The following is a 117,104-nucleotide window of genomic DNA, read 5'->3' as shown; positions in this document are numbered from 1 at the left end:
ACGTCTTAAAAGGCACAAGCACACTTAGTCTTGTATATACAGACGTGCTTTTCTGCTAAGGTTGAAAATCAAACGCAGAAAGGGTATCACAGTACAATCAACATAACCCACGTTTTAAAGGAAGACTTGACAGTTCTTTTATTGTTTAAATGCTACATACAGTATAATAAAATGCACTCCAAACTTAAAGCCCCCCCCCCCCCCCCCCCCCCCCCCCCCCAAAAGCTATTGCTTTTTTAACAGTAGTTTTAAACTGTCATAACCATCCCCTAAGAAATTTTTCAGGGTCTACAACTAGTAAGAAGAGATTAGGATTGTGCAATGTAGAGTTAAAAATGTTACTAGTGATTTTTCCTTTAAAGACAATACACACATTTGAAAACCGATTTAACAATTCAATCACATTTCTGTATTTACAGATTGCTAAAATAATTATACTTTAAAACGCAATTGATGAAACTATAGCAATGTGGAGTCTCTTTCGTCTCAGGTAAGAAACATGAGAGGAGCACATTTTGTTACAGCTTCACGACAAAAGGTACTGTATTAAGTGCCTACAGCCTAAATTGTTTCCAAATTTCCCAGACAAACAGACAAGAGTTTGCTTTTAACCAGTTCTTGGACTTAAACGGTTAAGTATTTTTGTTCTGTGGCTTATCCCTTTCATACTGTTAACCTGTGACCACAGCTGCACTAATGCTAGACATCACAAAACCTGCTTGAATACAGATGAACCAAAGCCATTTCAGTCACACCAAGTTAGATATCCCAGCCACACTGTGCTAGCACAACCTCTGCAAACTGAAAACCTCTTATTTCAAAGAAGCTTACTATTTAAAAGAAAAATATATTTACAGAAATAAATCTTGTACTAAAACAGCAGCAATTTTTGCCTAGTGACAAAAAAAAAAAAAAAGATAAATATCAATATATACAATATTATTATACAAACACAAGTGATCTGTATGGAAAGCACTTTGGAAATTTCACAAACTCATTTTTGACCTTTTTAAAATAATATTTTTAATGTACATATTAAAAACCTTCTGGTGACCTTTTTGTTAAGCCCTGTGTTTCCTCTATTTCAGACCAGCTCCATTTCAAAATAACAAAATCACACTCTCTTCGACAGTCAAAGAAAATGGTGCTTGAAGAACAACTTCAAACTTTAGATAAATAATTGTGGCACAGACTCAGCTGAACTGGGTACATAAACACCACTGGTTTCAATACAACTCAGGGCATGAAATAACTGCCGTGGTACCAAAGACTTGCAGAGGTACTGTACTGTATATAGAATCTTCTCATATAGAATACCTGGTACACGGTGAAGCCGGCTTTTGTTAGGAGAAGAATCTGCGTGTTAAGTGAACTTTAGGTTAATCTTTATATTTAGCTTCTAGTAAAAATCAGCCAAGAACATTTTTGTTAGAAGGGTTTAGCTGGTGTGAGGTTCTTCTTTGAATAGTACAAATGAACGTAATTTATACATTTAAATTCCTATGACTGGTGTCTTTTTGTAACAGTATCTGAAAATAAATTATTCAATACATACTAAAAGCATTTCCTAAATATTTTTTTGCTGTATTTCTCACCAATATAGTTCGCAAATAATAAATATTTTTTCTAGAATTGTATTTAAGGTCAACTGTGCCCCATGGTTTCTCCTTAGTATGTACGGTGCTCTGCATACTGATCATATTGCACATTGGTTGTTGGTGGCAACAGTGGAACTGTCTTCATGCCCATCTTCCACTGGAGACAAAGCTGCGGCTGAATGAGAAGCTGACATCAGCATTCTTGTGTTTTCCCCAGGCACCGAAAGGGACTACAATGATTGTGCTGTTGTCTTCTGAACCATACTGAAGGGCCTGCAGAAAAAAAAAAAAAAAAACCTGTTTTGTTTAATTGTCAGCTGCAAACTTTCCTGGTGCATTCCTTGTACAAAACAAAGGAATTGATGGCTGCTAGGTCCAGTAGAGATAACAACAGGCTTGTATATATAAAAAAAATAGAATAATTATATTCAAAATTAAAAAAAATATATATATATATATATATATATATATATATATATATATATATATATATATATATATATATATATATATTGTAAAAGGCGGTTCTAGTGTTAATAAAATTTAACTTTTAGATGTTACACAAACACACACACAAATATAAATTTGTGCGGCGCAATTCAGAATGTGCGCAACACATGGATTAATTTCTCTTGTTAAATGTTTTTATCTTCATGGCAACGTGTGAAGCTCTCCTCTCGATATTCAGAGTCATTCTTTTCCTACTTAGTAAGCAGACCCAGATATTTAAATACTCCCTCCCCTCAATGACTATGCATTGAGTAATCTGCATCGGTACGGACGATTTTTTTTTTCTAAATCAGAACTGCATAGCAACGCATTTCCTGAAAAGTACGGCAAACACGTCATGAGGAAAACTGTCATGACTTGTGCATGTAAACACCGCCAATGTTTCCTAAATAGTCATAAAGAGCAGAATTTCACACAGTCAGTAAATCGGGCAAAAGAACAATGGCTAGATCTTTATATTAAACTGTCAGTAGATTTTAAGTTGAGCGGGTTTATTTTTACTTTTAGAATTATATCCCCAAAAAATGGAGTAAACAGCTCTGAGAAACTGTTCATTATGTCAACACTGGGTGAATAGAACATGTGCCAAATCGTAATATTAAGAGTTAATTATCACCAAATAGGGAATGGCAGCTCGGCCAATGGTAGAGTGGATGGCACACATCAGCTACTCATGCATCTTCTGTTAACAAGCATATTCACAGTCCAGATCATATATTTAGAAGTGAATCGAGAATGATTACTTAGAGACAGACAAAAGTCGAATTTCCTGACAGTTATCAGAAAACGTGATGCATGACTCAGTTTAAAGCCAACGGCATGAAACGTTCTTTTCATTGATAAAAACCACTAGATCTTACTAATACAAGAAACCAGTAGATTACATTTAGACATGTAGAGCTTGAAGAGACTAATCCAAGAAGCATATAAAAAATAAAGCTTTAATTTCCATTCCTTCTGGTAGTTAGACTATGCTAAAGTAACACCAAGACCTTATACACACTTCCCAAAAGGCAAAACTCTGCTACACATCAGTGAATAATTGCAAATCCAAGGTCACCAAAGACCTTTCCTGTGGAATGTTTAAACTAAGTCACTCCCCTTTATTCCACACCGACTTTCATCACTCAAAGAAAAATGAATTAACCTGTAATCAGAAATTGAACACTTAATTCTGTTTTTTTTTGTGTTTTTTTTTGAACAAGGAAGCTTTAGTATCTGAACAAACCACAAGAACCTATTTAACCAACTAATGTTTTCCCCCCCCCCCCCCCCCCCCCCCCCTACACTCGTGTTCAGGAGTACATTGCTTAGTGTTTCCTGATTTACATGCAAGTTGTTTCACTGTGTTAATCATTATTGGTACTTTGCATTGTTTAATCAGTTAACTGTTTAACTTAAGTGCAGTAGTTTACTAAAATGCTAGGTTTTGTATGTTATTGTTTTAGAATGAAATTTGTCTGAGCAAACCTGTCTCCTACCTGTTCAGAGATCACTTCAGCAGCTTCAAGTGGATCATGGCACTGGTTGATGACATCACAGATCTCCTGACTGTTCATGATGAAATTGATCCCATCTGTCGTCAGCGCCAGGAAAGAGTCGTAAGAATGATGCAGCTGAAATTACAGATATGTTTAGAAATTGGGCAGAGTAAGGCAAATTCATAATCCATACCTCCGATACTATGTTTTCATGAAAAGCACATTACAACACTTTTAAAAGGGAAAGTCAGGGCAGCTTCCCCTACTTTGTTCCCGTTTTGTTTACAGTAAATATCCATTTACATTATACTGCCCTGTACATTATATTACCATGTATTTCTTATTTGATTCCACTCATACTTTGATAGAAGTACAAGTTGTACCGTATAATAATTCACACACCACATTTCCAATACATCTTGTCTCTATCTGTTTTAAAATGAACACACATGTAGTTTATAAAGAATAATAAAGAAATGTGCCAAGCACTTGTGCATACATAAAGAAAATAAGCCCAAAAGAGGCTAAACACAATCAAACATTCCAGAACCCAGTTTTTTTTTTTTTTAACAATACATTACTATATATACAACATTTTAAACTTTGCTCAAGCCTACATACAGTATGAGTTTGTGCTTACATGTACTGTATGAGTGACTGATCTATTTTTTCATCAGTTCTGGTCACAGAATGTCATTACTATTACATTAGAAACACAATAGTGTTCAAACATTGAAGTGTTGGAATGCATGTTAAAACTCTCATCAGGCACACACTACATTTGACTTACTCAAGCCCAGCAACTTAGGTTGTTGTGTGGTGTGGAGACTAAATATAGAAAAGCTGTCACACCATATTAAAGTCAGGACTCCTCCAACAGTCCTTGACTAGTTTGTATTCAATGTTTATCAGTGTTGCTGCTGTACACACACTCATGTTAAGGTATAGCTCACTTTAGACTGTGACTGAAGCCAGCAGCATCCCTCCCCCCTCCCTCAGCAGACTTAATGCCTGGTGAAATACCACAATGCAGAACTGCCCTTTTATTCACAGTTCCCATTGTCCAGACTTACATTAATCCTTTTTGTCTCCGGCTCAGCAATGACTCCGTTGCGCTTCAGGTCAAAATCGCCAATACTCCGTGTCATAGCAAGCCTGCCATTGACATGAGGCTGGCCAAGGCTGTTCCAGGCCACAAAGCCACCACTTTTTTTTATCCTAGGAGACAAAAGAAGGCAGCAACAGAAGTTAGAAATAGAACTGTGAAATGAATAAATCAATCCCACATGGAAGAAAAATCTTTAAAAAAACAAAAAAGAAGGAGAGAAGTGAAGGATGTGCTGGTTTGCCATTTCCCTACCTTTCACTAGCTTCAATATGGTTTCCAATTAATGCCATACCCTCTCAAGGAAGTCCCTGGGTTCAGTGTGTAGTGCTCACAGTTTAACCAGAAGGCCTTTCTTAAGACTGGCTTTATTTAGTGATGGCATTAGACAAAATATACCGTATTCAATAAAGTGGCAGTTTACTTTTATTCTTCTATGTTTTTGTTGGCACAGCCGTTGTACAGTTTAAACTAATGTATACAATTTTAATTACATTTAGTGAAAATATACATTCATAACATGGTACTACTTATTACATTGTACGGCCCACAGGGGCATGTTCTGTAAAAATAATAAACTCCCTTAAGCTTTCTTGTATTGTTTATATTAATGGTACTTGTGTTTGCAGTTAGATACAGCATTTCGAATTGTGTTTACTACATACTTCATTTATAAAATCCCTCAGAGTCTGTTATAAGTGGGGCGCAGTTTTCGAAAACAACAACTTCAGCTGTAAAATGGTCAGGTTTAAACAGGGTGCCTATCAGTGGTTAAAGCCCGGTTCCCATACGCACTAATAGCACACCTATCAGTGGTTAAAGCAGCCTGGTTCCCATATGCACTAAAATTATCACTTTAATGCACGCACTAAAATTAACAACCTTTAGTAAATACCATGTGAATACAGCTCACCTCATTAGTCTAAGCTGGATGCTCATTTAAATACATCAGCATACATTACCATACAAATCATATATTCATTCCAATTAAGATAGTATGACACAAAAAAAAAAAAAAAATCAGTGTGCACCATAATATGCCCACTATTTCGTGCAATACTGAACAAAACTGCAATAGTAAATACAGAAATCATTAACGTGCACAGTAATTGCAATTATCATGCACCAAACAGTTTAGCGTTCTTTCGTAAACGACACCCAGACAGTGAAAACAGAACCCATGCGAACGAATGGAAGAAATGACCAAAAGAGCAGACCAATAGGGTGTGGCAGAAAATCTGAAATTAAAGTCCACTGTACAACTTAGTAAGTCAGTAAAGGTTTACACAGTGAAGGAAAAATACAAATCCTCAACTGCACTTTATTTTAAAAAAAAAGTTTAATCCAAAATGTACTGTTTAAGGACATTGCATTGATTATCTCATCATAACTTATAGTACATTAAATCACTGTCAACAACTGTAACTGAACACATTAATATGTAATATTTACAACACAACTTCCTAAACAAGAAGTCCCTTGAACAGCCCCTGCACATTTAGTGGAACATTAGGAAATATGGCTTGGATTTCTCCTCTTCACCACAAGAGGCAGTATAAAAATGTACGTAATTTAAAAGAAACGGGTGCAATTGAAACGTTTTGACCTTACTAAAAATGAGTGATCCTGCCTTCTAACAAGACAATGGAAAACACAGGCCCGGTTTGTGGACAGACCTTTCTTTCTCATCTTTCCGCTCAGGAGTGTGGTCCACCGTCAGCTTGCAGGCCTTCCCCTTCCTGGACAGCATGGCCCGGCTGTCGCCCACACTGGCCACGACCAGCTCGATCCCGTCACGCAGCAGGGCCACCGTCGCTGTGGTGCCAGCGGTCAGCAGAGAGGCTACAAGCACCAGGAAACACACACAAGTCAGCGCACCATTCTTGTTCAGACAACCCATCACACACACACTAAAGCCTGTCACAGATTATTTAAATAAAAAGGAACATTTGGTTTTAAAATCAGAATGTTACATCTGCATGATTTCTACTGCAAAATAATTCACTACATGGCATGCAAACTACTAATAGTCTTGGTTAGAAAGGACATGTTTACAACAGGGTTAAATGCAGAATTGAGGATGAGGTAAAAATAAAAAAAAAAAAAAAAATAGCGCAGCAAGCATTTGAAAGCTGTTTCTTGTTTATTCAGGCTTAATCCAACACATTTCCAGAAACACAGTTTTCATACCCAGTAAGAACTGTATGTCTAAAAGGTAATGAAACATGCGGATTACGTCCACAATAATTTTTTTTTTTTGTATCTCTTATCTTTCACCATTACAGTTGGATTAACAGTTGCTGCTGATCAATGTTACCTTGTTATGCTAGTGTTTTGGTTGCTTTTCCTTTATTTTACAATTCTGTACGGTCAAACAAGGAACCTTTACTTCTGTTTAACATTCTTTAATTTTGCTATCGCTTTTTAACAAGGCTTTCCACAATGTTTATTTGAACTGCAGTATGTAATCATTTAGCCCTGTTGTAAAAGAGGAAGAAGAGACTACTTAGGGAAGGAAAAAATATATATTGTTTTTTTTAGCCCTACTACACTACAAAAAAAAAAAAAAAAAAAAAAAAAAAACAGTATCTATCAAACATGTAAAATAGAACAGAACAAAATGTTCACTGATAGCTAAATATAGCAGAATACAGAGCAGATACCGTTATTGCAAGATGTTAATGAATTGATCAGAGTAGAAAGAATGATTTTTCCTTGGGATAAATCCAATCACAGCAATGGCCTGCTTTGTGATGTGTGCTGAACTGCATAGTACAAAGTGTGGGGAATAAAGTACAACACTAAATCATGAACAAAAAAAGTGTTCAATTCGCTGGAGGATAGTGTACAAGCCATTACTTCAACCGTTTTTACCCACCCATTGAGTATTTTCTAAAGCTGTAGAAAGCATGGTGGGAATCTATCTGCTAGTTTGGCTCATTAGTTATTCTAATGCTTTCTTTTTGGCGAAAGATACAGTGATCTAGGAATCAGTGCCTGTTTTCCAAAGACCAACGTGGTGGATAATTTAAACTTCCACCAGTTAACTTTCTGCCTGCTTCAGAATGGTCAACACATTTGAAGCGGAACCATTTTCCTGGCAGATCACACAGTTTAAAAGCTCATTACTTATTAATTTAAAGCTCCTAAGAGCTACAGAACATTATGCATGAAATGTGATCCACTGGTAGGTAAAATACAGGATTACTGTAGAAAACTGGAGGATCTTTTAAACCGACTAACGGGTGGACACCTAAACTGAAACCCCTTTCCAAAGTCGGGCCCAATATGTTGTTTAGCTGGAGAGAGTAACAGTGATACTTAATATGAAACAGTAGCTAGGTAAGAAGCTGGGAGATTTACTCAGCCATCCCAGACCAGGGCCAAGTAAAAGATCAAGACAATTGACCTGAAACCATCTTGGTGAAGTGGAGCTAATCGTGAGACAGGTTTTCTTCTGAGATCAATATCACAGTGAGTACTGCTGTCACTTCACAATGTTAACCTCAGCAATAACAGTGTTGCGCTCACTCAGTAAACCAGGGAGAAAGGAGAAGAAAAAGAAATAAAATGGGCTATCATTCAAGAGTAGCTTTTTTTTTTTTTTTTTTTTTTTTTTTTTTTTTGTAAGGGCAACAAATGATTTAACTAAAATTGTTTGTGGATTGTTGTCATAGAAACTGCCAATTGCCAATATCTCATGGCTTTTTCATAAAGCTGCTTTTTACTACTCTTTTGGAAGAAATCCCATTCTTCAAATGTATTGAAAAATGTATCACATGTATGGGCACCAGGAACTGGAAGTAAAATATTTCGGGGAATAAATCATTTCTTCGTACCAGTCTAGCAGGGAAAGCAAGAATTGTTTGTGTAAATGTGTGGATTTATATGTACTAAACTGGGTGGTATCTTTATAACAAAATGAGAAAACTTGTAAGAAGACTGTGTCAGATATCAAACATTTCTCAATCAACTTTTTTTTTTTTTTTTTTTTTAAATGCAATTTTGGGTGCCAAACGAAAATGTATTTGTGGGAAGCGATACATGCAAATTCATTTAAACCTGACCTTAACAGTATTTTAATGAAGGCATACTGGTATATGTAAATAAGACAGAACATTTTTGTGCTAGCTTAAAAGCACAGTACTTGCCTTTTTTCAATGTAGCAGCAAGTAGCTTAAATAAACTGCTTACCCCTTTTCCACGAAATAGCCACTCTTCTGTTGTTGGCAGTCATGGAATAGAACCATCAGGTACTAGGAAGAAATAGCCAGGGGTATTCTCATTCTAGGTCCGGCCTGTATTCATGCCCACATATTTCAAGGGTTTTTATGATAATAATACTTAGTTGTATATGGCATGCTGAATGTCTATAGTGCCATTTGTCGTTGCCTATTTGTGCAAGTGTGTATCTATCATTTAGTTCAGGTGACCACAACCATTTGGCTCACTTTGTATTTCATCTGGTTCAATTATTCTTGCAATTGATTTTTGACAGGACGCCTGTGCAGCATTAATCTTGTTCAAAGCAAATGAAAAACAGGTAAATGTTAAGTGCTGTAGTGTAAATTAAAACTAGGACAGCAGCCGCAGAAAAAGAACAGATGTAAGACAGTTTCTAGAACCACTAGAGTTTTATCAACGCTTCAAAAGTGTATTGTTAAGTGTTAAGTAAATTAATGTACGTTTGGTTTTTTTTGTTTTGTTTTTTCACAAAAAAAACATAAATAAATTAATAAAAGAAACTTCACTCCCTGACATTTGACACTACAAAACTTTGTTTTTCAAGAGATCTTAACACTCATTGCACAGTTTTTACTGCATGTGATATCAACTAAAAGTGCGAGAGAGAGAGAGAAAAGATGAGGAACCTTCCAGTAATCCAGATTAGGAACCGCTGGACTCCTTCACCTGGGATAAAATTAAGCAGGTCTCCTTCCACTGAAGCCCAGCAAATAAGGGTCCAGGGCCTCCAGTGACTAAGCTGGTCAGCAGCTCTGCCACAAATAACACATACACAGAGGCAAATAGGACAATTCACGACGGCACAGCGGCCAAACATTAGAAAACCACCCGCAACACCAGGGGCTACAGCAATAAGAGCTCCAAAATGGTTATTCTACAAAAGTTTAGCACTTTGGAAAATTTTTAACATCTATTAGGTAAAGGTATTCACAGTTATGGATTAAAGGTTAATTACACAGTAGTTGAAGTAAAGTGCTATCAAATGTTTTTGTTTTGTTTGGTTTTTTAAGTCCTGATACATAATGTAAGTTAACATTACAAAAACTTTGAGATGGAAATTAACATGTAGTACAGCTACACAGCCTACAGTATTACCTAAGTGCGGCGCATTATCAAAAATGCAGCTCCCATACATAGCATCACCCAGTGTTGCAGGACAAAATGTATCATGGTAAACGCCACAGTAGTATAAATGATGGGACAGTGTTAAAAGCTAAAGCACCAAGTGTAGCTACTATTAATACTTCCAACAATAAAGACTATTCCAGTGATAAAATGGACATTGACACTTGAGTTTAAAATGTGTTGGGCTGCTTGCCCGGGTGCATTCTTTCATAATAAAAGTTTAGCAAGCTCAGTTGTTGTATGTTATCAAACACTCACTTAGATTTGTATAGTTTAATAGAGCCATGCAATGCTGTTTGACCAGGGTGTAGCCATTTTAGACATTTCTCTTTTGCAAAACAAAACTTACGCTTAAAGTCTTTCACTATTCATGAAGACAGGCCTTGTTCAGTTTCTTGGTTGCGAATTGCTTTTTCCACAGCTTTTGCCACTACATTATACATTACTATTATTCCCCTAATATGAAAAAAAATAATAAATACTATGCCTTAAAATGCTTGTAGCACAGTTTGGACTGGGACTATTGTAATAATGTTGATCAAGAAAAAATATTAAGAAATGATAATCGGATTAACTGATAATGCAATATTACATACAGTTTATAAGTGAAAGTGTATAGAGTTATGACAGAACTGGTAATTGGTGTTTAAATTGACTGATGTGGGAGGTCCATAACACAACTGTTTAATGTTTTTGGTTTGGGTAACACTGCCTCAACCACTGCCTTGGTCTTTGCCTAGCAACAATGTTTATTAAAACAGTTTATACTGTTTGTGGAAACTGCATAGATCTACTCTTATGTTTTTAGCTAAATGTATTAGAGAGGTATATGTGCATGCTGCATTGAAAACAAAATTGGATTGTTTTATGTAAATATTAAAACATTTTCATATAAATTGGATAATACACTGATTCATTTTAACAAATTATCAATAACACTAATTGATTGTTCATAGAAAACGTCCTTATGAAACAATACAAAGCAGAATGGTTTTTGGTTGCACAGAAGAGCATGCTTCAAGGGAAACTGATGCTTTGGGATCAAAGCGCACTGCACAAAATGCAAACTTTTACCCCCGTTTCCTGGGAAGTAACATCAGTATTTTTTTGCTGGTTTTTTTTGTTGTTTTTTTTTTTTAAACTGTTACAATTTTAAAACCTTCTTTTTAGCAATGTTAAATGCTAAAGAAGTGTGGTGAACCATAGAAACGTAGACAACTCAATGAATAATTTTATCTGGAATAGCCTTTGTGCCAAGAAAAAAAAAAAGTGGCTTTGTTAATTACTGAGCTAGTAACTTGCAGTGAAAGCTGCTGCTGGGTGTGTGTCACAGTTTCGGTCTCAGCACTGTAGATGTTTTTCTGTTTTTCTTTTGAAGTGGAAATCTCTTCTCGTCATTATTCATGCCAACTATAACTAGATTCTCCCGTGGTTTTAATGTCAGTGAAGTTATCAGAAAATGTGCAACGAGCAGTGAAACTGCAAAAGGGAGAAGCCTCTTCATGTCCTGCAAGCAGCACACTTTGATCAAACTATCTGAAATTACCGTGGAACAAATTTTACATTTCTTATTTTTAACTACTCTTTTTTTTAATTATGTACACAAGCAATGTTAACACTTTTAGTATGGCAGGGGTTATGTTTTGTCAATACTTCACTAAAACAGCATGCAAACCTATAACTAACCAAATCTATAACTGGATTGTACTGTTCTATTTGTCGTTTAAAATTATGCAAACAGTCTCCAGTTTGGTCATTATTATACCTACCATTCGCAGATAGGTGTATATGCTCTGCCAATGCTTTGTCTATTTGCAGGAATGCTTTGGATAGCACCAGCTCCAAGTTATCTTCTTCAGCTAAGTGATCCCTACAGCAGAAATATTAGAAGGTAAAAAAGTGTGTGTGTGTGTGTATGTATATCTATATATATATATATATATATATATATATATATATATATATATATATATATATATATATAATATATTATATAATTAATATTATGATATAATCAATAACTTGGAAGTGACAGATCAATACTTAGGCAAAGAATATTCTGTGTTTAAGATACTTCATTGTTACATTGACCAGGGAGATTAATTATGTATTAAAAAAAAAATTAAAGAAAAGTCTGAGGAAGAAAAAAAAGCCACATTAGAGCAATACGAGTCATTCACAGTGACTGACCTTCTAGCAGATCATCAATACAGGGCATGAACCACAGACTCAATAAGCCATTAACATGCAACGCCATTAACTTTACAAGGCAGCATTCTTGACTACACACCAGGCAGAATGAATCACCTACAGGGCGTGAATGACAGGTCTGAGCTACCTAGCAAACCAATGCAATAAAATCACCTACGCAATGTATTTTTCCATGTATTGGTCACAGAAGTCGGCCGCCGCTAGTCCACCGTGTCCGTCGAAAACAGCAAAGTAGAGGATGGTGTCAGTCATCTGGGCCACTTTGAACCGGTCCTCATTCTCTCGCCGCTTGCCGATCTGCGAGGCACAGCCCACCTTCGACAGACTCACTTTGGGAATGGGCTTGCCATACTTAATGCTAGAGGGCAGGTGGATGGGTTCATCGATGCGGTTGTCCCAGATGCCGAAGTTATCCCAGGTGGTGGGACGGCCACTGCTGTCGGGATCAAACCTGGAGGAGCTGAGCTCAGGGGTGGAGCTGGTGCGGAACAGGCGCTTGTCGTCTTTCAGAACTCGGGAGGTCAGCAGCACTCTTCTTCTCACTTGGAATCCACCAGTCCTGATCAAGTTCAAAAGAGCAGCTGCTGACATACCTCAGCCCTGTGCCGACACCCAGAGGAAAACGCCTAGAACACTTCTCGAAAATCAGCTATCTTACTACACTTTCTGAAAGACAAGTGGGAAAACAACAAAGGCAGTTAATAAAACAGTACACCACTCATTAATCTTCTTGTGATGATTATAAATGCTGGGGCTCTAAGATACAGTAAAAGGAGCTGGAATTTTCCATCTGCTGCAATGACAGTGTCATGGGAAGCAAGTCAGTTTGTAATCTGTCTCGAATTATTTGTAAAAAAAATAAAAAATAGCAGGGGATTACTATTAACCCTAATCCCACTTTGTTTATATAAAGAAACAAACATCACTCTTATGAAAACTACTGGGAAACATTTATAGATCTCTTATCCTTTAAAAAAAAAAAAAAAAAAAAAAAAAAAAGCTAGTTGATAATAACAACAATAATCCACGCACATTCCCCCAACTCTATTCCAGTGAAGAAATAAATTAATAAAAATGTTATTCTCATAGTTGAAACCTTGATTGGCAACAGCGTCATGTGTCTAAAGAACGACAAACACAAAAGACAGCGGCTGCAGAGGACTACTATAAAAGTTGTCAATTCATACACCGACAAAATCAAAACACTGCAGACAGAAATCAAGTCTAATTGACTAGAACAGTGCAGACACTGCTCCACAGTATGGATTGTCACCAAAATGGATAAGATGTAAAGATGGACTGTGCTATATGTATCTATCTTAACAGTAAAAAAGGGAAGTAAATTAATTTTCAATACACGAAAATAAAGAAAACTTTAGTATTATAAAAATATTTACTGTACTGAATTCCTATTATGGGTTAGGCATGTTCCTAAGGTGGCCCTGAAGTGCAAAACACAAATACAAATTGAAAAACAAATACAAAGAAAAAAAATAAATAAATAAATATAAAAAGCCCACAATGCAACTGAAGTAACAACTGAGTCTCCACCTGTTTCTGGAGAAGTTGAAGCGGAAGTTGAGTCTTTAGTAACTTAGCTGGTCATGGTATATTCCTGTCAGTGTTATAATTGGTATCACAATGGTAAGTAACATATTTACCATCAATGAGTTTGTGTGCAGTAATACTAGCGGTTAAAAAACTACTATTTTAGTTAGACAACATTTGACTTTTTGTAGCTCAAAAGTGTTCGTCTTCGATGCCTGTGAATTTTTTGAGTTGTTTTCAAAAAGCATCATAAGTGTTTTACACAATGACATTGAGGTTAGTGTAATTTCAGCACGTGAAGATCATTCAAGAGCATTTCTCAGTTGTTGTTTATATGTCAAACGTTGGGTAAATACTATATGCTGTTATATGTACAGCACTACAAAGTTCATCTTTCGTGCGGCCATCACTGTGGAAATGTTAAGCAATACCAATGGTGTATTGTGGCAAAGTGGTTGATAGTGTGCACATGATTAAAGAACAGACAGATCCAGGTGAAAAGGTTTGTTTTATTTATTTTAAGTCCAGTGCCTGATGGCAAAACAATCAGTAAATAATAATGCTGGTAAGTAATACAGCGGTGTGTATTACTTACACTTATAATCCCCCAAGCTGGTCCTGAAATAGTCCCGTTCTTGTATCCCCACATTAAACACAAAACATATATGCAAGTCTGGTTAGCATGTGAATTAATGATTGTGGTGCAAAACAGTTTTACAGTGGTACAAGTGAAGTGCTGTAACTGGTTTGTGCTGGCCTCTGGTGACAGCTCCGGAACATGATAGCAGTCTAGTCAATACATTCAACAATAGACAGTACAAACAAGCACTATTTATTCCACCAACAGTACAGGCAGTGGCACTGGAACAATTTTTAAAGTGAGGTTGCAGAAAGCCATTAAACAAAATTGGAAGCCATGCAAAGCCAGAGGGTGCTACCGCACCCCTAGCACCCCTAGTTCCAGCGCCCTTGAGTACAGGTCCTTCCAGGTCAATAACACAACCAAAACAAAGGAACAGATAACACTGCTTCGTCCCCTATTTATAACATCACTCATGACCCCTTGGTAAACGACTGCAGCTGTTTTGTATGATCTGCAGCTGCCACATCAGTTGCCCTCAGGGTCAATGAGTTAGTGTACCGAAGTTGTCTCTTTTCTACATGATCGACTTCCTTTTAACCCTCGGAACAAAAAGTGTCAGACCAAGTAGTCCAGGGTACTCTGTTCCCGTTACTTAGTCCCCTCACAGGTTGAGAGGGAGATTTACCACCAAGAATCATTGTCTTTCTGGTCGCATGAAAATATTAAGCCAAGCTAGAAATTCACTGGCATCGAAGGCAGAATTTTTTGAGCTACAAAAAAAAACAAGTCAAACTAAAATAGTAGTTTTTAACCACTATTACTGTACACAAACTAATTTATGGTTAACATGATACTTCCCGTTGCAATACCAATTATAACACTGACAATATACAACCGCGACCAACCTATAACACTAGTAGAACATTACTCTTTCTGTTTGCGTCCCAGCACCTCTCTCTGTACAAATTAAGCATGACTAATTTTCATACATTTAAATTAAATTACAGCTTTACAGGATGAATTCTACTTTAAGCACGCCTATTAAAAAAAAAAAAAAGTACAACATATTTGGGTTTAAAACATAAAAAAGGCCTGGAACACAAAGCTGGTTTACCAGGTGTTGATATATCAACATAGGATGTAATACTAATAGTCTATTTGATGCATTTGGTAACACAGAATTATCACAAAATGCAAGAGACTGAGATTGTACTTCCATAAAGCCCAGTTAATGGGTGCTTTTACAACACAAATAATAGCCATACCTTTATTTTCTCTAATACAATGGCATACTATAATGGAAAAACTACCTATTTCATTTTAGAAAACAAAAAGCAATTTTAATGCAGTATTTCTACGGATAAATTAATGCAATACAACAACTACGTCAAATATTGAAGCAGGTTAATATTTATAATCTACTGCTTATTTAAAGTTTGCAGCAACAATAACAACACTACTATGACTACAACTAATAATAATGAGGTTGTTACATGAATGTTGGGTGGGGAGTCGTTTAATTTACTTCAAAACAAATGAAATGTTTGTTTTGCAAACAAAAAACAAAATGACCATATGTAGCATTTGCATTGTTAAAGAATGTATTGCCCAAGAATATTAAATAGCAATATTTCAGACATTCATGGTGTTAGTTCTGTCTTTGTGTGTGCTTATCAAACTGCAGCGGGCACACGCCGAATTAGCTTCGAATTTTATTTCGGCATCTTCATTTCGTCAACTGCCCACAGCCACCCGGGCTGATGGCGAAGAAATACTGAAATGCGCCCTGTTGTAACAAATGAAAGGCTAATGATAAGTAACACAGCAGTGTTCATCCTCTGGGTATCTACTGCAGTTCTCAATAACAGTTTGTCAGTCATTGAATAACTTTATTTAATCATTACAACGACTGAATATTTATATTTATTTATTTTAATGAAATGCTGAGGCAAATATATAATTGGATGAGCTCTGATGTCAACTAATGTTAGACATGAAATAATATTGTTTTAATGTGTAAACTAAACTTTTTTTTTTTTTTTTTTTTTTTAAGAAAACCTGCTTTCTTGGAGCAGACGCACCGGTTCTACAGTGTAATGGTTTGCCTTTCCAAAAATAAATAGATGAATTAGTCTACCTTTTTGGATTTCCCTGGAGTATAGACCTGTCTGTCTGTCTGCAGTCTTTACTGTGACTCATTAAGGGCAAGGATATTATTATTTAAAAAAAATGATCAATGTCAAATTTCATGCTTGGTTTTTTATTGTATTGTTCTCGCCTTTATCTGGCTTATTTTAAATGTTGCAAACTTCTTATTTTCTGTCAGGGAAGATCAGATCTACAAACATCTGAAAAATTTGACCTTTAAACAGACTCAGTAAAGAAGGAAATGACAACAAATAGACTCCTTAGATTGACAAATTAGATAAAAAGAGTATGAACAGAATCAATCTGAAACTGGTTTGGTCAGAACTGTTCTCTAGTGAACTGGTCTGAGATCGGTTATCGTCTAAACACAGCTTTTGTGTGAGGTAAGGTTGTGTGGGTTCAAATCAGAATGAGTACAAGATTAGCAGAGAGGGTCAGGGCAGGTATCTGTTTTCACGTTTTCCACAAGTGGATGGACTGCAGTGCTGCTTGGCGCTCAGCCATTTTAATTTGGGCAGTAGCTTGCATGATAACATGGGGCGTGTTGACTCGAAAGAACTTACAGCCTACTAGGATCTATGTGTAATCAGACAGAGATGCAAAGAGAGCTGGGGGTAGGGATCAAGAAATACCCCTGGTGTAGTTTGTACCGGTCCCCAGCCCAGGAGACACCTGATAGTTTTCAGGCAGTTACTGGTGGTAGCTGTTAATTTAAATGTTTTTGAAACAACAAAGGATCAAAAAGCCATTAGTCCAGAAGGACTAATAAAGGGATCAGAGACCATGTGAAGCTCTGGTACTGACTCCTCGAAACAGAAAAAAAGCCCTTCCCTTTATCAGACCTGTCTTTAGTCAGTGAGGGCGAGTGACCCGAGTCAGGTTGAGGTTTTCTAAATCCAAAAGAAATACAATTAAACCAATTTCCAATAGTTCTAGAAAAAGAGAGCGGGTTACAAGCAATATATTATATTTCACACGTGTCAAATTGACTTTGCCCACTTTAAAGACTGATTAGCTCAATTCTTGCACTACCTTACCTTTTCAATCCAAGATTAGTGAATTTAGCATTTTATTAAGATAAAGCCAACCACGGTCATGAAAACAGCACATTCTTAACCCCATCTGCTGCATTAAAACATATTTGTACTACTATTGCAGTGATAGTTGGCCTTGAAATTGATTTTTTTTCTTCTAACAAATTTGTGAGTTGTAATTGTTTTAAAACCACACACACACACAGCAATACAGCAGAGCTATACACCCTAAGAAATAAAGTTTTTTTTAGGGTTCTTAATTGAACCTATGGGTTACTTAACCCTGTGGTTCCAAAAAAAAAAAAAAAAAAAGAATTGGTTCTTTATGGAACTTTTAGGTTCCAAAATTAGAGGCAGTTCCACTTAGAACCATTTTCTTATGTAAATGGCTTGCACAGTCATTGAATAACTTTATTTAATCATTACAACGACTGAATATTTATATTTATTTATTTTAATGAAATGCTGAGGCAAATATATAATTGGATGAGCTCTGATGTCAACTAATGTTAGACATGAAATAATATTGTTTTAATGTGTAAACTAAACTTTTTTTTTTTCTTTTTTAAGAAAACCTTTTCTTCCGAGTCATATTGTCGTTCACATTTCTAAATAAGAAAAATACAAAGTGTATGCTGTTGATTAACGATTAATTAATCTCGCTGTGATCAATTAGCTTTGGCACTGCGTTGTTCCTGAGTTTCAGGTAACATATATTTAACTGGATGGCTTTAACGTTTAAACTTAACTGTGATTATTAGTTTCTTGTTAACATTGAATGACTTTACTTATGCTGTCTTAACCTACGTTTCCAATAAACCTGTAAATAAGAGGTGGCAATGCAGCAAGACTGTCTACAGTGAGCACTGCACTATGAATCCTTCGAAAAAACACATACGTTTAGCCTCCCAAATTTTCGCTTGGCAAAATGTGTTACTCCGAGCTTCGTGCGCGCATGCGTGTGTTAGCGCTTCTTTGGATTAATGAAGGACCCTGCTGCTTCTTCCACTGACGCACAAACACGGATTGTGACGTCACGGCCCGAACCATTTAATCAACATTGCGCAACCAGAATCATTAACCTGAAGGTTACAATTAATGCTTTCACACATTAACCGTGTAGTGATCTAGCGAGCATCTACTTTCACAACAAGCGGTTTTTTTTTTTTTTTATGTCTTCAACTAACCATTAAATCCATGGCTTCTGTCATTTCTTCTAAATTAAAAAAAAAAATAAGAACCAGAAACAAAATAAACCGGGTTAAACAGAAAAACGGAAGCCATGACAACACGGTAAAACAAAACACACTGACACTGTCTTGTTTTAAAAATGGTGACACCTCGTTCTCAATGTCAAAACAAACAAACAAACAAAAAAATATACGTCACTTACCACTACAGCGAACAGTACAGCTGTTTCAGTTAACGTCACTGTCGTGTACTGTCGATATTACTGATGTGGTCGATTATGCTAAACAAAAGTTACCCTTGATATTACATTGAGCCTGGACCCCTTGAGCGTGTTATCGTTCTGTATGAAACTTCCATATCTGATGCAGGAAGAATAGGAATTAATGGTTGTATTTCCATACGTGTAACACACCTCCTTTATTTGCAGCTCGAGCATGCTGGGTGAATACTTGTGCGATGGGCGTTTTAGCTCAAATCTAGATACTATTCGTCAGAGTCACAACCAATAACAGTAAGGAGTCATGTTACCCGTTTCACAACGATTCTAGCTTAGAAAATGTGAAAGAGCGTTCGTTAATCGTGTAATGTGTTTGCACTGTATACTTTGCACTGGAAAAAAAAGAAAACAAATATTTTGTTTTTAAATAAAATAAAACCGTAGGCTTTGTTTATTGGAACAATCCCTTTTCTTGGTAGAAGTTTCATATCCAAAGGGACAGATTTACTAAACTCGGTTGCTCAGTTAAAGTGTAAATTGTAAAGTCTGAGCAGACGCACCGGTTCTACAGTGTAATGGTTTGCCTTTCCAAAAATAAATAGATGAATTAGTCTACCTTTTTGGATTTCCCTGGAGTATAGACCTGTCTGTCTGGCTGCAGTCTTTACTGTGACTCATTAAGGGCAAGGATATTATTATTATTATTATTATTATTATTATTATTATATATTATTATTATTATTATTATTATTATTATTATTATTATTTAAAAAAAATGATCAATGTCAAATTTCATGCTTGGTTTTTTATTGTATTGTTCTCGCCTTTATCTGGCTTATTTTAAATGTTGCAAACTTCTTATTTTCTGTCAGGGAAGATCAGATCTACAAGCATCTGAAAAATTTGACCTTTAAACAGTCTCAGTAAAGAAGGAAATGACAACAAATAGACTCCTTAGATTGACAAATTAGATAAAAAGAGTATGAACAGAATCAATCTGAAACTGGTCTGGTCAGAACTGTTCTCTAGTGAACTGGTCTGAGATCGGTTATCGTCTAAACACAGCTTTTGTGTAATATATTATATTTCACACGTGTCAAATTGACTTTGCCCACTTTAAAGACTGATTAGCTCAATTCTTGCACTACCTTACCTTTTCAATCCAAGATTAGTGAATTTAGCTTTTTATTAAGATAAAGCCAACCACGGTCATGAAAACAGCACATTCTTAACCCCATCTGCTGCATTAAAACATATTTGTACTACTATTGCAGTGATAGTTGGCCTTGAAATTGATTTTTTTTCTTCTAACAAATTTGTGAGTTGTAATTGTTTTAAAAACACACACACACACACACACACAGCAATACAGCAGCACTATACACCCTAAGAAATAAAGTTTTTTTTAGGGTTCTTAATTGAACCTATGGGTTACTTAACCCTGTGGTTCCAAAAAAAAAAAAGAATTGGTTCTTTATGGAACTTTTAGGTTCCAAAATTAGAGGCAGTTCCACTTAGAACCATTTTCTTATGTAAATGACTTGCACAGTGTTTTAAAAATATTTTCCACTCGACAAAACGAAATCCAATTAATTGTATAGTTTGCACGGGACATGTAAGCTTTAGAGAGATTTTTTTGTGGATATGTTTTTAATGTTATCCTTAACAGCAGTTCATCAAAAGTAAAGAAGCAATATTAAGGATTTTTTTTTTTTTTTAAATTCTCCTTGCCTTATTTGTCATATAGAAAACACGAAATAGCAAATAGTGTTTTAATTGCAGAAGTGGGTTTGTTTTTTGTGAAACAATTCCACTGTAAATCCAGGGATTGTGTGAGGTGTTTATAAACTGAGAAGATTGTTCGGTTAACCATCTCAGTTATGCGTTTCTCAGCCTTATTGTATTATTCCACTTACAGCGCTTTCACACCGATCTTATTTTCTTTATGAAAGAGATGTGTGTATTTTACTGAATACATCGCCCTACCATTAATAAAACTGGTGGTCATACCCAGTCACATTATCTCTGGTGTCATGGCAGAATAAACATTGATGCTGTAAACAGTTCCAGTTCAATTCGAACCACCAACCAGTACTTTTGGGATCTTCCTGCCACAGGTCAGGTATTCACTGAGCATTTTATATCAGAGCTGCCGACAGGACCCTCTGTGGAGTGACAGCCTTGTTCCCACCTCACTGAGGTAATAAATAGTCACTACACGGAAAACTCATTTTCTTTTGCCTCTCACAACCAGGTAGGTAAGGTGGGTATAAACTAACCTCTTCCAGTTGTTGATTGTCTCTTAAAAAGAGTACTTCTATTTGAGTTTTCTGTAGTTCCCTTACAATTTATTGCTGGAAGTTGGCTTGGCCCTTCCACGGAATCAGAACTCAGCAGCTGAAGACTGAGCAATGGCGTGCTGTTAAAAAACTCCTTCCACTCCAGTTTGCTCGAGTGTCTGTTTTCAGTCCATCAACAGTTATTTACATTCACCAGGTTCTACTGACTCAGTGTCGTAGATGCCTCTATGCCTTCAATAGGCAGTAGGGTCCTTGAGGTTGTATGCTCACCACCACCAACACTAGAAGTCACTCCACGGAGGGCCCTGTCGGCAGCTTTGATATAAAATGCTCAGTAAATACCCGACAAGCAGGCATATCCCAAAAGTATTGTTTTGGCGGTCATCTTCTCTTTCAGGGAACCGGGGTTACATCCGTAACCAATCATTCCCTTTCCCTCTGCCTGCAAGGCTGCTGTAAGACACTGATTTCATTTGCTTGCTGAACCACTAAGTAGGATACACATAAGTTGGTAAGATATGGTACAGGCTTGCTTATATATGTGTTTATCTTAAAAAAGAAAAGTCATTCACTTTTAAAAAATGAACTGACTGACTAAAGTATAACCTATCAAATGCATGATTTCAATATTCACCAAGTACTTAACTAAAGCTGGACTTCTTTTGGCAGTATGGAGGTGGCATATGCCGTTAGCTGCCTTTTAGCAGTTCATTTTGTTTATGGTTGGAATATTGCAAATATATTCAAAATACGCTTCCGTGAACATTTTTTTTTTTATATATCACACACCTGGGCAACCAAAAATACTAAGCACTTGTGTTAATGTGTACAATATGCTGAAGTAAATGTTTTGAGTGTAATGACCCCTAGTGGCCGAAAAGGCACATTGTATGTGTGCATAAAGACGTGACAATAGGGTATTCCCCCTTTAGCGAAACTGTAGTGTGTCTGCCTTTAGTGCCCAGAGTGAGCGGTCCCAATCTCGACCGCGCTGGAAATAATAAAAATATAATAAATAAAAACATTCCAATAGATTAAACTTTAGTACACTAAATGTTTCCTCCCAACATTTTATCAAGTTGAGATTTGCAGAGGTTTTTTTATCGGCTTTATTAAATTTGTCTTGAGAGATTTTTAATTAGCAGTAGCAGACTATGGTTTCATTTTAATTTAATTTAATTATCAGTTAATCTAAAACACTTTGTATGAACATATTATTAAACGTGAACATATGGTAGACACTTACTTTTAAAACTTGATATTATGAAATGAGCTTTATTAAAACGTTTCATATTGTATTTATTTATTTATTTATTATCAAATGTTATTACATTACTAATGTATTCTAGTGTTTACAATGTCATTTTAACATGTTTTCATGGTCAACTTTATTTAGTTATTTATTTAAAATCTGATACTGGATATAGTCTTACACAAATGTTGAATCACTGCCCTTAATTAAATAAGTTAGGGCAATGCTCCTCTTTAAGACAGTAAAAAGATATACAATAAGTGTATTTATTGTGCAACTGTTAAAATATTATTTCCACTGCTACGTGTAGTTTATTTTAATACTGGTACATACATTCAGCTTTTCGGGTTGTATATAAAATACATTTATCATCATGGTGAGCTAATAATAATTATGCGAAAAGGCTTAAGGGTAGACCATACTGTTGTTAAGGAGTTTCCTATCTGCTCTAGTTTCATTTTAGGAGAATAAAAATCAACATTCAATCATCAGTAAAAACCGGAACGAGACGGAACGGACAAGAACGGCACTTTACTTAATTAAATTGCATTAAAAAGCAGCGTAGAAAGTTACACACGCGTGAGGAGAATACTTTAGCAATCAGAACCGATTAATAACACGCTGTCATTAACCCGTTCCGGCCCAGAATCCTCCTTTTATCACAAAAAAAAAACAAAAACAAAACAGGAACCTTCCCCTTTCACATTATAAAGTGTTTACTTATTAGTAAAACCGCTTAATTAGTAAAACACTATGTCCCGAAGCTGCACAGTATTAAATTACTACTCAGTGGCTCTTTGCAGATAGGGTCAACTGTACAAAAAAACAAGAAATCATTACACAGGGTCTCAAAATGCAAGGTTAACGTTTTTCCCCCTATTAAGGTTGAAAAGTGTAGTGGATGCGTTCACGGAGATCATTCTGCGCAGATTTTGTACAGAATCTAACCAATTTTGCCAATGATCCAAGAACGCAGCCATTGTGGCTATTGGTCAGATTATGTACAGATTCTGCGTAGAATGATCTCAGTAGCTGTTGCGACTGCTCTGACGTGTCAAATCTCAAACTGTGTTGAGTAGTCGCTTGCAGTTTCACTTTCCTGTTTCCTAACGTCATAAAACCGAAACTAAACGCATGGCTATCAGCTGGTCGATATACCGGCTAGCAAAATCATAAACATATTTTGTGTTTTAATAACCTACTGTTATCACCTTATAGTAACATAATAATACGATGCTGTTTACTTCTTAACAGCAATACAATGAAATGATTTGTTAAATACATTAAAATACATATATCCCTTTCACTGTTAAGATACCAGCTGTTCTTTACGTTCATTTTTCATTTGTATTCAAATAATAAGCTAGGTTCTTTAGCTGAAGAACTGCAGGTTTAACTTGTGGCTCTACCCTAATTACCCCACATTCTGGGGACTGATAGTACATTGTAAAATGCGGTACCGTCATAATAATCAGAATACCAGAGAATGACGTAGGTTTAACCAGTCCGCCGAAAAAATAAATAAATAAATAAATAAATCGAAGCTAGATTGTATATTACAGAATTTTAGAGCATTGGGTTGTATTGCTCACACCTGTGGTTATCCTCTTATTTCCCCTTAAAATGAATGGTTGATGATGCCTTCCAGTTGGATTCCATGATACTGTAAATGCTCTTAAAACACTGTTGTTTACCGTTGGGTATAGGCTGATCAAACCAACCCCCTTAGCAAATACCAAAGCGCCTGAAAAAAAAGCACATCCTCAGTCCTGCACGGTGGTGGTGATGTGTTTCAGAAGACAAGTTAATGATGTGTACGGTCCAATCCGTGTAGTCTGGGGGCGGTGGTATGTTTATCTCACTGCCTGAAAAAACGTGGGCGTAACAATACTTAAACATTTGAATTCTGTACAACTGTTCACTGGACCTCTAAATATTGTATTGTTATTTAGCATTCAGCGGTAGAAGTTGAAACTGATACACACTGTGTAAAATCAAACCTTATTGTTGGCTACTCGCATATTGCTTCTATGATGTACACCTGGGGAGAAGCTACCTGGACTGACTTAGGGTTCTCTCACACAGGTGATGACACTACACTGGAAGACAACAATTTCCATCTACCAGCCTCGAAAAACAGAATCATAGAAATCGCGTGTGGAAGCGGAGTTATTACGTTTGTTAAAGAAAATGGGAATGGCGTGATGTGGACAGAGAGTGAAAAAAGAGGAGAGCAACCTCAGAAAAGAAAATTAAGTAAGTTGTTTATATATTTGATATTGATGTTCCTGTTCAGTAATTTTTGTATTTGTATATTTCTATTAATATGAGACACTGTGGTAAGTGTTGGTTTTGATAGCTATATGTATTTTCTATTAGTTATTTTAGTAAAATAATAATAATAATAATAATAATAATAATAATAATAATAATAATAATAATAATAAGTTTATTATTCTATTGAATATGCTGAGATGATGGAATTGTGTGTACATTTCAGATTCAGTCTATGCTGTTAATAGTTTATGGCCAGATATTTCTACTGTTTACTTTTTGTTCGATTTTGTAAATAATTGTAAAGCTCCGTAGTGGAATGTTACCAAAGCACAGTGTCGAAACTTCTAGGGCTTAGATCTGACTTGTCTCGCTTCTTATGAAATTGATCACAAAGTGACAAGTTTCACTTTCCTTTCCTGTTCTCTCACAACATAATCACAAGATTCGAGCATGCAAATCCACCATGAGCGCCCTCTCCTGGAATATCGAGGAAACAAAACGTACACTGACCTCGGCCACCCAATATCCACTTTTACAACTTTTTACCAGTACTTAGACAATGCAGTTGTATATTTTAAATTATTCTTTGCCATGCATGCCATGCTTGAGTTCCACAGAGCTTAACTACAAGCTTGCACCCGTTTACAGTAGTACAGAATCACAATAAACGTCTAAATGAGGCCACATACAACTGAATTTGAAATGTAAAAGTTGATAATTGCACCATCATTATTACAATTCCTGCCAACGTCAACCGTATTTACAAAAACAGCTATTTTCATTCCCCTTCCTTCCATTAACTTCCCTACAAATTTCTGTGTATTTGGTTTGCTGTGTCCTGTGGGGTTTAGTTCTGATATCACTGTGTAACAATTTTTTTTTTTTTTTTTTTTGTTCCTGGGTAGTAAGTGTTATTTCCTAATTGCTTATGCCTCAGAAGTATAGAACATGGCTATTATTCCCCACAAACTTTGCTTTTGTGACCAGGACAGTGATATTTCAAAATATCACTATTTCCAATGGGAAAACGGGCAAATGTGTGTCTTTTCGTTCACATAATATCAGAAAAAAACAACTTATGAACCCAAATTGACATGTATTTATACTAAAGTAATACAAAGATGACTACAAAAGATTTAGAAGTGAGTAGTTTTTCGAGATTTACGATTATACTGTATTTACAGTTTCTATACTTTTGAGGCATGAGCAATTAGGAAATAACACTTACTACCCAGGAACAAAAATTGTGTTACACAGTGTATTTAATGAATCAAGATTCAATTGTCACACCTTAAATTGTGTTGATGCAGAGCCTTTGTTGCTGAGAAAAGAAAAGATCCTCATTGTGGACTGCGGGGCAACTCATATTGTGCTGGTTTCTGAAACAGGAAAGATTTTTGAGTGGAATTGTCAAGAACAGTTTAAAGTGGTACATCCCAGGTGAGCTACACGGGTTTTCATTATTTTCAATTTTTTAAGTGACTAAAAGTGGATATGCCATTTTTGCTCAGGTAGCTTTAGTATTGTGTTTGTATATATTTATACTTGCGTTTCCTAAACACATGAAGTGTACTCTTTTGTATTTTGCCACAGGTTGCTGTCAAGTTTAAGTGACAGAAAAATCATTCAAATTGCTTGTGGAAATTATCATTCACTGGCTCTATCTAGAGGTAAGATAACCTTCCAAAATGTATGTATGTAAATTGTAATATATATATATATATATATATATATATATATATATATATATATATATATATATATATATATGTGTGTGTGTGTGTGTGTGTGTGTGTGTAACTAATAGCAATGGACAGCCCATTTTATATGGTACAATTTATACTATATCACCATTATTACTATTTTATTAATAATGTCTAGGCAAACTTAATTTCCATTATTTTATCAATCTACAAACCTGGCTGGTCATTTTGAATTAGAACTTTAGTTAGTATAATAATGGTAAAATCAAAAGGCTACAGAGAAATAACGGCATGTGTGCCTAAGATAGCATAATTTCACAGACAAAACGTTGAACTGTGCTTTGTTTTTCTGTTTAAAGAAGGTGAAGTGTTTTCCTGGAAGACCATTAAGACGAGTCAGTTTGGCGCAAAAGTTCCATCCCCCCAGCTTCTGAAGTCTCTGTCGGGGATCCCGCTGGCTCAGATTGCTGCAGGGGGAGACCACAGCTTTGCTGTCTCTCTGTCAGGGGCTGTGTATGCCTGGGGGAGGAACCATGCAGGGCAACTGGGACTAGGAAACACCACAGGTAAAAGCATTTCATTGTCAATGACATATAAGCAAATTGTTTTGTAATAGAAAGGGAACTTCGTTACTTTTGTAACTTGTTTTTAATTAGGGTCTGAGCTATTTTCACCAGTTTTTTGCTGTTATATTTGTGCCTATAACTCTTTAATTATAAAGGTTACAGTTATATGTCATACATGAAATGGATGTGCACACACTAGGCTTTCATTAAAAAAAATAGTCTGAAACTCACCCTGTTCAATACAGATAGCAAAAACCACAGAAAAAGAGAGACGCTTTTTAGGAAAAAAAAATTATTTATTGTTTGTAGAATTAAGGAATTAAGGCTATAAAAAGGGACCAAAAGCAACCATAAAAAAAAAACTTTAATTGAAAATGTGCAAAAGAAAACAAAAAGATAAAAAAAAAAAAAAAACACATTTCAATTATTCATCCCAGGGACCCTGATCATGAAGCAGAAGATGTTCACTGTGGCTTGAAGGGCAAGCACGGTGACGACCAGTGCAACACAATCCTAAACAGCTCTGGTCTCGTGCATCTGATCCACAAACATGACACACACACACACACACACACACACACATATATATATATATATATATATATATATATATATATATATATATATATATATATATATATATATATATATATATTTATCAGAAAATAGGTCCTTGTGCCTTTGATGTCACCATTTCTCTTATTTTGTAAAGATTTTGTGTGAAAATGTTTGTTTACTGCACTGAGGTAGGTCTGTCTTACAGTGGAGCAGCAACATTGCAAAACACTTGCATTCACAGCTATCTCCTAATATGGTCCTCTACTGGAAACACACAAGTAGGACCTCATGTTAAAGACCTGAATCTCTTTACAATGACTCTCACAGTCCCTGAGTAAACAGATTTAAAGGGCCAGGTCGCTGGCAGGATATTTAACATTAGGCAGACCTTAAAAGGTTAAAATCTTGGTAGTCATGGAGTCTAGCCAACATGCACTAAATAAGGTCGTGCATAAATATGTGAAAGCAATAGGTATATTTATATATAATTTAATAAGACTATGTGCAGGACTTCATTAGTACTGTACTAATGTACATGGTTCACAAAAAAGTATTTGCCCCCTGTCTGATTTTCTGCATTTTTGCACATTTTTAACATTAAATTTGGTCAGATCTTTTTGTGGGTTGTATCAGTATACAGAGCAGGGCTTCTCAAACTCGGTCCTGGGGACCCCCTGTGGCTGCTGGTTTTCACTCCAACCGAGCTCTCAATTACTTAACTAGACCCTTAATTGAACTGATAATTATACCTTTATTAGAACTTTTTACTTGTTTTTAGCTCTTAAACAGTTGCAGTTCAAGCTACTTATCAAATGTTACAGCTAACTTGAAATATGCAACTGTTCAAGAGCTGAAAACAAGTAAAAAGGTCTAATTAAGCAAATTATCAGTTCAATGAAGGGTCTAGTTAAGTAATTGAGAGATTGGTTGGAACGAAAACCAGCAGCCACAGGGGGTCCCCAGGATCGAGTTTGAGAAGCACTGATATAGAGGTATGAGAGAAAAAAATGACACCAAAGTTTGGTGCTTATTTCATTTGTTTGGTGTGCAAGGTAATCAAACATGCAATCTTCAGGTGTGAAAAAGTTATTGCCCCCCCCCCCCCCCCCCCCCCCCTATTAACTCAACCCAATAGTTAACTCAACCCAATTAAAGGGATAATTAGGGTCAGCTATGGTCAGATAACTTTCTTTAATAACTATATGAAATAAGTATCAAAATTTTGTGAATTTGAAGATCTGATAACATTAGATAAAAGGTTCTACATTAATGGTGAGGCAATACCAACAGTGTCCCAGAAGCCAGTGAAAAGTCTAGGGAGATGGTACGACGGGGATCTAAAGGACACAGTTCGTGTGGGAGAAGTTAGACAACAAGCAGTGGAAGGGTTGAAGAGCATAGACATCAGCACTTTACCAGGCAAACTGAAACTCTGGTGCTTTCAGTTTGGTCTACTGCCAAGACTGCTGTGGCCACTGACTGTTCATACGTCAGGAAATGGTTGGGAGTTCCACGCTGCCTCAGCAGAGTGGGACTTTATGGTAAAGGAATACTGCAGCTACCAATCTCTGCTCTAACCGAGGAGTTTAAATGCGCCAAAGTCAGACAGGAAATTACATTAGTAGATTCACGTGACAATTGCGTAAGGGAGGCAGCATGTTGAAAACTGGAAGAAAATGGACGGCAAAGAAAGCTGTGGAAGATGCTAAGGCTGCCCTTCGAATCAGAGATATTATGGGGCAAGTTCAGCATGGAAAAGGAGGTATTGGTCTCAGTTCACCTCCTCCTACATGGCACAAGGCAACCCCGGCTCAATGGAGGAAGCTGGTAGTCAATGAGGTGCAAAAGCAGGAGGAGAGGATGAGGTGTGTAAAGGCCATTTCCCTGTTGAGCCCTCTTGAGGTGTCATGGGCTAGTCAACGAAACACCGAGGATGGAAGGTGCCCACTTGAAGAACCCAGAGATGTAACCTACTTAGCTCAATCCAGACAGTTGTCATGCTGATGCGCTGGGGAGACCGCACTGGGTTGATCCCCGAAGCCAGCATCACAACTATTGTGTGTGCTGATGCACTGGGGAGGCAAAATGAGCTGATCCCTGGAGCCAGCATTACACTTCAGCAATCAACACCAGACAGAAGGATATCTACAAATAAAACAACGCAAATGGATGGAGATGCAGATGGATCACATTAGTACTACAAAGCTACGTCTTAGTTGGTGCTTATCTTGGCGAGAGCCGAGTTCAAATCTGCATGAACTTCAACATATACTCTCATGTAATGGAAATCAAATCAGTGTCAACAATATGCAAAAATGCAGAAAATTAGACAGGGGGCAAATACTTTTTCACAGTAATATACATAGCACATAGCAGAGTGACTGTTTTCCATGATTTCCTTTCTACTAGCAGACATATTATGTCCAACCCTCGTGAAGTCGTTACAACTCAAGAAGACTGTGTTTATTTCTTGTGGAGAGGAACATACAGCCATTCTTACCAAGGTTGGTGTGAAACGTTATTCATTTTTACTTACGGTACCTGCATTCTTGGTATTGAAGCATGACAAATTTGACTCATTATTAAAGTAATTGCTTTTATTTGTTTATTTCTGCTATGTTTTGTTTCCCAAGGATGGGTTAGTGTACACTTTTGGAGCAGGGAGTTTCGGGCAGCTCGGACACAACTCAACAAGAAATGAAGTCCGACCTCGACTAGTTGCTGAGCTGTGGGGGGAGAAAGTTTCTCAGATAGCATGTGGAAGGTAACATAACTGTTGAATATTTCCAAGAATGATTATGATGATTGACCTAATCATCCTGAAATGTGTTCTGTTTTATTTTCCATAGGTTGTCCTTGGTCTGTGCTTAACTGCCTATAAAGGAGGCTGTGTGGTCCAGTAGTTAAGGAAATGGGCGTGTAACTAGCAAGACCCTGGTTCAAATCTTAGTTCAGCCACTAATTCATTGTGTGACCCTGAGCAAGTCACTTAACCTCCTTGTGTTCTGTCTTTGGGCAAATGGAAGTGTGGCATTAGTCTTTCTGCCTCCTGCAGTACAGCTTGGTCCTGAACTAAGGACCACAGCAAACCTCCAAATATAATTTTGGAAGACTAACATTTAAAAATAACAATTGTATTTTGCACTTTGAATTACATTACCATCAATAGAGAAGGTAACAAAAGAGTTGCAAGAGTGAAATTGCAAGAAATAAAGTAGATAAAACACAGATGAAAACAGGTTTGTGCATACAAAGGGATGCACTTTGTGTCAATCTCTGAATTCCTAAAGATAAAAAAAAAGCCTTAAACAAGAAAAAGCAGTATACCAAATCACGTTTATGGTTGTGAAATTGAAGTGGAAATGTAAAAAACAAACAACCAATTTACTGTATGACAAACATCCATCACAGGAGGCAGTGTGGTCCAGTGGTTAAAGACACAGGCTTATAACCAGCAGGTACCTGATTTAAATCCCAGCTCAGCCTGAGCAAGTCAGTTAACCTCCTTGTGCTCTGTCTTTGGGGTGAGACTTTGTTGTAAGTGACTCTGCAGCTGACTCATAGTTCACACACCCTAGTCTTGCATCTTGTAAAGAGCTTTGTGAATGTGGTCCACTATGAAAGGCACTATATAAAAACTGATTATTTCTGTTATTATTTATGGTGTTTTTTTTCTTTGGATTCTAGGCACCACACGGTTGCTTACGTTTCCGCTACAGGAAAGGTCTACTCGTTTGGGTGTGGACAACAAGGGCAGCTGGGAACTGGACAGAAAATTAATCAAGAGGTTCCAGTCCCTCTAACACTATCAGCAGGTATTACTGTTTGGATGAGATAATTAGTTAGCTTGTGCTTCTTTTCTTTGTTGTGTTTCTTTATTAACAGAATTAACTCCAAGTAGAACAGAAGGCACAGTGGTAACACCCCACACCATTGACCAACTCTGAATACACCGTGTAACAATTTTTTTTCTTTCTTTTTTTTTTTTTTTTGTTCCTGGGTAGCAAGTGTTATTTCTTAATTGCTTTTACCTCAAATGTATAGAAAATGGCTATTATTCCCCACAAACTTTGCTTTTGTGACCAGGACAGTGATATAAATATCACTATTTCCAATGAGAAAAAGGGCAAATTTGTGTCTTTTCGTTCACATAAAGTCAGAAAAAAACAACATATGAATCCAAATTAACATGTATTTATACTAAATTAATACAAAAATGACTACAAAAGATTTAGAAGTGAGTAGTTTTTCGAGATTTACGATTATACTGTATTTACAGTATAATCGTAAATTTATGTGAACGAAAAGACACACATTTGCCCGTTTTCCCATTGGAAATAGTGATATTTTGAAATATCACTGTCCTGGTCACAAAAGCAAAGTTTGTGGGGAATAATAGCCATTTTCTATACACTTACTGCCCAGGAACAAAAATTGTGTTACATAGTGATATCTGCCAGCACCACATTTTAAACCCCAATACACAGTAATGTGTTTTTTAGAGATATTCATATTTTGATTATTTTGCTTTCTGCCTTGTTTCTGTTTTGTATAGCAGATGGAAACAACCTCACTGTTGACAGAATTGTTGCTGGAGGTAACCAGACATTTGTGTTATACTCTCAAATTGAGGTAAGCTAACTATCTCGTCCAAATAGCAATGCCTGCTGATAGTGTTAGAGGGAGTGGAACCTCTTGTCTGTTTTATAAACGGTTACAAATATGTACAAAAAATGTATTTGACGCAGAGGGCAGTACACAGACTCTGCCATTTATTTGTCTAGCATTTAAAAAAGCGAATTCACCCATAACTATAAACACTCCATAGTGATGCATTTAGAAGTACTAAGAAAGCACATTCTTCAAAAGAAAGACTTTTAGCCAAAAGTTTGTTTTAGAATTGAGTAAGTTTGAATTTAGTAAAACTGGGGCTTGCAGATAGCATTCGAAGCCCATTAATGTTAGTGAAACCATTTGTATATAAATTACATTTGGATGTTGCCAACTGTTAAAACTATATCTTTAAATATTTTTTGGTTTTTAGGAGCTTGAGCCTTCAGCAAACATTTTTCCCTTAAAAACTGGTAAAAGGATTTCCACTATCAATGATAATTTGCTGGACAAATGGATCTCAGAATGTGAGTCAAAACAATGGAAGAATACAAAGAAGTAAGTAAATAAAACCAGTTTTCCTCGCATTACTTTTTTCTGTAGCTTTTTGTTTCCCAAAGTTTAGAGTCATTTTCAGTTATTTATGACCGCTTTTATAATTTTGTGAGGAATATGAATGTTACTGTGAAAGCACAGCTAATATGATCAAGTAAAGGAATCACATAAAATGTTACAACTATTTTCCAAGCACAAAATTAGGCATAATAATAAACACAATTTAAAAGTTCTTCCCTTTATGTCACTCACTTAGCTAGAGTTCTGTAACATCTCTAATCCACTTCAAACACACACACAAGTGGTTCCTGCAGTCTACCACCTATGTCAAGTGATCCAGTCTCTCCCCAATCGACTGCAGTTCATACTAGTTATTTTCAGTTGTATTTCATCATTTCATATGCGTATTCAGAGATGCTTCAGAAATGAGGAAGATGGAAAGGTTGGCCCTAAATTGGTAAGGTATAGTTTTGCCTTGTCACAGCACACACACACACACACACACACACACACACACACACACAAACACAAATTGTTTGAGTAGGGGAGCATTGGCTGATGTGTGCTACTCTTTGTAAAACCTGGACTTGCGATTCCAAGGCCCATGCCAACCCCTAATGTAACAGGGACCACTTACTGTTTCTGACAAACATTTACATTTTGTTTTTTTAGAGAAATTACAAGGGTTTTCTCATCTCCATCGTGTCTTAATGGGAGTTTTCTGGAACAAAGGTAAGATAAACTATGAAGCAATGGAGTATTTATGAAGCAGTTGTTAATGGAATGCAGCTAAATGCATTCAATTATTATATACAATCCTCTGCCCTCCCTGTTTAAAAAATCTTCAACTAGTACTACTTCTTAAATTGTCAACTTTACTGTCTCTCTAACAACTTGTTAACTGGTATTTTTTTTTATTTGTTTAAGCAACGATAAACACTTTAAGACAACCACTGAGATCTTGGGCATGGACTTATCCCTTGTGCGTCTTGCTTTTGAGAAGTTAGCAAGGAATATGAAAGTGTTAATGCAGGTATATTTTTATTTATTTTCAAACTAATGCTCCATCCATGCATGGTCACCTGTCATCAATATAGAGCCTCTTTTACCTGTGTTTAGATCCTAAACTTCTCCTTTGTGCTTCCAGGTTGAATCTGTGGTTCTGAACAACCTGCTGCCTTCTCTATCTGGGGCTCCAGCTGGAGTGGAAGCCATGAGGATTTACCTGATTATACCTGAACTCATTAGAGTCCTCAAAACAGAGCACAGTATCAACGAGGTAGCATCATCTCTAGCTGAAGCCATTCTCAGACTACAGCCAAGCAGCAGAGAAATCCTTGGTAAGAATTGTGATATTAATGTTTTGCATTCTTTGTAATAGTTTGTTTGACTTAAAGACGTTATCTTGTGGCTTTATATTTTCACAATTATTATCCTCGCTCTTTTAACTAGGGTAAAACTTGGTATTAACATCACAGAATGATTTGGGAGTAACAGATCTATAGAGGTGCTTCTCTGTCTGTACATATGTCTATCTGTATGTCACACTTACATTATAATTTGAGGACACTTTGTACCTCATTTGCTTACATAATGACATCTAGGTCTTAAATACCAAACAATATTCTCATTGACATTTTTATTCTATACTATTCTATACATACTGTAGATATACATCAATATCATCAACTTGTCATACCGATAGCTGTAATTTTGAATGTACAGCTGTGGAGGGATGTACATTACTGATATTTTTGTGTTAGCATGAAGAAACATGAACAGAAAGATACATATCAAAGATGCTCCATGCTTTTTCTACCCTGCTGTCTTGCTATGTCTCCTCCAATTCTCTCTTATATTAGAGTCCTTGTGGTCAAAGCTACCCTTTGCCTTCTTCAAGTTGGTTGTGACGCAATACCATCTTGTATCCAGCCAGTACCTTCACAGGGCAAGAACAGGTTCCCCAGTGAACTTGGATAAACTTTGTAATTCTTTATGTGTCCTGCAAATACTATACAAGGTAATGTAGTGGTTCAAAATACATAATTATTGAGAAGAATATTATTTTTTAACAACCTGCATTAACCCTATCCTCCTTCATACACACATGCTCACACACAAGATAGATACATTGGGGTAGATGTAAGTACAGGCGCAGTACAAATAATTGCAGGTGCAAAATTCTAATTGCCAGCATATTACTCAACACGCACAAACAATGATCTGCAATTATGATCATGAGGATCGCAATGAGGGCATTGGTTTATTTAGGGCCACACTTACAGAGTTAGGAGTACAGAGAGCAGTAGTTGCTGTATGACATTTGTGGTGCACGAAAATACAAACCAAAGAAAAATATGTCAGAAGATGGGCAGCAAAGTCCTCTTGACGCACTGAAAAAAGAAGTTTTCTGAGAAGGAGCTTACGTTGAGGAGAGTCCTTAGGGCTGAGGTCACTCAGCATGAAACTGAGTTGTTTGGAAAAGCCTCCACCAACATCAGTTATGCTAGCATCCTTAGGAAATTATATGTATTGGCCTGCCATTTTAACATGACAGCACTCTGGAAAAAGTGGATTGGGCAATCCCTCCAGACATTCTGTGGTCTGAAAGGAACCAGAGGCTAAGTAGTATAGAGATCACAGCACCTTCACATGTGCAGTGATAACAGTCCCTAGATTGATGCTGGGGTCTAGCTCATCCCTCAGTTCAGTTATTAGGTCTAGGATGACCTGCGAAATGAGACGATAACGCTTTAGCACCCCATCCTCTGGCACCCCAAACAAAGTGACCCTGGGATTGAATATGCAGGGTCTTCGTCTTGCACTTCTCCTCTGATCATGTTCCTGCCTCTCCTCACAAGTGTCACAGCATCAGGAAGTGCACCAAAGCTAACTGCTGTATCCAAAACACTCTAAATAGTATAACGAAAGGAGAAACAGTCAGATGTAATTAGTTTTTTTTTTTTTTTAACTTATTGAGTATGTTACATAAACATCTGAAAAACCAAAGCATATTATATATATATATATATATATATATATATATATATATATATATATATATATATATATATATATAGACACAGTGCCTATAGAAAGTCTACATCCCCTTTCAAAATTTTCACCTTTTGTTGCCTTATAGCCTGGAATTAAAATGCATTAAAAAAAAAAAAAAAATACATTGATCTACACATCATACCCCACAACTTCCAAGTGAAAAAAATATTCTAGAAATTTGTAAAAAATTAATTAAAAATAAAAACTGAAATAGCTTGGTTGGATAAGTGTCCACCCCCCTGTGATAGCAATCCTACATTAGCTCAGGTGTAACCAATCACCTTCAGAATCACACACCAAGTTAAGTGGACTCCACCGGTGTTAAATTGTAGTGATTCACATGATTTCAGGATCAATTCAGCAGTTCCTGTGGGTTCCCTTGCTAGGTAGTGCATTTCAAAGCAAAGACTCAAAGATTTCGCGGACCTGTTTAAAAATTAAATAAACCTAAGTAAACATTATTTCAGAGCACTGTAAAAGCCTAAAGATAGTGTTACCTGTTTCCTTACTAAAACAGAGTGCTGTCATTTGTTAAAGGCAAGCATGCAACACCCCCCTCCCCCCCCTGACTTTGTCCCACCCCATACTGTACAGTACAGGTCACAGAAAAGCTCCTTCAGCTTCTTCAGTTTAAAATATATTTCAGTTAAATTCATTGCCTAGCTTTATTTTCAAATAACAAAACGCACATGATTTATATTTAAACTATTTCTAAACCAATGCAAATCATTTTTTTAATGTAAAAGAGATTGCCATGAGCAAATTACTCTTACTCACACAAGCGTGCACTGTTGGGTGATGACTCATGAACCTTGCAATCCTCCTGCTCAAAACAGTCAGGTGCACACAAGTCAGATCACAACTAAAAACTAAACTGTGCATGCGGCAATCAGTCAGGGGATGCAGAATTCAAGGGGAGGCAGAATATTACACAACACTCGTACAATCAGACTTTACAGCTGCTAAACACGATTTATGGCATCATTATGGGGGTTTTGGATCCACAAATCACTTTGCACGTACATGTCTATGTGGCTGTTCTCATCTGCTTAATGATAATGCTTGACATAGTTGTGTCTAAGTTACAGTCTGAGGAGACTCTGTTTTAGTCGGTGTGGTTAGATTATACTTTATTATGTTATTTGTCTGCAGGTGAACTCCAATGCCATTAACAGGATTCAGGAGAACAAGTTCTACATAACTGAGATTGGACATTATTTTCACTCAGTAAGTTGTTTTGTTTTTTTTTTCTAACTTTTGTATTTAATATATTGCTACTTCAGAAATCCCCTTTTATTAGTTGTTACATCCTGTTTGGGAGCTATGAACACTTAACACAAGTTGATAAAATGTGTTTTTATTAAGTGGCAGTGGGGCTACAGAGACCCTTATAAAAGTTGATATGGTAAAAGCATAGTAAAGATTAGTGGAACTATAGTGAAAGTCTGGGGAAATACAGGGCAAATTATTATTATTATAGATTGTTTACATTAGCAATATTAAGATCATTAGTGTGTTTATGTGTTATTATCTTACACAATTTTTTAATATAATTTTTATATCTCTGCAGATTGAACAAATGCAGTCTGTTAATTTTAAATTCATTGAAAAACAAACATCATTTATGGTATGTAGAACAACATTTTATAGTTGCTATTTGAAGTTTAATCTATGGGGGCATTCTGTTTTCAGAATCCTTAAATCAGTCTAGAATGACTTTCGTTTCCATTTCAATTTAGAAATTGGTTAACCCCCGAAAAAGGTTCACTGATTACATTTTGATAAGACTAAATCTTGTAATTGCTAATAACATATATATATATGTATATATATATAATTGTACATATTATTAATAAACAAATATCAAAAAGGTACTTTCAGGCATGATGGCTTTAATTGTTACTAATGAGACAAGATATGTGTCATGTCACATGTCAGTCTGTTTTGGAGGGTTAAGCCATGGGGTTTCTTTCATTTTTGTTCAAATATTTCCTGGGTTATAACAAGTTAAATAAACCACTCAACGTTCTCTTTGACTTGCCCATCTTTTGAAAAAGATTAAACACAAATGTGTCTTGTTTTTTTTTTTTTGTTTGTTTTTTTCAGACTCTTCTACATTCATTGACCATATACCCTTGTATCTTTGATTTTGGTGCGAAACGCTTAACACTTCGAATGGATTGTTTCAGAACATTTTTTGTAGGTTGTTTTTTGAGTTCACAATATTTTTTAAATTTAGGTTTGTAAAGTTGTGTGCTACTTTCAGCTGTTCGCGTTTTGTTTCTGACAGATGGCTGTCCAGATACATCCTTTTGGAGCAAATAATCTGCTTGTCAACCGAAGAAATCTCTTACATGATACCCTGCAGTACCTAAAAGACAATTCATGCAACCACTGCTGGCCATTAAAGGTGATTATACAATAAAACTCAAAATACAGTGGCTGGCGAAAGTATTGACCCCCCTTTGCATTTTTCCTATTTTGTTGCCTTACAACCTGGAATTAAAATTGATTTTTATTTGGATTTCATGTAATGGACATACACAAAATAGTCCAAATTGGTGAAGTGAAATGAAAAAAATAACTTGTTTAAAAAAATTCTAAAAAATAAATAACGGAAAAGTGGTGCGTGCATATGTATTCACCCCCTTTGCTATTAAGCCTCTAAATAAGATCTGGTGCAACCAATTACCTTCAGAAGTCACATAATTAGTTAAATAAAGCCCACCTGTGTGCAATCTAAGTGTCACATGATCTGTCACTTGATCTCAGTATATATACACCTGTTCTGAAAGGCCCCAGAGTCTGCAACACCACTAAGCAAGGGGCACCACCAAGCAAGCGGCACCATGAAGACCAAGGAGCTCTCCAAACAGGTCAGGGACAAAGTTGTGGAGAAGTACAGATCAGGGTTGGGTTATAAAAAAATATCAGAAACTTTGAACATCCCACGGAGCACCATTAAAGCCATTATTAAAAAATGGAAAGAATATGGCACCACAGCAAACCTGGCAAGAGAGGGCCGCCCACCAAAACTCACAGACCAGGCAAGGAGGGCATTAATCAGAGAGGCAACAAAGAGACCAAAGATAACCCTGAAGGAGCTGCAAAGCTCCACAGCGGAGATTGGAGTATCTGTCCATAGGACCACTTTAAGCCATACACTCCACAGAGCTGGGCTTTACGGAAGAGTGGCCAGAACAAAGCCATTGCTTAAAGAAAAAAATAAGCAAACACGTTTGGTGTTCGCCAAAAGGCATGTGGGAGACTCCCCAAACATATGGAAGAAGGTACTCTGGTCAGATGAGACTAAAATTGAGCTTTTTGGCCATCAAGGAAAACGCTATGTCTGGCACAAACCCAACACCTCTCATCACCCCGAGAACACCATCCCCACAGTGAAGCATGGTGGTGGCAGCATCATGTTGTGGGGATGTTTTTCATCGGCAGGGACAGGGAAACTGGTCAGAATTGAAGGAATGATGGATGGCGCTAAATACAGGGAAATTCTTGAGGGAAACCTGTTACAGTCTTCCAGAGATTTGAGACTGGGATGGAGGTTCACCTTCCAGCAGGACAATGACCCTAAGCATACTGCTAAAGCAACACTCAAGCGGTTTAAGGGGAAACATTTAAATGTCTTGGAATGGCCTAGTCAAAGCCCAGACCTCAATCCAATTGAGAATCTGTGGTATGACTTACAGATTGCTGTACACCAGCGGAACCCATCCAACTTGAAGGAGCTGGAGCAGTTTTGCCTTGAAGAATGGGCAAAAATCCCAGTGGCTAGATGTGCCAAGTTTATAGATACATACCCCAAGAGACTTGCAGCTGTAATTGCTGCAAAAGGTGGCTCTACAAAGTATTAACTTTGGGGGGGGGTGAATACTTACGCACACTCAAGTTTTCTGTTTTTTTTGTCTTTTCTTGTTTGTTTCACAATAAAAAATATTTTGCATCTTCAAAGTGGTAGGCATGTTGTGTAAATCAAATGATACAAACCCCCCAAAAATAAATTTTAATTCCAGGTTGTAAGGCAACAAAATAGGAAAAATGCCAAGGGGGGTCAATACTTTCGCAAGCCACTGTACATCTGAATTGAGGTAATGAATTGGATCCTGATCTCTCATTTGAGACTCATATTAGGGAAGTTACTAAAGCATCTTTTTACAATTTGAGAAATATAGCCAAACTTAGACCAAATTTGTGTATCTGATGCCGAGAGACTAATTCATGCCTTTGTTTCATCTAGAATTTATTATTGTAATGTGTGGTATCCTGCTTGCAGCTTGTTCAGAATACCTCCACTAGAATTCTGACTAAAACCAGGAAAAGTGAACATATTACCAGTTTTAGCCTCTTTACATGGTTCTCCCTGTGCAGTATAGAATTGATTTTAAGATGTTGCTGTTAGCTTACAAGGCCCTGAATGGATTAGCACCTAGTTATTTGCAGGATATAATGACCCTGTATCTTCCAAACCGCACTCCGAGATCACAGGATGCGGGGCTGCTGGTTATTCCTAGGGGTCAACAAAAGCAACACGGAAAGTAGGGCTTTTTCTCGTAGAGCTCCTAAATTATGGAATGTTGTGCCTTCGTTTGTCAGTGAAGCTTACAGTTTTTAAGTCAAGACTAAAAATGCACTTTTAGAAAAATGGCTTTCTTATCTTAGTGGGCTTCAATGTAACTTTGAAATTGCTGCTTTTGTATTATTGTTATTATGTGTATACTGTTATTTAAATCTGCTATTTGAATGGTCTGATTGTGTCAGTTGTATGTGTGACATGCTATACAAATGTATTGTGGTTTGTACTGTACAGTGCTTTGCGAAACTTTTGTATAAAAAGCGCTATATAAATGCAATACATAAATAAGGTATGTACTGTAGTTATTTAAAATATATAGTGGCAAGCCGGACTCAGTAGCCAAACAAATGGTTAAGTTACAATTTGTTCATTTATTGTATATATTTATCTGTTTCGTCTGGCCTGTGACATACTGTAGTGGGAATCTTTCTGTATTGATTTTGACTATTCTCACTAGCCTGACTAGCCAATACCACTGTGACCAATAAGCATGAATCTTTCACCCTTCTGCTTTGAATAGACCAGTGGATAGCTCTATTGTAGTTCTGGTCAGCTGCATGATGCATTTGTACTCATTATTGATTTTTTAAAATTTATTTAAGGTCAAATTTGTGGATGAAAATGGTATTGATCATGGAGGACTATCGCAGGAGTTCTTCTCTGTCATCACGAGGGAGCTGTATACATTGGAAACTAGAGCATTTAAACTCTGTGAAGACTCCAGACTAGTGTGGTTTAGTCAGAAGGTATTTACAGTATATAATTAAATATACATTATTGGTGACATACATATGTTATTAGCAATTACAAGATTTAAGGGGCTCAACAAATTAATGACAATTAACATTAAAATCATAGTGTGTGTGTGCTTGGGTGGGCTTTAGCAGTATATTTTCTAATTTAAAAAAAACACTTTTATATTTACAGGAACACAGAAAGAGTGATATGTTCTTTCTGATTGGAGTTCTTTGCGGAATGGCCTTGTACAATCACTGTGTAGCAGACTTCCACTTCCCCTTGGCCTTGTTCAAGAAGCTGCTGAAAGAAAAGCCCACGTTGGAAGACCTGAAGGAGTTGTCCCCAATAGAAGCAAGGTAAGTAAATGCAAACAGGGCTCAAATATGCAGTTTTCGAAATAGCAATGTATGTGTTTTCACTTTAAAATGCGATTTCTGGTAGTACAGTTAGTTACACTTTATTTGCAAACCTTGCTTTCAAGTCGCGTTGCAACTTTAACCTAGTGTAGTACGTGCAGTTTAGACATGTGTTTCCTTTAAACTTGCAAATTTGAGACCTAGATAGAGACAAGATGTAATGGATTATTTTGTTTGCTAAAACCACTTGAAGATGGATTTATTTTTTAATGTTTTGAAAGTTGTATCATGGTTGACAGTGACAATTGCAGATGTATTTGGGGGGGTTAAAATCTGGGTGTATGCTATTTGGATGCAAAATCAGTTGACAATGTCAATGTCTTTTTCTCTTTAAGGAGCCTTCAATCTATTCTTGATGAAGATGAAGATTCCGTAGAAAGTTTATATTTGGATTTCACAGTAAGCATGTGATCCCTATATATATATATATATATATATATATATATATATATATATATATATATATATATATATATATATATATATAAAAGTTCTAAAAGTACTTTCAGAATACAAGTGTTTAATCAAATACGACTTTGTGGTTTTAGGTTCAAGGACATGAACTTGTGCCGAATGGGAAAGATATACTTGTCACCAAATACAACAGGTAACACCTGAAATGTGTCTAAACAGGAGTGTGGGATTGGCATGAGAAAATCAAAAAGATCTTTCAGAGTTAACACAGGTCACCTGCTTCACCTCACCTACTGGCCAGGTGCCTGGTAAGCTTAAGCTCCTGCAAAGGTGGCCTTTGTCCTCCAGGCGCTGGTAGCTTGACGACATCTACTGTCTAACAGAGCTGCTGTGGGGAGTGAGAAAGCATAAATGGTAATTTGAAAATGGGGGGAAAGTGGGGGTAAAACATTTGGACGCTAAACGTACAAACAAACAAAAAGTTCTGCTTTTTGGGTTATACTTACAGCCCTGTGAAAATCGCGGAAATTGTCTTTAAAATTCACGGCAGTGTCACGGGTAAAGTATTGTATTTTGCGGAATGTGCACAGAAATATTGTATAAATTACGTGTACAGATTTTTTTTTTTTTTTTTAAACCGCAAATATACAGATAAATGCACTGACATCAAAGTTATTCATGCACTTTACAATCGCTTGTGAAACAGTGTTGTAATTAACAGCCTGTAGGTAAAGTGTATTTGCAAGGACAGTTTTCAGTTCTAGAAAATCAGGTGCATGTTCACCATTTAGGTCTTGCAAAACAATTAAATGTGTAACCAGACTGTTTTACCAATTCCATAATCTCCTGTATAATCTCCTACATACTCAGCAATTTTAGGTAAGTATTCACGTCTCAGCTGGGCTGATGAAGGAATCACTCCACCAATTACTACACTCTGTCTGAAGAATTTCCGTAACTTTTGAAATTTTTTTCCGTAATTTTTTAAAAGTGATATTTGCGCAAAGAAATGCCTCTGTCAGGTTAAGTTGTATAAGTGGACTTTGGGAATATGGAAGTCACCTTTTTTTGTTTCTTTGCAAGTAAAGCAGTCACAGTGCTGCTCTGGATTTCCGCCTTTCTCTTTCGGTGAATATTTGAATCTAAATGCCTGTCAACAGCCGAGTTTCGGTAGTGATCTGCAGTAACGTTGCAGGACGTACAGAAGAGCTTACCTCCATCGCTGTGTAAAACTTCTGCTGGATGCTGCTTTACATGATCTGCTGCAGACAGCTTTTTAGCCATTTTAGAGACATCCATTTTCTTGTTTACAGTGTAGTATTTTAATTTCCCACCTAGATCGCATATAGTGACATGACATAATCACTTCACAGCACTCTGTGCATGGTGAATAGTTCACACAGGCACACAGCAGAGTTGTAACGTACAGTTTCGTTAATATGTTTTTTTTTTCTATGAAATACAAATTATGAAATTGTTTTTATTTAAGAATATTGTAAAAATCGCAGTATTGCGCTAATTTCACGATTTCCACGCAGCCCATGAAATCGTGATTTTCACAGGGCCTTAGTTATACTGTATCACGCAAAAAATAACATACATATTTTAAAATAAACATACAATTTAGTTAATTATGATATATCTATTATTATGATAACACTCCATGTATTTTATTTGCAGAACTCAGTATGTTGAAGAATACGTGGATTTTGTGTTCAACAAATCGGTCAAGAAGCAGTTTGACGATTTTATGAAAGGTTTTAGAAAAGGATGCCCCAGTGAGATGTGGAACATATTCCTGCCTGTTGAGCTCATGGCAATACTCAATGGAAACACCAAATATGAGTGGGAAGAATTGGAAAAGGTGAGCTTCCTGCAGCATTCGATTCTAGTCCAGGTCAGAAGTGACCTGAAGCATTATGTCATATGAGTGGTGGAGCTCTGAAGTCTGTTAATATGGCACTTGTAACAAAAACACAACATAGTGCAGTAACACATGCATTAGCAGTCTGTAACTTACAGTACACACCCCTGTGTATTACTAGACCATAATATGTTTGATTTTCTGAACACAGAATGCAAACTACAAAGGATATGAACCTACAGATGAGAACATCAGGAATTTCTGGATGGTATTCCATGAACTTGAGGAGGAGCAGAAGAAGCATTTCCTTGGTAAGTTATTTCAGGCATCAACCATAACTGACATGACTTCGTTTTTTGAAGCTGACAGAAATCAGACCTTTGGATCATCACAGAAGAATCACAAAGGGCTAGTTTTTGGGGTTTTTTTTTCCTTTCACAAAAGGTGAAAGTTGCACACTGAAGTCTACTGGATGCTACAATAAACTTTCAAATTGTATTTATAGCCCATATTCTCCTAATAATCTTGCATTATTACTGTAGTTACCTGCCTAAAGAAGACATCATTTTGTAAGTATCTCCTACTGAATTCAACATTTCTTTTATCAGCCTTTTTGACAGCAAGTGACAGAGTGCCAGTAGGAGGAATGGCCAGTCTCAGCATCACCATAGTGAACATAGAAAGAGAGGATCCAGACAAATACTATCCCGCTGCAAACACCTGTTATCGGTTCTTGTACCTTCCCAATTACAACAGTGTGGACATCTTGAAAAAACAGTTATTGCATGCGATCACTTTCTATGAAGGATTTGGAGAATATTAAAGCTTAGCAATGGTTTTGGTCATTGCTGCTATTTTAAATTTAGAACTTAGATTGAAAACATTTAGATGGTTCTTTTTGAGTTTACATGGAAACTGGAAAGTGGAACGTGGAGCTTACTCTGTAGTTAACCTATGTTGTGTCAAAATGCCTTGAAAGGTCCGATCCAATGATTTTCTTGGCCCAAAAGTGAGAATTAAGAATAACAGTTTCATCAGAGCTACCGGTAATGATGTTGTTTTGTATTATATTATACTGTTCAAATTGCACTACTGCAAATAAAATCATTGTTTTCTTGTTGAAATTGCACGGATGGTAAATATGTTATTGCAAATGTATTCTGTGTTCCAATTTTTTTTTTTTTTTTTACATTGTGATACTGTATTGTGTAATGGACTGCTTTGTATTTTTTTTCTGAAAGGAAAAAAAATACAAATAAATGTTAAAACTGGTACAATAGTGTTAAATTGTTTCTAATTTTGTATGAAGTGTTGCTCTATTCAGAAGAAATTGATAATGAAAGTAAATGGCTTTGTGAATTTAGGTTTTTTTTTTTTTTTTTTTTTAAAGAACATTATTTAAAAACTACTAAGCTATTACTTTAAAAAGTTCATATTTATTTTTTGATCAAACTGTACCCTGTGTATTTCGTTTTTTAACATTAAATATTAATGTATATTTTGGTAATAATAATAATAATAATAATAATAATAATAATAATAATAATAATAATAATAATTTGCTTTTAAATCATGTTGCATATAGAGATAAGACCTGCAACTCTGCTGCTGTGTTATTTTGTATTAATATTTTTCATCTGGGTCCATAGAAAGGATATTTATTTTGAAGTTGTAATGTATTTAAAAAAAAAAAAATTGTTATTGTCATTATTTTAGTAGCAGGTTACAGCATAAGACAGTATAGAGCAAACGGTTCTGAAAATCTTCTGTCTGTATCTCCATTTAGCTGCTACTGAGAATTTGTTTTTACTCTCTCTATTTTTCATAATAAAATCTAATTCATGAAACAATTATTGTTGCATTGGTGGGATGAATATAATGGTACAGTATTGTACAAAACATTTGAAATGTGCACACATTGTACAGGGTGGGGGGGGGGTCACAGTTCATAATGTAATATACAGCACTCAAAAAGGGCCAAGAGTAAACAGCTGGGGTTGGTGTCTGCCATTATACCAGCAACAAGGAGAAAACAAAAATATGGACAGCAAACATACTGTCCATTTTTCAAGGAACTTACCTGGTCTATACTTTAATTTCTGACTTTACGTGGGTATGTGATTTAAGAATTGCTTGGCAAAATCCTAATGTATTTAAACAGCTAAAATCTAAATTTAAAACTGTTTGTGTGAACTCTGAAGTTCAAGAAGTTGCCCTGCCAAACCTTTGAAAAAACATATGCATTATAAAATAGATACATAGGGGCTGATGCAAGGATAGGTGGAGTGCAAACAATTGCAGCTGCAAAATCCAAATTGCTTAGCAGCCAGGCAATTATTTTGCACTGCGGCCTATGTAAGCTTAAGAGCAATGCAATTACTCAACAAGCACAAATAAGGAGTTGCAATCATGATAACAAGGGTCACAATGAACAACACCTGTGCATCAGGATATTTAGTGGCTGCACTTACAGCCCAGAGGTGAGGTGAGTTAGGAGTACAGAGAGCAGTATGTGCTGTATGAGATTTGTGGAGCACGAAAATCAAAATAAACCGAAAATGTCAGAGGAAGGGCAGCAAAGTTCTTGGTGCACGGACGATAAAGTAAAATAAAACTTTTCTGAGGAGCTGAGAGTCCTTACAGCTGTGGTCACTCAACATGAAATTTAATTATTTGGAAAAGCCTCAGCCAGCATTAGGTATGCTATCAAAGAAGCCATATGGTCCTCTATAGTGGAGAAAGTCAATACCATCAGTGTTAGCAGGAGGACAGTCAACTAGGTGATGAAAAGGTGAAATTCAGCTATTTGGTTTAGGATGGCCTGTGGAGTGAGACGATAACGCCTTCCCACCGCATCCTCCAGCATCCCAAACAAAGTGACCCTGGGATTGAATATGCAACGTCTTCTCCGTCTTGCCCTTCTCCTACAAAGGTTTTCCTGTCTGTCCTCAACAAGAGCCCTGAGGCCAATGACAAGTCTCTGAAGGTGTGTGCTTTTATACAGCTCTTAATTACTCGCTTCTACAATGGTTTGCACCTTGTAAGAGGAGGTGCAAAGTTTTTGGAAGGTCAGCGATTGTCCAAGTGCAAGGCAAAATCCTTACATCTCATTATAGGTTTGCGCTCACTTAGTATTCCACCAATTCCATGTTCTTTTCTTAATTTTAATGCACTCTAATATTATTTAGATAGATTAATGATAGCAAAGTGCTAATTTGATAGCGGGGGCAGAGTGGCAGTTGAAAACCAGTGTTACATACACTGTAAAAAAAAAAAACTGTTGATTTTATGGTAAAAAAAACCTGGGTTGCCAGTAATATACCGTATCAAAAACAGTATCACAGTACATATTACGGTAAGACTTTCTTGATAACAGTCATTTGTACAGTAAAAAATGTTATCTGGTGAGCGAATTACCATATAAATAATGTTATTACAGTAAAACCGTGTAAAAATAGTATAATACTTCATATTTTTACATACATTAGGGTAATCTTTTTTAGAGATTTAAAAAACATACATTTACAGTAAAATATCATAAAAACACATGATTAGTAAAGTTCAGCAAATTAACTTTTAATAAAAAGAGTTTATATGCGTTACAGAGCCGCCACAGCAGCAGCAAGTTTCAACCAGCAATAATCGCGCCTCGGATTTACTTCCTAGGCTACGATACTGCCAGCATTGAACTCAGCAGAGAACGGAGATACAAATAAAGAGAACAGAAGGCTAGCCCACTCCAAGATCTGACCTACCACATTAAAAAGTACACTTACATGCTGAATACAGTAATTACGCGGCCTTTCTCTTGAAAAACATACCCAGCTTAGAATGCACGATGTTTTCATCTTGCTATCACTTCACACTTTTTACCACTTGCCGGTTTGGGTCGGGTTGCAGGTTTTATTAAAGCAAGTCGGGTCGGGTCGCAGGTAAGAAGACAAGAAGACGTTGCTGCAGCGGGTTGCGGTTTCGGGTCGGATCCTATAGTAGTGGGTCCGGGTCGGAAGCAGGCTGTAATTTTTTTTTTTTTTTTTTTTTTTTTAAACAATCTTCAATTGTTCTGATAAAGTTCTTGAAACTTGATTGGTAACCAAATTGACTACGTTGTCTCCATTGCCTATTGACATTATTTCTTTTTTAATTTGTAAAAAACAATTTTAATATTACTTTGAAGATTTCAATATAATTCTCAATAACGGTCTCTATATTTTATTCAGATATTCTTACACTGCTGTATGTCCCGACTCTGCTTACTCGTGCTTGGACTCCTACATAACAAGGGGCAGGTCTTTGACTCGCCCATTGGTTAAACCTACTCAAGACCTTCAGCCGAGGCAGAGAATACCTTCAACTGTTTAAGGTCTACCTCCACTCTCTTATGATTGGATTGCTGCAGAAGAAAGGCTGATCTTCTATTGATTGATTTTATTTTATGTAAAAAATATAAAATTCTGCACGATTAAATTGTAAAATTAATATTTATAGGTTAAATATCTTATCTATATATATATATATATATAATATATATATATAATATAATATTATACCCACTTGTGAACCCGGTATTATTTCCCATACCCAGCACGTGGAAATTAAAACCTGTTCTTTAAATGAACCTTTTACTTTAAAAATGTGACACAGAAATTAAAACTTGGATTTTTCAGTGCTTAGGTGTACTTTTACTACAACCAAAAAGTAAACAAACAAAACCTAGCACTCAAGAGCACTGACTACACACACAGCAGGTCCCTGACTGACTGGCAGGACAGATAAGCTGTTTACCTGTTGTAGAAACAAAACACGGGACAATACTTACACCGTGACTGCTCGGACCCAGAGTACTCCTATGTCCTTCTACTCAGCAGCCTAGAGCAGACTCCCTTTCAACCTTAATTAGCAATAACATCCAGGTAACAAACATTCTTAGGGTTGCAGGCCCCCTGTCCTGCTACATCCGTTACTATATATATTGTGAGCCAGCTCACAAGTTTACCACCAGGAGTCGTTCATGACAGGCTTGGTATGAGCCCACAGAGCTTGCCAGGAATGATCAGATGGACCTGTGGGCAGCAGACATGCCTGCCATGATGTCAAGGAGTTAACGGACCGACAGGCTGCAGGTGTGGTTAGGTAGGCAATTAGGGTTGGACTATTGTTAGGCTATCATTGGCCTTAATTGGCCCACACCTGTAGCCTGTAACGGCCAAATGCCTGGCTGGTAAAAGAGAGCATGTGCCGCTAGTCTGGGTTTTTTTTTGTTTGTTTGTTTGCCTGCCTGCCTGAGAACTTCTGAGGATTATCTACAATAAGATCGGAACGGGATAACGTGGTGGTCCTTTGCATCTGCAATTCCCTGTTCTCTGCGGGGGCTATGAGGAACGGCCTGTCCACTGCTGAGATTCGCAAAGGGACTGGACTGCAGAATAAGGGTAGGAGAAGGGTTCCTAAAGAAGAAACCCAAAACCCAGGTGGAATTACCTATTCACTAACTGGACAGGGTTATTGGTCCGGTTGGTTTACATCAGCAATTTTGCTTTGGTGGTTTGGTTTTTGTTTGAAACCTTGTTTGAACTGTTTACTTTCTTTTGGACATTGCAATATAAGAGCCAGCTGTATAGAATACTGGAATAAAGACTTGCTTTGTTTTGGAAACTACTGTCTGTTTTCTTCGTGTGCACCTACCCGCTCACAATATATATATACCAGTGCCTTTCAAAAGTATTCAGACTCTAGACCAATTCTCTCATATTACCGAATTACAAATGTTACATTGAAATTTCGTTCTGTTTGATATTTTATTTTTAAACACTGAAACTCAGAATCAATTATTGTAAGGTGACGTTGGGTTTTATGTTGGGAAATATTTCTAAGAAAAATAAAAAAACTGAAATATCCTGCTTGCATAAGTATTCAACCCCTGTGCTGTGGAAGCTCCCAGTTTGCACCGATGAAAGAAATTGCTCTAACGAGGACACAATTACCTTACCATTGGCCTCCACCTGTGAACCATTAAAGTTGCTGTCACATGTTCTGGATAAAAACCCCACTGTTGAAGGATCATTGGTAAAGCTGTGAATCTGAAGGAAAATAAAGACCAAAGAGCATTCTACAGAAGTTAGAGATAAAGTAATACAAATGCATAGATTAGGGAAAGGGTACAAAATAATATCCAAGTGTTTGGATATCCCAGTGAGCACAGTTGGATCAATAATCAGGAAGTGGAAGCTGCATCACACCACCCATGCACTGCCAAGAAAAGGCCGTCCCTCAAAACTCAACGCTCAAACAAGAAGGAGACTTGTGAGAGAAGCCAAAGAGAGGCCAACAATCACTTTGAAGGAGCTACAGAGTTCAGTGGCTGGGAGTGGAGTAATGGTGCACCAGTCAACCATATCAAGAGCTCTGCATAACGCTGGCCTGTATGGGAGGGTGGCAAGAAAGAAGCTGTTACTCAAAAAGTACCATCTGAAAGCACGTCTGGAGTTTGCCAAAAAGCATGAGAGTGACCCAGCTGCGATGTTGGAAAAGGTTTTGTGGTCAGATGAGACTAAGAGAGAGCTTTTTGGCCAAAACTCAAAGTGCTATATGTGGCGCAAACCTAACACTGCCCATGCCTCAAGACAAACCATGCTGTGGGGATGCTTCTCATCAGCAGGGACTGGGCATCTTGTTACAATTGAAGGAAGAATGGATGGAGCAAAATACAGGAAAATACTGCAAGAGAATCTGCTTCAGTCCACTAAAAAGCTGAAGCTTGGGAGAAAATTCACCTTTCAGCAGGACAATGATCCCAAGCACAAGGCCAAAGCAACATTGGAGTGGCTCAAGAACAAAAAGGTGAATGTCCTACAGTGGCCCAGTCAAAGTCCTGATCTCAATCCCATTGAGAATCTGTGGCACTCTTTGAAAATTGCGGTCCACAAGCGTCGTCCAACCAACTTGAACAACCTGGAGCAAATCTGCCAAGAAGAATGGGCCAAAATCACTCTGACACTGTGTACAAAGCTGGTACATCCTTACCCCAAAAGACTTAAAAGCTGTTATTGCAGTGAAAGGTAGCTCTACCAAATATTAATGTGTGGGGGTTGAATACTTATGCAAGCAAGATATTTCAGTTTTTTATTTTTTTTAAATATTTCACAACATAAAACCAATGTCACTTTACAATAACTGATTTTGGGTTTAAGTGTTTTAAAATAAAATATCGAACAGAACGAAATTTCAATGTACCATTTGTAATTCAGTAATATGAGAGAATTGGTCAGGGGTCTGAATACTTTTGCAAGGAACTGTATGTGTGTGTGTGTATGTATATATATATATATATATATATATATATATATATATATACACACATACATATATATATATATTATCACACACACATATAGGGTAGTGCTGGGTGTGCGCAACTGGGATCCTTCGTTCACAACCAATACGCCTGGTTTCGACACTGGGAGCCTTCGTTCTGAAGCAATACCCCTCTCGAGTGGACGCGAGATCAGAACTAAAAAAAAGTTGGAGGAATTTTGAATGGGTTTATTAAATAACTAAATATGTAAATAAATAAATAAAATCTTCCCAATGATTCTTTTGATTAAAAAACAAACAAAAAAAAAAGATAGTTACCTATATTGGCAGGCTGAGTTTCACACGAAAGTAAAGCGAATGTGTTTATTCATTAGTTACATTTGTCTATTGGATTTTGTCAGAATTATTTTGTTTACCTATATAGTGCTTAAGCGCATATATTTTCATTGTATTGTGGAGGAGTATGTTTGCAAGAAGTTATTTGTGTGTTAATTAACTTTGTTTCTATAATTCATGAGGCCTATTGAGTGGATATATGCACATTTTATTACAGTAGGCTACATTTAAAACGTAGTGTATTGTTACCGGTACTAGATCAAAATACGCAGCAGCGATCTGCGTGGAGTTCGTCAACTCCTGGACACTGTCACTGCTTTGGAAACCAGTGACAAGCGATCAGAAAGCAGATTTAACCGTCGCCTGCAAGGATTATATTCTTCATTAAAATCAGCACAGTAACTTGACATGGGATACAATTACAAATTGTCAGTCGTGTAAATGAAAAGGCTCCAGTAATGATAATGCTTTGTTGTAGTTTATTGTTGGGATAAGTAAATACATTATTCCAGCTGTTTATGGGATAAGGTAATCTTCAGTGGATTTGTATTTAAATTTCCAGGCAGTAAGGCAACTAATGGGATACTTCAAATTAAACCAATCAGATTCTCATTTACAAAGCAAGATCTGTTTATGTGCTTGGACAAAGAGCAGATGTGAATCTGTTAATGATATAGAAGCATCGCATATGCAGAGATAACAATTGTACTCCAGAAATATATTTTACATTTAAACTGGGGCTTTCCCATATTTCTGGATCGCACAAAAAATAAACAAATAAACATCCGTCGTATGTTGCACCAACATTACTGCGCATGACTGATTTGTTATGTTAGTCTAGAGTCACACACATGTTGAGGTGTCCGTTAATATTTGAACCGCTTTTTTTCCTCAGATTTATAAATGTTGTGAAAATAAATCTGTTTTTAAATATGTACATTCAGTTATAATTTATAAATATATTACAAGTTTTAACATTTAGCTAAATATTTAACTGGCCAGCTAAATCTGGAGTTTGTATGCAAATGAGCTCCGCCTGCTTTGTGCTTTCACGCAATTTGATTGGCCTTATAATGTGAAATCTACATATTCCTCCAATTAGTATTACAAGAGCCAATCAAATCGCGTGAAAGCACAAAGCAGACGGATCTCATTTGCATACAAACTCCAGATTTAGCTGGCCAGTTAAATATTTAGCTAAATGTTAAATCATGTAATTAGATTTATAGATTATATCTGAATGTACATATTTAAAAACATTTATTTTCACAACATTTATAAATCTGGGAAAAAATACAAAATTTAAGTTAAATCTGGAAAAAAAATATTAACCCTTTTCTTTAAACGGCTCTTCATAAAAAGTTGTCCGTAAGCCCACCCGTCATTACAGCCAGTGTCCCTCAGCAGCAGCACATCAGAAATACAACCCATTCATAAACTTGCTCAGCGTCAGCGTCAGCTGGGCCGTTCTGTCTAATTTCGTCCTGCGAGAAAATGACTCGTTATCATATTGTATTATTGTTGGCATTCTTTTTACTGTGCATCTCCCAGCACTCACCTACGAGAAAGACATTTTGTATCTTCGGTTAATGAAGGGCAAACAGAAGGAGAGACGCTGTTAGACTGAGCTCAATATGACTGCGCTTCAAGGAATTTTCAGTCGCTCGTGTTCACTGGCAGTGTCCCTGATTTTTCCGTCTGTGAGCACCATGCTAACTCAAAAGCGTTTAAGAAGGAAGAAGAGCTATCTAAAGCAGCAGCGAAGTGTTTGGATTTACCTAATGTTCAGGTAAGCAATGGCTTGTCAACAATTCGTCCTCGGCAATAATAATAATATTAATCTGAACTTACAGTTGTCAAGTACTGCAGAAAGGACGAGATTCGACAGAGTTAAATTGAATTTTGAGAGAACAGGTTTAAAATTGCAATACTTAAAATGCAATGGTGCAGTACACATTATGATCCTTTCATGTCTTCAGTGTATATAAATTGCAAATTTATAGAGACATTTCAATGACTGTTGCTGTTTTGTAATTTAGTGTTCACGCTCCATTGCCTGAAGTTTTTATTTCGAGTTTTGTTTTTTCCAAAGCTGCGTTGCTTGTACAAGTTTTGTAACCGCGGTTAGCAAACTACAGTTGCGCAGACACTGCAGCTCGAACAACCCATTTGACCACTATCGTTGTCAAACTCCAGCCATGGATACATCTTCAACCAATCTTTTTTTAAACTTTCCCTTCATTGACATCGCTTATTTGTGCTGTTGTGTCACTAAGGCTATATCTAGCCTCTAATCCAATCTATGGTGTGTGACTAGTTTAGTAAAGAGAACCAACAACAACAAAAAAAAAAACCCACCCTGAATATTTATTTTTTTACCAAATTACCTTTTGGAAAAGTGATCTATTTTATTTTTGTAACAATTAGTTTGTGAATCACTCAGAAAACATTGATTTGTATTTATTTGAATTACTATTTCACCATCATAACAGGCTCACTGTATTTTTTTTTTTTTTATTATTATTTTATGAATGAGTATGAAATCACTTTGGTGCCCTTGGGTTGGATTTATGTTTTGCCTTTCTGCCCTCTGGAACTGCCTTGGTGACCCCGAATCTTCACGCCAAACAAAGGCAACAATGCTTTGCCCTTCATGACCTTAACTTCATGCCCAGAGTATGTATAGACTGTATTCTTGTAATTCTTTGACTTATTTAATGTATTTAGGATCCCCTTGCTACACAGATAAGCCTGAACAGTATGCCATTAGAAGAATTTACTGTGGTGGTAACCATAATTTTTTGATGTTCAAAATGTGAGGGAAGAGTAAAAGATTCAAACATTTAACTTACATTAGCATTTTCTCAAGCAATTCCTATCAGTTTTCATTTGTGACAATACCCGCGTTTGCACATCTCAAGCAATTCAACAGACAACTTTTGAAAATACCTTATACTACCACCAGGTGGTAGTATAGCACTAGCTACAAAATTTAAATGTTCCTGCATGAAAACAAGTGTATGTAAACACACACCATTATGTATTTGCTGACAACAAGAATTAATCGAAGTGTGCCTGTCTTGCTAGTACCTTAAATAATGTTTCGAATGGCATAGGGACTTCTAATATTTTTATGCATTAATGTTAACAGAATTCTGTTGCCCCTGAAGATTTCCATGTTGTTCATTTTACAAAGAGTATCTCAGTAATAAACAATGACAATTTAAACTTGTGGCAAAAGAAGCCGACAGAGAATATTGATTCCGGTGCTATCAAGCACGTTTACATAACTGTAAATAGAAGATATTCATCTTGCTTTTGCTTGTTGTTTTTTATTTTCTAAATAATTTGTAATACTTTTGTAAAGTCCCAGTCTTTACAAAATTGACAAGGTCATGTTTTAGACTAAAGATGGTATGCACAAGACTCTTTTATATTAACATGAAAGTCAAACTGTAGTTTAGCTGTAATATGAAATAGTCACGTATAGTTTACTGTGGTAAAATATATAGGTTAGATATATGATTCAAGGAAATACTGTAGGGAACCACCTCTGCTGGGAACTCAGCAAGAGGAGGGGGGGAGGCGAGGCAAAAAGGTTGTTAATGGTTATATACATAAAAAAAATAAATAGCTAGTGTACTATGTTGGTATTTGATGGTTAAGTTAGATCGTCACGATTCAATGAATACATTTCTTGTTCAAATTTCATTTTAGCAATTATAATCCTGCTTTCTTCTACTGCATGTTGGAATGCGGGTTTTCTTGATCAAAGGAAAGTAGCGATGTTAAGTGTCTTTCTGTGGATTCTTGTTGCCATGTTGTTTAATTTGCGTAATTTCTGGTATTTTAAGACCAGCATCAGAGCAAGTGCATGGAAAGTTCAGTTCAAGCATTGTTAGTTCTCTGAGTGAGGTTCATGGAAGTGCAGTGTTTACAAATGCCAAGTTCTAATCCTGCTTCTGTGGTTGTGTCTGAAAGCTGTTGTACTGTACTTAGGTACTGGACACAACAGTGAGTGGCTAAAGAGGAAAGCTCATTTATTCACTTTTACTGTTGGATTTTGTTGTGCAAGGTAGTCTACAGATTACATGGTAGCAGAGGAATTGAGTCAAAGTCTGGATGTGAGGTCCAGTATGAACCTCCTTGGATCTGAAGTACTGCATTGACCTTGGGACCAGGGTGGCAGACTTCCTATTATGTGCTACTTTGGAAAAACTGTACAGTTTAAAGCTCACAAAAAGTAAATGAGTTTTAGACTGGTTAATTGGTGCTTTAGAAACTGCGATGTTATAACGACGCAGGTGACTTTGAGACTGGACAGTCAGACAAAAAACAAAAATGCTACTCAACACGTTTGAAATTGAGCACTGTTGAATTTGACGAAATACATGTTAATCGCAATGCTGAAAAAACAGCACATGACTGGAGACGAACGAACTTAGCAGACAAACTTAAAATGGCGAAAGAAAAACGAGCTGATATAGAAAAGGAAAGTGTTTATGGCCTGATGCAGAAAATATTTTGAATAGAGTACTTTGAGTGACTAATATATACTGTAACTTGTTCTACATGTCAGTGCAATGCAGTGATATGCTTGTAAAGTATGTGTGTGGTTTTGGTTCTCATTAACAAAACAAAATGATCGTATGCAGCAGGAACTATTGTAAGTGTGGTTTTGTAAAGAAATGTTCAGTAAAGAATGAAAAAAACTGCTGAATGGCGATTCTGTGACTTAACAGAAAATGATTTACAAAACAATGAAAAAAACTTGTGGTATGAACTTCAAAAAATTCTCTTATTTATGTTATTTACTTATGCTGTATCAGCTATATTTAAACAAAATACTGTAGCCATAGATATTTGCTAACAAAATATTTGGCAAATCTCACCCATAATTCCAGAAGTGTTGGCGACCTGTCACACTGGTAATAGTATATTACTTAATTATATGTACAGCACTAAGATGTTTGTGACAAATGTTTAACGTTTCTTTTTTCCATGTATGAAAAATGTATAATCAAAGTCTTGCAAATATTTATGGTTACAGTATATAAAGTCCGATTTAATATCTAGCCTTACCTCTCATTATTTTGACTGACTCGTATATTAAATATGTACTGCTGACTCGCTCTTAGTGGAAAATATAATGCCCCTCAGGAAGACTGCTGTTACCGTCAGGGTGCAATGCCCCCTGTCAGTAACAACAGTCTTCCCTCAGGTCAATAAACCGTTAATCCTCCATGATCAACCTCTTCTGCAACATTAGTTTATTATTAAACAGAGAAGATTAGTTCAGATATTGCAGATCCTACCAAAGATTTCCTGCACTCTTGTATAACTCGGTGCTATAAAACAAAAACCCAGAAATGAAAAATATACAAAACCATTTGAAACACTGTACTGTACAGTCATTCCCTAGCGTATTTCTATCTGTGCTGATTGAAAACAAAAAAATACTTGGGACTTAGGCTAGACATTTTCAGAGATGCAGAATCACAATTGCTCATTGTTTAACGGTAGTTTCATAGAATGACTTAAATTTACTAAATACAGCAGACTAGACTACTCTGTGGTTTCCTTCACAAAACAAATGGAGGCAAACTTTATTTAATTATTTAAGCGATCACCAGCAACAAATCACCTGACAGCGTTTTGAATAAACTTGATGAACACAAAAAAAACAACATGATTTACCAAAAATATATTTTTTAAAAGTAGTGCAACATACTGAAATTTAGCTGGCTGTATGCACTCAAACTATTAAAAAAAAAAAAAAAAAGTTACCGATAATCAACCCTTCAAAAAACAAGCTACGAACTGCAGGTCAGTAGAATAATTAAATACGGTCCTGTATTACGCCACAACAGGAAGTAGACTACAGAGTCTACTTAGATTAAACCGAAAGAACCTGGACAACCACAAATGTTTTCCAAGACAACCGCATTACTCAAGTAATACTGAGGAAACCCTTAGCAACACAAACTAGTTCTTCATAAAATAAGGATAAAAACTTTATTTTTTATTTAACGGATCTATATTCTAATAGCTCTCCTTCAGGTTCCAATGCATAGATAAGTTTAACATTTTCACTCAGTTGTAATTTTTATACTATGTTCATCATACTGTATATGCTGTGTGGAGTATTATATATGTTTCGCTAGCATGTTTTGCAGTTAGAAATAAAAAGTCAACCTTAACGTCAGGAAATGGAACGTTAAGGTTGCACTTAATGACGCCAGCAATGACTAATCACATGGCAAATGCTCCACCATGACTGCCCAGAACGACATTAACAAAATAATAACCTTTGCAGAGTTTCAGTGATGTCATCATAAGCTAGGAGGCCTTCAGTTTACAGCCACAGAACCTGTAACTCACTGAAGTACATCTTATTTTTTATAATACCTGGATATTAGTATATGTTAAAAAAAGACAATATAAAGGCGTATTTGCTAAGGTCAGAGGTCAAATCTAATCGTCTAGAGGAATATGTCTTTTGTTTTTGTAATTAAATTTAACATGAATGTTCACATAACTAATCACATAACAAATGCTGTACCGAGACTGGCCATATGGACATTACACTGGGAAAAAAAAAAAAAATCTGTGCTGGACTGTAGCGTAGCTATAATGTTTCTTGGCATACGTGCCAACGTAGACACAATCAGACAAAACAAGTACACTTTCATTGTGCTCACTGTCACTCTGGTCACGCTTTGCACTGTTGTTTATATAGTCAAAGTATCAGTCAAAAGTTTGAGTACGCTTGCTGGAAACTAGGTTTTTTTTTCATAATTGACAATGTTTTACGTCGTATATGTTTCTGTAAATACTTGAAAATGAAAACACATGTTACAATATACAAAACAAAACATAAGGAGTGTCAAAGCAATGTTCAAGAAAATTGAAAATTGTCTCTAAATCTTGGATTACTCAAAATAGCCACCCTTTGCCTTAATAACAGCCTCACAAACACGAGGCATTCGGTTAACAAGTTTCAGCAGGAAGTCACCTGACATGTCTTCCCAGCTCTTCTGCAGCAATTCCCAGAGATGTAGGGCACTTGTGGGTAGCTTTGCTTTGACTCTTCTGTCCAGTTCGCCCCATACAAGTTCTATGGGATTGAGGTCTGGAGACTGGGCAGGCCAGGTCATTAGATTGACTTGTCCTTCACTTTCCTTCTTTGCCAGATAGTTCTTGCACAACTTTGAGGTGTGTTTTGGGTCATTATCTTGCTGAAGAATGAAGGACTGTCCAACTAGCCGTAATCCTGATGGAATGGCATGCCTCTGAAGTATGCTATGATAGCCATGCTGGTTGAGCTTGCCATGAACTTGGTAAAGATCACCAACTCTGTCACCAGCAAAGCAACCCCAGACCATGACACTGCCTCCTCCATGTTTGACAGGGGGAGCCACACATGCAGAAGTCATGCGCTCACCCTCTCTGCATCTTACAAATACTCGGCGGTTGGACCCAAATATTCCAAATTTTGACTCATCAGTCCATAAGACCGACTTCCACTCCTCAAACGTCCAGTTTCTGTGTTTTTTGGCCCAGGCAAGTCTCTTCCATTTATTCTGCACTCTTAAGAATTGTTTCTTTGCAGCAATTCTTCCAGTTAGGCCAGCTTCACGCAATCTCCTCTGAACAGTTGATGTTGAAACATCTGTACTTGTAGTAGCATTTAGCTGAGCTTGTATTTCAGGGGCAGTAAGTCGCCGGTTTCTCAGACTTGTGACTCGAATGAACTTGTTCTCTGATTCTGAGGTCACCCTTGGCCTGCCTGACCTTGTTCGGTCCTCATGAGTGCCAGTTTCTTCAAATCGTTTGGTCTTGGCCACAGCAGTTACAGACACTTGCAAAGTTCTTGCGATTTGTCTTAAAGATTGACCTTCATTTCTTAAAGTAATTACATATGTCTTTTTTCTTTGCTTAACTGAGCGTATTTTGCCATATTCTGCACCCTTACATTCAGGAATGACAAACTTGTGCCTATTCTACCTATATTTAGGGTAATCATGAACCCTCACCTGTTAACAATAATTGGTGACAAAAGATTAATTAGGTAACATGCTAGTTAACTCAGAGAACATCTGACAAAGACACTTTTATACTTAGGCCAGTGTTCTAACACCGTGTTATACACATTTCAGACTTTTAACTGACTTGGGCTTCAGACTGAAATCCCCTTCCTTTGGGTGACCGTTTCATTGAAATTGACAAGATGTACATTTTTGAATGCAATTCACTTGTGATTATCAGCTTATATAAGTACAATTATCATATAATGAAATATTAAGTGTTTATAGACAAGTTTATACAGTTAAAAGCATAGATAATCATGAAAAACCTGGTTTCAAGCAGGTGTACTCAAACCTTTGACTGGTACTGTAGGTGTTGCATAGTTACTACCATTACTTCCAAAGCAAAAGTTGGCACACTTGCCACTGTGCAATATGGCATTGCCACATATCTATCCAAAACCATCGGTTTAACAAATGCGTTTCAATGTGAATATCACTCAGTAAGATGAATGCTTTTTTTTTTTTTTTTTTTTTTTTTCTTAGAACAGTGCCATAAAGAATGAGGACCAAACTGTGCTTCTTTGTCTTGTTATTGTCGTATGATTTCCTAAGAACAGCTAATGGCACGGTATTTTGCATTCCAATAAACACACCCAGGTAATGACCGTCTGGGAAGTCTTGGTGGAGCATTTGTCTTGTGATTAGTCATTGCTGATGATGATCAGTGATCAAGGACATACAAGTGAATCTTCACAAAATTCAGGTCAGGCCATCGTCTCAATCCAGAAGAGAATCAGCAGGGAGTAGTTCAAAGAAAACAAGGAGAGGAAAGAGGAAGATGACGATGGTACATGCCAACGCAAAGAGTCATCACCAGGAGTCAGACGTACCGGTAATCAACTTCTGACTATACATTAACTAAGAAACAACAAGCAGTTTGGAGCAAGGCTCGCTTTTTTGTACCCACTAATAGACTGAATGCTTTTAATCTAAAAACTGTTACAAGTTCTTTAGACAATTGCATTAAAAAATATTTTGCAACAAAATGTACAGATGTACTTGAATGTATTCCCTTGAATAAATTTAAGAAAAAATCCACTTCTTTCCGGTAGGAGTTCCAAATCCTACTTTTTCCAAACTGGTAGAAAAAGAGATGAATGTGTGTGGCAATTTGGCCGGTGACTGTGAACAGGTGTAGAGGTGATGCGGTGCAAAAGCAACCGCAAACAGTTGTAATCCGGTAGGAAAGTGGTTTTAATTGTAATCCGGGTCTGGTGACCAACAAAAGAAAAACGCTCCGGCAATACACAACAATGTGTAATGCGCGGAGCCAAACAAACGGGTTTACAGTCCCAAACAATAAGCGTTAACCGCCCCACAGTACTAAAACACGGTCACCAGTCCCGGGTGCATGTAGTAGTGCTCGTGGTGGGTGGTAACACGTTATTTGGTGACAGTTCGTGCTGTGCAGTTCCGGCTTGTGCTGGCCCAAAAGCGACAGCTCCGGAACGAGTTTAGCCGTCTAGTGATACAATAAACAAGACAATTACTAACACTCAAAACATACACTCATGAATATTCCTCGGCAGTTTCTACTGCAGCTCTCAGTCCTTCCAGGTTTACGTATACAACCCAAGCGAAGGAAAAGATTAGCGTTTCTCTGGCCCCCTTTATGCTACCCCGCATGATCCCTTGGTAAACGATTCCAGCTGCGTCTATAACTTGCAGCTGCTACCTCGTTTACCTTCCAGGTCAATACATTCCTGCAACAGGGTCTCGCTTCCATCCAGGCTGACCGACTTCCCGACCTCAGAAACGAACTGTCATGCCAGCCCGTCCAGATACTTTTCTTTTTGCTATTTTGCACCCTCACAGGTCGAGAAGGTTGGAAAGAGAGGCCATTAAAGAACTACAAGAAAATAAGACGATTGTTGTTAAATCTGCTGATAAAGATGGCTTCATTGTTATTCAAAATGCAAATGATTATGTCACTGAAGTGCTTAGACAGTGAAACAGTAAAGATTATTATGAGCCCCTGTCCACAAATCCAATAACGCTTCTCAAACAGGAGAGAAATGTGGGTTTATTTATTTATTTATTTATTTATTTATTTATTTTGATCGAGCCAATGCTAGTAACTTGATAACACAAAATCAATATGATTTTCTTAAGATAGAATATCCAATAATGCCAGTGTTCTATATATTACCAAAAATACGAAAGAACCCTTTGAAACCACCAGGAAGGCCAATAGTTTCAGGCAAAAATTCAATTTCGGAACCTTTAAGTCAATTCATTGATTATTTCATTAAAGAAACTGCAAAAAAAATACCATCTTCTCTCTGATACAAGAGAGGTTATCAAATTACTAGTCCAATACACTGTTGTATCTTTTCTGGTTACATTTGACATGGAAAGCCTATAAAGCAATATACCACACAAAGACACAAATTAGAGCCTCTGTCATATTTTCTATTAAAAAAACAGTTACCAGTTTATTTTTTGTTGGAACTAACTGCATTTGTATTAAGATTATTTTTATTATTTTATGTTTAACAATAAGTTTTACTTACAAACTCAGGGCACAGCAATGGGGTCGTCTTTTGTGCCCAACTATGCGCATTTATACATGGGCTACTGGGAAAACTTGTTCATTAATAACAGGGCATCTTATCTTTCTTTGCAAAACGTATTGTGTCCGATCTTCGGTCTTCGCGCAATCCCCTCGCTAAATTTGTGCCTTGCAAAAAAATTTTTGGCACAAAATGAGAGATATTCCAAAATGACAGAAAGCAGTTGCAAGACATTGAAATACAGCAGTTTTTTGAGCAATTCGCAAATCTGTTTATGCCTTGCAAAACTGTTTGCGCATTCACTACCAATATAGCAACTGCACACAACAGCCAAGTGAGAATGCAGAATGATGGACAGGCACCATTAGCAATGGCATTACCCCGACAAGCTGCTATCATTGGTGTCACCACAGTATGTACTGCAGTATGACAGCAGACTGTATGACGGGGGTTGGGGTTCTGTACTATTGTACCCAACTCCAGAGTGGACTGTTACTCTGACACTATTTGAGCCAGCGGTGCACAGTTGTTTGAACTAACGGTGCGCAGTTGTTGGAACTAGCGTATCGCAATTATCACGCAGATATTGGTATATTCAGACAAATGAGGGCTTTCACCCAATTCAAATTTGATTGTGCTATGTGCATATTGAATGTCCACCTAGAATATATTTGCATCTCATGTTTCTATTTACCGATGCATTACCATATGCTAATAGGACCGTATTGAAGGAACAGAAGGAAGGCAGTGTACAATGGACAGAGTTGGATGCATGTTTCCAAACTCGTCTGTTGGGCACGGGAATACACTATAAACGTCACTATGATGTGCACATGTTATATATGTTATGGAAACAAAAAAGAGGCTTATTGCTTGTATGTTTTTGCTGCAAATTGACTGGTGATGCAGTATATAGGTTTGCATCAGCATCAACTGTAGGTAAACTGGACTCGCTATATCATGCAGCATCGAGGTACAATACAAATACAAGATTTAATACTCATCATTGTATATAGTACGATTGGTAGGCTGGACTTCTTTGGCTTTACACAGATTGAAGCACTGGTGTATTCCGGTATATAAGGCTATTCAATGTAAATTATATGAATATACTTATTTAAATGAATACCTTGTAGCTTCCCATAGTAACCATAGCCTCAGATCTCATTCTTTTTTGCATTTTAAAATCCCAAATGTGTGTACTGAGGCTGGTAAAAGATCCTTATTATGCTTATTATGCCCCATGGTACTGGAATGAGTTCCAGTCCAAACTAAAGCTGCAGACCCAGTTGTCTTTGTTGCAATTTAAGAGTAAACTGCATGATTTCGTGACTGAGAGTTGTAATAGTTTTAAATAGTTAACAATTCAGTGATTTCAGCTCATGGAAATCCTTGCTGGTGTTGTGTGTCTATTTCATTGTTTTAAATACGACAGGGAGATTATCTTTTTCTCTTTGACTTTATTTTCTTTATGCAATGACAGACATTTTACAACCAAACCTAAAATCCCAGTTATTGATCTTAACGGTTGTTATTCGAGACTTAGATGAAGCCCCCATATTCCAGATTATTAGAATGGGTGAATGTGACGGAGATATAGTTCTGGTTCGAAATCTCCCTCCTGACCTGTGAAGGCACGAAATAACGAAAGGGAAAGTCTTTGGATGGGCTGGCCTGACAGTTCATTTCCAAGGTCGGGAAGTCGGTCAGCCTGGGTGAAGGCGAGACTCCGTTGCAGGAATGTATTGACCTGGAAGGTAAACGAGGTAGCAGCTGCAGTCGTTTACTAAGGAGTCATGCATGATAGCATAAAGGGGCTGGAGAATCATTCATCTTTTCCTTTGCTAGTATTGGGATTCGAGGAACTGGAAGGACTGGGAGATTGTCCCAAAAGAAACATATAAAAGAGTTTGTGTGTTGGTAACTGTCAATGTTTTTCTGCTCGCTAGACAGCTAGCACGTATCCAGAGCTGTCGCTGTGGGCCTGCACCAAACCGCATCATCACTGCACTTCACTCACTCTCTGTAATTATTAGCACCCAGCACGAGCACTGCAGCACACACCCAGCACGAGCACTGCAGCACACACCCAGCACGAGCACTGCAGCACACACCCAGCACGAGCACTGCAGCACACACCCAGCACGAGCACTGCAGCACACACCCAGCACGAGCACTGCAGCACACACCCAGCACGAGCACTGCAGCACACACCCAGCACGAGCACTGCAGCACACACCCAGCACGAGCACTGCAGCACACACCCAGCACGAGCACTGCAGCACACACCCAGCACGAGCACTGCAGCACACACCCAGCACGAGCACTACAGCACACACCCAGCACGAGCACTACAGCACACACCCAGCACGAGCACTACAGCACACACCCAGGCTGGTGACCGTGTTTTGTATTATTGTGGCGCAGTTAAAAGAATGTTTATTATTATTTGGTTGTGCAGAACCATTTACAAAATTCCCTCTGTGCTTTACACATAGGTGTATGTTGCAGGAGGTTTATTGTTTGGTTGCCAGAGTACAAAAAAATAAAGCCCTTTTTCTAACTGCATTATAATTGCCTGCCTGTGGTTATTTCTGCACTGCATCACCTGTGCACCTGTACACAATCAGCAGCCACTTTGCCACAGTAAAGCACTTTATTGTTTAAAGTATTTTTCAGCATTTTTTGTGTTTCAGTCCAGGGTTACCTTTCTTGTACATTGTTCTGTTCAATTCAAAGGAACCCAAAACAGAAGTAAAGTTATAATAAGCATCACGGCAAAACTAATGGAATTTAATTTCTTAGGTATTATGATGTGTTTGTAGAAAACAAAACTGAGACTGAGTATGGGACGTACAGTAGGTGTTTCCTTCAGGTGTCTGTATGTGTTCATTAAGTAGATTTTTGTTATCCCCCACTATGCATGCCTGTGTGAACATCTGTACTGTACAGTTTATCAAGATAACAGTTTTACATGTATCAGGTGCCCACTTGAAGACACCGGAGATGTACCCTACTTGGCTCAATCCAGACGGTTGTCATGCTGATGCACTGGGGCGACCGCAATGTGATTGATCCCTGGAGCCAGCATCGCAGCCGTTGTGTTTGCTGATGCGCAGGGGAGGCAAGATAAGCTGATCCCTGGAGCCAGCATTACACTTCAGCCATCAACACCAGACAGAAGGGTATCTACATCATCAGATGGAAGGAAACTCAGATGGATCACATTAGTTTACTGTAAAGCTACGTCTTAGTTGGTGCATATCTTGGCGAGAGCCGAGTTCAAATCAGCAGGAAGTTTTAACATCTACCCTCATGTAATGGAAATCATTACAGTTGTGGTTCTGTATCAGCAATGTATGTCCCAGTTACATTTTTACATATACAAAATTTAGAAGTAGGTCATAGTGATCTGTTGTATTTACAGTGGCACAGGATGTATGTGTCGGTACTTGTTTATTTTAATCAAGTAAAATTTCGGACAGTCCACCCAAAAAAAAATATACAGTATTTGCATGTGAAGAGATGACAATATTTGGTAGATTACACTATATTTAGCATCCTTTAGAAACTGCTGCTTTGTGGAGCAACTACAGATGTTAACATTTTTTAGGACATTGCTAGAAGTTTAGCACATTTCGAAAGCATTGCTAACTTTTAAGGATCAGGCCCCTTCTCTGCCTGTAGCAGTTTCAGTCTAGCTGTTATCTGGCGCATGTCACTGTGGTCGGCTTGCTCTTCTTTGCAGCAAACAGTTTTGAAAGCCTCTTGATTCCCCAGCTCTCCTGTTCTCACCAGATTTTGAGGCCATGTGGATCTATGTGATTCTGTATGAGTGCCCTGTTCTTAATGACTCCAAGTATTACATCACACTAACAGTTCCTTTGGCCATGGCAATACTTTGTTTGGACAAAAACGCTAGCAAAGTACTTGGTATGTCTTAAATTTCATTTTTATTATTGTGGAAATGTGCAGCACTTCAATTTCAACTGATACAAAGGTAAAATGACTATCTCCATATTTTGCACATTGTAAAGCCAATAAATATTTTTTTTCTATGGCACGTCTAAACGCAATTAGTTATTTTTTACTTGGAGCCCCCATCACGATCACCGTAATAGCGAGAATTATAAATCAGCCAGTCACAGCGAAGTATTTGCGAAGTCTACATCTGTCGGATGGTCTGCCACACTTCTATTTTTATATATCTAACACTTTCTTTTTACTTTTTACTTTTTTTCTTTTTACTGGATGTTTTTCCAGGACAGGGCTACCTGCCTGTTGATGTGTTGTTCATGTCTGGTTCCAGGTGGTTTTTGATGGAGAGGAAGGAGAGCTTGCGAAGGAGTTCTTCCTCTTGCTTCTCAAAGAGCTGCTGGACCCGGTCTATGGAATGTTCACACAAAGAATCAAACCACCTCTGGTTTTCAGAGAAAGTAAGTTAACCCTTTGGAAAAATCATACCTTCCTCTGGATTGACAAGCTAATATCTGGAGTTGGTTGGCCATCTGTCCAGTGAATGAAAGAAGTTGCACTTGGTAAGAAAAAAATGGTAAAGAACACTAATTAATGAACAAAGAGAAGTACAGTTTATATACACTGTACAAAACATTAGGAACACTTGCTCTTTCCATGAAATAGACTGACAAGGTGAATCCAGGTGAAAGCTATGGTCCCTTATTGATGTAACCTGTTAAATCCACTTCAGTCAGTGTAGATGACAGGGAGACTGCTTAAAGAAGGATTTTTAAGCCTTGACACAATTGAGACATGGTTTATGTATGTGTACCATTCAGAGGGTAAATGGGCAAGACAAAAGATTTAAGTGCCTTTGAACGGGGTATGGTAGTAGGTGCCAGGCACGCCAGTTTGAGTGTGTCAAGGACTGCAACGCTGCTGGATTTTTCACGCACAACAGTTTCCTGTGTTTATCAAGGATGCCCCACCACCCATTCAGCCAACGGCAGGCCAGTGGTTGAAAATGGCTCATTGATGAAAGAGGCTAAAGGAGGCTGACATGAATTGTGCAGAGCAACAGACAGGCTACAGTTAGTCAACTGACAGTCCAGTACAACATTGGTGCCGAAAGACCCATAAGGAATGCACAACTCGTCGTACCTTGACACAAATGGGGTGTGGCAGCCAACGACCTAACAGAGTTCCACTACTTTCAGCAAAACACAAGAAACTGTGGTTGCAGTGGGCTAAGGAATGAAAACACTGGACGCTGGAGGATTGGAAAAACATTGCCTGGTCTGATGAATCCCAGTTCCTGCTGTTTCACGCTGATGGGAGGACTAGGGTATGAAGAAAACCAGGTGAGTACATGCATCCATCTTGCCGCTTGTCAACATTGCAGGCTGGTGGTGGTGGTGTGATGGTGTGGGGTGTGTTTTCATGGCACATATTGGGCCCCTTGATAAAAGTGGAGCAATGTTTGAATGCCACAGGATATCTGAACATCATTGCCAATCAGGTGCATCCCTTCATGGCAGCAGTGTATCCATCTGCTAATGGATTTTTTCAGCAGGATAATGCCCCATGCCACAAGGCTAGGATTGTCCAGGAATGGTTCCATGAACATGACAATAAATTCAGCTTACTGCAGGGGCCTGCCCAGTCACCAGATCTCAATCCAAGTGAGCATCTGTGGAATGAGATGGAACGAGCCAACTTGACTCAACTGTGGGAAGCATTGGAGTCAACATGGGCCAGCATCCCTGTGGAACGCTTTCGACACCTTGTAGAGTCCATGCCCCGACAAATTGAAGCTGTTCTCAGGGCAAAAGGGGGTGCAACTCAATATTAGGAAGGTGTTCCTAATGTTTTTTACACTCAGTGTAATATATATATATATATATATATATATATATATATATATATATATATATATATATATATATATATATAACATAATTTAAAACAGAGAATTTATATTGTAGTTCAATATTGAGACATTATACAGTCCTATTTATTTTAATGTAGCACACACACACCCTGTTTAAATGTTAGGCTATTCCTGTGCACCATAGAGGATGCTGTAGATGATGTCTATGAGTACTAACTACTTAATATGGTCACCGTTCATCACCACCATCATTAAAAATAGCAGAATGCAGCCTTTTGACAGGGAGAGACACGTACTGATTTTCTTCAATATAAACTGAACTAAAATAGCTGTAGTATTTTCAATGTATGTGGCAAAATAGAGTATCTACTATCTAGCGTCTGTCATATTTTAATTCTAATCTTAACTAAAAGAAAACAATTTATTTTCGGTTGTGTTGTGTGATATGTGCCTTTTTATTTTGTTCATGATTTGATGCTGATGCTCTGTTTAAATCGCTCTGTCAGTGTTTTGTAGAACCCAACTGGTTCCACCTGATTGGTATAACATGTGGTCTGATGATATATAACTCCCCTGTGGTGGACCTGCACTTCCCCTTGGCCCTCTACAAGAAGGGTGTGCAGCCTACTCTGCTGGACTTAAACGAACTGTTCCCGACTGAGGGAAAGTATGTAACACCAGCAATGAATGCATTACCTACTGTGATTCTGCAATTGATGCAGCTAATTACCAGTGCATTTTTCTGGACAGTGCAATTCTGAACTGTATGTAGGTCAGGCCATTTAGTATTGAACATCCCCTGTGGGAAATGAAAGAGACAGCTACAGTGGAAGTTCCAATATATCTGCCCTAGTTTGCTCAGGGCCTTCTGAGAATTGCAATTCATTCAAAGGGTTGCTCATCACAGAGGAGCAGATAGCAGCGGAAAAGCTCCACACTATGTCAGTGATGGGATTTCAAACACTGATTAACTGTAGTTACAAGATCAAAATAGCTCACATTTACTTAGTGCTTGGAAGATTATGAGTAATTCAGCACTGCTGATTGTGCACTTGTTTTCGCTTTGTCACAGCGAAGGTGGTGTTGATGATTCAGCTAATAGCCACTGGGATGATTTAGTTGGTGTGTCCTTGTATGCAAAACAGAACCAGGGCCTTCGAAATCTGCTAACAGAGAGGATCTCAGCTCAAGAAAAACTTCCTTGCCAGTTTATGTAACACTGGTTATGTAATTTGTTCCCCGCTGTGGCTGAATGAAATAGGCAGTGCTTCTTGTTGAGTTATTTGCAAATGGGTGAAGGCAGTTGAAGTAACCCTTAATTGACTGACTGACTGACTCAAGGATCTGCATTATAACTTTAATAAATAAGATGCATTGATCCAACCATTTTATTTTCCTGCTTTAACTGGTCCACCGACAGGTTGCCGTACCTGATATTATTTTGGAGATTATTGAATTCCTCCAGTGATTTGTTTCAGTAATGGCTCAGTCATTAGATCATGAGTTAAATAACTTGTAACGGTATATTCGGATAGCTAAATGATAGATTTAAGCACAACTGAAAGCACAACGTGTCTGGAGTTATGGGTACTCCTGTCATACTTGGTATTCACATTGATAACCACTAGTTATTCATGGTGAACTTCTTTTGATTTCTGCTTACACTTATAAACAAACAAAAAGAGAGGCATTCGGGTCACTCATTTCTATAATGTAATAACAAATCTTATTCACAGAGGTGTTGCTTAGTTCCCAACTGGAAAAAAACACACACTTCATGCAATCATGGGCTATAACTGGGCTTGCAGTAAGTGTTTGGATCCACACTTCTAAGATGACTGATCATATTGCCAGCTGACATGTGCGATTTGAAATCGGAAGCTCCACATTTCACTGGGATTAGTTCAGGTCCCTTCCTCACAGCTGGCACATGAACACAGCCCACTGATTCACAAGCAGCAGCCTCTAGAGGAAGCCAGGATGAATGATAAACAGATGCCCTGCCATTTACTTTAAAAGGTGATGTGTGATTTAAAGAAGGGACATGTTTGGATGCTTTGCTGATCCTCTTGGAATAGTTTGACATCAGCTTCAAGATGTTTTTATCCTGGAGTCAATCTCAAATATTAGAAGTTTGACTAACCAGTGTAAAATGGCTCGCACAGTAAAATGCCATTTCCAACAAGTTCTGCATGTGCTTGATAAATAATGTATGTGTTCTGTTTGTCATTTGCTTTGCAGGAGTCTTCAGCAGCTCCTTGATCACCCTGGAGATGATGTAGAAGAGACCTTCGACCTGAATTTCTCAGTTAAGTGTCATTTCATTGTTAGATTAAGTTATTTGTAGGTTGAATGTACATCTGATGCCCAGCCTCTGGAAACGTTTTTTACTATTACCGTGCTTTTCATGGTAATGGTACCTGTAATGTGTTTTTTATACTTTGTTGTTACTTGCATAACTTGTTGATGTCTTGAACTACTACATAGTTTGTGATAATGGTAATGATACCTGCAATGTGTATATTGTAGGGCAGTTAACGTCTGCGATTTAACGTTACATGACTTTCTATGCAAAAGGCAGACTGCACTCATTTTGTTGCATGTATTCCAAAATGGTTCCGCAGGGAATGAATTACGGTATGCTAAGAGCGTCAGAACAGAGGAGTGCAATTTATCGTGCATTAAAAAAAAAAATCAAAATAAATTAACACTGCATTATGGAGCAAAGTACTATAAATATAATACTGTGATAGTATTTACAATTAAGGACAATGTAACCGTTACTCAATTAATGCTTTGTTAGATTTAGTTTTCAATAAGAATACTTTTTTTTTTTTTTTAAATGACAATGAAAAACATCAGTAAAGGATACTCTTAAAGGAAACTGATAAGAAAATGTACAGTATCATTTTAAATGCATTAAGGTGTGTAATAAACTGACTCCATTGTGATTCAGCAGTTGGTTCAAACAATTTAACAGCAAATGCTGGGATTTTTCTGAGTAATTCTGTGTAAATATAAAACTATAAAGAGGCAACAATATTAATACAGAAATAGGATAACAGTTTTTTTTTTAATAATAATAATAATAATAATAAACATGTCACTTGTACAGCAGTCTTTATGCAAGCATTCCAATATATAATGATTGCTTCTGATTCCAATAAAAACTGCTAAAACACCCTGATACAACCCCCCCCCCTCCCCCCCAAAAAAAGCAATCGCTATATAGCCAAAAAAACAATGGAAATGGTTACAAAATTCACGTTGACTTTACCCCTTTCCCATTTAAAAAAAAAAAAAAAAACTAAACTAACAAAAAAAACTACTACGACTACAAAAAAAATTAATAATACCTATATCGATCACACCAAACGCGTCGTGTCCAAGCGTCAGCGAAAATAGTTACAGTCAGAAGTCGGATATCAGTTATATATATGTGTGTGTGTGTGTGTATGTAACAAATTAATGCACTTATCTGTCACACGCGATTTATGACCCTTTCACCAGTTTTCTGATGCAAAGCCCATCTCTTCAATGTAACAGTTTATTTGAATATCTGTCACGGCCTGCGTTTTTTTTTTTTTTTTTTTTTTTTTTCCTCAAAGCCAAAACAAAGCGAGGAGACAAGCTACTGCAGTGTAACAGTTAATCATTAAACAGTTTTAAATACTGTGATGTATTATTTTTAATCTGATCTTTTTAGTTGCTTTTGTGCATTTTCATTTGCAAGTGAACTGTGGCATCAGGGCCTTATCGAGCACTATATTCTGCAATTTTGAATACTGACTTTGGATACTGTTTTTTTTTTTTTTTTTTTTTTGTCAATTTACACAAAACTTGAAAATAGCTAAAAATAAGCACTGAAAAATGTAATTAATAAAAAACGAAAAACAGAAGCCCTATATATAATCCAGCTACAAATAAACAGACCCAAACAAATAAGTTTTCAAACTGAATTTAAAAGATTCAATTGCGCTAGCATTCCTGATATGAATCTGGAGTAAGTTCCAAAGACGAGGGGCGTTATAACTAAATACCCTGGCTCCGACAGAGTTCAAACTAATTTTGGGGACTATCAGAAGATTATCATTTTCTGATCTCCAGGAACGACCAGGGACAAATGGGGTCAGCAGATCTTGAAGATAAGAAGGTCCAAGAACATGTAAGGCCTTATATGTAATAAGAAGAAAAACTTAATAATACTAATAATAATAGTAATAATAGTAATGGCATCAGTAATAAAACAAACTTGCATGGATGCAGTAATTGTATCAATGAAATATGCTATTTAAAAGCAAGATTAACTAAGATTCAGATTTTTCATTGTAATTGTTTGATAGCCCTAGTATATTGTGGTACCTATAACATTGGAAAGGTGTTCTGTATGTATTTTTCCCACAAAACAGGTTGCTAGAGAGAACTATGGACTGACAGAGGTTAAGGAGCTGATGCCTGGAGGAGCAAGTCAGACAGGTGTGTTCTAGGTTTCCTGGCAATTGACTGAAATACACTACAGCAAAAATCAGTAACACATATCCTATTTTATGGAAACCGTTTGATAAAATTCCCTTTTTAATACATTTTTGCACTATCTAAATAATTGCAACTTTCTGGGTTCCGAAAAATATAGCACTACACATCCCCACATGTTGCAACAACTGTTTTAATAACGCACCTGTAATTTTCTTTCACTTATAACTTTACAGTGTTTCAAAGCTCTTTTCAAAATGGCCACTGTAGTGCACTGTGTAAATATTATTGCCCACACTGTCAAACAGTTAACACAGCAATAGTGATCCATGATGTGGTACCGAACAGAAAAGCCCAAGCATTTGTTGTTTATTTAAAAAAAAAAAAAAAAAAATCACTCTTCTGCAGTGATTTAGAGGACAGATCTCAAACCCCAGTGCACCAGAGTGGCCATTTTGAAAATAACTTTGAAGTTGTAAGTGTACAAAGTTGTCAGCATGTTAACAATGAAAAGAGAAATTGCAGGTACATTATTTAAACAGTTGTAGAATCAGGTGGGGAGCATGGAACGCTGTATTTTTCAGAACCCCGCTACTTGCTCTAATTTTAGTCTTATTACTCATCCGTGCATCAGTGCCTCGTTCCCTAGTTCTGTAAGTTGCTCTTACTGTGCAACATAGCAAGCTGGCAACACAACAGTTAATCCAGTTTATCCAGGTTTGTACATAAAGTAATTTAAAATCATTTATGGTCTATAGAACTGGGTAATTTGCCGAATTTATTAAAACTTCAGAAATATTATATTCGACTGTATTATTTGCTGCGTTGTGCTGTATTGAACCACAAAATACAGAAAGGTTTGCTGTTCTCAATTGATCTGTTTCGAATGAAAAGATGAGTTGGTATGTAATAAAAGACAAAAAAAAACAAAACACTGATTGCATTTTAATACCAAATCCATCTGTCTCAGACCTACACTTAAAAGTATTTGTTGGCAGCTTCACAAAAACATTTTTAAATGCTGCTTTCCTTGCTTGCAGCTTCTAAAAAGGTATTGTAATTGCAGTTTAGGCTTTAAGTGTTCTACTAGAAATTGTGTGGTAATAAATATATCTGGGATGTAAGTCTTCAGATGTATAGTTACAGAAATGTATTTTATTATTGTTGTGCTTCCCAGTAGACATTTGGCAGAATTCTGTTTGTGAAATCTTACTTTGGCGCTCCTACACCAGCAATGTAACGGTGTGGGGACAAGTGGCTGTCTGCCCCTGAAGAAAAAAATAACCAAATAGGATAGACGAGGCCTCCAGGGAACTTGTTTCAAGTTAATGTCCAGCTATGTGAAACACAGCTACAGTGAACCTCCTCTCTCATCTCAGGATCCCTGTGCAAACCTGTAATCTGGCTTAAATAGGTCATCTAATTAAGATTGGTGTGGTTGTTTTAAAAACTGTTTGCTATTTTATTACAAACCAAAAGAGTTTTTTTTTTCTGTGCTGACTTGCAATACACCAATAAAGCAAGGACCATAGAAGGCAAGCCCTCACCTTAATATATCCAAACATATTAACAGCTTAAGTTATTCCAAAATTCGTTTGTCTTGGATGTCTAATGGTATTCTGTGAAGAGCTAACCGAATTTGCAGTTTGCTAGAAGTGTTTATTATGATTGGTTTACTGTTGATAATACAAGTGTTGATGGGGAATGGTAGAAGACATGTGGCAGGAGACATCTGCCATATCTGAGTGTATTGTATAGTACATACTTGTACAGTGAAGTACCAGTAAATTCAACCAACCATAACAGGTGCATAAGTGGGCCACTGGCCAGTTCTTCTGAAATCCATGAGAAGAAGTAGTGAAACAAGTATTGGCATGGTATGCGCTTTCCCGTGGCGATGCTTCCAATGCTATAATTAACAAGTCTACTGAGGAGCTGTTCTAACCATTCTGAAGCAGCTTCCTGAAGGTCTGTGGAGGCAGGTCCTGTCACTGTTCCAGTCCTCCGAGCTGCTGGCAATGGTGGTGGGGCACAACTGGGAGGAGATGGAGAAGGTAAACATTTGGGCTTGAGTGGAGTGAGACATTTATTTAAAAAAAAAAAAAAAAACCTCTATGAACATAATTTTAGATCTTTTATTTAACATCATGCAGTAAAAGAAACTCCAAAATAATATTGCAAAAGTCTACCAGAAGTCATAATAGTAGTACAGTATTTCATGTTGGAGTTCAATATTTTTTTTATTATTTATAAATTTGTCAGTTTTTCATGAAGTATATGGAAAACATCAAAGCGATATATGATTCAATATATTAATTTTAACATTATTCAGCAGGTTTAATTTGACTTTATGGTGCAACATTTCTTAATTCTAGAGTGATGCAAAACTTTTGGCCATAGCTGTAGGTTAAGAATAAGGCACCAACTACTAAAACTGCTTTAAGCATCTACTACTGTACTCTTAATATTGCTCAGCGCCCGGTCTTTCTTTTTCTCTCTAGAATGCTGTATACAAAGGTGAATACTGAGTGTCACATCCTAAAGTAAAAAAAAAAAAAAATCTGGAAAGTATTCCATGGGTTTCAACTGGAGAAGAAAAAGCAATTCTTATGTGCATCTATGCCTAGTGTGAAATGAATTCTTGGGCGAATTTGTTTTGCGAATACCTGTTTATCATATTTATTTTATACATTTGTATTTTAACTGTAAGCTGGTTCCCACTGCATCTGTTTGTTTGCTGAACCGCTGGAGAACTCCAGATCTTAAGCACTTTGCTTTTATTCTATAGTACAATTGGGCCTCATTTGTGTTTACTCCAATGACAATATTAAAAATACTCAATGTAATAGTGATAATAAATTTGAACAGTTGACACTTTTGTTTGACTAACTATAATATATAATCATCAGCCACAAAAAGACCACAAAATTCTCCTCTTCAGGTGTAGGTGGATATTTAAAGATAGAACTTGTTTAACACCACTTTCTTTAAATTTCCACTGAAGAGACATTTCAGGTCTTGAAAGCTAGTTTTAACACAAACTAACAGTGTCAACTTAAAAATATTTAAGTTAACATGGTTATTTTTTCCATTGATCTTTATTTAGTGTTCGTTAATTGAAAACAATACAACATATATTCCTTTTGAGGAATAGATTTTTAGAAAAACATAATACGTTAATAAAATGTTTTAAAGTCTGAATATAACAGCCAATGGACAGGCCCAGCCAAAATGACGTTTTTTCTGTTGTTCTCAGTGTTCTTGGCAGGCAGTGACTGCATCCCCATATACACAATGGAGAGACTGCAGATGGTCATTCAGCCCACATTGGCAGGAGAGTAGTACCTGCCTGTGGCTCACACCTGCTGTTAGATCTGCCAGACCAAAAAGACTCTGAGGAGCAGGCTTACCCAGGCCATTGAACAATATCAAAGATTCGGGCTGGTATGAAACCAAACTAAAAACACATTTAAAAACATTGGTTCCAGTTTTTGACACACGGACCAGCAACACACTTTATTAGGTACGTAAAGGAAACGTTGGAAATTAACAGAAAACAGTGCACTATTTATTGAGGGGGAGGGGGGGTGATAAAGGTTCATAAACTAATATATATATATATATATATATATATATATATATATATATATATATATATATATATAATATCAGAACAGAAAACTTTAGAAATGAGTACCAAAAAATACATTATGTAGCCCTTGTATATTTATTGGAATTAGAGCTTGTTCATTGTCACATTGGAATTCTGGACAGTAACCTCTCACTGGGTATTCCAGCTTTACTAAAATGTAGTTTAAACTTGTTTTTTTGTTCCTTTTTCCAGTTTTTAGTTTTTATTAAGTACTGTTTCACCGCTGTACGAGTTGTTGAATACCAGAAAACAAATGGTGATCACTGTGTATACCAAATAGCAGATCCTTCAGAAAGTTACCAGTAATTTTGTTTATTGTTAAAGTTTCAGTTTCATCTCTCCTAATCGTGTGGTATAAATAGATACTGAACTTGGGCATCAGTTAAGTGGTTTATGAGCTGCACTGTGTGACCTTAGGTCTGCTAGTTTACCTAGTCCAACATCACTTGGATTCATTCTCAAAGCCAATGATCTCTCTCCATGTATTTCCTCTCTAGATTAGGAATGTTAATACAACTTGATCTATTTGCTTTTATACTTATAATAAAACAAACTTAAATTAGTTTTTTTCAAAATATTTAAAACTATACAAAACAACTGCAGTTGTCAGTCATCTGTCTAAAACAAAATTTGGGGATACAATAATTCTTATGATTATTCTTGGAGAATAATAGATGGCTGGTGTGTATTATAATGCTGTATAATTTCATTAAGGGGCTCTGATGGAGAAATATAAAAACAAAAGCATCACCTGAAACCCTAATAAATGAAATTTCAACATTAAACACTAGTAATTTAAGTCTTGTCACTGTATAAACTTTACAAAAATGCATTCTTACAGTATATTTAACTCTACTACAGTACATATCTTGAGCTGTTGTCACCATCCATGAGCATATATTAAAGGTAACAGTGAATTTCCACAAGACACCAATGTGTCTAGTTTACTAGTTTTGTGCAACTAGTCAACATATCATTTACTCAACACAAACTCATTCAAAATATTAGTTTTTTTTTATATATATGTATATATTATATACAAAATACAATGATGTACTAAAATGTACACCCATATTTTCCATTCAGTGTTTACATTCAGAGATGAAGTGGCATACACTAATAACACTATGTAACACAATTTTTGTTCCTGGGTAGTAAGTATTATTTCCTAATTGCGTATGCCTCAAAAGTATAGAAAATGGCTATCATTCCCCACAAACTTTGCTTTTGTGACCAGGACAGTGATATTTCAAAATATCACTATTTCCAATGGGAAAACAGGCAAATGTGTGTCTTTTTGTTCACATAAAGTCAGAAAAAAAACAACATATGAATCCAAATTACCATGTATTTATACTAAAGTAATACAAAAATGACTACAAAAGATTTAGAAATGAGTAGTTTTGAGAGATTTACGATTATACTGTATTTACTTATAAATACAATGTAATAAATACATGGTAATTTAAATCTCGAAAAACTACTCACTTTTACCATGTATTTATACTAAAGTAATACAAAAATGACTACAAAAGATTTAGAAATTAGTAGTTTTGAGAGATTTACGATTATACTGTATTTACAGTATAATTGTAAATCTCGAAAAACTACTCGCTTCTAAATCTTTTGTGGTCATTTTTGTATTACTTTAGTATAAATACATGGTAATTTGGATTCATATGTTGTTTTTTTCTGACTTTATGTGAACAAAAAGACACACATTTGCCCGTTTTCCCATTGGAAATAGTGATATTTTGAAATTTCACTGTCCTGGTCACAAAAGCAAAGTTTGTGGGGAATGATAGCCATTTTCGATACTTTTGAGGCATAGCAATTAGGAAATAACACTTACTACCCAGGAACAAAAAAAAAAAAAAGAAAATTTGTTACACGGTGTAATTAAGTTCAATAAATCGGCTTGCTTACTTTGTAATGTAAACATAGATCTGGGTCCACATTCACAAAAGAACAAATTCACTTTTCAGACCACTTACAAAAAAAAAAACAGTGTACCTGGTTAATGCTTACTATAGGCTTTGAATGGTGTTATGATAAGGATTTATCCAATTGGCTTTTAGTCTTTCAGTTTAAGTACAGAAAAAAAATATGGTTCACAACAGCATGCAAATGTCTAGTCTGACAAACAAGCACAAGAAATACAATGAAATCTACAAGTGATCACTGTATTAAAAAGTTCATATGCACATGTTAGGTGTTTTGAAGCAGCTAAGAATTATCTAGATAACAGCTTGCTATTAACCAATGGGAGTGAACTAATTAGCTCTGGTGAGGCTGTTGTTTCAAATCAATGCGCCCATAATGGACAATCATTCATAAAGCAGCATTTGAAAAATTCAGTAGCAGAAACAATAGAAAACAATCTTAATTTCAACATATCTATCTCCTAAATGCAATCATAACAAAACAGTGACTGGAATCAAGTATCCATGTGAATCCATGCTCTACTCCTGTTTTGTGCTTTGCTTAGATTTCCAAAAATACATGATTATTTTATGATTTAACCAGTAGCAAAGTAAATTACTACAACATTTCAGTAGAGAACAACCAAATATTTGTGCTACGAAAAAAATAAAGCTACAATGTACCCCACACTGTTTTGGTCTATTGTGGTCATTTAATTAATTTTCTCTTTGGATCATTTAAATGCATGCGTTGAAAAATGATGCAAACTGCAATGTTATAAGCACTTCTATTAGCCATATATATATATAATTTAAACATAATCCTCATCATCTCACTTTTTTTGATTAAACTAATATTAGCTTTTTTTTTCGCGATGATGATTTAAGCCTTGTTAAAATTTGGTTTTGGTTAAATCATTTGTTCTCCCTCCCCAACACCCAAAGTATAACCTTTGATTTAAGATTCATTAATAGAGATTAGAGATGTGTATTAGAATGTGGCAATCTTTTGATAAATGTAGTCTTCTATTCCCCCAGTCTGTAGTTTTTCTCAAACACAATTACTTGAAGACCTGCATTCAAAATATATAAGTAGCTGACAATATACTGTAAAAAACCTTTGTATAAGTCTATTTTCTAGGAATTTTCGGGGGGGTCTTAAAAAGGGGGCAGCGACTTATACACCGGTGTGACCTATAGGCTTTTTCCTGAAATTGTTGTCTCAGAAAGGGGGGGCCACTTGTACACCGGTTTTTATAGTAACTTAGTACTGCATTAGTTACTAGTTATCCTTTTGCATTTAATAAAACATTTCAAATGTTATGGCACCAATCACACATTAATAATATAGTGAATTTAAGAACTATAACCATGCCTATGAACTGCACAAGCATATTGGTTTAAAGAAATAACTTGCTGAATTTCAATGCCACCAAAATTGTTACTTGAAGTAAAATAAAAGATTGGCCAAAACACAGCAGCTCCTAACATAAGAGACGGATGTGGTGGCGTTTCATTGCTGCTGCAGGACAACAAAAATGAACTCGTGCTGCCAGGGTTTATGTACATTGAGACGCCTCAAAGCTATTTACAACTGTTCTACATACTGTTTTCCTTTGCTGTGAATAATACCCTTTCGAGTTCCTTTAAAGTAACCTTGTTTTTGTACTTGTAAATCAACCTCATGACAACAATAAAGATAGATCTAATGACCCATGTTAAACTGATAACAAACAGAGATTAGGAACACAGTGCTACAATGCCTCTCGTAAGCAATATCTTGCCCAGCACGTGACGTAGAGATGAATACTAATTTACCTGCAACTCATTTGATGGCACTCCCATCACAGTTGTCTGTCTTTTTACATGAAAAGAAAGCAGTCTGATCACCCCTTATTTGCTTAAATCACAAAGCAGAATTAAAATTGATATGGCATCAATTTGCAATAGCTTTAAAAATCACTCCTTTTTACACTAGGCATCTCAAACTACACAACTTCTTTTTTCTCAAGCTTATATAAGGCTTACACACCCAGATAACGTTACCTACTTAAATAACCATTAGAAATTATTTTCAGGTAATGCACGATTCCAAGTTATTGTTCTGCTCCTGTATCCTTCAGATTTGTAACTTATCTTTGGAAATGGGTCAGAATCTCAGGATTTCACACCAACCAGCTTTATTTGAAGCTTTACAGTAAGAGGTTTCAATACTGCAGCTGCTGGAAACCAGTATGAAAATGGATCTGCACTGGAATCAACTGTGTGTATGTGTGTAGTGTTCAGTGCCTCTGACGATAGAGGTTAACAAAACATCAGTCATCCTAGAAAAGTCCATCAGAAGTTGCTGGTGACTCTGTATGGCACTTTAAAAGCAATAAACACTGTTGTTCATCAGGAAAAAAATGCTATTGAGTTGATAGAAAGTTTCAGTATTTGTGTTACTGTTACTCTTTGTTTTTGTGATCATCCTCTTCTTGTTATTTTATTAAATAGTGGAATTCCACAGAACACAGTTCTTCCAATTATTTACATGGTCTTTGAAGAATCCATCTTGCTGATGAGAACTTCCAGAAGCCTTAACTTGGCTTTAACATGCTTGTATTCGCTGTACTCGTCAGCCATTGGTGTGCGCTCTTCTTTCTGCACATTTCTGTAGGAAAAAAAAAAAATATTGTCCAAAACATATTTGTATTTCAATGTGTTTATATATATATATATACTTATATATACTTATATATATATGGGCTGCTCTGATTAACAGATTAAATCGTAAAATTACAATTTATATCATGTTATATAAAGTAAGTGAGTGGAGGCAGGACATACACCATTGAAGGCATTCTCCATTTCAGTTGAAGGTCTTCTGAGTTTAACCAATGGGAAAGTTAAAGACCTGCCCTGGTTTTGCAGCTGTCCAATCATTAGTGAGCAGAGGTGGGACATAAACATGCTAGGGTGTGCGGTGTAAGAATAGCTGAATTTTGGTCGATATTGCTATTGTTATAGAGACCGTTATTGAGAACTTCAAAATAATATTTAGAATTGCTTTTTATAAATTAAAAAAAAAAAAGTCAGGCAAAGGAGACATCGTAGTCGATTTGGTTGCAAATCCATTTGCAAGAAGACCTTTCTCAAAAAAAATGGAGATTGTTAAAAAGGGAGGTATACACCACAAATACCCAAACTGACACAGGAAGGGAAGGAATATACTCGCTGCTTCCAACATTCTAATTATGAAAGGTAGCTTACTGGTAGATTTGAATTTAAAATTATACAGCTAGACTTGTCTTTTGCTCAATACAGAAAAGGTGATGTGGAACAGCACTGGCTCCAGCCATCTAGGATGTCTTGAAGTCAGCACAAAAACATGAGCGTTCCCAAAGTCACTTGTGAGCCACTGTTATGCTCAGAACTTTTGGACAAACCTGGATTGATGTTCAACTGGACATTGTGAGGGTCTTAAATACCTGATGGATTCTGTTGTTTACCCTGGCAAGCAAGAACTGGCATTCAGAGGGCACAATGAAGGCACCAGTTCCTCAAATAGAGGTAATTATGTGGAATTACTTTCTCTGATTTCTGACTGTGACAGCATGTTAAGCAATCACTTATCAATAGCCATAGAATGAATAAAAGCAGAAGTACAGAAAGCCAAAGAAGAAGCTGTAATAGCAGATTAAACAACCAACAAACACAGCTCAGCTGTCTTGTGTTTTCAGATATGTGACTGACAGTGGCCTGAAGAAACAGCTGTTCTGTGAAAATGTGTTTCATTAACTAAAACTAACAATACAAATTAATCCCATTGGGCTTATTATTTTTTTTAGATTCTATTGATTTTTTTAGTATTACTATGCAGGACAGCTACTATAAGATTGTTACCTTTATTAAAAATGTGCACGGACGAATCTACTGATTAATCAACTAATGCCCATAAATTAACCAATCAAAAATTTTAATCGAGTGACAGCCCCAATTCTACTGATAATCAGGGTATTTAATGCCCTTAATTATAATAATATATTAATATATATATATATAATATTATTAATATGTTAACTTAATATATCTATATTATATATATATATATATATATATATATATATATAAAAATTTTATCATATGATTAATATATTGATGTACTATTATGATTTAATACCATGGTCCTTTAAGTCATATTTTAAAGATTTCTGTTAGTAGCTTAGTTGCCGGACGGAAGGATGATACTTACACGAACGTTATCTAATGCCGATGTCTGTAAATTAGTGTGACTTTCAAATTACTGATAGTTGTAGTTAAATAATGCATGTCAATTTATTATTTGTAAAGTTCAACATTTTTCAAGTGTACATTTTCACTATAATCAGATTCATAGGTGGGTAAGTATCACCACAGGGCAGGAGTCGGGGTCTGTCTCGAAGTCAGGGTTCGTTTCTACCAGTTGACGGGCGTCTGTCCTTCAACAGTGGGTAGCTTTGGAAAAGATCAGCTGTTTTGTCCTCAAAGTCTGTGTCGCAGTCTTGCTCACTAACCCACCATTTTATCTCCCTGTCTCATCCCCAGGCAGCTACTCGGCTAGTGGCAGCAGGTTGCACTGGCATTTCAAATTTTTTCCTGTCTCCTATATAGAACTTGAATATGTTTTGGCCTATCTTGACTTGGAATGCCGTCAGTAACTGCTTTATTATACAAAGAACAGATGCTACCTCTCTTGAAAGTTTTCAGACATTAAATATACAAAAAAGTCCAGTTCTGGGCAAGAAGTTTACAATGCAATTATTATTATTATTATTATTATTATTATAATAATAATATTTAAATGATTAAAAAGTACTGGACGTTACATTGACTAAATAAGTTATCATCACAACCTTAATGTATGTTATCTACTGGGCACAATTAAATGTGGAGTGTGTGGGCATGATCTTTTTATGTGCATTTTCATTATGATGCAATTATTTGTCAAGCCTATTCAACCATTAACAATAGTTTGTATCCAAATTAACTGCAGTAAATGACCAGTAAAGCGGCAAAATCATCTTCTGATTTGCCAGGTTCAATATAGCTAAAGAGAGAAAGTATAATAATTTAGAGTTAATCATTAAAAAATGGCAGTAGAAACTATTGCTTTACAAAATGAAAAGAAAACTCAAAAGTTTTAAACCTAAAAAAAAAAAAAAATGTCCCCAAGTCTTGCATTTCTAGCGCAATGGCTTGTGCTACCGCTACACTGTCAGACTGCCAAAGTTATAACTATGGCAACACTGGCAGTGTTTTTAGACTTCCTTGACTTTTCATTTGGTTCAACATTTACAAACAAACAAAAAAGCTTACCTTGCATTTTGCCTGAAAAACGTATTTTCAAATTCTCTCAGTTTCTTGCGGAGTCTCTTTTTGTCTTCCCGTGCATCCTGAAGCTGCTCAACAAGTTCAGGCCTAAAACACAATGGATTCCTTGGTCTAGAATTTGCATTAAGAGGTCAATCATTTTCAATACTTGTTAATAATGAAGTTGAAAAAATAAACCTGTCTTGAAGTATGGAAGGTATTTTTAATTCAATTTCTATTTGAATGTATTCCAAAACGTGCCACCATTTACCCTAGGGACTTAACAGTCATACTTCTGGAATAATTAGTTGAATAAAAAAATCCCTCCGTCAATAGAATTCACAACTACAATTATGTACATCTAGGTTTCAAGAAGTTATATTTCGGTTTCCCGAAATATTAGTTATATTTGAAATAAAGAGCATGCACACATTCCCTGACTTACATGGTGGCAGAGTGTAGGTTGGACAGCCTCATGTCAGTAGTGTTCTTGGATGGTGATTTATCGTCCACTGGTGAGATAAAGCCGTCCCCTGCCTCGTCCAGCTGGTCCAGGAAGTTGCGTACACTGAAATCCGGCTTCAAGGTTACAGTGAAGTCTGTCTTTGGTTGGTTTTCATCTTCTGAGCCATCTTCCTCCTCCTCCTGCAAAGAGAATGAGGGTTTCGTTAACATGCTGAGCTCTCCGAGAGGGCCTGGAGCCAATGGGGCTGGGTGAAGAGGAACAAGGAGGTTTGGGAGCACATTAGTATGAACACTGAAACCACTATTAGACTTCGAAACACACACCAAACAACTCCATAAAAGAAGGCTGCTAGGGTAATCTGAGCAAAGACTAGATTGTAACAAGGTGCATAAAACTGCACTGAAATTAAAACACAAAGAATTGAAGATGTAGGCACGCAGGTACCAGACTCAAAAAGCAATAATTCCTGGATTAGTATTTTTGAGTATGTATAGCATGCCAACTATCTGAACATCTTCAGTTTCAGTGCAGGGTTCGATTGAGGCAGCACTGCATTGCTGGGATGTCATTTCCAAAAGCTGCATATATGCAATACTTTGTTGTAAAGCTTTTTAACATTGTTTACTATTTCCATTTTCATTTTTGGGGATGGTAGGGATACAAAAAAAGCCCTTTTTGATCCTGAGAGTGGCTGTAGCCGACAGCTACAGCTAAACCTTTTTTTTTTTTTTTTCCAATAACAAACAGGACTACACTCGAGTCCAGACTGATCATCATGAAGAAATCTTGGGGCATTTATTTACAAATTCTATCTATCTATTTTATATATATATATATATATATATATATATATATATATATATATATATATATATATATATATATATAAAATCTAGCATCTGAGCGGCGTACATCTAGTCTCTATAATTTCTCATATGTAATTCACACATCCTTCTCATTACAAGTAAAATGTTCTTTGAAGTAGTAGTCAATACAAAATTAAATAATCGTTGACACAAAATAGTCCCTGATCAGTCTTGAAGGAGTACAAAATCATCTTACAATAGTGGATGTTCTCACCTTGAAGGATACAACTTTTATGTTTTAAGATTAAAACATAAAAAGATTCCAAAAATTTTTATTATTATTATTATTTATTGTGTCCAAGCTGATTAGTGATTAGTGTAGTTGTATATTCCACTGTAAATACTGTCAAAAGAGCACATTTATCCCCTCCCCCCTTTGGTTTAAACACCTGAAATGGCTTCTTAAATTTGTTAAAACAGTAAATGGTGTGTTGTACTTCACCTACATTAAAACATCTCGAATGACATGCTTTTATATGAAGAGTGTGCTGTAAATAGGCAAGTGGTGTAAAAAAAAAAAAAAAAAAAAAAAAGAATACATTGGAATGTATAGTAGCCACTTGTAAGTGTTTTGGTTTTTAACATTCACAGTCATAATGGACTGTGTTGTTGTGCTTTAAGTGTTCTGGCATATTGTATAATCCAGACAAAATCTAAGACAAAATTGAAAGTTTGTCTTGGAGGGCTTCTTTTCTCATTTTAAACTGCAAGCTCCTACAAGAAAAATCTAAGTTCCTTAGGGAACAGCATATCATGCAGAAGGGCTTCTCACTACTCTTCTCCATTTGTGGGCTGTCCAGACAAGGGGTACACTAAACAGCTACTGATTTGAGTGGTAGTCGCCATATGAAAGTCAACAGATTGCAAATCATGGGGAGTATCAGCAAGATCTGCTAAATTCACAGATTAGTTTAGCAGCAGGCCTTCACCTTTATGTCCTCGAAGAATGATGCTGTTACGCCCTCGATAATTGGCTGCAGCAAAGGGCTTCGACGCTTGCTTGAGGGGGAACCCTGTGACAGGTGTTAACAAGTAGGTTATGTTTCTACACCCTCTTCGTGATCCCAATATTGCGTTTAACTCTTCCCAGCACTACCTCCACATCCAACAGGCTGTAGATCACAGGATCAACTACCTCTACACGCAAGCGCTCCACTTAGCAGGCCAATATTCTCTTTACATGACCACCTGGTGTAAAAACATTTACGTGTCCTTGGAAATTGAAAGCTGGTTGCCAATACCTAATTTCATTTTGAAATAGGGAGACCACTTTCCTGAAAGAATCGGGATAGCTTTTCATATATACATATGAACATACAGTGACAAAAGGGGTGTGTCAGGATTCTGGCACACTTAACCAGAACGATTAGCACAACTATGAACACATAATTCACATGCAAGCCTTCCCCTGGAATCCAGATCAAGACAACTGAGATTTTGTCGCAAATTAGTCTGGGATAGATTTTTTTTTTTAACTTAATTTCTTCACAGTGCTCGTTTCTTTGATCATCTTTTTTTTTTCTTCTTCTGTTAAGAGTTTGAGTTCAGCCCACCCCTGAAAAGTTAAACTATGACACCACAGGAAGTCAGCATGACCCAGGTCACGCTGACGAATCTTAGTGACCGGAAAAGGATTAGGGATTATAGCAGGATTATAGCAGCTCCCTTCATCTACATGGGCATTAACATTCAGAGATGCTGTGTTTCTAGCAAGGAAAATGTATTTGTATGGTATGCTATTTATAATACTACATGCACACTGTTACACTAATCCTTGATTTAGATCTTAAAACTACCCACATTACTTACAGTAGATTTATCCCAATCTGGGACTTTTGATTTCATACGGAGGGGCACCAAGGTAGAGCGACCTATAAACAAGTGACTATCGGTAATAAAATCTTACACTTATCACAGCACTGTGCTGGTTAAAAAAAAAAAAAAAAAAAAAAAAAAAAACACTGTCCTGTTTTACAGCATAATACATTATTAAGTAGGTTTTCTCAGCATCTGAGGATTTACTGAGCACAGAAAGCTGTGCTTGTATACTGATAAAGTTACAAGCTGTGGAGATCGCCCCACCCCTACACCCTGTTCTCCGTTCGGCCAAGGAAACTGTCCAGAACTTTATCTGGCACAGTAATGAGCTTTCCAAGAAATGAGAACCACAGACTACAGAAAGTCCGAAACGCATACTTACAATCACAGGAATGGTGGATGCCCTGCAAAGGATCTGCTTGACAAGACGGTATCTATCATAAAGAGGCTTCATGACCTGCCTCTCGCTCTTTGTAACCTTAGATGCAAAAAAAAACAAAAACAATAGCTCTTGTTAGTTTGCAACTTGTGCCTATTAATCACAACTTAATTTAGCTGTAATATTCACTGACTGACATGACAAACATTTAGTGTAACTACTGACAGTTTCTTTTAAAAGTCATTGCTCTCCAATTTGATTATATGCCAGGAACACTAGTGTCGCGTTTTGTGTTTCTGGCTGGTTTCAACTTATTCAATTTAGTAAGCACATAAAGGCTATCTGTATCACTTGCAAGTGCATTATCGGCACAGGGCTGGCGCTAGGCACCCACAAACTCTGCTCCTGAGGATGAATGGCCCCCTGGGCACTGTTTTTTTTGTTTGATTTTTTTTTAATACAGTACATACACAAAATAGATAATTGCGCGTGTGCGGTTCTGGCATTAGGCACCCTTGAAGTTGAGAGGGCCCTCTGAGGCAAGAGATTCAAGTGTTCACCACTAAAATATATTATATATATATATAATATATATATATATATATATATATATATATATATATATATATATATATATATATACAGCATACAATACCGCTAGGCGAGCTAGCACTGAGTCTGGAAGTTAAATAAATTATGCAGAGTGGGGGGTGGGGTGTTACGTGTTGTTTTGATAAACGTATTTCAAATCTTGAACTGAGTAGCCTATTAAAAAAAAAAAAAAGCTTTATTATTACTACCGGTATTTCATTAGTACCCCGAGTTCCCATTGTCTTTTGCGAATTTCTGAATCTACAGGTTTAAATACTGTGAGCGAGGAGGATGCTAATGACAGACTTATTCAACTGTGTAATCATGTACCAGCATTTTAAGTCATCGGGAAATACCGAATATAAACAAGGCAACCGTAGCATCTAATTTCAGTCTGTGCGTTCTTTTTTCTCCTTTGTGTATTAACTGGTTACATTTGATAAAGTAAATGGCTAGCAGTAACTTACATTAAACAGACATAATAAATAACCAAGGAAGTAAACAAGAAGACTATTTGTCAATTGGCTACTTGAATCGTATTTGAAGTACTGTATGATTAAACCCACATTACCGATCAATGTATTACAACAATGAATTAAAAAATATTATTTACATTTTTTTTGTTTTATATATTGACATGCAGCACACCATAGGTTATGAAATATGCAAAGAAAACCAAAAAACAGTATTATTTGATATTAAATCATACACATAAAGTATATTTGTTTTGTGATGTAAACTTATAGGGCTAGTTTCACAGAATGTGACTTGCATTAGTTCTAGCCATCTAATTAATATAAAGTAGTCCAAGATTACTGCTTATCAGTGTCTCAGTGTGTGTGTGTGTGTGTGGGGGGGGGGGGGGGTGGGGGGGTGGGGGGTTTACAGGGGGCCCCAAAATTGGTCTAGAACCAGCCCTGTATCGGCGTGCCAGCGCTTAAATCGGTGTGGATATTTAATGCACATAACAAGTTTACAAATTGATAGTTCTGAAATGTTTTGAGCAACCAAGCATTAGAGAGAACTCCCACCCCTCCCCCTCATCTTAAGAGTTTATGTTATGGTTTATATGTTTTGTGTTTGTGTGTGTGTGTGTAAAAGATCTGCATTTCAAACCCTCAAGTCAGAAGCAGCACTAAATACTACACTATTTTGCGAAAGGTACAAAAAGAACAGCTACAATTACAATATTTGATGTTTCATCTTCCTTGCAGGGCAATGAATATGTCACAAGAAATAACAAAGCAGTGTCTGTACTTACTGGCCTCCCGTGTATGCTCTCATAGTATAGCAGAGCCTTCTGCAGAGCACCCTTCTCTGTGGAGATCTGCTCCCGGGTCATGTCCTGTGAATGAGAACAGATTGTGGATTATTCTCAAACAACCTAAATGACAAACCACATCGTCTTCATCATCACTGTTTCAGTTATCTATTCGCTCTTAAACTCCTCCAACAGTATTAATAGAATTAATTAATGCATCCCTTTATATGTCCCCAATTAAAGTCCAGAAGAAAACACATCATTCCTAAATTCCAAATAGAATGTACTGTAACAAAAATATACATCAATACAAACATACACAGTCAAGGAACATTTTCAATCAGACCTGATTCCCCCCCCCGCAAAAAAAGAAACAGTTCTTTTAATGTTCACCATCATGGAAAATGTTGACGCTAGAAACCTAAATCTAATCTTCTGAGTATCCTTGTACCTTGATATCCTCGGGGCGGTTGACCTCGGCTCGCTTCTCTTGCAGCTTCTTCTGGACAGCCTCCAGTGTGTCCTCCAAAGTGGGTTTTGCTGCTTTCTCAGCAGCTTCCTGCTTCTCTAGCTGGGAGCCAAAGCTCTTCGGGAGGGTGTAGCTGCGCTGGCGAGTCTGAGGAGGCAGGCCTTCTTCAGAAAGCTTAACCTTCATCTCTACATAGGGTCAAAAAAAGACCAACATATTTAGGGTTAATATAACTGTGTACTCAGGACAACAGCTTTAATCCAATTTACAGCCTTTAATTGGTCAAACAAAGATGCATCGCAGAGCTCTATTCACAAGTTTGTGAAAAATGGCAAATATTAAACTTTAAAATAAATCCCACCAGAACACTGTTAAAAAAAAACATTCTTTAAATTTGTATTCTGGCTATGGTTTTGTTTTCAGGCATTTGTTACATTCGATATGACAAAAATAACTATGGCAATTCCCATACTATTTGATGATCAAACGTTGGTGCAATAGGATAGACCAATCACCACAAAAAGCTTTGGTTGCAATTAGTCTGATAGCAATTACTTAAAAGTATAAATGGCACTTTTTTCCAACCTAAGAATGGTTTGCTTAAAAACAAAAACAAACTTATTTTTTAAAATTCATGGTCTCATAATCCTTCAAAGTCAGTAAGATTTGTTAAAAACTAAATATTCATATAAATGGTCAGTAAGGGCAAAAAGAATGCTTTGTTAATTATTTACAGTAACACGGATTTAAACCTGCTGAATCTCTCTGCATAAATCCTTCATTTTAAGAGGGCATGCACTTGCCTTTCAGCTGTTTTCGTAACTTGGCAAGTTCATTCATCCACTTTAACAGCTCAGGGTTAGCTGCCTTGTCGCTGTGAGAAGGCTAATGGGAACAAAACATGACAGTTGAAATTTCACTCCCAGGCGAATTAACAACAAAAAAAAAGACTCTGTTAACGACTGCTAAGGCCATTAGAAGCAGTCGGTTAGCATTTATTTTACATGCTAGCAAAAACCGACAGTTTTTAAATGTTGAGCCTGCTGTAAATGATAAGAAGTGTACTTGCTTCAGGCTCATTAAAGCCCGCCCCCTCCCAGTTGTCACTCCATTATGCCATCCTCTTACTCTCTTTGCTCGTACTCACCCTGTATTTCCTCTCCTCTTCAAACTTTTCTTCAAATTTCCTGATCTTCTTCTTTAAGCTCTGGATCTTCTTGGAGATTTGTGCACTTGTGAGTTCTTCTCTGTCATCTTCGCATGAGCCCAGCGAAGCGCTCCGCCTCCTGCTGAGATTAAAGACACTGTCAATTAGGCAGGGTAGTAATCATGCCTTGGCAATAGCGCAAAATAATAAGAACATAAGAAAGTTTACAAACGAGAGGAGGCCATTCGGCCCATCTTGCTTGTTTGGTTGTTAGTAGCTTATTGATCTCAGAATCTCATCAAGCAGCTTCTTGAAGGATCCCAGGGTGTCAGCTTCAACAACATTACTGGGGAGTTGGTTCCAGACCCTCACAATTCTCTGTGTAAAAGTGCCTCTTATTTTCTGTTCTGAATACCCCTTTATCTAATCTCCATTTGTAACCCCTGGTCCTTGTTTCTTTTTTCAGGACGAAAAAGTCCCTTGGGTGAACATTGTCAATACCTTTTAGAATATTGAATGCTTGAATCAGATCGTGTAGTTTTCTTTGTTCAAGACTGAATAGAGTCAATTATTTAAGCCTGTCTGCATATGACATGCCTTTTAAACCAGGAATAATTCTGGTCGCTCTTCTTTGCACTCTTTCTAGTGCAGCAATACCTTTGGAATTGCACCGGAAAAGCAAACTCTCCCAAGAGATAGACTGAACGCTGGTACTATATTGGGTCTTTAAAAAAATATGCATTAACTTTAACACCAATGTACAAGCACATAATACAAACTTGAAGCAAATAAAAAGGATTCTGAGGCTTATTCTGTTATGTGCTGAAAACTGGGGACAAAAACAGCTTCACAGACCACACGTCTGGGTAAAGTATTTAATTTAGTACTGATTTTCCCTAAGGCACCCCTTGCTTTTAGAAAAAAAAAAAAAAAATCTATTAAAATATGAACAAATGTTTACCATTCCAGTAATAATATTCTGTATGCATTTTCCATTTGCAACAGCTGCAATCAAAGCCATGCAAGGCTTTTCTCTCAAATTAACAACTGTGAATGGTAAAGTAGGAGCACAGAGCTGACAGAAGCACACCTCTGTAGAATAATCAGAGGCTACAATTAAGGTGAAAAGAGGCAACAAGGAGTACAACGGCAGGACTGTTTCAGTTCAACAGCAAAGCACTTGTAAGGATTAAGTGATTTGAATATTTAAATCTCTGAAGTAAGACAGCAGAGATGCGTTCAGTTGTGCTAATTTCTGTTCCTAACCTCATGAAGGAGTGAGCATTGGGGGGAGAGGGGGGCACTTCTGGGTCATCCAGGTATTGCTGGCTCTGCCCGAAGGCGTAAAAGCGTGGTGAGAGCATGGGGTCACTGTCCTCGTCCATGAGCTGGCGGATCAGGTGCCCCCCGGCTTGTGGGGAGAGGCAGGCTTCCTCCATGTGAATATGTTCCCTCTGCCACGACGGGCAGGCTGGCACTGGCTCTGTGAATCAATAGAAAGAGCATTCATGTGTCATCTCAAACTGACACCAGAACTACTCATACTACTAATACTGTCATATGACATTTAATCTCAGTATTGAAGACTGTTACATTGCTTAACCATTCTGACCTGAAATTAGGTAGAGTGATGTAGCAGCACTATCACCGTTATGTTTCACAATCAAAAATAAATCACAGTTCATCATTGGAGCAATGGTTTATGGTTTCTGCTGGTTTATCTTGGAAGAGCCTGTTTTTAGATTTTGTTTATGATACTAGTATAAATCTGTGCAGATGTACTAGATCTAATAGGCGATTCATTTAAACTATGTAGTAGGAAATATATCAATCAAGTGACAAATGCTTTTCTTTGTTTGTTGATACCGAGCTACTCTGTAAATCAGGACACAGCATCGAAAACCTTACCCTCAACTCTGAGGTGCCAGACAGCTGGCTAATTGATACATGCTCACACAACTGTAACTTTATATCTTGGTTCAACAGCACCACCCCCGCTTAATTAGAAATCTCATACTTTAAAAGAACCTCAGAAAAAGATAGGTCTGTCACAACAATGAAAATATAAGCCTCAAAGCATGGCATGTGTACTATATATTTACAGCGGGTCGTTTGAGTGTGGAAGGTATGCAAGTACATATGTACAGATATATGTTGGCAGGGAGCCTTAAAAATAAATATCCAACAGTTAAACTACCTCTTCAGGAATGTGGCTATAAATGCAGGCAGAGGTCAAGGTTATTTTGGAATCAGCAGAGTTCAACCAGCAGATCACAGCGATTAAAATACCTACCAAAGAATGAAGCTGATCAAAATTAAAAGTAATAATAACAGCAGAACAGAACGAAGAGATGAACGTCTGTATTTCAACTGAGAGGGATACATATGAATGTAATCTCATTAATACCTGACTTGACTCTTATATCCAAGATGATAATCTTCCTATACTTAAGAAGCCCATCTGAGATGAGTCGCTTCAGCTTCAGTAATTGGCCAGACTTGATACTGATAACCATAGCAAGAATGCTATTTTGTCAAAATAAAAGTAAATATATTCTTTTTATTTATTGAACCCTCAATATTTCTCTCTAACTATTAACCCTAAGCAAAATATATAACTAACTGTAAAGTAAATAGATGTGAGATTATGTAGTGTCTCTGACATTTTATGCTTCTGTGTATAAACAAACAAACAAAAAAAAGGCTATCAGTTTTATCTGAACATGCCATGATATGTGTGGCTTCAATCAATTCTCAATGTCAGACATTTTCTTCGCAATGCTGCATCTCTGGCAGTTTGAACTTACCATCATAATAACTCTGCTGCCCAATACATTTGAAATCAGTGAAGACGAGAGTGATAGAAAATAGAAATGAAAGAAAAAGGAAGAATGAGACAGCTGGGACAGCAGAAGTAACATTAAGCAACACAAATATGCATGTATTGATTTTTGAACCTTTAACAGTGAAGTAAAGATTATGAAAAGTAAGAGGCCACAGCAAATCAGCGAATTATATTAATTATCAAGCAAGCACAACTAAACTGGCACAAACACAACAACTGTTGTTTTTTTTGTTTGTGTTTTTTTAATCTGACTGGGTAAGGTTTCCTGATGTAGGACATCACCCCTGAGGATTTCACATGCACAGTTTATGTGTTAAGCCAATCAGAGCTGGGGAAAGCTCAAGCCTGTAGTGATGCATGAAATTTGATCAGTCTGCCCTGAACATGCCTGAAGCCTTACAGGATGATTGGCACATCAGCGTCACACAGAAACACAAGACAACTTTTAATACAAACTAAATGTTGATTTTCAGCATGAAGGATTGGACCCTTTTATGAAAGTGGGTATTAACTAATCATTTTTGTAAAACTGTGTCATCAACAGCACTGCAAAATTTTATTTTAACCCAGTTGTTCAGCACAAAATCAACTTCTTTACACCCTGATGCACTCCCTTTCTTATTCCAAACAGGACATTCCTGCAGATTACCTCATATTCCTCCTGCTGGGAAGAGAGAGGCTGGAAAACTCCTGGACGGGCTCTTACTCACCAGGCACCTGCCAATACCCCTCCTCTTACTGATCAGTACCAAAACCTCCTCCTCTTACTGATCAGCACCAATACCCCTCCTTACTGATCAGCACCAATATCCCCTCCTCTTACTGCTCAGCACCAATACCCCTCCTCTTACTGATCAGCACCAATACCCCCTTCTCATACTGATCAGCACCAATACCCCCTCCTCTTACTGATCAGCACCAATACCCCCTCCTCTTACTGATCAGCACCAAAACTCCCTCCTCTTACTGATTAGCACCAATACCCCCTCCTATTCCTGATCAGAACCAATACACCTCCTTAATAACTTTCAGAAATTTAATTTATCCTATAGTTCTGCAGTGCTTTACTACTCCAGTGTGGGTGGATATTGCAACAGTATACCAACAGAGGAACTCATTAACTTGTGTCAGCAAAACACATATTCCAGATATGGGTTGGGCACCTACAATATATCTTTACAGTTATCAGTGCTCATGTTAGTTTAACAATATTTTACACAATACAGCCTCTTGTAAATATTTTAAGACATTCAAATAACAAGAGGGCTTTTAACAACCATTGGGTGGATCTACAATGACTGCTGGGATGACAAGTGGATGCAGTAGGTGCAGTGTAAAACAAATGTTGGTGATTAATATTTTTGTTTTGACATAGTTATCAAGGTTACTTGTCGATGCAAGTTTGAGAAAATGTTATTATTTACCAAAAGAAGCAGTGAAACTGTTTAGTTTGCAATCCGTCAGCACAAGGCGAAACTCTTAATGTAATCAGCCTTTACAAGATGGGTACTGGCAAACCAAACACTAATCACTCTCCACTTAACACTCAAAGGAGATCTAAAGGAACTGAAAAAAAACAACAGCAGCAGTTACAAGCTCTTCACTGCCCCCTTCCTTTCAAATATATAACTCGAAACAAAAACACAGTTTTCATAGAGATTTACAAATCTATTCAAGTGTTAAATGCATTTTAATGCAGAATTTAAAGTTCAAAATGCATCTTTACAGTTGCCTTAGTAGTTACCTTAGAGCAAACCTTTCACAGGTTTCAGTCAACAAATCTTAAAGATTATTATATCAATGAACTTGGTTTTGGATTTAAATGACTAAAAACCTGAATTAAATTCAGTAACAATACAGCTTAAATAGCAGAATCACTACACTCAAAAGGGTCAGTGCAATGCCAAAACATAAACACGTATTGTTGCTTTTTAAGTCTTACGGTTCCCATTTACCAGCAAAATAAAAAAAAAAAAAAAACATATTTATAAGAATGTAGTGTTACTAATGTAAAGAAAAGCACACATGGATAATAAGCAGTTAAGTACTCTATTAAATATGCATACATGCAAGCATTTATAAGTATATATATATATAAAAAGTTTTTTTTTTTTACATTTATTTAAAAAAAAAAAAAAAATATATATATATATATATATATATATATATATATATATATATATATATATATATATATATATATATATATATATAAAATTATAGAGTTTAAAAACAATGTGATCTGCTGAAAAACACCAGCATGCAAACAAGTCAGAAGAGATCAGAGATTGTTTTCGGTATCCTCCCTGTCTAATCCCACATTTCTAAAACTAATAACAACTACTAAATAGTAACAGTACAGTATGTACTGTCTCTTAAATATAAAACATGATCGCACCCTGTACTGAGTCAAAAAGACATGAAGCAATATGTTTAGAAGATATAAAAAGAAATCTTCCTCTGTAATACATTTAGATTATTAACCATTTTACTAAAGTAAAACAACAAAACTAACTGAAACAACTGAAATAAAACAATAAAAAATAAGCATGCAGCCTATCAATACAGTGTCCATATGTTAACTATCCATGTGGCTGAAAAAGCAAGGCAGAATCATAACAATACCTCCCCAGTTGTTGTCCTCCGTCAAGGCTGACAAATCCAGTCTAGGAACCTCCGGTACAGAGCTTTCTTCACAAACATCCGCTTCTTGGTTTCTTTGCGTTTTAGCTGTCTCGCAGCCACTCTGCACCTCCTGAATCTTCATAGCTGAGTTCTGCAATGATCAACAATAGCTGTAGCACTCTCCTTAACTTCAGTAATAAAGCTTGTCTGCGTGTCCCTGCCTTCCAGATCTAATGCACGGTGACCCCTGAATGCTAATTGGTCCCTCCCAGTGGCCAGAATATCCGCCCATCTGTCTTCCTCACTGTTTTTCTCTTCTGTATGTGCTATTATCCACGATCAGCTCCTTGGGTTGTTTACTTCAGTAGCCAGAGAAGTAAAGTGAACAAGGTTCTGTGCAAGCTGTGACTTTGTAGCAAAAGGCAGCTCGAGGTTTTTAGCAGCACTCTTTCTTGGTGTAAAACCAGACGCTGCTTCAGGCTTCTGCCTGCAAGTTAAGCTAAACATTAACAGTGTACGTGAATGCTTTCAAGCTGGCGGAGCAGGCTTATTTCATTAGTGCCAGCTAAGCTGGTCAAACACACTGTGATTTCCTGGGCTTGTTATGTAGCCGGGTGTGGGACTTGGCTATTTATAATGCAGCTCTTGGTAATACAGAAGGAACCTACAAATGTAACAAGCATAATATACTATGTTTAACTGAAACCAGAGATGTTCCATTATTTAACTTTTTAATTGGGGTGGATTAGTAACTTGTTTCAGTTCTGCAAATTTTTAGTTTTGTTAGTCCACAAGAAAAAAAAAAATTGCCAGGAATTTCCAGTCTCGAAAGCACTCTAATTAGCCTTAAAAGCTATTTCATTAATGCAATTAGTTTGTTTAGATTACATTAAGGGGCTGATGTAAGGATAGGCACAGTGCAAACAATTGAGCCTGCAAAATCTGAATTGCCTAGTGAACAGGCAATTATTTTGCACTGCCTTTGTAAGCTTATGAGCAATGCAAATTACTCAACACGCACTAATAACGAGCCACAACCATGATAGCGAGGGTTGCAATAGTGGCTGCACTTACAGCTCAGCAGTGAGGTGAGTTAGGAGTACAGAGAGCAGTGGGTGTTTTATAGACGCATACATGAGGGCACCCCCACTATGGTCCAGGCAGCAAAACCAACTCTTCAGGATGTCAAAAGTTCTCTTGATGACATGTTGTGTTGCTACATGGGCATGTGTGTAGAGAACTTGAGCTTTGGTTTCTGCATTGCTCAATAGTGTCATCACCCAGGGTCACAGGCCATAGCCACTATCCCCTAACAGACAATTGTGTCGTATTATGTTATAATTCGGGACAATGCGAAAATTACAGTTCTGGGGAGTCCATCACCAAAAACTTATATTAAATAATCCATTAACATTTTACTGTATAAATGATATAATCACTTTGTCTTAGGAAAATAATTTTGAATGTTTTTGGTGTTTTTAAAACTGAATCCTTAAGATACACTCTGATTAAATGCAAATTAAATACCAAAATAAATAATTTGTTTTAGTAAACACTTTACTCAATAAGGTAAATAATACAAAATCTCAGTAGCTTTCCATCAAGGGTATTAAACAGTGCTTTGCAATAGATAAGGCACCATCCGACGTTACTGACTTCACCCTCTCAGTTCTACTAGCCTGTTGTAATAATTTTTAAAGCCGTCCGGTTGTTGAGCCGGAACACTGTCCTCCGTAGCGAAATGACTCATTTAGTTTTAGCTTGCTTACTTGTACACACCTGGGGTTCTATGGAAGAAGTTTTTTTTAGTTATGCTTTTTCAGCTGAGACTACCTGAAGTCTACTGTGACAGGGTGCATCTTTTCCCTGTGTGTTTTTGTATTATTTTATAGTATTCTTATTTCAAATGGTTGATTTGGTGTTTAAAAACACATTTTATTTTACAACATGAATGTGGTTAAAATTCCCCATCCATGCTAAACTCGTGTAGAACGTGGCAGATTGATTAATCTATTGTTAATCTGGAGACGGTCACATGTATAAAAAAGCCCAGCTTTGGCTGAACAAAGTTGTTTGTTCAGAGGCGGAACGTGAATAAAGAGAAGTGAAATAGAGAAATAACAATTGCTACGTGTGACGGTTATACACCCGCACGATGCTTGTTTGTTTTGTGTTCAGTGTTGCTATCTGTCTATTTTGGCCTACATGCCGTTTACTTTCAAAAGTGTTTCTTTTTGTTTAAATATTTTATTTATTATTAAAATTCGCAGGTGATAAAAAAAACTGAAATATCTTGCTTGCATAAGTATTCAACCCCTGTGCTGTGGAAGCTCCCTGTTTGCACCGATGAAAGAAATTGCCCCAACGAGGACACAATTGGCCTCCACCTGTGAACCATTAAAGTTGCTGTCACATTTTCTGGATAAAAACCCCACTGTTGAAGGATCATTGGTAAGGCTGTGAATCTGAAGGAAAATGAAGACCAAAGAGCATTCTACAGAAGTTAGAGATAAAGTAATACAAATGCATAGATTAGGGAAAGGGTACAAAATAATATCCAAGTGTTTGGATATCCCAGTGAGCACAGTTGAATCAATAATTAGGAAGTGGAAGCTGTATCACACCACCCAGGCACTGCCAAGAAAAGGCCGCCCCTCAAAACTCAGAGCTCAAACAAGAAGGAGACTTGTGAGAGAAGCCACAGAGAGGCCAACAATCACTTTGAAGGAGCTACAGAGTTCAGTGGCTGGGAGTGGAGTAATGGTGCACCAGTCAACCATATCACGAGCTCTGCATAACACTAGCCTATATGGGAGGGTGGCAAGAAAGAAGCCGTTACTCAAAAAGTACCATCTGAAAGCACGTCTAGAGTTTGCCAGAAAGCATGAGAGTGACCCAGCTGTGATGTGGGAAAAGGTTTTGTGGTCAGATGAGACCAAGATAGAGCTTTTTGGCCAAAACTCAAACCGCTATGTGTGGCGCAAACCTAACACTGCCCATGCCTCAAGACACACCATCCCTACAGTGAAGTATGGTGATGGCAGCATCATGCTGTGGGGATGCTTCTCATCAGCAGGGACTGGGCATCTTGTTACAATTGAAGGAAGAATGGATGGAGCAAAATACAGGAAAATACTGCAAGATAATCTGCTTTAGTCCACTAAAAAACTGAAGCTTGGGATGAAATTCACCTTTCAACAGGACAATGATCCCAAGCACAAGGCCAAAGCAACATTGGAGTGGCTCAAGAACAAAAAGGTAAATGTCCTACAGTGGCCCAGTCAAAGTCCTGATCTCAATCCCATTGAGAACCTGTGGCACTGTTTGAAAATTGCAGTCCACAAGCGTTGTCCAACCAACCTGAACAACCTGGAGCAAATCTGCCAAGAAGAATGGGCCAAAATCACTCTGACACTGTGTGCAAAGCTGGTACATACTTACCCCAAAAGACTTAAAGCTGTTATTGCAGCGAAAGGTGGCTCTACCAAATATTAATGTGTGGGGGTTGAATACTTATGCAAGCAAGATATTTCCGTTTTTTATTTTTCTTAAAAATATTTCCCAACATAAAACCAATGTCACCCTACAATAATTGATTTTGAGTTTAAGTGTTTAAAAATAAAATATCAAACAGAACGAAATTTCAATGTACCATTTGTAATTTGGTAATATGAGAGAATTGGTCAGGGGTTTGAATACTTTTGCAAGGCACTGTATATATATATATATATATATATATATATATATATATATATATATATATATATATATATATATGTATTATCATAAACAAGGCTAAAACAACAACAAATACTACCAAGCAGCACCTTCTGTTTCACTGACAGAATTTTACATAGAAAGTGCTGGTGTATCACAACGCGTGACCCAGATCTAGCAGCATATACAAGAAAGTTACAACTATAAACTCACTCAGCTAAGAGCCCTGTGAACAAAGAGTAAAAAGGGTCTATTTTGAGAACAAACAACAAGGAGCCAAGATACAAACAAAATAAAAAAAAAATAGCTCTGCTCTAAACTCACTAATGCTGCCTCTGGCAGCAGTGTGTCCACTAGAATTAGCATTTTATTTTTGCAATGCGGGTCCTAATGTAGCACTTTGCAGCAACCCCTGCCAGGAGCTTCCAACTCCAAGCAATCATGATTCTATAAACAAGGCTGCAGAGAGGACGCCTGAAGTGTCCTGCATGTTATGCCTCTGTAAACAGCTGACACATTGTTGCTTGCTCCTGATATGTTGTTAATGAAACTGATTAAACCAGATTCAGGTATTCTCATGCCCCTTTTCCACGGACACATCCAAGCCATGCGAACCCCAGGAACTGGCGGTACAGGGGGTTTTCACTAGCTATTTGTCGAGCTGAGCGAGACCCAAACTGTACAATTCTGGCTTCACAGGGGCACTGCAAATGATTTTCATCATGACTTTGCTTCAGTCAGTACACCCCAGGAAGACAAAATGGCATGCAGCAAGTCAGAGGAGAGAAAAGTAAATTTTAGTTGTATTCAATAATAAACTAACAAATACACAACCAAAACTCTGGTCCGCCATCCTCAACCCAAATACAGAGCCTCTTAAAACCCCATCACACAGATCCGTAGGGGCTCCGGAGCTCAAGCACCCATGGTGAAAAATAAGCACCCACCCCAGTTTTGGGTTTATGCAATAAAGGCAATTAATAATCTGATGTTAAAAATGTTGCCCTGAAATCAAAATTTAAAAAATGGCTCAAATTTAAAGGTCCTGCATAGTCAGCCCATTCTGGTACAGTTCCGTCAAAATGTAAATGTGAATGCTTCAGAATCAGAACTATTGCTGTTGTTAAAAGTAAAATATTCACTGCAGAGTACCATTAGGTGGCGATAGTATCAATTTAGGTGGTGGCTGTGTCAAACCGGAAGGCGCAAGGCGACCAGTAGACCACTGTTCGGGATGAAGTGTTCATGTGTTCATGATGTCATTGTATTTCTAAAAACGGAAGGAAATGGATATGGAATGTGCTACCCGAGTACTGCAATTTTGTAAGAATCTTTCTGACTGTGCCTTTTACATCCTGCATTGCAGAATGCTCATTCTCCAGCCTCAGAAGACTTAACTATCTTCAGTCACATGGGAGCCGACTTTTGGGTGCTTTGAAAAGGGATGCCGGGGTGGGGGGTGCGGTCTGTTCAGGGAATTGGTGGGTACAGCTTCTGATGACCCAATTTAAAGACATTACGTTTCACTGTAATCCACTGGATGAGACTGTCAGCAATCTTTTTTTTTTTTTTTAAATCTAGATCTCTGGTAAAGTCTTGAAGAACATTAAGGATGGCAACATGAACAAAAAAAACCCCCCAAAAAACACTCACCAGTGGTAGCAGTACAGAGTCATCATCGTTTTGGTTTTCATTTCTGAAAAGTTTAAATCAGAGTTTTTAATTTTCCATCCATGCTTTCTTCAGCAGTTAAATTCAATTACAACAGAAAAATTACAACTATTGTAAGAGTGATTACTGTTTCATAAAAACTAAATTTGAGTGTGCTGTGCCTAGTTATTATCTTTTACTCTCTGGTATATCAGTTGGCTTACTTTTGTTTAATCCGATCAGATAGACAAAACAAATGTCATGTTTCCAAAAGCAGCAGCAGCAGAACAATGTTGCTTTGTTTCAGAGAGATTTAAATCTTTGTTATAAACACATTTCTTTGCACCACATATTTTAGAGGACTTTCTTATATAACCTTGAATCTAACTAACAGATCAAACTTGAAACGCATTAACAACTTTTCATATTTAACTCCTAAAGTGTGCAAGCTCTACCATTTGCATTCATTTTTTCAAGTAACGATTTTATAATTAAAAAAAAAATTATCACATAACAGCACGTACTTTAAATAATTCAATAAAATAAAATAGTAACAGAACACTAAAAAAAACAAAAAACACTTTTCTGTTTACAGGAACAGGTGGTTGGTTGATTGAAAAACTAACTGTAAACCAGTGCACTAAAATATCTATGCTGTAAATGTATTCCATATACAGATACAAGTATAAAGTACATGCATTAAACTGCAATCCTACCTTTCTGCTGATAGACAATCCATGTACTCTGACCTTGTTCTGTCCTGTAGACTCAATGTGCCAAAACATTCCATTACCTGAAACAAGGATCCTGTTTTTAGTGAACACTAATAAATGTACAGAATACATCACACAGAGCAGGCTGCAATTTGTATCTTCTGCAGATTTTCTTTGTATTGCAATGGAGTGTAATTATATTATTTGCATGTACTTTCCTTGCTTTTAGAGTAAACACCAAAAAAAAACAAGTGGGCATTTGCATTCCCAACACTTGTTTTTCAATCAGAAATAGATACTAATCTGAAATGTAAAGTCACAAATAAATGTCATTTAAAATGGAATCACTGTGCACATCAGTGCCACATTGCTATTCAGCGACTCAAAAAATAAAATCATCTTCAAGAACAGAAAAAAGATCATCTTTTTAGTCCCCCCCAAAAAACATTCTCCAGTGGTTTGTACCAGTTAGGACAGTGTGTATAAAGGATTTTAAAACATCAAATACTCAGATCAGTCTGAAAGGATGAAGCTGCAGCTGAAACTAGAGAACAACACACCACTGGGAGAATCCTGCCCACTCACCAATACATAAAACAACTTAACACATGATAAGTCACTTATCTCACTCTAAAGCATGAAATGACAGAAACTTCCAGTAGTTCTCAGGCAATATAAATGTGTGACCTCATTCTCAACCCCCCTTTTAAAACAGCCACAGGTTAAACTATGCTAAACCCCATAAAGGCCTTGAAACAGCTGAGCAAGCAGTTAACCATTAGATCATCCCATCCTGGCTGCATACAGTTCCAGTCAGAGGGGACTGACGGACCAGCTTTGATCACAACTGCAGCCTTTGCCAGGACAGTGCTCATACAGTATTAAATATCACATGTGCCCGTGCGCTTGACATTTGGTGGCATCTGTCTTAGCTGTCTGAGAGGAATGCATGTCACAGGCCCTTACATAACACAGTATTATTCATCAAAACATCCTCATGGATTGGTAATTGTCAAAACATCATAAATAACTACAGCAATTTTTTAGTACTGTTGCAGGGCTAATTGTCTTTGATGTATTCTTAAATAACAAGCAATGAAAACAGACATCAAAGTATCAAACATCCATATTTTTACTGTTATGTTTTGTGGAAAAATATATTAACACACAAACACAATAAATGTGCAATAAAGCGCCTTCAAACACACACCCAATTCGGTTAGGCAGAAGATAACATATCTCTGTGGGCTTATAATGAAAAAACACTTTAAAAACTGCAAAGTTAATTGCCAACTTGTGCAAGGCACATCTAATAAAATCATATCTTTTAGATTTTTATCATTCTTTGAACATTGAGTTCTAAATTACGTAACAAACAAACAAACCAACGTGTGTATTTTTTTGCAACCATCAGCAAATGCTATCTACAGTCAAATCCATTTACAATGTACCTGGGATATAACGTACACACTGATATAAAGAACCAGTATCATGCAACTGAATAAAATGATATTAAATCCTGTTTAAATTCTCCTTTCAGTACGTACAGTATTAGTGCATACTTCCTGTTATTACACACACACCGTGGTGGCACACAGTGGTCTGTGCTCGTAGGCCAATTTCTTGCTGTTTGAACTTGACCTTGCTTTCTATTACTCTAATTTATGCAGTATTATCATGGCCAGCGCTAAACGATCGTCAATTTCACTTAAGGACGAACTGTACATTATTGGAGAAATCTTAAAGGGACGAAAGCAGTCAGAATTATGTTGTCAAAGAGCTCAAGTTTAAAAAGCAGCAGTCGCTGAGGCAGTCGTCTAAGGCCCTGTCCACATTAGAGCAAAAAAATCGACAACCGAGTTCAAAACCGATTTACCTGAATCCTAGCCCAACAGTGTTAGAGCATCCAGATTGCCGTAATGGAACTGAGTGAGTTTAACTCGGTTGTTATTGAAAAAACATTTCACTGAATGACTGTATCCCAGAAACCACTGTAATGTTTTTCTTTCTTTCCCCCCCCATTGTAAACATTGTTTATTTTCATTGAAGACGGGAGCAGAACGGAGGAGCTACAAGAAAGTACCTAAGTAATCAAAGGGGGAATCATTTGTATGGGGTAAAAAATGCCCATGCCACAGTAAATAAATTAGATGGGCATTTGCACAAAAGGAAAATCTGGGGACATAAGACGTTCTTTAATTTAATTAAAAGTCTAAATAAAGACCATTAACTTGCTAATATGTGATGGGATCTAAGATAATTTAAAAAGTGTTTTGGACACATTTTAAGTTTTGTGTACTACAGTACATTAGCATATCTGACTGTACCAATGGAATATAACAAGAACAAATCCTCCTGTATTTTAAATCGGGTTTGTCTTTTCTTTATTCTCGTCTCATGTAACCAGGGGGATTATGGCAACGTACTACCGCAATGCACTAGGGGATATCGGAGGATACTGTGTTACCAGACTCGAACACGGGTCACTTCCACATTACAGTTAAACCAGTTTATCTAACCCAGTTATGCTGACAACCGAATTCGAAGCTACCTCCTGAGTAGGTTTCAAACTCGGTTGTTGAACTCAGTTATGAACCGTGTTTAGTGTGGATGCAAATCGATTTAAGCACTTTTAAACAGGGTTTGAACCCTTAACTCAATTCTAAAACGCTAATGTAGCCAGGGCCTAAAAACCTCTTAAAATAGCGTGCAGGCAATGATTACTGTACTGTACCTGAACTGACAGTTTGTATGGTTATGTTTACTGACTTGTAAATTATTATTATTATTATTATTATTATTATTATTATTATTATTATTATTATCAGTTTTATTTCTATACTTTATTATTACTGTACTGCATTGTTTTATTAATTTATTTTACTAATTACAGTGCAGTATTATTCAGTACATTAATTACATTTTTTTTGTTATTTTTATATTCATTTAGCTGACAATATTTATCAAAGGCAACATAGAATTTCTGTATTAAATAATTAAAATACAGAATGTTGCATACTGTATAGTAATGTTCAGTACTAGTTACATTACATTGTTTTATATTGTTTCTTATGTAATAAACCTTTATACTACATACATTGTATATGCACATTAATCAGTTAGTACTGTACTAGGTTTTGATTTTTGTGCTGATTTGGCGGGTATGTGCATGTATCTGGTTATTACATACCTGTGTTATAACATACTGTTTTTACGGTCCCAAGGCAGTACGTTGTATCAGAGTTTCACTGTATTTTTCTATGGTAAAAAAAAGGTAATACACATAGAGTCTTTGTGAGATAAAATCTTTGCAGATAAGAATAATATCTTTCCTGAAGGAATGACTAGATTGCGTCTTCATGCGAGTGACTAAACAGGAAGCCCCCTTTCTCCAGATTATATTTTAGACCATCGTTCAGTTTTGATTTTAACAGCCATGAAACAAGTCAGTCAGACAGTCTGTGATGGGATTCATTTTCAAAACATGGGCTTGTCATTGTTCATTGTTCACCAGCGCTTTTGTAGGATGCTGCCGTACTTACAATCAAGCCTTCCTTGTTTTCTTTCAGCTCAGAAAGCTTGGTGATGGACACTTGCCTCTTCAGCTTCAAGCTCTCCTCGATGTAAGAGGTGCTGCTGTCTCTCTGCTTCTTCTCTCCGTCCAGTGAGTCCGGTTTACTGTCTTCGGTCGTGCTGAATACAGAGGGAATATTCTCTTTATTGATATCGTCCCTAAAAAAGAAAACATTCTCTTTTCAAATGATAGCAATGCATACAAAGGATTCAACGTCTGTGCAGTTTAAAAAAATATAAAAAAAGAAAATAAATTCACAAATCTTCCAGTTAGCCACTTTTTTTCTCCTTCAGTTAAATGATTTATACAACTGGTCAGGGAAGTAGGGACTCTACCGAGTGCATCTCACTGCAGTTCTTTGACAGTAATTTTTGACTAAAAGCCAGGTCTGGGCATACAGTATTTATATTGAAAAGGAACTGTAGTCCAAGTATAGGAACACCTCCTAAGAGAACACTTTGGGAAGATTCAATTTCATCACTTCTAAAGGAACAGGAACTTCGCTTAAAAGAACACCTTTTTGGCACCAATAATGATTTGTTGCTAACTGATTCAATAGGATAAAGTACTGTTTTGTAACTTGATAACTCATCATCATCAAACTCTATGCAAATGGTTTATTCAATATTTTCAAAAACGACTTGTCATCGCGAAAGTAACGGGGTGCTGTGTTAATAAACATTGTGTTAAAATTCATTCTCGTATTCAGAATTACTGTTAGAGCTGCTGCTGCATTTTTACCATATGTAGGGGTGTTTTATTAATTAACTTTGCCAGTTACTTTATTAATGTTAGTTTGTCAGTCAGTTTATTAACATAAGCTTGCCTATTGTTTTTCTGTTAATTTCACATGTTGATGCATGTGCATCATGGCATAAGTAATAAATACATTTGTATTTATTGATTCGTGACATGATTGGCCTTGGCATAGTGTGTCTGGTGGTCAACTCTGTATTAGAGAACACTTCGCCTAAGCAAACATTTTGCTAGCTTCCCCAGGGCTGTTCTCTTAGCCAGAGACTACTGTATTACCAATCCTGCAGCAGTCATGCAAACAACTGCTAGCAACACTTTACAACATAAGAAATATTATAAACAATCAGTCTTAGGTCTTCATGAACAAATAAATAATAAAACTAGAATAAATGTAACATCTTAATTTCCAGTGTAGCGAACTCCGTTTGCACTCATTTTTAAAGCTGTTTCTGACTGAGGCAAAACATGCTTGCAGCAAGCTTCGGCTGCGATTTGAAACTCAAGACCTGTTTGTGCTGCTCTCCGTCTGTCCTGTTCCAGCCACTAGCAAGCAAACATGATTATTAAAAGCAAAATAGCCCATTACAGTATTATTCGTATTCCTACATGTCTTTGTGCCTCCATGTCTCATCCTGATCTCTCAGATGTCGTCTCCTCTGCCTGGTAGTCAATGATGAAGTGGAGGATGACGTCCCTGATTCAGATTCCTCTGAACTTTGACCCCCACAGCTGTGCACATCAAAGAGGTGCTGCTCCACCGCTGATCTGATTGTCTTCTCCAAGTGACTGAAATGGGAATGGAATTTGTCACGCACACTTTAATCTACACATTATATACAGAAATATATCCTCTGAGTGCAGGGAATACACAGATGTACAAAAACAGCAAGACTTGTCTTGGCAAACCTGTGATAATGTGTGGTCAGGCCCAGACACAGACAGAAATGCACAGCAGACAATTACACACTCTGTTCATACAAATATTTGATATGTTATAGTATATAAAATATATTGCGGCATAGCAAACAATGTGATGTGATCCAATGGCAATACTGCTGTAACTGCAAAATGAAAGCCAGGGGTTTATGAAATATAAGAGCACTTACTCTTCAGATGCTGGTTTATGACTGACAGATGAGATCTGGGCACTAAAGTAAGGGAGAGACAAGAAGATTAATCTGATGAGTGGAAGCCAACAGAGCACTTCTGCACAAGAATTACGTAGCTCATGGTTTCCATGTGTCCTTTGCAAAGCCGGCACACTCAATCCATGTTTAGGATTAAACCAGATGCAGTGTCATCAATTATTCCTTAGGAACCCCTGTCCTCACTCTTTCTGGCTCTCAAACATGTGTATTCCTGGAAAACAACAGGGTTTCACAACTCACTGTGCCACCACCCACTGAATACCGAACCACACACCGCATACACAGATTATTCCATTCAAAAAAAAAAAAAAAAACATCATACGACTGAACAGCAGATTCATTTCACTTGGCTCTAATTGCATAGGTATTCTTCCCTGGGGAAAAATGATGAGGATTGAACTGGCAATGCAGCAGTTTTCTTTCCCTCACCTTTCTTTTTCATCTACTGGCATTTAAAGCAGAGCAGCATGAGCAGTAGAGTAAAAATAAGCAATGCAGCACAGACTGAGGGAGAAGGAGTGGAACTGTACCGATTCTCTCCCCCCTCCCCAATCTGATTGGCTCATAACGTTATGCACTCTGGAATACCAATTATTTTATTTTCAAAACACACTCAAATCAGCAACAACTGGGTTATCAATATATCATTCACTGAAAGACAGGGCATATAAATGCCACTGAGATTATATACAGTGTACATCTCAAAACAAACTGCTTTCTTCATTGATTATACCATCAAGAAAGAAAACAACAACAACATGGCTTGTGTTACATAACCAGTTATCCATCAATAACTTAAAAACACTCAAATTCTGGGGTAAAACTATTAACACTGTTTAAGAGCTTTGAAACACGTGTCTACTTGTTTGAAGCTTCTTGTAGTTTCACTTGATTAAAAAAAAAAATGTTTCTCAGTGATTGATAATGTTAATGCAGGTCCCAGTACTTTTGCAAGTTGTATGCTTTTTTTTTTGCTATATTTAATATTAGAATCAACAACCTTACAGCTGGGATATTAGATTTACAACCCCCACCCACAAACAGCTATGAGATTTTATTTTTCTGAAAACTAACTGTATTGTTTGCTTGGGGGGGGGGGGAGATAAGTACACTACACCCCCCATGCTGTTGGGGTCCAAGCCTTTTGTTCATTATACAAGTAAAATTACACATACCTGTTCGCCTCATGTATGCAGTATTCTGCCTTTGCTTTATTCTATTCTGAATTGAAGCTGAACTTTTATTTAAAAGTTGAACGTTTCAAAATACACCAGTTTTTATTCCAAATCAACCGACATGAAAAGTTCATCGGATCCTCAAGTTTTTTTTTTGGTTTTTGATTGATCAATTTTGCTTCATCACATGGTTACAGAACAAGCCAAAAAAACAATGCTTTTTGACAACCTATATTCAAGACGCTGCTCCTTTTTTCAAACGATCGATATAACTCCAACCTTGAAAAGCATGAAAATAATTAAATGATTTTCATTTCAGAGACATAGTTACATGTAGTTTTTATTAAGACAAAATAGCTGACTTTACTGCAGAGGTGGTATACCGTTCGTGTACAGACCAGGATGTTAAAAGTGTGAGTTTATATTATATTTTTTGGTTTTGTTCTGTTTTTTATTTAGGGTCCAGGGCCCTGATTCATTATAGCTGAAACTTTGTTATAATGAAGGGCTTTATAGTCAGGGTGCACTGTACATGCAAATAGATATATTCATCAATACCAGACTACTGAGTTTAAGCCTCTGTTTCTTCTAAATTTACTCTGGCCTTTTTATTATTATTTGTTTGGGCTTTAGCTGTGGCTAGTACACCAAATTAATTCAGTACCTGCGCTATTTCATTTCATATGTGTGGCAGGGATGAAGCCCTACTGGTGGAAATAGTTGGTGTTTAGGTGATTTCACTGTGCACTCTATACGGTGTTGGTGAGTTTAGGCGAATGCCCAGCCTGACACTAGTGTTTCTAGCAAGTATTGTTCTATTTAAGCTTTTTTATTTTGGCCACTGTGGCTTGTTTGTCTGTTCCTGTTTGATTTTGGCTATTAAAAGTACAGAACAGAGCTTAAACTGCAGCTTTTCTTGTCTCTAAGTCTCATTCATGATGCTATCCTGCTACATTTGTGTGGGTTTAGCACCCCCTAGCGACTCAGAGCAGGACTGCAGTTTAAAAAAAATGCCATGATGTGCAGCAGCAGCAGGAAGCTGAAAGTAGTTTGGGCTCCTCAAGGAAGAGTGCCCCTACAAAGATCCCTGCTTCATGGAGGCATACCATCGGTATGAGCCAAAGGAGGAGGACTGCCTGCCCAAAGGCCACAGAGGGAGGAGCCACTGCAGTCACCAGCGCCAAAAGGCGAGGAGCTTTGGCTGTCTAGTTCCAAAAGGGGAGGAGCTGCGGTGTAACAAAAGGGGAGGAGCCGTGTCCTTCTCCAGTGCCACCCCCCCCCCCCCTTCTCCTCCCCCCCCCCCCCCCCCCCCCCCCCCCCCCCCCTCCCCCCCCCCCCCCCCCCCCCCCCAGGGGAGGAGCTATGGCCGTCTCCAGCTGCACGTCACATCCTGCCGAAGTGCCCCGCGCCGCCGCCCCTGCCGGAGTGACCCGCGCCGGTGCCAGCTTCACCACCATTTTTTTATAAAAAATAATAATAAATGGGCTCCCCTGACAGAAGGACCAGGACCACCATGGCCAAAGAAGGAAGCAAGGGGACCTCTTCCATTACAACCCCGACCAACCCGCCCGCCAAACCACCCACATGAATCTGGAGAAAGAAAACCAGACAAGGGGGAGGGGGTTGGTGTTTTAAGGGGGGAGGTGGTCCATTGTGACCATGTGTGTGTAGCACAAGCAGGGAGGTATGGCAGGAAAGAAGTTCTGCTGGTGTAAATGGTTGGTGTGTAAGTGAGTTTCACTGTGTGCTCTGTATTTGGTGTCGGTCAGTGAAGGCGAATGCCCAGCCTGACATTAGTGTTTGTAGCAAGTACTGTTTTGTTTAAACCTTTTATTTTGGTCACTGTGCCTTGTTTGTTTGTTCCTGTTTGTTTTTGGCTATTAAAAGTGCACAATGGCACTTAAACTGCATCTTTTCTTGTATCTGAGTCTCATTCCTGATGCTATCCTGCTAAAATATGGAACACTTTCCAGGAAGCTGATCTTCTCTAAATATGTAGCTTTGGTTGCTGACTGTGTTTTGGGAACAATATTGAATATTCCAGAGCATATTTGTTTTAAAAGCAAACCCACTTCTATTCCAAACTGGCTGGTACAGTTATTGTTAAGCTCTCATTCCAGAAAGACCACAAAAAAAAAAAAAAACCCACACACACCTACAATTTGAAACTGCATCAATGTCAGGTTTTTGTTCCTCATATGTGGTTTACAGAAGCATCCCACATATCACATTACACCATAATACATTTGTTGCTATTTGGTACGATATACAAGTTCCATTTTGAGTGGTTATAAACATTTTAGAGAGCAACATCTTTGAACACACAGCTACGCACCTTTTATACTTAGTGAAAGCAACACATAAGTTTATTTGCAATTTGCGTCTCCTGCAGAAAGGTGTATTGCCTCTAAAGACTAAATAAAAAAAAAAGCTAATTGGCTATGTTTGTAAAGAAAACGGCAAGGCTAAACCAAGATTAACCAATTCGCTATAACTTTCTATGGTTTGTTTGTCTGTCCCTAAATAACCACATCCTCTTCTGTTGACCTTTTATTAGCACCGATACACATTGCTAATAGGGAGCTACAACCTTTCCAGGCAAAACAGAGAATGGGTATTAGCAAAATAAAAACCTAATTGTGAATAGGACCTATATAACAGTCAACAAGAAGAAAAAAAAAAGTTAAACTCTAAAGGCTGTAATCGGCCAAGTTGCAACACAGAACATGGCATGTTCAGATTAGCAGAATGCATGTGACCTGAACCTCATGATGAATCCAACCAGACACGCTAAACTAACAAGTGTCACACAGAGTGTCAACAGTAACCCAAACTCATAAGGTACAGTATGAGAGAAGGAAGTTGGAGTGCACTTTGCACTAATATCTAATAATACACAGTAGACACAGAATAAGATAAATAATTAGAGCTTTAGAAGTAAACACAGCAACAGATGCACCGTTAAACACCGCGACCAATCACACACTCACCCAGTGGATTTATTCTTTTTAAGATAACATTTTGTAGAACATATCTTGTTTATAGCAAATATACATAAAATGAATGCACAAGTTAAGCATCAATATAGCAAATATAAATAAAATGAATGCACAAGTTAAGCATCAACAGTTTCTTCTTGTGCTAATGCTAACAAGATAAAGATTTCCTTCCCTTGATTTAATTAGCAGGTATTTCCAAGTAGTTTAATTAAAGATTAAGTTTAAGGGGATTATTCTGACTATTCACTGGTACAATTGCCAACATTTTTGGGAGGGTGGGGCATTTGGAATTTTAGTCAAAGAATAATGGAATGCTGCTGTAAACCAATAAATTAACATTCTTTTAAACACATTAACATTTACCCTGTCTATACTGCTTGCCAAACTACAGAATATTACAATTAGCTAACAGTGTAACAAAATAAAATGTTTACAGAAGAAAAAAAAGAAACTTTTGGGAAATTTTCCAATCACTAAGATTATTTACCGTTTCAGTTGATGCATCTAATTGCAATATTGACATGTACGTGACTGAATCCTCACATCAAACTTTGCTGTTCCCTTTCATCTCAGCTAATCAGATTCCTCTTTCATCGGTCATTTTACAAATGGAAAATGCCCACCAGGTTTAGGACCTAATGCACATAATATTTTAAAAAAAAATTCACAAAAACAATTGTCTTGGTTGATAAGGTCATGTCACTGTGCTTGCATCATTCTTAAGTTTCCCAGTGTTTATAGGGTTCACAGGTACAATTATTTGCAATAAATTACTCACAATGTGAAATGTGTGTAGGAAGGTATATTTGACCGTTTACGCTATTTAAACGCACATTTCAAAGACAAAATATGAAGCTACGGTACTGATGCAGCTCAAATTACCTCATATGTTTCCCCTGCTCACAGTTCATGAAAAAAACAAGACATGCCTGAAAAATCCCCAGATAGCAGAAATATCTACTGCTAGTTCAAAAAATAAATACAACTCTACCATAATAGGTTATTTTGGCATTGGTCACTACTGCCAGGAATCTCCACTTCAATGTGCTCTCTGGACTCAACCACCCTGGCTATTGCATTATAGCTTTATATATTTGAATTGTCTGGGGATACATTTAGCGGTCAACCAATGATAGCATAACATAAGAGCTACCGGTTATTGTAGTCTGTAATCAATTACTTGAACATATGTTAATCATCCACTTAAAAGGCAAAACAAATGAATCAGATTCAGTGAATTAGAAATTACCCCAATAGCAAGGAAAAATACTTAAATACTTAACAGCTATTCCATCGGATGGGATCAGTCTAATGGAAAAGGTCTCTGTGATACATATTCACAGTAAGAAAAGGTTTCAAATATGATAAAGGCTAAATCAAAGGTTCCCAAGATGCGCCCCCCAAAATGCTCTTTGTACATTATTGTAGTTTTTGGTGTTCAACTTGGATCTTTTGTTAGGGAAAGTACTATTGTAGTAACAGTACCCAGGACGTTACGTAGCAATCATATGTAATTGCATAAAAAGCGCCAATGTAATGGCAGATAATTTATGAATAATTAATGCTGAACTTTAAATAGCAATGTGTGATTATTTTGTTGATTTCATAAAGAATAAATAAATAAAAACATCAAGGTAAAATACAGTCAGGTCTGTGTTTTATTTCTGCACATTTACTATGGAAATAGCTCTAAATGTCCACACCATGGGGCAATTTACATAATTTGTTTAGTTCGAATTTTGCACATCTCAAACTAAACTATTATCAAACTGTACATACATTCAGCTCTTAGTGAAGTGGAGTGAAGTCAAGATGCATTCTGCCTCACTATTGCAGGATAACCCACAAAATAGTTTAATTGGTATAGTTTGAAGAGTACCTATTTCGGTATTATCTTCTTTAATTGTTGTGACCAGGACAATGTAAGACGTGACCGCATGATATTGGTGCTCAAACCTAAGCCTGTTGTGGCACCAAGACACAGGTTAAAATACAAATACATTTCAAAGCTGCTGGTGTTGCAGTGATAGTAATATACATTCCTAATTTAAGTACAAAAATGTATAGGAAATAAAAAAAGGTATGATTTGGGACATATTTCAGTTTCATGAGTGGTACATTCTCTTGTGCGGCCCCCCATCCCCTGCAACCTCTGGAAATTGGCCCTCCATCACCAAAACTTTGGGAACCCCTGGCCTAAATAAATCCACAGTAATTACATAAATCATGCACTGGTATGTTACATTCATCATGCCCCGGAACTTAGAACGTTGAACTTGTGCTAAGGAATGTCCATGTCAAGTTTCATCACACAGACTGCTGTAAATGTGGAACTGTTCCCCAAGGGTTTACCTACTTAAATAAAGGACTGACTGAGACTTCACCATACCAGTCAACACTGAGTCTTCAAAATAAGGGAAGGCTTTTGTATATTGAAATCTTAGTGGCCTGAATTGACGTGAATAGCTACATAAAACAAAGTCATGCAACTATTCCACTTTATTACTTGGTAGAGTGATAGACTGTGAGACTGTGTTCCTTCTAATTGCTTTTAAAAAGGGAAAAATACCAAAACAGAAAAGAAACCATGACATGCTTCACAATAAAATTCTCTCTGCCCCTGTGGTTCTTATTGTACTGTAGTTGTAGGTGGTGGCATGACTCTAATTGTTTTTACAAACTGAAGCTAATGAAAAGCACTCTGTGTATTCTGGTAAAAATGACCAACAGCCATATTAAAGAATGAAAGGGATATGATAGGAAAAGTACAGTGCTGGCAAACATCCAGATTATGACCCCTAAATGCAGTAACTTTAAAACTTAACATTACATTATTAACAATATTATTTCCTAAACTCATAAACAACTTAATTTTACCATGTAATTTAATACCTGTTAACTATTAAATGGTAAACTATTAAAATGACCATGTGTAACAGGGACTGGCTGTCTGACGTAGGCATGGTGCTGCAGGAAGAGGGCAGCAACCCCGTGGGATCCGCCTATCAGTCAGGGCAGTGACACAGAGAGGTGGGGAAGAGGGTGTGTGGGCTTTCCCTCTCTCTGAGTGGCTGGGAGGTGCGCCTTGGGGGGATTGCTGGGCCTATAAATGAATGCTTTGTTGTTCCCTCAGATCTGCCCCTCTAGACCTACAAACGAGCTAGCGGAAGCGCTGTTCGTCAAGACCGTGGACAAACGGAGAAAAGAAAACAAAAGAAATCCAAAGAGAAGAAACTAAAGAAACAGAGAGAGAGAGCAGAGAATCCTTGGGCAGAGCCCGATAGTGTCCAGAAACAGTTGAGGGAACAGCAAAGTGTTGGACACAGAGACCCGGGTCGTACGACTAGCGACGACTGGAGAAACGATGCGGAGTGCAGCACCTTTATTTTGTAGTTTTCATTACTGTGTTTTATTTTCCTTTTTCTTTCACCTTTTCGTTTTCACTATTCTTTGAGCACACCTGCGAGTGCACCCGCAACCAACTGTGTACCCTAACGTGGTATTCAGGAGGACCTGAATACCATCATTGGTAGCCAGGCCATGGACAACAGCACCCTCTGCAGGCTAAAAGAAATCATTAAAAAGAAAAGAAAGTCTCCTGTGTCAGTGGCTACCCACATCCTACCACACCATGTAATTTAACACCTGTTAACATCCAAGAGTTATATACCTATTTGTTTCAGGGAAATATCCAAAGTCATAATAATTTAAAGAAGTAAAGTACGATTTAGAACAATCATCATATCAAAAAACATGAAAAGTCATACATTTATTTTTGGAAATAAATTATGTTAACAAAGAAAATGGTATCAATGCAACTGGCACTCTTTACTGAATGCAACTTTTAACAGAGATGGGACCATGTTTTCAAAGCATTGTCTCCATTCTTTAATTATCTCCTATTTTTTTAAAGAAGAAAAATCAATGTTAATGTGACAAAATCAGAAACACAAACCTTCAGAGTGGTTCTGAGAACTTGGATTATATTCCTTAGTTAATTGTGTAAATGTTAAATACCTAAAGCTGACCAGCAGAAGTTTCTCAGTAGAGTTGTGAGTTTACATGACCAAGTTCAGTACCTACCGTCTCAGAATGAGTGGTATACCTGACACCCAACACTTGTTCTTACTTCATAAACAGAAATTATGACAATAACATAGCCACTGCTAACGCCAAATAAAACTTGGCCCCAACATAAAGATCTGTCACCCAAATTTTTGGGGAAAGTACCGTTTCCCAACAGCCTGGTGGAGAATTACATTTTGTACTGATGGAAACCAGGTGCATAGCTAGGAACAGATTTTTACTGAGGCAAAAATCTAATTTTCCCCCCCTGCATATTCTGTATATCTTACAAAGGTGAAAATTATTATCTTATAAAGCCTGGATACTATTAATGCAAACTGCAAAGCAATATAAGTCGCTAACTCTTTAGCCAGTGACCCACACTGGATGATATTTGAAATTTCATGACCCACATTTTTTAAAACAAATTTTCCCCAAGCAAAACCATACCAGCCTAAAATTACCCTATTCACACTTTAGAAATATGTGATACTAAAAGGGCAAGAAGAATATAACTTATAAATATGACTAAGTAGATGGGTTTTTACCTTCATTGACAGACACTGCTACTGAAGTTAATGCTGAGACTGGTGACACTGTTGCTACAGCTGCAACTGGTAAGACTGGTGCTACCAGTGCTGCAACTGGTAAGACTGGTGCAGCTAACTATCCATGACGCTAAATCACATCTATACTATACCCATTACTGGCCACTAGAATAACCAGGCAGTAGTTTTATCAATCATTATATTTTATAAAACGGTCAATTTTTTGAATGGCCGGAAATTAACAACATGTTTTATGCATATGGGCCTAAGTCTGGTATACCAATAATTCTAATCTCTATTGCCCAAAGTGGTAAACAAATCTGTTAGATTTTATTTATATATACAAGCACGCACACACACAAGCGCACACACTGCAAACTATGTAGAAAAACTACACACACGTAACGAAAAAATAAATAAGATGTACCTCATGTAAAATGGAGACATTGGCCTTTCATCATCTTGAGAGCTGGAAAAAAAAGAAACAACTAGTTTAAAGAATATACAATTGTTATTGTACTACATAAATATCTGAAGATATCTATTTCAGATGCCCTTGACAATAAATACTGTGGCAGAAAAACAGCAACATCATCTGTTTTTTTCCTCCAGCACAGGTTAACTTCTTCACATCTCAGATGAAAAACAAACATAAAATCCATTGTAAACTACCGTAGAACACTGAATACGGAAAATCTGATTTAAAACTATGATTATGAAAATAAAAGCTTTAGTGAAGTATAGTCACTGCGCAAATGCCATGAATATGGAAGCAAGGCAAAATGTAAGGTGTGCCGAGTATGAACACAGAAGTAAGAAAGTATTTCAATAAGACAAGGACTGCATTGAGGAAATACTGATTGGTGTGTCCATGCTTTGTACAGACAAATGTGTTAGGCCTTTAGTTTGAGATTATTC

At 37.0% G+C, this 117,104-nt stretch overlaps 3 protein-coding genes across 5 annotated transcripts in view; 1 reads left to right on the top strand and 2 right to left on the bottom strand.

The window, feature by feature from the left end:
- Positions 1 to 208: 208 nt before the first annotated feature.
- On the bottom strand, positions 209 to 19,224 carry LOC121297152 (protein phosphatase 1K, mitochondrial-like). The gene is made up of 7 exons (XM_041223236.1): positions 18,982 to 19,224; positions 12,433 to 12,941; positions 11,834 to 11,934; positions 6,371 to 6,536; positions 4,663 to 4,807; positions 3,590 to 3,724; positions 209 to 1,871 (listed from the first exon to the last, which is right to left on the bottom strand). The coding sequence occupies exons 2-7, from the start codon at positions 12,864 to 12,866 to the stop codon at positions 1,740 to 1,742; spliced, it is 1,113 nt and encodes a 370-aa protein (XP_041079170.1). The 5' UTR covers positions 12,867 to 12,941; positions 18,982 to 19,224; the 3' UTR covers positions 209 to 1,739.
- A 5,129-nt stretch (positions 19,225 to 24,353) lies between these two features.
- Positions 24,354 to 72,787, top strand: LOC121326658 (probable E3 ubiquitin-protein ligase HERC3). The gene is given in 30 exon segments (XM_041270003.1): positions 24,354 to 24,804; positions 26,136 to 26,265; positions 26,419 to 26,495; positions 26,888 to 27,094; positions 30,065 to 30,156; positions 30,286 to 30,416; positions 31,340 to 31,467; positions 32,208 to 32,284; positions 32,697 to 32,821; positions 33,491 to 33,550; positions 33,746 to 33,851; positions 33,966 to 34,158; positions 34,681 to 34,838; positions 37,028 to 37,102; positions 37,446 to 37,502; positions 37,982 to 38,074; positions 38,166 to 38,285; positions 41,066 to 41,209; positions 41,391 to 41,557; positions 41,953 to 42,016; positions 42,166 to 42,224; positions 43,712 to 43,895; positions 44,107 to 44,206; positions 44,504 to 44,713; positions 65,947 to 66,074; positions 66,458 to 66,549; positions 66,551 to 66,584; positions 68,503 to 68,663; positions 70,238 to 70,304; positions 72,406 to 72,787. Coding segments are annotated over 30 exon segments (3,543 nt in total). The 5' UTR covers positions 24,354 to 24,578; the 3' UTR covers positions 72,484 to 72,787.
- Positions 72,788 to 77,948: 5,161 nt separating this feature from the next.
- Positions 77,949 to 117,104, bottom strand: part of LOC121297134 (protein FAM13A-like) — a 60,540-nt gene continuing 21,384 nt past the window's right edge. For 2 of the 3 annotated variants that reach the window (XM_041223223.1, XM_041223206.1), the window contains 16 exons: positions 116,614 to 116,655; positions 107,358 to 107,399; positions 106,858 to 107,037; positions 105,464 to 105,653; positions 101,925 to 102,001; positions 101,212 to 101,254; positions 95,842 to 95,992; positions 91,638 to 91,854; positions 90,372 to 90,513; positions 90,028 to 90,109; positions 89,207 to 89,412; positions 88,756 to 88,839; positions 86,907 to 87,002; positions 83,820 to 84,019; positions 83,381 to 83,482; positions 77,949 to 80,696 (listed from right to left, as the gene is read on the bottom strand). In XM_041223223.1, coding sequence (XP_041079157.1) covers positions 80,573 to 80,696; positions 83,381 to 83,482; positions 83,820 to 84,019; positions 86,907 to 87,002; positions 88,756 to 88,839; positions 89,207 to 89,412; positions 90,028 to 90,109; positions 90,372 to 90,513; positions 91,638 to 91,854; positions 95,842 to 95,992; positions 101,212 to 101,254; positions 101,925 to 102,001; positions 105,464 to 105,653; positions 106,858 to 107,037; positions 107,358 to 107,399; positions 116,614 to 116,655 — 1,978 coding nt within the window. In that variant the 3' untranslated portion in view covers positions 77,949 to 80,572. The remainder of the gene's footprint in view (positions 80,697 to 83,380; positions 83,483 to 83,819; positions 84,020 to 86,906; positions 87,003 to 88,755; positions 88,840 to 89,206; positions 89,413 to 90,027; positions 90,110 to 90,371; positions 90,514 to 91,637; positions 91,855 to 95,841; positions 95,993 to 101,211; positions 101,255 to 101,924; positions 102,002 to 105,463; positions 105,654 to 106,857; positions 107,038 to 107,357; positions 107,400 to 116,613; positions 116,656 to 117,104) is intronic. The other variant, XM_041223216.1, reaches the window with a different exon arrangement.

This window comes from Polyodon spathula, chromosome 2, assembly GCF_017654505.1.
Source record: "Polyodon spathula isolate WHYD16114869_AA chromosome 2, ASM1765450v1, whole genome shotgun sequence".
NCBI classification, from domain to species: domain Eukaryota; kingdom Metazoa; phylum Chordata; class Actinopteri; order Acipenseriformes; family Polyodontidae; genus Polyodon; species Polyodon spathula.
This window is presented reverse-complemented; position numbering and strand designations above follow the sequence as displayed.

Bases quoted from the DNA above. Each gene is read 5' to 3' on its own strand.
- LOC121297152 (XM_041223236.1), bottom strand. From the start codon at position 12,866: ATGTCAGCAGCTGCTCTTTTGAACTTGATCAGGACTGGTGGATTCCAA. The intron at 11,935-12,432 runs GTAGGTGATTTT...TTTCTGCTGTAG, and splicing joins TACATGGAAAAATACATTGC to GGATCACTTAGCTGAAGAAG. The intron at 3,725-4,662 runs GTAAGTCTGGAC...CTGTAATTTCAG, and splicing joins CGGAGACAAAAAGGATTAAT to CTGCATCATTCTTACGACTC.